General features: G+C 44.4%; 3 protein-coding genes across 8 annotated transcripts; 1 reads left to right on the top strand and 2 right to left on the bottom strand.

Moving 5' to 3' along the window:
- Positions 1-11,900: 11,900 nt before the first annotated feature.
- ropn1l (rhophilin associated tail protein 1-like) lies at positions 11,901-24,052 on the bottom strand. The gene is made up of 6 exons (XM_056299797.1): positions 23,961-24,052; positions 22,728-22,860; positions 22,003-22,126; positions 19,305-19,466; positions 18,182-18,357; positions 11,901-12,035 (listed from the first exon to the last, which is right to left on the bottom strand). Exons 2-6 carry the CDS (start codon positions 22,856-22,858, stop codon positions 11,924-11,926), a joined length of 705 nt encoding a protein of 234 aa, XP_056155772.1. The 5' UTR covers positions 22,859-22,860; positions 23,961-24,052; the 3' UTR covers positions 11,901-11,923.
- A 689-nt stretch (positions 24,053-24,741) lies between these two features.
- On the bottom strand, positions 24,742-47,593 carry nup58 (nucleoporin 58). 6 transcript variants are annotated; one of them, XM_056299502.1, is made up of 15 exons: positions 47,474-47,593; positions 47,192-47,312; positions 45,955-46,121; positions 44,715-44,747; positions 44,239-44,502; positions 43,760-43,919; positions 43,451-43,516; positions 40,174-40,348; positions 39,651-39,730; positions 38,462-38,580; positions 37,334-37,416; positions 36,445-36,646; positions 28,863-28,946; positions 27,998-28,093; positions 24,742-26,674 (listed from the first exon to the last, which is right to left on the bottom strand). In XM_056299502.1, the coding sequence occupies exons 2-15, from the start codon at positions 47,269-47,271 to the stop codon at positions 26,505-26,507; spliced, it is 1,779 nt and encodes a 592-aa protein (XP_056155477.1). In that variant the 5' UTR covers positions 47,272-47,312; positions 47,474-47,593; the 3' UTR covers positions 24,742-26,504. The 6 variants fall into 6 exon arrangements, with proteins under 6 accessions (XP_056155477.1, XP_056155478.1, XP_056155476.1 ...); XM_056299503.1 differs by having other exon boundaries at positions 47,478-47,584; XM_056299501.1 differs by having other exon boundaries at positions 47,192-47,593.
- A 2,078-nt stretch (positions 47,594-49,671) lies between these two features.
- mtmr6 (myotubularin related protein 6) lies at positions 49,672-76,228 on the top strand. Its single transcript, XM_056299308.1, has 15 exons — positions 49,672-49,865; positions 57,872-58,003; positions 61,608-61,770; positions 62,328-62,485; positions 64,174-64,302; positions 64,624-64,758; positions 64,904-65,036; positions 67,861-67,970; positions 68,374-68,499; positions 68,700-68,749; positions 69,273-69,366; positions 69,717-69,823; positions 71,354-71,488; positions 73,408-73,534; positions 75,448-76,228. Exons 1-15 carry the CDS (start codon positions 49,842-49,844, stop codon positions 75,811-75,813), a joined length of 1,989 nt encoding a protein of 662 aa, XP_056155283.1. The 5' UTR covers positions 49,672-49,841; the 3' UTR covers positions 75,814-76,228.
- Positions 76,229-125,729: the final 49,501 nt, after the last annotated feature.

Genomic DNA, 125,729 nt, shown 5'->3' with positions numbered 1-125,729 from the left:
TTTGAGACGATGATCTTGTGCTCCAGAGTACATGTGGAGACCAGGGTTTGTGAAATCCTCCGCCAAATCTTAAAGTCAGCCCTGAAATGAACATGTAAATACAATTAAGCGAAGCCGCAACTTCTGGAGATTTCCTTTGTTGGTAAAATGTTGGTCTCTCTACTTCGAGATATTTTGAGCCTAGGTAAGAGGAAGTGGAAACAAGTGACATTCTGCAGATTGCTGGATGATAAAACAGATGAATTTGGCACACATAAAACCTGAAACTCAAAGCTAAAGTCAGCATCAAAATGGCTCCTAAATTTCTGCTTTTATAATTACCACACAATGGATTTTTTTTTTTTGGTGGGTAAGGGAGGGATGTTTATTAGACAGGATAGGAGAGATAGCCAGGAAACACGGGGTGGGGAGAGAAGAGGACGACGAAGGTCCTGCTGCGCCCTTGGGCCTATAGACACCTAGCTGAGGGAGCCACAAGGACTCCCCAAGTGATGGTTGTTTTTGTTTTTTTAAATGTATTTTAAATGATATCCCAGGCCTTATGCACACTTGAACGACAGCTGTGTAGGAGAATAAAAATGACTGCATCACACAAGTGGACTCCTGCACAGCGTCTGCACTACAGAAGTATATAGAGCAACGCTTCGGTCCCCACATCATCCTTTTAAAGGAAACTTATGCTATTATGGGACGTCAAACACGGCGCTGTTTCTGTTTTGTTTCCATTTAGCTGTAAAGAGGGAAGGGTTAAGGGTTAGATATGCAGCACTTTATATGAGCAAGGCATCTTTTGGACTGGCTAGGCGACCTGAATTTTGAGATTTCAGGAGTTGTTGCAGCTGCATATCGTCAGCACGGCAGTGGAAGTAAACACTGTGTCTACACATATGTAATGTCACCTAGTGTAAATGAATAGGCCCTGCAGAAGCCTACATGCAACATGCCCGCCACCACTGCTGCTCCTGCTTTCAATGGCAAAGGAAATGGTCCCGTTAGAAATATACAAGCTGGTGCAAGCGGAGCGGACCAGTCGGTGGGGATTGGTTCTATCACACAGGATGGCCAACATCATAGTGTGTTTCAGTCAGGAGACCAGCACGGTTAGGACAACGAAAGACACTGAGAATATTTCTTCTTTTTGTTTTGACCCCCCCCCTTTTTTTCTCCCCAATTGCATCCAGCCAATTACCCCACTCTTCCAAGTCATCCCGGTCGCTGCTCCACCCCCTCTGCTGATGCGGGGAGGGCTGCAGACTACCACATGCCTCCTCCGATACATGTGGAGTCACCAGTCGCTTCTTTTCACCTGACAGTGAGGAGTTTCGCCGGGGGGACGTAGCACGTGGGAGGATCACGCTGTTCCCCCCAGTTCCCCCTCCCCTCCGAATAGGTGCCCTGACCGACCAGAGGAGGCGCTAGTGCAGCCACCAGGACACATACCCACATCCGGATTTCCACCCACAGACACGGCCAACTGTATCTGTAGGGACGCCCAACCAAGCCGGAGGTAACACGGGGATTCGAACCAGCGATTCCCGTGTTGGTAGGCAACAGACTGCCACGCTACCCGGATGCCCTCCACACTGAGAATATTTCTGCCCGACTAGTAACTAAGCAGGGTCTTGATCCGTTAGTGCTAGGCTTGTAATCCCTGCAAGCGGAGCGTAAACCTTTCCGCGTAGACATCCACCCCCGTCCAAATCATGAATATTCAGATTGTCAGCAAACCAAACCAAAACACCTATGTGCTATTTAGTCAGCCCGTCGTCATGTTGGCCATCGTCAAATAAATACTTGGCTGTCAGACAAATATAAAAGCCAGAGAGTTTGTACATCAGACAGTTAAATACAACGACTGCGCTTGTGCTGACGTCAAGAGAGAGGAGAATGGGTACAGCACAATGCGGTTGTAGCTGTGCACCACATGTTTCCACACGGCCCGTGTGTTTAGTGAAACAGGCCAGCATGCACGCATCCCTTCGCAGGGGTGTCCACAGAGAGTTTGTGCACCATCTCCTCTGGTTGTCTTATGACGTGTAATGCTCTCAAACTGGTGCACAGACCAAATCTACCTACTCCTCCGCTTCTGAGACGTGCACCACCACGCTTACTTCTCTCATCCTTCTTCTTGTGTTCATGCATGATACGAGTTTGCTGACGATATCTATGATGGAAAACGAGTTAACGTGTGAAAGGCCAGTTTAGATCCGTTATACCAGGTAAGACCTCTGGACCCTCATAAGTGTCGTACTGTGATAGGTAGTATGTTCTCTCAATGAAAATGTTTTTTGGTTTTTTTTCTGGTTGTGGCACCAAAATCCAAAATTAACTACCATGCTAATTAACTAACAAATTAGCCAACTGACTGAAATAAAAATGGATGATAAAATTATTTTCTCATCTCTCCTTCAGGTTAGGGCTTGGGATGCGGTGCCGAGAGCGGCGAAGGACATATTTAAGATCAGAATTTAAGATTAGAGTAATTAAAGGTTTGAACTGAGTTACGTTTGCCTGATGAGAGAGCAACAACCGTGTTTTCATGTAACGCTCATGAAGCCACTGTTAAATGCCTCTTTACTTTCAACCTATTAAAACTGGGTGTGGCAGAATTAGCGCTTGTGTCCTTGCTGTACTGTACTCAGATAGGCCAAAGGCAAGCGCAGATGGCTGCAGACGGTCTGCTGGTGCACCGCTGGATGGAGAAATATCCCTGACACGTGGGGCCTGACAGCTTCAGGCCATGAAAATGTCCCAGCTTTGCTAAAAGTGTGTGGGGGGGGAGAAAAAATTTGAGTCGATTCAACAAATTTCAACTTATTTAGAAAAAGCCATCGTAAATTTGTTTAATATCTTCTGACAAATAAATAATCCATTCAATTTGGTTCTGAAATTATTAAATCATGTGGTTGCTTATCAAATGCTATGTGCAGAAATTCAATTTTCTTACTGCTGTCCTGCTCAAAGTGGCTTTGCTAAACTTGTTGCTTATATATATATATATACACACACACACACACACACACACACACACACACACACACACACACACACACACACACACACACACACACACACACACACACACACACACATATCAATACAGATACAGGAAAAAAAAAGGTTTTAATACATAGCAGTTTTTTGTTTTTTTCCTGTATCTGTATTGATATTCAGCTCCTCATTAGTTGAACACTTATAACAACACCATTGACGGTTTCGGAAAAAAACGCTATACATATATATATGTGGTGGACACGTATTGGGGACAGAATTCCCCCCAGGAACTAAGGGTTAAGTCATGGTTGCCCTGGCAGGTTACCGCAGGGTTAAGTTATGGTTGTCCAGCCAGTTTTCTGGTTATTCTTGCCACCTCCGCTCAGTCGAGCTGTGGTTTTGTTGTCTCTCTGATTGACCGTGGATTAAAGAAAGTGGCCTACACGGCTAAAGTGTGAACCTACGGTCTTCTCCGCTCCTTCGGCTCTACACTGGTGACCCCGACGTCGGTTTTCGGATAAGTTTTCTGAAACCACACACATTATGGCTACGAACGCCGTTGCAATGAAACTACCGGCGTTTTGGGAGTCTTCCGCGGCTACATGGTTCGCGCAGGCTGAGGCACAGTTCGCGCTCAGAGACATAACAGCGGACGAGACCAGGTGCTACTACGTAGTGGCAGCGCTGGGGTGCGCTACGGCTTCCAGGATAAGCGGTTTCATAACCAACCCACCGGCCGATGGTAAATACGCCGCACTTAAACATCTCCTCCTTGAAACTTTTGAACTGTCAGCAACGGAGAGAGCACGTCGCCTCTTCGCAATTCAGGGCTTGGGAGATGGCAAACCATCGGAGCTAATGAGCAGGATGTTAAACCTACTGGGTCAAGAAAAGCCATGTTTCCTGTTTATGGAGCTGTTTCTGCGCAACATGCCGCCCCACGTCCAGACTGCGCTCGCTAACTCCACCATCACTGATCCCCGGGAGCTGGCAAAGGAGGCTGACCGATTCTTCGTCGCTACACAACGTTCCTCCCATGCCGGGGTGCTGGCTCCTACCTTCACTGGCCCCCCGCCGACATCGCGGGCGTGGCCCGACGGTGGCGCCACAGCGTCAGACCGCTACAAGCCCTCTGGACTCTGTATGTACCACGCTCGATTTGGTGCGAAAGCTAAACGGTGCCGTTCCCCCTGCAACTACAGGCCGACGGGAAACGAGAGGGCCAACACTCAGTAGTGGCCATGAGTGTTGGCGATACGAGCAGGCTACTCTTCATCCTCGACACCATCTCCGGTCGTCGATTTCTCTGTGACACGGGCGCACAGAGAAGCGTGTTCCCTGCTACTGACGTCGACATCATGGGCGGGGAGCGGGGCCCCCAGTTGGCGACGGCTGACGGCAGCCCTATCCACACCTACGGCGTGCGGTCTGTAGAACTGTGTTTTGGTGGACAACGTTTCACGTGGGAGTTCGTCATGGCCTATGTAACGCTTCCCCTCCTCGGAGCTGATTTTTTTGTGCGCTTACGGTTTGCTAGTGGACATTCAGAACAGCCGTCTGGTCGACGCCTTAATCTTCTCCTCCTTCGCATGTACGCGGGGGGGGGGGGGCGGCCTATGCAGGTCTAGCCAACTCTCTCTCAGAGGCAGACAAGTTCAACCGCCTCCTCGCTGAGTTCCCTGACCTCACCCAGCCTACCTTCTCTGCACCCACCGCTAAGCATGGGGTGGAGCATCACATTGCTACGAAGGGGCCCCCGGTCTACGCCAGAGCCAGGCGTCTCGACCCCGCCAAACTCGCCATTGCCAAGTCTGAGTTTGAGCACCTGGAACGCATGGGGATCATCCGCCGCTCTGACAGCCCGTGGGCGTCCCCACTCCACATCGTCGCTAAGCCTGATGGAGGTTGGCGCCCATGCGGGGACTACCGCCGACTAAATGACGCCACCACGCCCAACCGCTATCCTGTCCCGCATATCCAGGACTTTTCTGCAAACCTGTCTGGCAAACGCGTCTTCTCAAAAGTCGACCTGGTCCGTGGTTATCATCAAGTTCCCGTGCACCCCTCGGACATCCCCAAGACAGCGGTGACTACCCCATTCGGCCTATTTGAATTCCTACGAATGCCATTTGAACTCAAAAACGAGGCCCAGTCCTTTCAGCGGCTGATGGATTCAGTGCTCCGTGGCCTTCCTTTCATCTTCGTCTATTTGGACGACATACTCATCGCCAGCGCCTCCGAGGAAGAACACCTGTCCCATCTTCACGCCCTCTTCACACGCCTCAGCCAGCATGGGCTGATCGTCAACCCGGCGAAGTGCCGGTTCGGGCTGACGGCCATTGATTTCCTCGGGCACGGCATCACTGGGGACGGGGCGGTCCCCCTGCCCTCAAAGGTGGAAGCGGTGGCGGCCTTTCCGCGCCCCCAAACAGCTCGTGCGCTCAGGGAGTTCATCGGGATGGTGACATTCTACCACCGCTTCATTCCCCGAGCCGCCTTTATCATCCGGCCACTGTACGAGGAGCTGAAAGGCAAGTACCCCAACCAGACGGTCGACTGGACAGCAGAGCGGGACCGTGCGTTCACCAAGACTAAAGCTGCGCTCTCCCAGGCTACCCTGCTAGCGCATCCTTCACCTACAGCGCCTATTTCCATAACCACGGATGCATCGGACTATGCTGTTGGTGCAGTTCACGAGCAGTGGGTGGGGGGGCTTGGCAGCCTTTGGCCTTTTTCAGTCGCCAGCTTACACCCCGAGAGCGCAAGTATAGTACTTTTGACAGGGAACTCCTCGGTCTCTGGCTCGCGTCCGGCATTTCCGGTTCCTGCTAGAGGGCCGCGAGTTTACTGCGTACGTGGACCACAAGCCCCTCACGTTTGCCATGTCCAAGACGGCCGAGCCATGGTCCGCTCGCCAGCAGCGACAACTCTCCTACATTTTGGAATTCACTACCGACATCCAGCACGTCGCTGGTAAGTCTAACCAGGTAGCTGACTGCCTCTCTAGGGCAGTGATTGGAGCGGTCCACCTAGGCCTGGACTATGCACAGATGGCCGCTGACCAGGCCACGGACCCGAGCATCCTCCGTCTCCGGACCTCCGACACGGGGCTCCGCCTGCAGGACGTTCCTTTCAGCGACACAGGTGTCACCCTCCTGTGTGACGTCTCCACAGGACAGCCCAGGCCCATCGTCCCGGACAGCTGGAGACGCCCCGTGTTTGAAGCTGTGCACGGCCTCTCTCATCCAGGCGGTAAGCCATCCGTGCGCCTGACCTCTGCTAAGTTTGTGTGGGAGGGACTTAAGAGAGACGTGAAAGCGTGGGCCGACTCGTGTGTTGCCTGTCAGCAGGCTAAGATACACCGCCACATTAAGGCGCCCCTGGAACGCTTCGCAGTGCCGGAGAGACGATTTGACCATGTCCACGTCGACCTGGTTGGTCCCCTACCCCCCTCCCATGGGTTCACCTACCTCTTCACTGTGGTGGACAGGACTACGCGCTGGCCTGAAGCTGTTCCCCTGGCATCCACGACGTCTGCTGATGTGGCCCGGGCTTTTATTGGGTCGTGGGTCTCACGTTTCGGTACGCCTTCCGACCTTTCATCTGACCGCGGGCCACAGTTTACCTCAGAGCTATGGAATGCTGTGGGTGAGGCTCTGGGCGTCAAGCTTCACCGCACTACCGCCTACCACCCTCAGGCGAACGGCCTATGTGAGCTCTTCCACCGGTCCATGAAGGCTGCGCTTCGGGCTACTCTCAAGGACTGCAACTGGGTCGACGAGCTCCCATGGGTCATGCTGGGCCTGCGGACCGCCCCGAAGGAAGACCTACAAGCCTCCTCTGCGGAGCTGGTGTACGGCACGCCGCTGCGAGTCCCAGGCGATTTCATGCCCAACGCAACGCGTCCCTGGTCAGCTGTGGACCAACGAGCCTCCTTGCAGGATGGGGTCAGAGCTTTCAGACCCGTCCCTACCGCCCAACACGGCGCTCCGGTGTCCCAGGTACCCCCAGGTCTGCGGTCAGCGGACTACGTGTTCATCCGTCACGACGCACACCGCCCCCCTCTGCAACCCCCTTATGACGGCCCCTTCCACGTCCTGGAACGGGGAACTAAGCACCTGGTGGTGGATTTTGGGGGCACGGCCGAGCATGTTTCAGTGGACCGAGTTAAACCCGCACACCTTGACTTGACGCAGCCGTTGGAGTTAGCCCAACCTCCTCGTCGCGGTCGTCCCCCGGCTCCGCCTCCTCCCCCCGTGGAGGCCCGCGCTGCCTCTTCTGATCCTCAGGCCGACCTCCACAGGCCCGCGTCAATGCCTCCCAGAGACACTCCGGCCCCTGTTACCCAGAGCCGCTGCGGACGGCCTGTCGTCCCCCCGCGCCTGCCTGACTTCGATTACTAGGGTGAATTCTGAGGGGGCTCATGTGGTGGACACGTATTGGGGATAGAATTCACCCTAGGAACTAAGGGTTAAGTCAGCGTTGCCCTGGCAGGTTATGTTTAACAAGTTATGGTTGTTCAGCCAGTTTTCTGGTTCTTCTTGCCGCCTCCGCTCAGTCGAGCTGTAGTTTTGTTGTCTCTCTGATTTACCGTGGATTAAAGAAAGTTGCCTACACGGCTAAAGTGTGAACCTACGGTCTTCTCCATTCCTTCGGCTCTATATATATATATATATATATATATATATATATATATATATATATATATATATATATATACACACTACCGTTCAAAAGTTTGGGATCACCCAAACAATTTTGTGTTTTCCATGAAAAGTCACACTTATTCACCACCATATGTTGTGAAATGAATAGAAAATAGAGTCAAGACATTGACAAGGTTAGAAATAATGATTTGTATTTGAAATAAGAGTTTTTTTACATCAAACTTTGCTTTCGTCAAAGAATCCTCCATTTGCAGCAATTACAGCATTGCAGACCTTTGGCATTCTAGCTGTTAATTTGTTGAGGTAATCTGGAGAAATTGCACCCCACGCTTCCAGAAGCAGCTCCCACAAGTTGGATTGGTTGGATGGGCACTTCTTGCGTACCATACGGTCAAGCTGCTCCCACAACAGCTCAATGGGGTTCAGATCTGGTGACTGCGCTGGCCACTCCATTACCGATAGAATACCAGCTGCCTGCTTCTGCTCTAAATAGTTCTTGCACAATTTGGAGGTGTGTTTAGGGTCATTGTCCTGTTGTAGGATGAAATTGGCTCCAATCAAGCGCTGTCCACTGGGTATGGCATGGCGTTGCAAAATGGAGTGATAGCCTTCCTTATTCAGAATCCCTTTTACCCTGTACAAATCTCCCACCTTACCAGCACCAAAGCAACCCCAGACCATCACATTACCTCCACCATGCTTAACAGATGGCGTCAGGCATTCTTCCAGCATCTTTTCATTTGTTCTGCGTCTCACAAACGTTCTTCTTTGTGATCCAAACACCTCAAACTTGGATTCATCCGTCCACAACACTTTTTTCCAGTCTTCCTCTGTCCAATGTCTGTGTTCTTTTGCCCATCTTAATCTTTTTCTTTTATTGGTCAGTCTCAGATATGGCTTTTTCTTTGCCACTCTGCCCTGAAGCCCAGAATCCCGCAGCCGCCTCTTCACTGTAGATGTTGACACTGGTGTTTTGCGGGTACTATTTAATGAAGATACCAGTTGGGGACCTGTGAGGCGTCTGTTTCTCAAACTAGAGACTCTAATGTACTTATCTTCTTGCTCAGTTGTGCAACGCGGCCTCCCACTTCTTTTTCTACTCTGGTTAGAGCCTGTTTGTGCTGTCCTCTGAAGGGAGTAGTACACACCGGTGTAGGAAATCTTCAATTTCTTAGCAATTTCTCGCATGGAATAGCCTTCATTTCTAAGAACAAGAATAGACTGTCGAGTTTCAGATGAAAGTTCTCTTTTTCTGGCCATTTTGAGCGTTTAATTGACCCCACAAATGTGATGCTCCAGAAACTCAATCTGCTCAAAGGAAGGTCAGTTTTGTAGCTTCTGTAACGAGCTAAACTGTTTTCAGATGTGTGAACATGATTGCACAAGGGTTTTCTAATCATCAGTTAGCCTTCTGAGCCAATGAGCAAACACATTGTACCATTAGAACACTGGAGTGATAGTTGCTTGAAATGGGCCTCTATACACCTATGTAGATATTGCACCAAAAACCAGACATTTGCAGCTAGAATAGTCATTTACCACATTAGCAATGTATAGAGTGTATTTCTTTAAAGTTAAGACTAGTTTAAAGTTATCTTCATTGAACAGTACAGTGCTTTTCCTTCAAAAATATGGACATTTCAATGTGATCCCAAACTTTTGAATGGTAGTGTATATATATATATATATATATATATATATATATATATATATATATATATATATATATATGTGTGTGTGTGTGTGTGTGTGTGTGTGTGTGATTGTGTGTGTTATAGCATTGCAGCTAATTCAAATTTCCGTTATGGGCATCATGCAGCTTAGACATTCAGTTTTATCTACGCTTATTCTGTTTCGATATATACATTCTAGCCATATGGTTTACATTAGCATTAGCTCCTTGTTGCACAGCATTAGCAGAGCTAATTACATTACTGTAGCTCAACCTGTGCTCAGAGCAACTTCCAAATCCCCTGCACAGATAATCATAAAGAGCGCTGACTGGAAAAAGTGTGTGTGTGTGCGTGTGTGTGTGTGTGTGTGAGAGAGAGAGAGAGAGAGAGAGAGAGAGAGAGAGAGAGAGAGAGAGAGAGAGAGAGAGAGAGAGAGAGTCTTTACAGCAGAAGGCGTCTGTCCCCAATTGTTAACATATGGCTCTCTTTGGGTTTGTATCGTGACTACCAGAAAAAAACCCAGCGGAGCTTATGGAGCTCTGATACTTGCACGATGCCCGTCAATATCGGTTGTCTCACTACCGTTTTAATGGCAAGTGAAACGGGAGCCCACATCAACACCGCACGCTGATGTTTGATGTTTCAGCGTGCTTGTTTTAAACGGCAAAAGCTGGGACACTCCTTACAGGTCTTGAAACATACGGCAGGCCCAGAACACTTCAGTACCAGAAGTCCCTCACGGTCTCTCTGTATGTCCTGACCGCATGTCTCTGTCCCTACTCACACACATCTTGCAGGAATACCTGCACACACACCTGAAATAAGAAGTAGGTGCTTTTTTATCCGTTGTTTGGCGGCTCACCATGTTATGCTGCAGATATCATTATGGTTTTACTATACCGCTCTGCAAACTCGAAACGCCTTTTTAAACGGTGCCTCGCCAGAGCAGATAAACGTACAGATCAACTCAGAAATCAAACCCGTACTTGAGTGCCATTTCGAAAGGACATGTTGGCCTCTGGTAATGAGATCAAAAGGCAAATTGAAATGCAGACAATGTCGCAGTTGTTCCCCCCCCACCCTCCCACCCCCCGAGCACCACCTTCCCGAGGCCTCGTGCATGCCTGCATCCCGCATGTGCGTGTAAACATCTCAACCCAACAACATGACCTTGCAGCCGGGGAGTTCGACAAGCCGCTGCACGCTTTCCCTCAAGACTCTGCCTCGGCTGTTCCCACATTCAGGTGCTCATTTATTCCCCCCCCCCCCAAATCACAAACACACAAGCAAAACACTCCACCCCACCCCACCCCACACCCACCCCCCAAGGAGAAAAAAAAATCACCGCTGCTCCCAGCTGGTGAACCTGAAGCAGAGGAGCCATACAAAGATCTCCTCTCATTCTCCCTTACACACACACACACACACACACACACACACACACACACACACACACACACACACACACACACACACACACTGATCTGTTCATAGTTGAGTATATGTGTGTAAGTGAGCGAGCGAGAGAGAAGTTACACGTGTGTAAGACGGAAAATTGCATGTGAGAACAAAATGACTGGTGTGTGTCAGGACTTTGAGGAGGGGGTTTGTTTGTCTCTCGGCAGATTTGCCTGCTAATGGTGTTTTTTGTTCTTCGTTTCCTTTTCAGCGAAGGGCTAATGTGCTGAGTATTAATCTCTTGATTAGAAACTTCCAATTGTTGGATAATCAGTTAATTAGCCCGGAATCGAAAACACTGGCTGTTCAGAGGCAACTGGCGGAGTAACATCTTTTAAACGGAGTGAGAGAAGGAGCCTCTGCTGCCAGCTGAAAGGAGAAAATTCAATAGAGCACAAGTGGCAATTAACTGTGTCTAATCAGCGAGCAGTGGTCTTTAATTAAGTTATTTTTGTAGTTGTGCATGTACTGTGAGTGTGTGCAAGCGATGCGGCGAGTGGGTTTAACTATTAAGACACCTACAACATGCTTGGGCAACCCAACTGTATTTTGTTAACAATCACAATCGATGGCGCTGAGCAAATCCCTAAAACTGTCAACAGAGATATGCAGAAAAACAACACAATTTGCTGCTTCATGCTCATAAACCAAATGACGCGTTTGGCATGAATATGTTAGCGTACGACGAGGTTCAAAGTCCAGGTCTCCTAGGTGGGCTGAATAATGTCCCCTTTCATGCACCGAGCTGAATGGATTCTAGTTCATGTACGAGCTCGCCCTTGCTGCAAGCACATCACTTATACCGGAGCCTGTTTATCTGTAAATGATTCCAGCTCACACACACACACGCACACGCACACACACACACGCACACGCACACGCACACACACACACACACACACACACACACACACACTCACTCACTCACTCACTCACTGGCTAAATCACTAACTCACCCACCGAATAAATGCATATCAGTGTCTAAACAGACACATGCTTACACTCTTGAGTCACCCACTTTCAAGAGGTCATGTAAACACATTCATTCATTCGGTTCAAATCTCCTTGGACTCAGACACAAAAAGTATGAGGCCTCAATCAGTTTTCTTTCTTCCTTTTTTTTTTTAGTTCTTATTCAGCTCTTGAAGACGCTCCAATGACATTCCCAGCATCAGGAGGAGCTGTGTCGATGCTTTCCAGATGAATGAAGTCCAGAGGTTTTACCATCCCCTCTTGGCATTCCCTGCAATGTGTGAAAGACGTCAGACTCAGAATGATCCACAGCGTACACAGCATGGCGTGGCCTAATTTCTCATTGTGTGACAGATATACTAGCTACCGTGGGTCTCGTGCGACTTGTAGGTGATGCGACTACAATTTCAATTAACTGCCGACCCTGGTTTATAGCACACTCACTAGATTGGATCCTTTTTTTCCTAAATATCTGACGAACTAGATATTTTACCTTTCGGTCATATTCACACATTCAACAACAAAAAAAACCCAAAAAACTCATTTCTGCAAATATTGACCAAATGTCAACTATTAAAGACCCATTTACATAGTGTAGCTACACTGATGAGCCAAAACATTATGACCACTCACAGTTGGACAAAATAACCTTGATCATCTCCAAACAAGGGCACATGTCAAGGCCTGGGTAGATTAGATGATAAAGTGGACAATCAGTTCTCGTAGTCAACATGTTAGATGCAGGAGAGATGGGCAGGAGTAAAGACCTGAGCGACTTTGATAAGGGCCAAATTGTTATGGCCAGATGACTGGGTCAGAGCATCTCTGAAACGGCAAGGCTTGTGGGGTGCTCCTGGTCAGCAGTGGTGAGTACCTACTGACAGAGGTCTGAGGAGGGACAAACCACAAACCGGTGACAGGGTGTTGGGCACCCAAGGCTCATCGATACACGAGGGCAACGATGGCTATCCCGTCTGATCTGAACCTCTCAGTAGGATAATGCACCCTGCCACACTGTACACATTGTTCAGGAATGGTTTGAGGAACATGATGAAGTGTTCAAGATGTTGCCCTGGCCTCCAGATTCTCCAGATCTCAACCCTATTGAGCATCTATGGGATGTGCTGGACCAACAAGTCCGATCCACGGCAGCTCCACTTCGCAACTTACAGGACTTGAAGGATCTGCTGCTAATGTATTGGTGCCAGACACCACAGGACACCTTCAGGGGTCTTGTAGAGTCCATGCCTTGATGGGTCGGTGCTGTTTTGCAGCACATGTAGGACCAACAGCATATTAGGCAGGTGGTCATAATGTTTTGGCTCATCATTGTATGTCAGCGTCGACGTTCCAACGATATATTTTGTAGCTGAACAGCTAAATGTCTTGTCTGTGAATTTGTGTATGGTCTGGGTACATTGTAAAACTGAATTGCCCTTCTGGGATAAATAAAGTTGTCTTTCTGTTTGTCTGTCTGTCTCTGACTAATTTGAACGTCCCAGACTTCACTAGTCATCTGGGTTGTTTTTAACCTTTGTTAGTGTGTTGACTAAATTTATCGTACATGCAGCTAAACTTGGCACTGAATGCAGGCGGGAAAAAAAAGATAATGCAAAAAAATCTTCAGTAGAAACTAAGCAAACATTTTCAGTGAATCAACCACTTAAAAGTTCTTTAACTACTTTTAACATGAGAGGTAGAAGATGACAGCCCCATAAAATAGCTGCTGTTAAAGCAGTTGACTGCCTGGAGCCCCTGGAGTCCCGAAAAACTGTCACTTTTTTATCTTGTGCCCACAAGATAAAAAAAAATATCTGTATATGGGCACAGGATACAGATCTTGTGCGCACAAGTTATAAAATATAGATAGATATAAGCCTTTTACTGTACAGTCTCAGCAAAAATGGAGAGCCATACAGGAACAACACAGCTGATTAAGTTGTAAGTCCATCTCAGAAAGTCGTACAAAGACATCGTTGCTCTCGCTTGAAGCGAACATTCGGCACAAAAATCTGCTGGCGCATGCCACTCCAGTTTGATGAGACTGTCACACCGGGTTTACATAGCAGCATGGAGTTTCCACCGAGAGTGTCATTTTGTTATTTACACCAGATGCAGAACAGACACAGAGTATCTGCATGTCTCTCTATGTGTAACAACCCAAAATGACTTGACATCTATTTTCATTTCGATAATTCAGTGATAAAATCATTTTCACTTGGAAAGTGATGCTTTAAAAGAGATCAGACATTTATCAACTCTATGATAACTGTTATTTCATGTTGGTGCCCATATATAGTATGGGTAACAAATAGGCAACAGCCTCAAGGCTTCTTACATGGTAGAGTGATGCGAGAGACTACATAGCTCTAAGATGTGATGCGTATGTGCTAATAAAGTGCATTTCCCCCAATTTATTTTTGTGAACGCCATGCGTGGACAAAATAGACTAGATGCCGAAACAAGATTTTACTCCATGCAGAATATGTGTATATATTCTGCAGCCAGTGCAAACACACGATACTAACATGGTAGGAAGTAAACCCGGCCTCAGGTAAAAGGCCTTTATCCAATCATATTTTTTTATCTTGCGTGTATACTTTCATACTTTTGCCCACAAGATGCAGATTTTATGCACAATAGATAACATCTTATGCACACAAGATCTATCGTGCAATCTTGTGGGCATACATACGATTAAAAAAACAGCATTTTTCTGGACTTTGGGTGCCTCGTAACTGCCTCAATGTACATAATTAAACATTTTTTTCCTCACGTTGACCCTTAGATCTGTTACACAACAGTTGCAGTGAAAATAGGGCCTGTGTTTTTTAATAGTCATTGTCCATTCACTCTGTCTCCCTCTCACTCTCTGACACCACTCTGCTACATTCATCGTGTCCTTGGAGAAGTTAGGTATCTGAGCCAGGCGTGGGGAAACAGTGGAGATTGTGCAATGATGAGTGAAAAAAGCAGTCAAAAGGGCTGAGTTTCTGGAAGCCAAAGCACGGAGCTCTTAACCATGATGTCATGTTTGTGCCATCGACTATCCAAAGAGTGTACGATACAGTTTTTCAGTGTGGCCGCCTAACTTGCAAAAATACTCAAAAAAAACCCAAAACAAGTTCTAACTACTCAGAAATTAGACAAAGGAGCACAAGAGATAGCTGAAAAATGATGATCTTATCTTATTTTATCTTTATAGTTATCACCTCTACCCCTAAGTCTTTCATAGAGACATACACCCTTTGTAAAAGTTTTTACCCCTGAACCTCAAATAATCCAGTGTTAAATGGCAGTGATGGAGTTGGTGTTATTGAGGCTGTCTTCACTGATTAGCACCAGTAAAGACATAAAAATGAAATCAGACATTATTTTGCATTACATTTTAGTGGTAAATCCATACCCTGCAGTAGGATGAGTGAAGTAAAAGGGATGAGATGGTAAAAAGACCAGATCACATGTCCAAATATGTCTCGATTATGGCTTGACTGTGTAGATGAACTCTTTTTCATCTCATGTGTTTCGACAACTCATATGCAGCAAAACTGGCTTGTTGTAGCTGCAGAAGCATTTCTGGTTTTCTAACAGTACTTTGCCCCGCAGTGTTTTGTTTTGTTTTTAATTTTCAGACAGGTAGCTGGGGGATTGCTATTTAAAACAATGGCAATGAGCCTAATGAAAGAATGTAATCCTCTGAAAGCATTTGAAAGTCAATTCAGTAAATTCACATCATTTTAATATCTTAATTGTTCTCATGTCCTAATTGTAAAAGGAGAATGCTTTCAAATACTTAAATTCAGGTTGCATGTGCCTCCTGAAATGTGAATCCTTGATCAAGTCCTGAAAGAATTCCATCACTGTTGTGTCATATGGGTGGAGAGCCCTTATTTATCAGATTCAGTCTGTCCTGCATTCTCCTCTCACTTGGCCCCAGCTGCAAGGAGGAAGCCATGGTTTGTGTGTGTGTGTGTGTGTGTGTGTGTGTGTGTGTGTGTGTGTGTGTGTGTGTGTGTGTTTTGTTACATTTTGGAGACATTTTCCGGTATAAACACTAACCTTGTTGGGACCAGTAGTCCTCATGGGGACCAAAGTCCAGTCCTAATGAGGCAGAACATCATTTCTGACATCCTGGTTAAGGTTAGGGGTAAGGTGTGAATTGAGATTAGGTTAGGGTTAGGGTTAGGCATGAACTGGTTATGGTTAAGGTTTGGGTTAGGCTGTCAACAATGAATGGAAGTCAATGCTATGTCCTAGTAAGGATAGCTGTGCAAACTTTGTGTGTGTGTGTGTGTGTGTGTGTGTGTGTGTGCGTGCGTGCGTGCGTGCGTGCGTGCGTGCGTGCGTGCATGTTCTCCCCACCCAAAAAACCCCGCAACAATTTCAGAACAATAAAATCCCCATTGATGCCATTTCCCGTGCTGTGTTACCAAATGCTCACAAAAATGACACAAATTCAAGTGTGCAAATGTGTGTAAGTTTGAAAGTGAGAGAAATGTCTTGTTCATAGTGACAGAGGACTGATATTCTGGTCTTTTGTTTTTGTTTTGTTTGTGACCTACTGTAGGTTATCTGACACAGACATGTATAGCAGTGCATTTTTAGTTCAGTGTGTACATGTTTCGTGATCTAGCTGGAAAACGTTGGGAACGTGACTGACAGTGTAACAGTGTGTATTTATGCATGCTTTCAGGGGCCTGGGAAGGCGGTTTTGGCTTTTCTTCCTGGCTAAACGAGGCAAATTCAGCATTTATAAGTGTGTGCTTGCCAGTGTGCAGCATTGCTTGGAGGTGCGAACAAGATGCAGAGGGTTTCTTCTCTTCCACAAGTGTTTACAATCTCTTCCTGGCCGAGCCCTCACCTCTTCCTCTCGTCAACCCTCTTCTCTTCCTCTGCTGTGCTAGATGGATATGCCAGGCGGGGAGGCCTCAAGTTGATAGGCCTGTGTGTGATAAATGAACTCTGGCTAACCCAGACATAACGGAAAAAGCTACACAAAGGAAAGGAAAAAAAAGGTACACACACTACACCTAGCGGTTTATGGATAATACTACTTTGTGCCTCTGCTTTCTATTGTTAGAAAACCGGTTAACCTGACAATCAGTAGCAACCATATTTAGCTGCATGATGATGATTTATGCCATATTGTGTCTGCTGTTTGTATGCAATGGAACCAAAATCAAGGTCGTATTAAAACAGTGTGGTTTGGAGGACATCACCAAAGGCTATTTATTGACTGAAAACTGTAATTTCCTTGCTTTTTTCCCCATGTATTGTTGCCTTCTTTTCTTCCGCTGCCCTCTGTCTGTCCTATGCTAACGTCCAGCCACAGAAGAAGCTGGAAATCTGAATCATGCCATTCTGCTTGTTGCTGTTGGCAAGAAACCAATGTATTAGTATAACAGTTCCTGGCTGCAGCAAAAATAGTTTTCACATGATGACATTGACTGTCACTGCTTTAGCGTGCCATCTGAGGTCAGGGGACCCGACTTAGCCTAAACTGCCTGCCCCTAATTAACCTACCCACACTGAATACTTAGGAAACGTATGCAGTGTTCAGCATATACAGGCAGCTCTCACCCACACCCTACCCATCAGAACAGAGTACGCATTCTTTCACTCATTCAGAATAATACCCCCAATATATTTGGAGTATATTTTCATTCCAAGCACTACATTTTCATTAAACCTGTCCCTTGCTTGACCAAATTAGAAGGGATTTTGAAAAACTCTGATTATTGAATGCAATTTCCATCAGCATGAGGTACAGGTACATGTATGTTAAAGTTGCATGGAAAATGCATCTATATCTATAGATGATGAATAAAATCCTCAGCAGAACCTAAATCACTGAAATATTTTTGATAGAACCAGTACAGAAACTCTTGAAGCCGAGCAACAAAATCAATCTGCAGGAATCAGGAAAAAATAAATCAGGAAGATACTCCTTCTCAGGACAGTGAAAATGAACAAGTGTCTGTTCTCAATGATGTAAATGAATTGAGGGGTTATTTTGGAAAAAAGAAGTGAGCAGCATCTTTTCTGTAATGCAGCTGGAATGGTCTAATTATCCACCACCTACATGTGCTTTGCTTAGGGCAAGTGAAGGTAGAGAAGTAGGCCTCAGGCTTACTTTTATCTACAAATCTGAGTGCACGTGCAAACACTCCCACTTAAGCACCCACATCAGTAACAATCACACTAATGTGAAAGTTCCATTTGCTACTCTTAGGCAAATAAAACACACTCGTCCCACGACCCACACATTATATATGTACAAGCGGTGCTGTGAAACTTGTGCCTGCAGATGTGCACATGTGCTGCCTTATAGACAAGAGCACACATGCCAACTTGCACATGCAGCTCTCTCTCTCACACACACACACACACACACACACACACACAATAAAAACTTACGCTTTTGACTGCATAGTGCTGAGGAAGCTGTCTATGTGGTCCTGTGGAATATCTCCATCCAGGTAGGCCAGGTAGGTGTAGAGGCTGACGAAGGTGTCAAATGGGATCTGTGCTGCACCCCCCTCTTCATCCTCTGTGAGGATCTCACAGGCAATCTTCAGCGAACTCATAATATTCTGAGAACACACACGCACACACACACTGACACAGAGATGCTGACAAAGACACACATGGAAAGACCCGTGTGTATGCACAAACACAGAAATACAGACTACACGTGTGTATTTCTGATTAGACATGTACAAGTCTAGTGTGTGTGCTATTACCAACCGGTTATACAAAGCAGCAGTGTGTGGGAGTTTGTTTATGTTAAATAGGTGTGTTTTACTCCTATTCCTCCTCGTCGGCCGTGCACTAAACATTGCTATGTGTGTAAAGGAATTTCCAAGACATTACAAATAAGAAAAAGGGTAGGTGGGGGGTAGACAAACAAACTTTGAGACATCATGACAGAGCACCACTGCCCCCATGTGGTTAAAGTATTAAACAGCCTAACAACTCATCCAGTATTACACAGAGAAAATCAAATACTTGTAGCCTCTTCCCAATGTTGAGTTGCGATGATTTTATCACAGTCCAAGTGTCAGTTATCTTAATGTTATCAATAACCTTCAAAAAATCTGCCTGTGGTGTGGTCTGTCTTTGCCCTCCATTTTTGTCTGTACATTTTTGAATGTAGGTGTCCTGATATTTTGAAAATTTAACCCAAAAGAAAAAGAAAACACCTTGGTGATTTATTTCAAGCAGGTGTGAGATGCTGAGATAGGACATTGGTATCTATAAATTTCCATAAACTAACATTGCAAAGAAAATATTGAGTGCTATATGCTAAATGTTAGGAATGAAAGAAAGGCAAATTAATTCTATTCCCACTTTCCATTCATAGAAGCAGCTTAGATATTTCTAACTGAATAGACAGGATTAGTTTTCCATGCATGACATATTTACAATCTATGGGATCGGTAGGCAGTATGGGCTGACACTTATAATATTTTCTCTTCACGATTCACCGTGACCAAATTTAGTGCACCTTTATTATTTGTACTGTGTTACATTATCTCACCCTTCCGAGAGCACTGCAGCCCAGGGAGAAGAACTGGATCCAGTCAATGCTGGAGGTAAAGCTGCCCAGAGTCAGCAGGCTCTCCAGCTGCTCCATAGGCAGACACAGACCTCTCCACCTTTTCTGCAGTTCCTCCTTACTGCAGGTCTGCCCAGCAGACAGCTACAAAAAATGAGGGAGGGGGTGGGAGAGAGGGAGAAATGTGAGAGAAAGAGAGGGAGAAATGTGAGAAAGAAAAAATGAGAATGAAAGCATAAAGGAGAGGAGAGGAGAGGAGAGGAGAGGAGAGGAGAGGAGAGGAGAGGAGAGGAGAGGAGAGGAGAGGAGAGGAGAGGAGAGGAGAGGAGAGGAGAGGAGTAGAAAGAAAACAAATGAAATTACATACTGGCCCTTCCACCTTTTCTAAAAATGTTGGCACACTAAAGAAATTGGAGGACCTTCTTATTAATTAGCTTGATAGCCGTGGAGATGAACCATAAGTTATTCTTTGAAAAATGAAACATGAATGAAACATGTTATGTCTAAAAGTTGTGCATACTGATGGTCCTTCTATGGTGACAAGATTTTAGTCAATCAAAGATCCAGTTCAATGAAAATCATGTTTTCCAACCTTGTATTCTTTAACAGAGAGTTTGATATTGTAAAGTTACCCAGAGTATTAGAACTGTGAAAATGTGACTAAATTAAACCAATTTAGAAAAAAAAAACAATCTGCCTCTGGTAATAAATTACATCATTTGACTGAACAATCAATGAATTGTCATCTTCAGTGGAAGTTGGTCTATTTTCAAATAGTTGCCTAGCAACATATAAGTAAGCTACTTCTCTCCATCATCTGCTCTCTCTCTCTTCTCTCTCCCCATTATCTGCTGCTGTCTCTCTTCTCTTTCCATCATCTGCTCTCTCTTCTCTCTCTCCATTATCTGCTGCTGTCTCTTTCTTCTCTCTCCATTATGTTGCTGTCTCTCTTCTCTCTCCATCATCTACTGCTGTCTCTCGCTCTCTCTTCTCTCTCGCTCTCTCTCTCCATTATCTGCTGCTGTCTCTCTTTCATCTCTCTCCATCTCATCAGCTGCTGTCTCTCTTTCTTCTCTCTCCATCATCTGCTGCTGTCTCTCTCTCTCTCCGTCATCTGCTGCTGTCTCTCTCCATCATCTGCTGCTGTCTCTCTTTCTTCTCTCTCCATCATCTGCTGCTGTCACTCTTTCTTTTCTCCCCATCATCTGCTGCTGTCAGTCTGTCTCTCATTGCACAACCATGAAATCAATTCAAATGAAACTCATAATAAAATATCCTACCTAATGCAACATATAAGCCTACCCCATGTTTTTAACAGGTTGTTCCTTTTATAATAGTACCAAGTATTGTATTTTATTGAGATGCTATGGGTTTCATGTGACTACAATACAGCCAACCCATTATTAACCTTAATTTTTAATTAATTTGTACTGTTAAAAGGGCAACATACTTTTAATTGTTGTCAATTTAAAACACCTAATTACATTACATGATCTAAATGTAGTAGCACCAAAACAATAGCTCCAAACATAATGGCATAATTTGTGGGGGGTTAAGTTAATCATTTACTTTTACTTTAAGTCCATTTAGATTTAAATCAATACGATGGCTACATTTTGTTTGCGCTTATGGTAAAATGAATGAGTCGTTACTGTTTTAGTTCGTTTTTATAGAAATGTGATTTATTTGTGAGAAAACCCCTGCTGAAGGACAATAAATAAAAGTATGATGACTCAGACGAGTATGGCCCGCTAGCTAAACAACGGCACCTATAATCATGATGAAGAGAAGTTCTCTTTATCATGATTGTAGGTGCCGAAACGATTCATATCATAAATCAACAGGCAATTTCAATTATTATTGAAAAGATACTACATCGGCTAATTTCTTACCCTTCCTTCTCTTTTGGAAAAATCAAAAAAGATTGAGTTTTGTTTTTTTCTTCTTTATGCTCTGCCATTTCTCCTCTACTGGTCCCTTCCCGCTGTAACATGAATCACTCTGCACTGACCTTCAGACCCTCCCACACCCCCAACACACACACACACACACACACACACACACAAAGTTAGTTTGGAGACCTGCATTTATGGATTTATTTTGACAGGCTGTTGTGTTACGAAGACTATCACACATTCACACACATTATGTTTTTTGTTGAGCTTCACATAGGCTTACATTTAAAATTATATTCAGGGCGACACTCAAAACATTTGGTGCTTAAGCCCTGACAAAGTGACCTGGCGACGCCGATGCTCTCAATATTGAGTCTTGTGAACTCAGGGCCCCTTCAACCTCCTGAGGATTGGCTGTGTTCAGAGATAGTGCACTAAAAGTTATAACAAATTAAATGATCATTCTAAGGCTTAATAAAAGGACACTCCTAACGTTACTATGCCACACAATACTTGTCTGACTGATTTAAAATCATTGGACCAGATCTTTAGAATGATGAGAATGAATACCTCTGTAGTGAGAAAAGACACAAAAAGAGACAGAAAAAGAAGAGCATCCCATATGAGTTTCTTGTATTCTGCAGGTATTCACTTGGTCTAAAATCTGTCAGCTCATTACGTGAGCACACAACATCACTAATATAATCAGAATCCTTGCATGTTTCTTTCATTTTTCCCCAAGTAAATGAATGAGTTCTGTATTGTTTGGTCCTGCTGATGAGCACCTGTTTGTGGAGGACTAAGAGCAGACCTGGGGTCAGCCCTATGTCAGTTTTCTGGGTGGCCACATTCATCTCCAGCCTCTCCTTCACAGGCAGAGTCTCTCCTTTGGACAGTGCTGAAAAATATCTGGGAGAGAACACAAACAAAAACACATTTATCAAACATCATGCTCATAATTCTACTTGCCAATCACATTGTCTCTTTGATATAAAAGCCAGTCAAGCAATGGGAATCACAGTTGTTAATTAAATTCTGTTTTATGCAAGGTCAGCATCCCAGGAAATAGTAATTCTTTGTGTTGAGGTGTGCTTATTGGTTACATTGTTGCTCGCCTGTTTTAATATGCTAGTGTGACTTTGGAGACAGTAATAACCACAGCATGTTCTAAGCAACTCTGATGCTGAGTAGCTGTTTATATTGATTGCTGAATAGATTATTGATGCTGTGTCACACTTGGTTGCCTTTTGCCTGACAGTGTAGCACTGTTCCCAGGCCAAAGGCAGTGCCTTTTTTCATTGACCAAGAAAGGGCAAGAAAAGGACACAAACAAACAAACAAACAAACAAACAAAAACTTGTGTGGGTGAGTTTGGCTTTTCATACAACAATGCTATGTAGTTTATAACATTGTTTACAAAGAAAATCAAGCCAAAATAAAATATAAATCTACCCCCGCTGCATAACTATACCATTATTGCAGAGGTCCATCAACAGAGATGACTACTTACGCGGTAGACCAAAGCAGCAGATCCTTGGGCTGTGTTCTGATTGCTGCCTTGGTGAACTGTTTAAGGATGTCTGGCAGCTCAGGAGGGATGTGGATTTGCTGAGAACAGTACATTGTGTTGGGAAGAGGCATGCCTGCAAAGGAACACAATTAGAAAGCCATTATTATGAATATGTATCTATTCATTGAGTTAAATAACAAAAAGGCCAATAACTAAAAGAGGTGCTACATTTGGAGGGGAGATGTATAGGAGAGAAATGTTCGGTAAAATGAAACAGTTCGGTAAAATGAAACAGGATTTGAAAGAGTCCATTCTGTTATTAATGCAAGAACACTGGGGTATAATGCTAATATACTATATTAGCATTTTTTATAGTATATTAGCATAATATTTTAGTATAAATGTGTTATAGTATTACCAAGTATAATTAAAGTACAAATCCAATTTACGTATAGTCAAGTCAATTTTATTTGTATAGCCCAATATCACAAATTACAAATTTGCCTCAGTGGGCTTTACAGCAACACAACATCCTGTCCTTAAACCCTCTCATCGGAAAAGGAATAACTCCCTAAAAAAAAAACTTTAACAGGGAGAAAAAATAGGAAGAAACCTAAAGGAGAGCAACAGAGGAGGGATCTCTCTCTCAAGACGGACAATGTGCAATGGATGTTGTGTTTACACAATTTACAGAATACAACATTGAAAGAGGATAACAGAATTAATGAAGAACATGATGCACAGGATGCCAAGCAGTGTCCATACGCCACCATAACAGCCCAGGACTCAAGCCACGCTACCAGCATCACCATGTTAAAAAAAAGAATGACAAGTATAATTCAAAAGCATATTTAGGGCTTTGTGCTTCAAATTGTGCTACATATTAAGTTCGCTTTGGAAAAATCAAGTGATTCAATTCTGCTATTTTTATACAATCTCTAGAAAAAGCCAGCTTAGAGACATTAGTTAACAAATTTAGTTAATTATTCTTTGTGATCAAATTGCGTTTAACGTGACTATTTTATCACGTTAGTCACGGACCCCAGAGCGAAGCAATAGTGCGTGTGATGGAAGTCATTATCCTAGCTTAGCCACGATGCTGCTCCCATAAACAAAACAAAAAAAGTGATAGCACTCCGCGTAACCAGTGTTGGCTTGCTAGTGAAGAGCGCCTTTCTAACTTGGAGTCATATAACAGGTAAAATAATGTTGGATAAACCACTGTTACGTTACCTGAAACTGTGAACAATATCTCACTTCAACACCGACAAACGTGTTAAACTACAGCGAGTACAGCCAACCAACGCCAAAATATAGCATGTAAGCTAATATCAGCATAGCAACCAAACGTTTGACAACAAGCAACGTCGCTTAGCAACGTGCTGTTCACGTCAATCAATCAAACTTTATTTATACGGCACATTATGTACATTGAAATGCAAATATGAAAACAAGGTATTAATAAAAGAAAAATATAAAAACAAAGAAACAGAATGACATGAATAAAACCGGTTAAAGGAAATCAAGACAGAACACGTGATTGATCAACGAAACAGCTGCATAAAAAAGACAAAAGGGCTACTACACTCAGGGAGTGGGGTCTGGAAAGCGGTGCTAATAGGAGTCCGTTCCAGTTTAGGACCACATGTCAAAATGCACAAAACACTGCTCTGCTTCGCTGGTCCTCAGGTGCCACCAGTACTGGTAGTTTTCTATTCTACCAGGTAGTTCAGTACACTCATCTGTCATTTTAGGTCCAAAAACCGCCTTGATTGCAGGTTGGGATAACTGGAACAGGTGACTGTGTCACCAGAGGATCAGATTGGGTACTACCGTTTTAACAGGTACAAAATGTGACGTGTCAGTAGAAGTGGAAAACTTATAAATTTATATCCATCCATTATCCACACCGCCTATCCTCCTCTCAGGGTCACAGGGATGCTGGAGCCTATCCCAAAATTAATTAATTCATGAAAATTAATACATCAAATAAACATGTGAAGCCAGCAGATTAACAAGTTGGTTTTTGTGTCAAAACATTTATTGAAATGAACATGTATGAACAGGCAAACAACCATCTGGAGGGATTTTATTATCAAACAAATCTTTGAAAATACAGGTTGACACAGACAGTGATTGATTGAAATTATTAACACAAGTATTTGGTAACAGACGGTGCGGGAAACTCCACAATTTACCATGACAGAGAAAAGAATTCATATTTGTACAGCATGCACATTCAAACGATCACTGTCAGTTCATACACAAGCTGTCAAGTGCAAATTTCAGCACACATACATAGCTGGGTACTTTGAACAGAAAAAAGAAATCTGTTTATTAAATCCCTTTCAGGCTGAAGTTAAATCTAAATGGTAGTCATGTAGCGCAAGAGTACAGCAACTTCTCTCTCCCCAAGTTGTGCATTTTCACACATACTCACAGGTGTACAGAAAATGCACTTAAAAAGAAATGAAGGAAAGACGAGTTTGGACGCCAAGGAAAGCACAGGTTATGTGAACTTAGTGATAGATTTTTTTCAGATACTTTAGTCCCCTTTACCCCTCCCAAATTCATCTAGTTATCCACTTATACAAAATACAAAAATAAAACTGCTTCCCCCCAAAGCCCACCCGGTAGACTCCTTTCCTGTTGCTATAAAAGAATCAAGAATCATAATGTACTTAAACGTTGGACATGGACCACAACGTGGACCTCAATACTACACCGTGACCTCAATTCCCTTTGCCATTTCTTATTCTCTCTGGACAAGATTTGGATAAAAACATCATTTGAACATCATTCTAGTCATTTTCTGGGTTTGACTGAGTCTTACATGCTATGGGAAAAAAGTTACTCCCCGAGAGCAAATGAAATCAAACTTGTATCACAGCCAGACTAAAGCAGATGCTCACAGGAGAGAGAAAAAAAATCTACTTCATAATTCTGTCTATTCCTGCCAGTCCGTAAAGTGTTAACAGTGCTAAAGGCCATGACATACAGGCAACAGTTCTTGGGCAAAGCAAATGGGCAAATTTATACTACCAATTATGCAAATGTTAACCACTTTCCCCACATTGTCATCTAAATTGACTTATCCCATTTTCCATACTGGAGGGAACAACGCCCGTCTCCTGTGTCTCAAAGCTGGTAAGGTACCCGTCTTAAATCTGACATTTCACTCACTGAATTGAACATTTAAGTTTTTGGTGCTCATAATTCTAAAGGAAAGAATCACAAGAGTCACAAAGTACCATTATCTAATTGGTTTAGGGACCCAAAATGAGGATAATTTTTGTTTCGAAAACCTCACCTAAAAACATTCTTCAAAGCACATTTCCAAACTAGAAGAATGAATAACATGTATAAATAAGTTACAAGTATCGATGATGACAATAATACATGAACAAAGTTTGGGGGCAATTCATAAGATTAGATGACCAACAATGGGATCAAATCAATTAAAAATGATCCTAGCTCCAACCAGTGGTTTGAGTTTTGTTGTTTTTTTCCTCTGGATGTCATTGTTTAATCGGCGAGTATCAGTGATTCATTTAACAAGTGAGATTAATTTCTCCCCTTCTTTTAGTGTTTCCAATCAAATCTCTATAATAATTCTTTAAAAATATTGCCTCTTTATCATAGCCACATGATCATGTTTGTTGTATTTTCAGTCGATGTTTAGTGATGTTTAATACAAATTTTGCTTTCGGGAGGCCAGGCTCTAAACTCTATGAACTCCAAGCTTGTGAGTCATGGGGTCCACATCTTTTGTTGGTTCTATCTCTTGCCCCTCTTGTTTCCAACAGGAGGCTTCTTGAGCTGGAGTAGGGGCCCTCCTGTGCCGAAGCCCGTGGCTGGGGGATTGGACACACCGAAGGTCAGGCCAGCTGAGGCATTGATGCCAGGGTTACTGAAGTTAAAGCCTGAGGTGCTGCTGCCACCAAAACCTGCAGGAGAGAGACAGATGGAGCAAGGGGAACATGTAAGAAAAGTGCGAAAGAAAACATAGGAAGGGGGCGAATAAAGGATGAAGGGAGGGAGGGAAAAGAAGAACAATCAGCTTTAAAAGCTATCGGACTGTATGCGTGTGTGTCTGTGTGTGTGTGTGTGTGTGTGTGTGCGTGTGTGTGTGTACACAAGTGAGAGACAGACAGATCTGGCTTGTACGGCAGTGGTACAGTACGCAGATGCCAGATGTTTTAGTGTGTAATTAAACCCTCAAACATGTTTTGTGAGCTGCAGACATGTCTACATGCCTTCAACCCGAGCAGCAACCACTGGGAAGGGAAGTTGAAACCAATGCGGACGTACCTTCTTAAGTTGCAGCTCCAACTGGGCCACTAGAACTTCTACCTTCAAATACCAAGTCAATACATGTTTTTTTTTTAAAAATAAGTTAGGTTCTCAATTGCTAATTTTGACTCTAGCACACAGTGTGAGGGTGGTTATTTTGAAAATTATTGTTCTATTAAGAAGATAGAGGATTAAAAAAGTAGCATGTTGAGGGCGGGTCTGCCTGGACTGACAGGTCGTCAACCTGTCTGCCACTAAGGTTCCAACACTGCTCCACCTACGGTTCACCCCATTGTCCAGATTTGGATTTTCTGGGTCCAACAACTGACAAGATGGCTACAAGCATAAAGCCACATTTCAGGCTTTAAAATGCATGCACCATTAGAGACCAGTGGGTGACATCACAGGCGCTACGTCCATCTTTTTTTATAAAGTCTATGCTTCAACCTGATGAATGATAAATATTGCACATAATTTCTACACTGGCCAAGATGATTTAACTGCTTTCAGTTCAGATTTTCCAACGGTGGAAATTTTACTCCAGTTGCACTGCTGGCCCCACTCCAATTGATGATGTAACACCAAAAGTTTAAGGTGATCTGATGTCTGTGGACAAATACTCAGAATTATTTCCCCACATCCATGGTTTTAGTCACACAACCTTCTCCTTCTGTACTCTCCACCCCACAAATCAAAATTTTTCAAAATTAAGTACTGACCGAAGAACAGCTGAAACACTATCACATTAAACCTTAAAATTAAAGAAAATAATTTGGATTTTACATTTTTAAGTATTTAGCTCACACTCATAACCAGAGTGACTTACAATGAAAACAAATTTGTATAACTTTCCCTGACCGACTTACCTGACACTGTCTAGACAGTTCGTCCCACCCATCTGGTGCCAAAAGTGGTTTAACAAAGGACTGTCTTCAAATGCCTATCTGACACAGGTGTGTGTGTCTATGTGTTTGTACCTGCACTCAGACTGCCTCCTGTGGGCTTACTGGCGGTGAAGCCGAAAGAAGAACCCCCTGTCCCTACCCCTCCAAACCCTGGACCACCACCAAAACCTGCAAAAGATGTACAAGTAGGTTAGCCCTTTCATAAGAAACACATCCATCAGCCAATAATCAAGAGTATGAAACACGGGAGCAGTGCCTCCTAAATGTGGACACATTAAACATCTCACGCAGACTTGTCTATGGAGCGCTAAGCATCAGTATCGCACAAGGGCACATCTCAAAATTACAATTGGCCATTGAATAACTAAACAGGAAAGATGGCATAGCACTTGAATAGTCAACAGGATTCAAAAACCTGAGACAGACCATAAGCAAAACACTTGGTGTTTTATTTGCTTGCAAACTGCTCGCAACCACATTGCTATGCCACCATATACTGACTAATAATCTAAGTTGCTATCTGATTGCTATTTGCAATGGCATGGCAGCAATTGGCAGAGCAATGCACATTAAATACATGCTTGTCTTTTATCACTGATAAAAGTGAGGAACTGATTACAACTGTGGTATAGGCACATCAACAAATTAGTTTTGGATCACCAAAGAATCACCTTTGGCAAGTGGCTACTCTCTTTTCAGTGTGACTAGTTTATCTCTTACAAACTCATGAGTGGAAAGAGGCTGCCAAGCCATGATGACCATATCCTTTGTCTTTCACTTATCTTATACATACACAACTGCTACCCAGACTCAAAATCCCAGTGCACCCAAGAAGCAGCGAGGAAAAAACGAAATGGGTTGTGCAGAAACGGCTTTCTGAAGCAAAATATAGATACATGGGGATATGCTTATAATTAAAAAAAAACAGAGGTTATACCTCCGAGGCTGGAAGAGCCCAAGCTAGTACCCACTCCTGATGCAAAGGGGTTTCCAAACCCTGCCCCCAAGGGTGCCTGGGTCCCTGAGGCAGAGAGAGACAGCATATGCTTTACTCCGCCGAAGCCCTGTGTATGCCTACGCTCCCAAATATGACACCAAACTTAACTACACTACAAGGTCAGGATATTTTCTAGATTTGTTGTATACTCAGTCAAAAAATGTGTCATTGACAGATCTGATAAAAGCATCAACTCACACAGAAATCCCTACTACATACACCTTGAAAATAACTCTGAAGTACAAAAAATGTACAAAAGGAAGGCAAATGCTTCAAGCATCGTCTCGTATGGGCTTGTGAGGCGATGATTTACTATCTTTAGGATGTTTGTGCTTAAAAAGAGCACCAGAATGAAACGACCAACAAGCTGATAGCATTATCTGCCGTTCTCTGGCCTGGGCTACACTCATTTTCGAGAGATTTTGCAGTCAACACTGCAGATCCAGGCCACTACAAGTTCTCTTTCAAATGTGGTACACCTAACAGATGCCATAGATTTCACCGATAGCCATATATGCACATCATTATGCCAACAGATTGTATTGCTTTCAGGGATGATCAATTCACTACCATTAACGTAGTCTCAATGAAATTCTTAAAGCTAGCATCACAATTAGCACAATAACAATATTACCATGGAAAAGAGCAGCTATGTTGCTAGTTCTTTCACTCAGAAACCTGTCTTGTTTCAATTTTGATGTCAAATTTTGGGCAAGGTTTCCAATCAGTCTATGCAATAAAAAAATAAAATAAAAAAAACCCACTCAAAAAGAAACAAGGACAAAGGTTTCTTTGTTTAAAAACGGATTTATTTTCAATTTAATATGCAATTCCACTTACATAAAACAGACAACACTTTAGAACAGGATTTGATTTTTGTAATTGCTAGCTGCTATTGCATTTGACAAATTTTCCTAAGACTTCTGATTGAATGAAGATTTCTGAGAGTGAAGGAACTAGCATGTGCCAAAAATAAATCACAAAAACCATAGCTACCCAATATATTTAAAAGGCACACCATATTATATATTAAATATAATATATTAACAGGCATTGGTTATATAGGATCAAACACACTCATCTATAAAAACAAAGCACTCCATATTCACTTTAGAAACATAGGTAGCATCAATGGATGCCTCTCAGTGTAAACTAAATAAAAGAAAATCTGGCGATGTGTAATTGTTGGCAAAAACAAATGGGAAGTTAACAGGATATAAATTTGTGGACAAAAAGTTGCACATATGGGGCCAAGTTTCGTATAGTCCCATCAACGTTTGCTAAATTCATTAACATCAGTTTGACGATTTATGTACAAATAAACCTCAAAATTTCCCAGCTAATTTTCTTCGAGGTTAAAAAAAATCAAGTTATTTATTCCTTAATACACAAGCTGCACACTGGCTGGATCTAAATACCAAGGCACGCTACACAAGCTGTCCCAAATATATCAAAATTGACATGAGAGAAGTTACCAACACATTTAAAGAAAAAGATGGATGAATTAGTCAAGCTTTCACACAAGCATTAGTAAACTTATTGCTATTCAGAGATCCAGCAGACCCCTTTGAACAACTTCCAACAGTGGTACCTTCTGGAAGTCAGGGCCACAAAAACACAAATCACTAAAAAAATCTCTTGTGGAACAAAGCAAGCATGCTGTCAGTGTATCACACATTAATAGTCAAAAAAGGAGATGATGTCAAAGAATAGACATTTGAAAACACTACATATGAGCTAATCACTCAAAAGAAAATAAAAACCCTACACAGGGACCAGGTGCTCTGGAATAACACTGGAATAGGTTGAATAACCAGGTCTACTATAGGGAACACTATCAGTTTCAACACAATGGCACAAGAAGATCAGGAACCATCGACACATTCAAAAACAATCACAGTTAAGAAACCACTCGAAAAGATTCTCAAACAAGGAACTGCTGTGTTAAGAAAAAAGACCGGCAGGAGTCTGTTTAAAATGAGAATATCATTAAGGGAAATGCCAAGTGCCACGTTGTGCCAACCTCTAAAATGACTTATTACCCTATTTGCAAAAGGCTAGTTAAAAGAACAGTATTACTGTTGCAAACTGTACTGGCGAACGAAACAAAACCTTGTCTTTCCCAAAGAATCCAACTTCCAATGGTTGTTTACATTTATTAAAGTGGCACAGAGGTAAATAATTTCATTACTTATTGTTCTAGGATTAATATAGTTTAAACACTTGGAAACAATATTGAGGCTAAATTTCCAGCTCTATCAACTTCAAAGTCTAAAAATCTCAGACAAATCAAAAGTAATTCCATTCATTTTTAAAGATTAAAAAAATGCGTAAAAAAGGTGTTAAAGATGGAAAAGTCAAAACTGTGGATTACCTGGGGACCCAGATTATAAATTATGGTTCTAGCTAGGTCTAATGTTTCTCAACTCTACAATATAAGAGTTTAGCACTGCCCTTCAGTGACTCATGTATTTATAATGTGCAACGGCTTACTTTAACAAAACCTAAATCTGAAGGAGGTTAGGGGTGTCTCGGGGAGCACTCTACGTAGCATCCAACCCAGCAGGCTCATAATCTCAGAGCATACACAGCTGCCTCACAAAAGAGGGCCGCATTCGCACAATTAGGTTCTGTGTCCGCAGGGTACTTATACATGTTTTGTTTTCAGCTGGCATCAATGAACAGCTGACAAGGGAGGTTATGGATGTTGGTGCTGCTAAAATGACAATTGAGAAGCAATTTGAAGTGCAATGCTCTTTAACCACACAGCCTTTAATTTTTTTTCCTGGCACTCTAAGTGCTGAAACCTTAATGATATCTCGGCAACATCAAGAAGCAGAGCAAACGAGGTAATTTCCATTGCAAAAGACAACAAAAGGGACCATGATTCGCGAAGAAAGGTTCTGTGGACACATAACCATACTGATGTTTGGCACATATGTATCCCATTTTCCTTGAGTGGTATATCTGAGCAGCAGAAATAGCTCCTGTCTTTTGAAATGATGTTGAATGATAATGGGCTCAATTTTGTTTTTGGCTATCCCCGAATGTTTATTTTGTTTTAAGATTTAAAAACTTTTTTTCCCCCCGGACAATTACCCCACTCTGCCGAGCCTTCCCGGTCGCAACTCCACCCCCTCTGCCGATCTGGGGAGGGCTGCAGACTACCACGTCTCCTCCGATACATGTGGAGTCGCCAGCCACTTCTTTTCACATGACAGTGAGGAGTTTCACCAGGGGGATGTCGCATGTGGAAGGATCACACTATTCCCCCTCCCCCCCGAACAGGCACCCAAACCGACTAGAGGAGGGACTAATGCAGCAACTAGGACACATACCCACATCTAGCTTCCCACCCACAGACACGGCCAGTTGTGTCTGTAAGGACGCCAAACTAAGCCGGAGGCAACACGGGGATTCGAACTGGCGATCCCCGTGTTGGTAGGCAACGGAATAGACTGCTACGCTACCCGGATGCCCCGTTTATTTTGTTTACGATTTAAAAACTTTTCAACTAGAAGATTCATATTCTCCATCTTAAATAATCCAACCGAAAATATATACTTAATTAGCAAATGACTAGGAGTCCCTCTTTTTGAATTAGATGTAATAAAAAGCAAACTGACCAGCTTTGATGATAGAACAATGACTTTAGCCCTTTAGTGAAGTATCCTGTCAAACAGCGATGGCTACATATACCATCATGCTTATCTATTAAAAAGTGAGCAAATGGTAGTTTTCTGCCATTGTTTTGACCTTTGTGTAAGACAACAACCAATAAATAAAAACATAGGAAAAGCTGAATAGCCATCTGCCTTTATGTTTCCCCACATAAATAACATGCCATCTGCCTTTATGTTTCCCCACATAAATAACATGTTACATTCGAGATGTTTCATCAAAATGGCTAAATTGAGCTCATCATCACCACATCGCTTCTGTTTGTGATGGTGAGCCCAAGTGAACCACTCCTCTTGGTCAGTATGTGACAGAAACTCAGGTTATAGTTGTTTTATAACCCAACTTCCACTTCAGAAACATCTAGGTTTAGTCAGAGTTTATAGCATACAACTACTACTACTACTACTTTCTGCAGTTCCCGTTAGCGGTCGCCACAGCGGATCATCCATTTCCATTTCTTTCTGTCCTCTGCATCTTCCTCTGTCACACATAAAACTTCAAAAAAAGTGAAATCCTTTAACTCAAAAATACAACTTTCAATTTAATGATTAAGGACAATAATTTACTTAATGAAAACTACAACTTCACTTAAAAAGGCCCTAGCACTTCCCCTTGGTCCTGATGTTGACAAGTTACTACAGAGACAAGTCTAGTTGTAAAGCAAAACTCCAAAAACTAGACCTCAGCAAATCCTGATTCTCAGTAAAACCCAACTGAGCACCAGAAATGCCAGTATTTTGGCACTTTTTGTCCGAACTCCTTGAGGTACTAATTTCACAAACTTTAAGTCCGAACTCCTTGAGGTACTAATTTCACAAACCTCCTGGCTAACCTAATGGACTACCTTACCCTGTAGGGTTATATTAGTGTCTCCATGAAACCACACCAACTGAATTGCAGGGCTAGTGTTACACTGTTCTATGATTTCTGATTAAGGCCTCCTTCTCTATGCAATTCAAACCATTTCAATTTGTGACCCTGTTAAGCAAAAACAAAAGTATGGCAGCAATTTTTGACTAGACTTAGTACACACAATAACAGATGGACATAATAGATTACTCTACTTGGCAAACAATACATAGGCTAGATACTCAATCAAATTTACTCAAGGAAAAGTACTCAATGAAAAGTACCATGATGTACAAATGTTCTTAACCTCCTATGTATAAAAAAAAATACAGGCCACTGCTTATTTATTTTTAAAGGTTTGGTGGTATCTGGGTTCTAATAACAAACATATGTTGCATTCTTGATGACAACTGCAGCAAATTAAGCAGAAATAGATTCAATACTAAATTAATTAAATATCTGTTTCTATATGCCTCGCTATTTTCAATGGTTTGCACAATCACATATGTACATATTCTTTTGGAGGATGTCCATCCCCTGCAACTGTAGTAACCCTAACCAATTTAACTATTGCTTTGAAGAATCAATGGAAACAGAATGTTGCCATGGTGATAAATGGATGATATTTGTACTGGATATATTCAACTTAGTAAACAATGCAAACACTTGAAAAATACACTATTATACCAACACACATACCAAGCTTAGTTTGTTCATAGTAAGTAGGCGCTCCGATATGCCAGTAAGGGGGTAAAACAAACAAAGCCCACATAAAAGGCTGAAAACTTGTTTAACACCTCAGAGGTGTGGCAAAATCCATTATGGACACCACTTTGAACAAGGACAGTGAGAATTTCAAAACATTATGCATTTGCAAAATGCTATGAATTTCAAAACACTATGCAAATAGATACATTTATCATTGATCTGGACACAACGTTTAGTGGGAGAAACAGTTCATCACTCATCCAAGAGATCACTTGGATGAGTGATGAACCCTTTCTCACACTAAAACTTGTGTTCAGATGAACAAATTCAACTTTCTGTGATTTCCTTATCTGGATTACTGAGCATGCATAAAGACATTTATCATTGAGTACTGAGGTGAATTAGGTATTTAAACGTGTCTACAGGTTGTTTGTCACAGCATTAGTGTACAGTGTAAGAGGGATGTGATTGAGCTCTGACTCAAAGAGCTCAAACAGCGATTCTTTAAGAACAGCTTCCAAAATTGATCTACTTCCACAATATTATTAAGCAGCTTGTGTAAGGGGAGGGGGAGGGGAAGCCAAAAACACCTTCAGTGTCCTGAAGTATCTTTGCGTTTGTTTGAAATCAACTTGACCACACTGCAGTGATGGGCCAAGGAGCCAATATTGAGTATTTGAGCAGCCTTTGCACTAGCATCAAGCAAAATGGATATGCAACATGCTGTATGATGGCTAACACTTATTGCAAAATAGTGCCTTCTCTGACAATGAAATTACCCTGTTTAATTCAAGTTCAGTGTTTCTCTGTCAATACGGAGATTATGGTTTCTTAAAATACTGGTCTTGACTGTGAAATCAGTCACAAGTGTGCTATTGGTTTTGCGCTACACAAGAATAGCAGTTTGTTTTGAATGAGTAAATGTTTTAAATAACTATTTTCTTAAAACGTTATTCCTTGGCTGAATAAGTTAAAGAGCCCTCTATGTACAATGAAAATTAGCCCATATTGATTGGCATCTGATCAACTGGAGTATCCCTACATAAGCGAGCCCTGTTTTCTAGACAGAGCGGGGACAGTAGGCGCTACATTGTAATAAATCTACACCTTACACGGCAGTTAAAAAAACCAGACACTTTCTAAAAATTAATAAACACCCAAACTCCTTGCTAAACCTTCTGAGAACATTCATCCAAGAAAAAAAACCTACATAACACAGCAAAGGGGTAATATGACATCAAACCTCTTCCAATTCTTCACCTTAATTGAGTATGCGCATTTCAAGCACACTTTGAATAAAAGCATAGCCTTGACTCAAAATGAGCCTTAGAATTTCTAGCTATAGATTAAAGATTCAAGTGAGTCAGTAGAGACAGGCAGCAAAAAGCAGCCTGTTTCCTTTTGTATTGTATCTCCAGTAACGTCAGCTTTGTAACCAGGATCTGAAATCCCAATTCACAGGACACAGAGGGAAAGGGAGAGATTTGAATAGGGAGGAAAACATTCTTGGCATCAATTATGTGTTGGCAACATCATGACATTCTTTTGTAAAGTTGAATGTGTAGAGCTTGGCATCAACACTGCCAGGGTTTAGATTTCCATGAGGGCCACATTTACTGACAATGCATACATACATACATGATGTTGCAAGATGCATCAGATGAAAGTGTCCTGCAAATGATATTTGTCCTCCTTATTTTACTTCCTGGTGCAGAGAGAGAGAGAGAGAGAGAGAGAGAGAGAGAGAGAGAGAGAGAGAGAGAGAGAGAGAGAGAGAGAGAGAGAAGAGAGAGAGAGAGAGAGAGAGAGAGAGAGAGAGAGAGAGAGAGAGAGAGATGAGAGAGAGAGAGAGAGAGAGAGAGAGAGGAGAGAGAGAGAGAGAGAGAGAGAGAGAGAGGAGAGAAGAGAGAGAGAGAGAGAGAGAGAGAGAGAGAGAGAGAGAGAGAGAGAGAGAGAGAGAGAGAGGAAAAACGGTGGCAAAGTAGCACAGAGATAAAGGTTTTCTGTGGGACTTCGGCACAAGATCTTTACCCTCTCCTCACTCTCTCTGCACTCCCACTCTTCTACTGGAGAAACTAAAGAGCTTGGCACAACTCTTTTTTTTTTTCTTAATTACTTTCATCTCTTTCTTCCCTCTTTCTCATCCCCCTTCCCCCTACCACAACCCTGTCCTATCACCTCTCTTCTGCTCTCACCCCGCCTTCATTCACTCTAGCAGGGTTATTTTGAGGTAGGGGAATAATGTCAGAAGTGTGAAGGTTCTAGAACTTGAAGGCGGTCAGACCTGGATTAGGTTGCTGCTGCTGGGTCAGCGTGGCCGCCATAGCAACAGCTGCGGCATTGGGCGCGCTGGAGAACGGGGCCGGCCCAGTGGTGACACGTGGCGCGCTCTGCCACTTCCTGTTGGATACCCGTTTGGATTCGAAGACGTCAGTGGAGTCATCCAGGAAGGCCTGGCGGTAGGACAGATACTGGTGCTTCAATTTCTATAAGAGAGAGAAAGTGAGCATGGGAAACAAAAAAGGAGAAGGAGTCAATAGCTGATTGGAGGCTGAACAAAAGACAGGGTAAGGGGGAGTGTCAAACGGCAATTTCTTAAACCCAGTAGTGCATTCAAAATGTAATTTCTATTCCAATACCTGTAAGAGAACGAAAGGGCAAGAGAAATGGAGAAAGAATTTTATGTGTATAGCCCAATATCACAAATTACAAAATTGACCTCAGGGAACTTAACAGAAATAAAACATCCTGTCCTAAGACACTCGCACTGGATAAGAAAAAATCCCTTTGTGGCACAAAGGGACATCAGCGAGTACTTCAAAAGGCCTGACAGAGGCCAAGGTATGGGTGCTTCAAGGTATGTGACAAATACAGTGAAATGAAGCTAATATAACAGCAGGCAGGCAAGACAAGCATCCTCATGTTTTAAGGTTTTGAAACACATGGGGCTTAATTTTTGGGGGATTATTGCAGTTTTCACATTTTACTGTAGATAAGAGCATATGGAGACTCAAATCATAATATTGAATCACAATATTTATAATATTGTATTATTTTAAAGATCACAATATGTATCAGATCAACACCAAAATATTGTTGGAATACTGTATCAATAAGTACCCATCGATTCCCAGCCCCATAAAAAAAAAAAACAAGACAAGAGAAGAACCCACCTTGACATTTTCATGAACGGTGTGGAGCTGAGCAGCCTGTGCAACAAAAGTCTGGTACAACTTCTGCATGGCTAAAGACAGGTCTGGGAAACATACAGATACACAAAGTAAACAAGTTTATGACAAAGTACGTGAGAAGATAAATTTATGACTGTGAAGAAAGTGTCAAATGAGAGAATGAGGAAAAAGTAATAATCATAAAAGGGACACCAACAGACACCGACAAATAAAGCAGTAAATAAATATTCATACAATTTTCATTTTCGTATTTGTGCTCTCTACACCAACTCCCAGGTTAGATTCAAAAAGATCTTTGGTAAATTAAAAGTCTCATGCTTTAAAGTAGTGGAGAGATGAACTGACAAGTTTGAGTGTAACGGGTCACATGACCAGAGTTTAGTTACGGGCATAGCTGTTGCGTTGCGTCAGAACAAACATGGATGCAGAGGAAAGACATCTCCGTATACAGCCCCCAAAATAACTATTCTACATGTGGTTCAAGAGGTGCACATGGTAATTGTCCTTCATTTGTTTTATATTTGTGTATAATGTTTGTTGATGTGGCTTTACATGGACAATATGATATGTTTTTAGCAATTTTATTTGATTTCATCGCATTTCTGTTGTGCTAACGTTTGGGCCTGTTAATCACTGGACACTAACTTGAGAGACTTTAAACAGAATGAAAGATGTATATTTTAAACATGTTTTTATTTTCTTGTAGTTTTCACGTAGTAGTTTCTTATAGTTTTAATTTACAGTGGTATTTCAGATGACTACCGGGGCCTGTTTTGGTTGTTTGATAAACTGATCAAGAATGATTGTGAATGGTGGTTTGCTGTGCATGCGGAGCCTGCATGTCAATCACAAGCAACAAACTGTGTATCCAAGAACCCTTAAATTAGAGTAAATTATATCAGACAGACTTCTCTTGTAGATTAGTCATGGAAAATGAGAACTGTGCGAGTTTTCCTTTTGTATCAAGCAGCAAAATGTTGTAGCATGAGGTGTTTGATTAATTTGCCTTACTTCACATTGATGTGACTATTGCGCATATCGCGATGATGATGCTGAAACGATATATTGTGAAGCCCTAATCTGGTTTAGAAACCTAGCGTGTCCTCTTACCCTGAGGAGTGATGTGTGAACCGCTGCTCTGTGTTGTCAGGTGGTTCTCCAGCTCCTCTATCAGCTGCCTGTACTGCTGCAACCGCACCTCAAACTGCTCCACCAGGTTACGGAAATAACTACACAAAGGCAAATGATTTAATGTTAGAGGAAACGATCAAAGCTTTAATCCTGAAGATATGTCCAATGTCCTTTTCGATAATTTCCATTACTGGTGTATCTGAGACAATAATTAAACCATGAATATCTACAACTCTTTAGTAGCTGCTAAGTTGCTAATTTAAAATGGTTGTCAGGTAGGACTTTTTTCCCCCATTCCATTATCCAAAGAGCTTATCCTACATAGGGTCACGGGGAGCCTATCCCAGCAGCCATTGGGCGGCAGGCAGGGAGACACCCTGGACAGGCTGCCAGTCCCTCTCTCACTCTCTCTCCCCCCCCCCCCTCTCTCTCACACACACACACACACACACACACACACACACACACACACACACACACACACACACACACACACACACACACACACACACCTGGGGACAATGGAGTACAGCCGATTCACCTGACCTACATGTGGACTGTGGTTGGAAACTGAGACACAGGAAACCCACGCAGACATAGGGTAGGACTTCTCCAAGAAAATATGTTGCATGGTGTTAACCAGTCTTAACCAAATGTGGAAGAATATCACACATCATAAAAGGCAAATGAATTAAGTAAAAATGTTGATTTTCCAAGACTGTAACATCATATCAATATGCATTTATATCAAAATACACAAATATCTTTATCTAATTCATTCAAAGTTTAGTTAAATTGGATCAAAGTGTAGTTAAAAAAAATTTACAAAAATTACCACCAAAATTAAAGAAGGGTGAAAGTTGTACACTGGCAATGAGCACCTATTTCTAGCACACACACACAACTGTATAAGCATGTTGGCCACACATGCAAGAAAGAGATGTGTAGTCCAATTTAGAGGAGAAATGGGAGGAACTGTTAGTTAGCAGAAACTGTTGCGTCCCTGGATTCCTTTGACCAACTTTATTTTTACCAATGAGGTTTCTTTACCTTGAAGATAAATCTGAGCCAGGTGTAGGAATAAACCGTACTGCCTTTCAACTTTTGGTTCAATAACAATATTTCGCACCCATCCTTGCGCTGGACTACCATCAGTTAGATTTCTTACTCTGATGGGGCTGTGTTCTCATGCTGAAGACCAAGGGGGGTGTTCTGTGTCCGCAGTGCTATTTCAGAATTCTTCAGCTCCTGGTAAAGAAAAGAGAGGGAATTAACTTTCTGTTAAAACAACTTATTTTTTCGGTATTTTCTTCTTTATTTTAACAGTGACAATAGAGAGACAGAAAAGACAGGGGCGAGAGAGGGGGATGACATACAGCAAAGGGGCCGGGCCGTATTTGAACCCAGGCCGCTGTGGTAACGACTCATCCTTAGGTCTACCAGGTGAGCCACCCGGGCACCCCCGTTAATACAACTTTTAATACATTTATTCAGTGCAACTCCTCTCCCATCTCTTTGGCTATAGTTGATGAAATCTTTGTTGTGCAGGCTGGCCAACTTAAGACAGGAGTACTTATTAGGAAACATTTTCCCTGTCAGATAAAAATCTGCCATATGGTCCTCGATCAGCTATTCAAACATGCTTGATAGATGTGCTCTGGTGTGTGTGTGTGTGTGCTTAGTTGTTTTACCTGTGCTGTCTCCATCTTTAGCTTGTTTATGGCGAGTGCCTGCCTCTGAAGGCCACTTGCACTGACAGAGAGCTGCTGTTTGAGGATTTTGATGTCATCCATGACATTAGACATGGCCTTAGAAGACATCCTGCAAATGTCTTCCTGGACCCGCTTCTGCTCCTTCACAAACTTCCTACAAGGAGGGAAGGAGTACAGCTTTGTTCAGTTTAAAAGATAATATAAAGCGCTGCATGCATTTTGGTGTTAATTACATTGAAACTAATGATCCCCATAGTGAAACTGCCACTGCAAAACACCAAAGTACAGGATATAGCAATAAATAGGGCATGGGTGTAAATATAGTATAGAACAATAGGCATACTCATGTTTACAACAAAGGGAATAAATATACTGAACAAAAAAAAAGTACATAAAAATTTAGAACATACCATAATGATGGATATACTTGTATATAATCATGAAAAATAGGAAATTACATCAGACATTCAAAGAGCTCAAAATATGCACTGCTGGTTCTCATCTTATTAAATGTTAAGCGTCTATTATAATCTAGACAAGCTTCTTGGCATAGGAGTGCCTACTTGGTAACATTTTTCCTTTTGATCGGCTAAAAACCTGCCTTATGGTCCTGTATCAAATCTGTTTTAATTGTAATCTACAGTATACAAATGATCACAATCAGAAGTCTGTATGCACCAGAGGTATGTAGAAAAACATGTCCAAGTGTTTTGTCAAAAAAAAACAAAAAAAAAAAACACATTATCAAATTATTACATTATCAAGTACAGGTAATTGACTTTATTTGCAACTTGTCATCTCTCCATTTAGGTAAATCGACCTTTAGTTTATCATTCAATATCTCCTAAATCAGGGCCCCAGGCAAAAGAAAAAAACAAACCTTGGAGCCATTGGCTCCTAAACACAAAGTACTTTGGAGCCAAATCAAGTTTTCAGGAGCCAAAATATAACAATGTCATATGCTACATTGTTAAAGGAGTGCCTCAAAAAAAAAGAACAAAAGAAAAAGAAAGTGCCTCACCACACTGCCTTTTCTTTCACCTCTGTACTCTCTGCCTTTGTTTGCGCTGCCTTCCATAGTCTACACAATGCATTATTTACATACACAATATGTGCAATGTTCACTATGCTGCAATCATATTATGTACAATTAGCTGGTTCCTGCTTATTCAGGTTCAAACTCCAGTATCTCCCACCACCACCACGTCAGTGTCACTTGGCCGGTCAGTGTAGTCAGGTCTGTGCCTTCTTTAGCGCTTCACACTGGGCGCTGGGCCAAACTTTTTTCTTTTTTAAAATGACTCGAACAGGTAATGAACCAGCATCTCTTTTCCTACTTGAGTACAAAAGGTGAACTCCATGTTCCCTTTGTTGTAACATAACCAGGCAAACTCTTTTAGCCAAGCTGATTTAAACGGTCTAGTAGGGACAGGAGCCGCAGGGACGGGAGAGGAAGACTCCACTCACTGCGCTTGGTTATCATCACCAGTAAAGGACTGCACACTGACTGAATCAGGCTGGGATGACTCAAACGTCACTTGAGAACGTTCACTGGTCGAGTTTGTCTCAACATCGTTAGCATCTGATGTAGAGGAGGCCGGGTTTGGATGGGCAGGGAGTGAGAAAGTCTGATATTTTTCATTTGTGCATTTTGTTTTCTTGGTCCCCCTCTCTTCCTAGTCCCTTCTATCAGGCCTTGCAGGATGTCCTTTGCAAGTGTCCTTTCCGTTCGGCAAACGTGCCCAAACCAGTTTAATTTCCTTTTTTTTTACCATTGTCAGTAAACTATCATGGTGACCAATAGCTTCCTTAACTCTGTTCAACTCTGCAGTGTTGGTGACGTGCGCTGTGTATGGGATCTGCAGCATTCTTCTGTGTGCTCTAAGTTCAAAGGCTTGTATTTTTTTCTCCATAGCTTTTGTTGGGGTCCAGGATTCTGCACCGTATAGAAGAGTTGCTATTATGATGGTGTGGAGCAGTTGCATTTTTGACTTCATTCCAAGTTTTTTTATCTTTCCAGATTGTGTTGAGTTTGGTCATTGCACTTGTTGCGAGGGCGATTCTGCTCCTAATTTCTTTTTCCGATCTTCTGTCTTCATTAATCACAGATTCAAGATATTTAAAGACACGACTTCCTCAAGTTTTTTGCTGCCAACAATGATTTCTGTGTTCTGCTCTTCAATCACTTCAGTCTCCCTCCTCCGGTGATCTTTTGTTGTCATGATTTTGCTTTTTTGAGTACTGATCAACATACCCATGTCCTTAGCCGCCTTGTCCAGTCTTCTGGTTATTTCAGCTAGTTCTTCCCTATTGCTGGCGATTAGATCTATGTCATCTGCAAAGCGAAGGTTGGTGATTTTTCTTCCGCTGATTGTGAGAGTTGGTTCAAAACCCTCCATAGCGTTGGTGATGATCTCTTCAAGGAATACATTGAAAAGGCACAGTGACAGTAAACAACCTTATTTCACTCCTACTGTTGTAGTGAACCAGTCGCTGAGTGTGCTGTCCACTAGCACTGCGCTTTTCGAATCTTTATAAAGAGCTTTGATAACTTGGACAAGGTGTTCATTGATGTTATGTTTTCTCATGATTTTCTACAGAGCCTGTTGCCACACTGTCGAATGCTTTCTTAAAAATCAATAAAGTTGTGATGGATTTCTCGTTGATGCACTATAAATATTTCACAAAGAACCCTCAAATTGAAGATCTGTGTACATCTAGCATAAAAGACACACTGTCAAACAAGTGTGTGTTACATCTCATATCTTGTAAAAAATAATTATATTTTCCGCTCCCAATTGTATTTCAAGTGCACAAGTCAAGGCACCATAAACACAAGAAAGTTTAGACAACTTAGGGTGCGAAGACAAGTAGATGAGAGGCTACCAGGGTTAGAGGAATAAGAGTATAGAGGAAAGAGAGGAAGCACCAGAATGATGAGTATGGGGTCAGTGAAACAGTGTGCAAGAAATTGAGAAAAGATTTGAAAGGGGGAGCAGAAAAGATATGATGACAAGCAGAAATCTAGCTAGAGTTTCTAACACAATGAGGTTTTAATATTGCATCAACAGGCAGAGCCAACTTGTGCTAGACTTACATCGTAATGGAGAGGGATATTGGCACAATTCATCTATACATGAGAGTAACTGAATAAACTCACTATGTGTTCAAGCACTGCACATGCACACTGTTTAAATGTGAAATTCGGTATGAAAGGTTAAAAGTGTATCGAGTAGTGAAGAGCTGCAATACTTACTGGTAATTCTCCACATCCTGACAAATGACTGCAGGAAGGTTTTCATCTTTCAAAGCTTTGCTATCCCTAATAGAGAGAATGAGAACTGTCAACTGTGACCATTTTTTCTCATGGACATATGAGTATTCAGCAGCTGTCAGGTTCTCAAGGAAATGCATTTAAAATCAATTGTTACTGATAGTGTTGATAGTGTCATCAAATGTTCATAATAAATTGGTTCAAAACTTAGTTTTGGAAAACTATTAACAGTATAGTTTATTAGACTGAATAATTGGTAGAGTCTGAAACTGTGCACATCTGAGGACATACTGGGGATTAGCGCCAGATTTGTCGCTCTTCTTCTCAGAGGTGCTGAAATCGACCCCACCCAGGCCGATACTGGGTGCAGGGGCAGCTGACACAGCCGTAGAAGTGGCAATCAGAGAACCCAACGTCAACCCCGCTCCTCCTAAAGTGGTCTGGCCCAAACCTGGAACAAATAGTAGACAGAAAGTATTGACAGTGTCAGGTTCCAGGGTTAAATGCGTCTCTATTCTAACCAATAAGCAGTCAGCTATTTTCTATGTAAATACAGTCTGACAAGAGTCAAGTACTGTTGCCAAATGAAGTTTTTACAAAAAACAAAAACAACAACAGGCGAAAAACACACACCTTCAGGTAATTGGATATTGTTTATGGATGCTTATCAGAAAAGGTTACAATCCAAGTGTGTACATTTATTGGGAAAACTGAAAAATAAAACTGTGTGTCAGCCTGCCCAACAGTGTCTGTTTGCCAACGCATCTCACCAGTGGAGGCTGTGTTAGAGAAGAGACCCCCACCGAGGGACAGGCCCGTTGTGGCTGCTGTTGTGGCTGCTGTACTACCAAGGCCAAGGGTGAAGCCTGTAGCCGCAGGCTGCTGTGGGGCAGTGGAGGTCAAAACTGAGCCTAACGTTAGACCTGTTCCAGCAGGGGCCGAGGAGGTGGTGGTGGCCGTGAGGGAAAAAGGGGCAGCTGAAGCAGCAGGCTTATTGAAGGCCAAGCTGAAGCCCATGGGGGCAGCTGTGGCACCTGTGAAAGTAAAAGGACACTTGTTGTTTGCACTTGACAAGTGAAGCTTCTTTTGAGTAACAGAGAGAAAATGTATTTTGCTTTTTCTCTCCAGCATGCATTTTTTTTATCTTTTATGTTCTGTCTTACCAGACACTTGTTTTAGGTTTTAAATGACCTAATCTTTCATTACGCACAATGAGCACACCATTTTACTACACACCCAAACTTACCTAACGTAAGGCCAGCAGTTGGAGCAGCAGCACCTTAAAGAGAAAGGTCAAAACCAAAATGTGAGAATTTGTGACTGGAGGGTGTGTTGGAGGATGTGGATGGATAGGTTAGGCACACCCAGGACTTTAAGTACTTGCACGAGCCATGTCTGTTGATGTGAGTGATAGTTGTCCCAGTTACATGTGCACACTACATGCAAGTTGGCAAATTATTCCTTTTTTTTTTCAAAATGTGCATCTTCAACACATTTATAGTCTGATATTCCCCAGTAGGGTTGGGCGATATGTCAAAATTTTCCTACCGGCCATTGTCAGCCCAGCTGATTGCTGACCCCCCCCCCCCCGTCACGTTCAGCGAATGGAATAGCTCGTTACAAAAAAGAATACAAAATCCGCAATTTGGGATTATTTTGGTTTTAAACCTGTATGCAACCAACAAGTTGAAGGACCTAAATGAAGTAAGTTGCCGTCTTTGCAAACAAGTAGTGCTGGCAAACGATTCTAGCACTACCAATTTACATGAGCATTAATGTGAAAATCTAATTTTACTGAAACATTACAGCCTATAGGCTACTCTGCTTCAATTAAAATAAATCACCTTGAGATCTTTGCTAAGCAATAAGATGTGAAGACAGGCTGAACAGCTGTCCAACATGATTTAGAAAAAAAAAAGTCAGATGGTGTCAGAGAAGGATGCCTCTGCTTGCAGCCTCCAAATGAACAAACAGATGGGGATAACATAACTATGCTATCACTATCAAATGATCAGGGAGTATACCTGCATATACACTTTTTAGTCTGGTTCCCAAATATGATTTCTGAATGGATGTTGCTTTTCAGCACCAATCGATCAGACAACAACCACTAAAGACGGCTTAAATTTTGTCACTGCTGTTTTGCGAAAGACTCGTCGGAAATCATTGCAATAAGACCATGCATATGGCCCAACCTCAACTGCCATTTCCTATTTGTGCGTGCTTTGAATTGTACTTTACAGGTTAATTATTTATCCAGCTGAATTCTCAAGGACGCAGACCATTAAATTAGCACAATAAAGGACAAAAATCATGCAAAAATTCGCCCAAAAAACCCCGACTGCCAATTGGACTCGGCCAATCGCCGATATATTTGCCCAATCACCAAAGCCTAATCCCCAGTTACACAAACCTCTGCAAAAAATGCAAACGGGGTGCTTTTTGCTGTTGTTGTGTCTGTGTGTGTGTTTGTTGGTGTGAATTACTTGACGCAGGTGTGTTGAAAGAGAAGCCCCCAGCAGGCTTTTGGCTGAAGAGCGTGGTTCCCAGGCTAAGCGCTGGGGTGGTTGTGGTGGTGGCGGGGGCAGCAGGGGTTGCTGCACCCAGAGCAGACCCAAAACTGAAGCCGCTGGTGCTTGCTGCAGGAGCCGTGCTGACAATGGAAAAGGCAACAAATTCTTGTCAGAACCTCACAGATCTACATGGGGTACACAGCGAAGTGGGACGATGACACATTTTACTAACCTGGGCTTCACTTTAACAAACATTCATTTCAGTGAAACGTCAACTGGAGAGCAATGCTCTATTGCAAAATTACACTAACTCGTCAATGCACTCGGGGAGACATTTCAACTTTATAAATTGTGTAGTAATTAGTCTACACTAGGGGGGTAGGTAGTCTCCCCGCCTGCCGCCCAATGAGTGCTGGGGTAGGCTCCAGCATCCCCGAGACCCTGAGAGCAGGATAAACGGTTTGGATAAAACAAAAAAACACAATAAATAAATAAATGTGTAGTAACGCATTGTTGCACAAATAGCAAGTCACACAATGTACAAAAATTAGAAGCGCCTGGTCTTTCCCGGACTAATCAGCGGTCAAATGTAAATCCATGATCCCTTACTAATGTAGCAATTTGAAACATGAAGCATTCATAAGAGATGATCGGGTTAAGAGATACGATTAAATGTTATGTCAACTAAAAGGAATTTGATGAAATAATACCCGAGGAGGGGGTAGATTTTATATTTTTGTGAAAACTGACCACGAGCACCCAATTAATATCCCCCATACGAGGCAAACAGGTCGCAGTTAGTTAGCGGGAGTCGGTATTATGACCTTGTGAAGCGACCACGTACGCTCGGTGGTCGTAAATACTGTAGCGAATTCGGGGGACAACGCAACCACAGGAACTGCCGCGGCCGGGAAGCGAACCCGTATCGCCCGCACCGCAGGAGACATCGCTAACCGCTCGACTAAAGGGTCAGACCCGCCAGCCAGCGGCCAGCGTGTCTACTTATCCATGCACGTTACAATACGTTAACTGAACTCTGTGAAACATCATATCATGTTAAACTGTTGTACACCAGGCAACATGTGGTGAGTGATAGTGCAGGGAGGCGGCGCAGGACGCAGAAGTTTCCGCCGGAGCCGACGTGCCGTACGTACGACCCGCCGTCGTTAAGCTACCGCCAGCTAGCACAACTGCTACTGCTAAACATTACCTGGCCGGGGCTCCGAACGCAAACCCACCGCCGGTGTTAGCGGCGCCGAGCGTCCCTGATCCGAAGTTGAAGCCGGACATTTTGTCCAGTGAGGGACACACATTCAGTAACTACCGACGGTCTGTAGAAAAGCCGGAAAAGGGAGAGGAGGTTAGCTAGAGGCCCGCCGTGAGGGCCCAACTTACGGCGGCGTGTCACTTAGTTCATGTTATCGAAGAACACCAGAAAGGTGACGCTCACAAAGCTCATTTTATATCAGAATCCTTAGAAATTGATCCCCACCCACGTATGTTAGCTCTGTCGGCGACGGACACGATTAACTGGAGATACTGTGAAGGCCTTGGTTTCATCCTCTCGTCGGCTTTTCCAATTCCGCGCTCGCAACGCGCCGCGCACGTCAGGAGGCTGTCGGCAAACTGAAGTGCCTACTTTTCCCAGCATGCCTAGCGACCCTTTTTTTTATTCAAGCGATACGTTTACAACAATAAGGCAAACTTACAAAACAAATGTGAAAACTTTTCATCCTCTACAATGAAAACAATGAGCAGACGCCACAAGAGATGTGAAACGTGTACACAAACCATACGAAAAAGGCAAATAAATCAATTAAGCAGAATAAAACGTAAAATAACCATAAAATAACTAAATCGTAAATAAGCGTTGACTAAACGATTGTTAGTTTTTAAGATATTATGATGGTCAGATCATTTTTTAGTAATCCATAGAGATTTTTGCCACATTTTGATTTCATTCATTTCAGGGACTTAAATATAGAGTTGAGTTTCATTATAGTAGCACATGAGCCTATCTGTATTATTTATTTTAATTGAAAAGAGTACTAACGATACAGGAACATTGTACATATGTAGTATTAACAATAATAATGATGATGATAATAATAATAATAATAGTGATGCTGAAAAAATATAAAACACTTTTGCCAGGGGGTTAATTTAAAGTGCACATTAAGTGAAAATGTCATAGCAAGCATTATGTGTTTTGACTGCTTTTCTGTTTGTGCTTCTGGAAATGGTAGCTATATATTTCTCAATTTATATAAAGCAGAAAAGAATTGTTTATTTTTTAAAGTTTTATTTTTATGGATGTGAATTTTTGCAAAAAATAAAAAATATTTATTAAGTAAAACTTATTGTTATTGTTACTTTCAATCCTATCCGTATGCCTATCGACTGTTACAGCGCGTGACACAAAAAAGATAGCCAACCATGAGGCTCTGCGAAGCCAGAGCCGTTTCCGGTTAAGCTGTCCGTCGTTAATAATGATGCATAATGTTACATCCGGTTTGGGCACTGAAGTGCATTCTTTTTTCAGAGTAAAACCACACATCGGCATGCCGTTTGTGTTGAACGGAAGTCCGAACAACGTCTTCAACCACACGCGTTATTTGTGACCTAGCTTTGATCCACAGTTTCATCAGGTTCTGAGATTTCTACAAAGCCTTCTGCACTATTGAACAACAGTGGGCTTCTCCTAAAGTTCACCACCACTGTCTCCAGGGATTTTAGCTTCAGGTTGTTCTAGCTTCACCAAGAAGCCAGGTGGTCAACCTTCCGTCTGTAAACAGACTCGTCACCTCAGAGATGGGTCCGAAGACGGTGGTGTTGTCCGCAAACTTCGGGAGCATTGACAGATTGACGTCTGGAGATGCAGCCATTGGTGTAGAGTGAGAAGAGCAGCGGGGACAGGACGCAGCCTTGGGGGCCACCGGTGCTGATGGATCGAGGGTCCAAGACATGCTTCTCCATTTTCACGTGCTGACTCCTGCTGGTCAGGAGGTCAGTGATCCACCTGCAGGTGGAGTGGGGCACGTGGAGCTGGGAGAGCTGCCCTGGAGGAGAGCAGGGTTGATTGTTTTGAATGCGGAGCTGAAGTCGATGTGTCTTCTTCCTCTCTGTATCTTGGGGTTCCCCCTAAACACTTATGTAAAGATGATGCCTAGCTCCTGAAAAATGTCCTAGTAGCACCTAAAAAAAGCTGGCACCTAATGTTGGCTGCAGAGAAATCCTCCAAATATGGACATTTTTACTGTAATTGTCAATTATATATGCTCCATGGAAAAGATGACTTTCGCTCTTCGTCTACAGAAAGACAGAGGGGGGGGAATACTGGGGGGGAAATGGGATTGCTACTTAAAGGAAAGTGTTGATGATTAGGTTTTATTTTCTCTCTGTTCTTTCTCATTAGGCAACATTACTGAAATCCCTGTGTGATGACCTGTATCTGTTTTTCGTGTTGGATGATAACAAGCAAGACCTCTCTGTTCTGTACTTTGTTTGTTTGTATTTTAAATGTTAAAAATGAAAAGTGTAAAAAAAAATACTATATGAAACTGTAAAATGACTATTTCTGCAACAATTACACGTGTGTCGTAGGGCCCTATGTGAATTAGAGTCGTCAGGTGCCTTATTTTATTGTGAAAAGTGCTTAGCGGAACTACAGTCACATTTCCACGGCAGCTTTACGCGGATGGACGAAGCAATCGACAATAAACACACACATCATATGCCGCCGATAAAATGAAAACAGTCTCCCGATATTTTGATATATCTGGTAATCAATGATACAGTTTTGTCAAGATTGTACCCAGTCGAAGCTTCGCATGCACTGACAAGTCGCGTTAGTCGAGGAAATGGAGCATATCCGCACGCCAAAGGTGAGCAGAATGAGGCTGCTCAGAGCCATTTTCCAAGCTAGCTACTCTGCATAAAAAGCAGGCTGGGAGTCGGCCTCGTCATTTCGTTTTTATCCGCTCCACTTAACGTTACATTTGTCAAATGTTTACGTACCAAACCACCGCTATTGGGGTCTCCTTTAGCCGGCTGGTGGGTGATTGATTGACCAGACGCGAATATGCATCGATGAGTCGTTTTTCTACCCTAAGACTCTACCCGGCTCTCATCCTGCAGCTTGCAGGTTGACGCCACTTGTTAACGACCGTGGTACGCTTTCTGCACCTCTTCGGTGTAAGTGGGTCCTCATTTGACAGGTCGCGGGGTGTGAGAGAAACAAGCTGCAGTCGACCGAAATGTCACCCAGTCTGTACGGCAAACTTGATCTCTGGCTCATCCTATAACATTTTGCACCGCACAGCGCAAACATACGCATCTGACAATTGGGGTGTAAGTTGAGTCCAGTCAAGCCTTGTGTGTGTGTGATGTATGTGTGTATTGTGTAGTTTATTTGAAACAAATAAAACAGTAATCATAAAAAAAAGATAGCAGCGAGTTGCATGAAAAGGTGTTCGGTGTAGGGGGAGTTTAGTGGAGTAAGACGTTATCTTGGGTGTGGCACCTTGGCTGACCTGGGGACACGTCTCCCTGGTTATGCAAATATGCTGTCATGATTACAAGATCATGATGCAAAATCACTGTATGCATGTTCCACTCTGCATTATTCTGCTATTTTGAAATGTTGATCAGATTGGTTTAAAAAAAAAAGGGCGTCCGAATAGTGTAGCGGTCTATTCCGTTGCCTACCAACGCGGGGATCTCTGGTTCGAATCCCCGTGTTACCTCTGGCTTGGTCGGGCGTCTCTACAGACACAATAGGGCGTGTCTGCGGGAGGGAAGCCGGATGTGGGTATCTGTCCTGGTCGCTGCACTTGCGCCTCCTCTGGTCGGTAAGGGAGCCTGTTCAGGGGGAGGGGGAACTAGGGGGAATAGCAGGGGTAATAGCCATTCTCCCACGCGCTACGTTCCCCCTGGCGAAACTCCTCACTGTCAGGTGAAAAGAAGCGGTTGGTGACTCCACATGTATGGAAGGAGGCATGTGGTAGTCTGCAGACTTCCCCGGATTGGCAGAGGGGGTAATAGGGTAATTGGCCGGATACAATTGAGGGAGGGAGGTGGGGGGGATTGGTTAAAAGCACAAATGATGGTGCCAAACTGTGGTGGCACAATCTCCGACTATTTTCCTCTTTTCTTTTGAAGGTGGAGCAGACGGGGGTGTTTGCTTCAACAGGAACAAGGCTGCTGTCATGTTTTTATATTAGCCCTATTCAATGTCTCTGTTCGTTTGACTCCTTCTGCATTAAAAAAAAAGCATAGATAAGCCATCTTCTTTCTGTTCATCTCTTTCTCATATATCATAACATTCTCTCTCTCTCTCTCTCTCTCTCTCTCTCTCTCTCTCTCTCTCTCACTCTCTCTCTCTCTCTCTCTCTCTCTCACTCTCTCTCTCTCACACACACACTCTCTTTCTCTAACACACACACACACCACTCACTTCCTATGTGCTTACTAGGCCTTGACAGAGCTCTTTCCTGTTGGTGGCTGGTTGCTGGGAGACACAGATAGGCTGAAACATTTCACAATATCAGCGAATGGCCAGGAAACCATTGCGTTGGAGAGGATGTGACTCACTGTGTGACCTGCTGTTGTGATAAATCATGGATTTGGGTGCTTAACTGCTGTTGCTGTAGGTGAACTTGATGCTTCTTTCACCATTTAAAGCGCCGACCAATGCATTTGGATGCGGTGCCATGTTTTTAAATTGAGAGAGTAGCATTGTTTTTGAACTGTGTATCAGCACTGAAGAAGTGCCAGAAATACAACCCTGAACATGGCTATGGCTAGTGACCATGGCTCGCAAATATTCAGAGATATGAAAGTGTACACCTCCAAAATGTCAGAAGTATGTGGCATACCAACACTGAGTGGTTGAGCAGAGAAGGACATCAGGTAGTGTGACACCAATACAAAACCTAATAAGTCATGAGGACAAAGACACTGGCACAACATGCTGATGGACACAACACAGAATGAAATAGTGGATACATACAGCGTATTTTCTTCCCTCATTTTTTTCCCTGTGTTTACTTTGTTTCAATTTGCAGATTTATTCAGCTGTTCCTGTATAATTTCACTTTATAAACATGACAGTGATACAGTGATGAGTACTTGAAAGAACAGTCGCATCTCAGGTATACACTCACTTGACTCACGACAACCTGTTTGAACAATTCCAGTCTGGTTTTCGCTGTATGCACGGAGACAGCCTTGGTGAAAATCACTAATGATCTGTGATCACTAATGGCAGCTGACTCTGGGCTCTCAGCCATACTTGTCCTTCTTGATCTGAGTGCAGCCTTTGATACCATCTCACATATTCTCCTAGAGAGACTAGCTTCCATTGGAATAACTGGCACCCCCCTTGACTGGCTTAGATCATATCTGGACGCACTCAGTTCGTCCAACTTAAGAATCTGAGATCACAGTCCTTTCCTGTTACTACCGGTGTTCCCCAGGGCTCTGTATTGGGACCTCTCCTCTTTATTATTTACCTATTACCTCTTGGCCACATTTTCATGAAATTTGGCAATCATTCCCACTGCTACATGGATGACACCCAGCTCTATCTATCCACCAAGCCTACCTCCCCTCTTCCACCCACTTCCCTTCCTGACTGCTTACTAGAAATTAAATCCTGGTTTTCATACCACTTCCTCAAACCTAATAGTGATAAAATCGAGGTCCTCCTAGTAGGTACTAAATCTACTTTGGCTAAACGTGATAGTTTTTCTCTGACTGTTAACAATTCTATAGTTCCTCCATTGCCTCAGGTTAAGAGTCTGGGTGTCATCTTGGCCAGTACATTATCTTTTGAAGCTCACAACAACAATGTTACTTGGTCTGCATACTTCCAACTACACAATATTAATCGTCCTTCCATCGATTATATCACTCCTGTTCTTCAGATACTCCATTGGCTCCCTGTTAAATACTGTATTGATTTCAAGATCCTGCTTCTCACCTTTAAGGCCCTTAATAACTTAACTCCTTCGTATCTTTCCGAACTCCTTCATATCCACACAACCTCCTGCACTCTCAGATCCTCTTCTGCTCTCCAACTCACTACACCATCGGCCCGCTTGACTACCACGGAGTCTAGAGCCTTCAGTCATTCTGCCCCCCGCTTATGGAACTCTCTCCCACAGAACATTCACAACAGTGACTCTCTTTTGACCTTCAAATCCCATCTCAAAACGCACCTTTTCAAACTGGCATATTCAGTCTGATCCGCACTTCATTGAGTTTTGTGCAGATGATGATTTTATACTTATCTGTTGTATTAACTTTTTATTGTTTACCCTGCTTTGTTTTGATTTTATGCTGTCTGATACAGTGCTGCTTGTTTTTTAACTGTGTTCTGTAAAGTGTCCTTGAGTGCTCTGAAAGGCGCCCACAACTAAAATGTATTATTATTATTACTACTACTTGCAAGAATGTAGAAATAACACCTTTGAGCAAGTTAGTCAGTCTGTGCACACCCTTATGTGCAGATGTCTAAGTGTAAATATACTACTACTACTACTACTTTCGGCTGCTCCCGTTAGGGGTCGCCACAGCGGATCATCCGTTTCCATTTCTTCCTGTCTTCTGCGTCTTCCTCTGTCACACCAGCCACCTGCATGTCTTCCCTCACCACATCCATAAACCTCCTCTTTGGCCTTCCTCTTCTCCTCTTCCCTGGCAGCTCCATATTCAGCATCCTTCTCCCAATATACTCAGCATCTCTCCTCCACACATGTCCAAGCCATCTCAATCTTGCCTCTCTTGCTTTGTCTCCAAACCGTCCAACCTGAGCGGTCCCTCTAATATAATCGTTCCTAATCCTGTCCTTCTTCGTTACTCCCAGTGAAAATCTTAGCATCTTCAACTCTGCCACCTCCAGCTCCGCCTCCTGTCTTTTCGTCAGTGCCACTGTCTCCAAACCATATAACATAGCTGGTCTCACAACCATCTTGTAAACTTTCCCTTTAACTCTTGCTGGTACCCTTCTGTCGCAAATCACTCCTGACACACTTCTCCACCCACTCCAACCTGCCTGCACTCTCTTTTTCACCTCTCTACTGCACTCCCCGTTACTTTGGACAGTTGACCCCAAGTATTTAAACTCAGATGTCTTTGTCACCTCCACTCCTTGCATCCTGACCATTCCACTGTCCTCTCTCTCATTCACGCATAGGTATTCCGTCTTGCTCCTACTGACTTTCATTCCTCTTCTCTCTAGTGCATACCTCCACCTCTCCAGGCTCTCCTCAACCTGCACCCTACTCTCACTACAGATCACAATGTCATCCGCGAACATCATCGTCCATGGAGACTCCTGCCTGATCTTGTCCGTCAACCTGTCCATCACCATTGCAAACAAGAAAGGGCTAAGAGCCGATCCTTGATGTAATCCCACCTCCACCTTGAACCCATCCGTCATTCCAACCGCACACCTCACCATTGTCACACTTCCCTCATACGTATCCTGCACCACTCCTACATACTTCTCTGCAACTCCTGACTTCCTCATACAATACCACACCTCCTCTCTCGGTACTCTGTCATAAGCTTTCTCTAAATCTACAAAGACACAATGCAACTCTTTCTGGCCTTCTCTATACTTCTCAATCAACATTCTCAAAGCAAACATCGCATCAGTGGTGCTCTTTCGTGGCATGAAACCATACTGCTGCTCGCTGATCGTCACCTCTCCTCTTAACCTAGCTTCTATTACTCTTTCCCAAATCTTCATGCTGTGGCTGATCAACTTTATACCTCTGTAGTTGTTACAGTTCTGCACATCGCCCTTGTTCTTGAAAATCGGTACCAGTATGCTTCTTCTCCACTCCTCAGGCATCCTCTCACTTTCCAGGATTGTGTTAAACAATCTAGTTAGAAACTCCACTGCCATCTCTCCTAAACATCTCCATGCCTCCACAGGTATGTCATCAGGACCAACTGCCTTTCCATTCTTCATCCTCTTCATAGCTGCCCTCACTTCCTCCTTGCTAATCCGCTGAACTTCCTGATTCACTATCCCTACATCATCCAACCTTCTCTCTCTCTCATTTTCTTCATTCATCAGCCCCTCAAAGTATTCCTTCCACCTTCTTAGCACACTCTCCTCGCTTGTCAGCACATTTCCATCTCTATCCTTGATCGCCCCAACTTGCTGCACATCCTTTGCAGCTTGGTCCCTCTGTCTAGCCAATCGGTACAAGTCCTTTTCTCCTTCCTTAGTGTCTAATCTGTCATACAACTCACCATACGCCTTTTCCTTTGCCTTTGCCACCTCTCTCTTTGCTTTACGCTGCATCTCCTTGTACTCCTGTCTACTTTCTTCATCTCTGACTATCCCACTTCTTCTTTGCCAACCTTTTCCTCTGTATAATTTGCTGTACTTCCTCATTCCACCACCAAGTCTCCTTGTCTTCCTTCCTCTGTCCTGATGACACACCAAGTACCTTCCTAGCTGTCTCCCTCACTATTTCTGCAGTGGTTTTCCAGCCATCTGGCAACTCTTCACTACCACCCAGTGCCTGTCTTAACTCCTGCCTGAACTCCACACAACAGTCTTCCTTCTTCAACTTCCACCATTTGATCTTCGGCTGTGTCTTCACTCGCTTCCTCTTCTTGGTCTCCAAAGTCATCCTACAGACCACCATCCGATGCTGCCTGGCTACGCTCTCCCCTGTCACCACCTTGCAGTCTCCAATCCCTTTTAGATGGTGCCTTCTACATAAGATATAGTCCACCTGTGTGCACTTTCCTCCACTCTTGTACGTCACCCTGTGTTCCTCCCTCTTCTTGAAATATGTATTCACCACAGCCATTTCCATCCTTTTCGCAAAATCGACCACCATCTGTCCTTCCACATTTCTCTTCTTGACTCCATACCTTCCCATCACCTCCTCATCACCTCTGTTCCCTTCACCAACATGTCCATTGAAGTCCGCTCCAATCACCACTCTCTCCTCCTTGGGTACCCTCTCCACCATGTCGTCCAACTCATTCCAGAATTCTTCTTTTTCATCCATCTCACACCCAACTTGCGGGGCATATGCGCTGATAACATTCAGCAATAAACCTTTAATTTCCAGCTTCATACTCATCACTCTGTCTGACACTCTCTTCACCTCCAGCACGCTCTTGACATACTCTTCCTTCAGAATTACCCCTACCCCATTTCTCCTCCCATTCACACCATGGTAGAAGAGTTTGAACCCACCTCCGATACTCCTGGCCTTACTCCCCTTCCACTTGGTCTCTTGCACACCCAGTATGCCTACCTTTCTTCTTTCCATCATGTCAGCCAGCTCTCTCCCTTTACCAGTCATAGTGCCAACATTCAAAGTTCCAACTCTCACCTCCACATGCCTACCCTTCCTCCTCTCTAGCTGCCTCTGGACATGCTTTCCTCCTCTCCTTCTCCTTCGCCCAACAGTAGCATAGTTTCCACCGATACCCAGCTGGTTAACAGTACCGGTGGCGGTCGTTGGTAACCCGGGCCTCGACCGATCCGGTATGTAAGTCTTATTTATGATCCGCATATTTGATTTGGCAAAGATTTTACGCCGGATGCCCTTCCTGACGCAACCCTCCCCATTTGTCCGGGCTTGGGACCGGCACTAAGGATGCACTGGCTTGTGCATCCTCAGTGGCTGGGTTCTAAGTGTAAATATAATTTAATTAATGAATGCTTTGTCCCCGTGACCCTGAATTGGATAAGTGTGTATATATGTAGAGAAAGACTAAATGAATGAGATAAGTTCCTGTTCCTGTTCCACAAAAGTCTTTTTATGATGCAGCATTGAAGATGATGTCAGAAGCCAACGTCAAGCTGTTGTGTAAAAAGATTGTGTGTGTGTGTGACCATGCATGTGGGTTGAGGGTGTTCACAGAGAAAGAGGGTCACACACATGGCTTAAGACAGCATGTGATCTAACTTTAAACCTCAGCTTTCTACCTAAGAAGTTAAATTAGTATGCATACATTGGAAAATGAGAAAAGGAGAAGAGTTTTGATATGCTGGTGGGTATATGCCTTAAATTTGAAGCTGGCAAGGTTTCGTGCAAGTCTGATTTGGCCAATGTGAAGTATTTCAGATATTTTTGTTCATCCAAAATGTATGAATGCTTTGTGTCTGTCTGGCTTTTTAATGTAGCTGCTGTATGTGGGTATGTTTTGGACAGTCTGAAAAGTCGCATTCATTTCCGAACACTTTGGCAGCTGATAGTGAGGTCCAGGTGGCACGAGACAGGTGCTGAGTCGATTAGATCCCTGACCGAATGCCACATCCCTTTGTCGCAGATGCTGATCCTTTTTGGAGACTGAACTACGCTCGAGCTTCTCTCCTTGTCAGGGGAAATCTATACACACGGTCTTTCTTTTATGTCGTTTATCCTACCAGACACCAAAGAAAGCATTTCAAAATTGTGCTTTTCCATTAGCTGAAAACCAGACTTGGTATAACTACCACAAGGGTGGATGTTTTCAAGTCCTGAAGTGTTAACCCTGTTGCATTAAAGAAGCTTGATTATTGTAGTTTGTCTCTAATAGCTGTAATATGGATGTCGTATTTGAATTAACATGCATCTACATGTGGTTTATTACAACATGTGTGTCTCGGCTATTAAACTTCATTTCATTGGAATGATTGAATGGAGTTTATCTATAGTTGTGGCAATGCAGATAATACAGGTAAGTTAACTGCTATTTGCTTTGACTTTTTCACCGCTCCCCCCTGTATAATATTGGTTTGCATCACTGGAACTCAGGCCGTATCATGTCATATTTTTCTTTTCATTGGTGTGCATGCAGTTGATGGTTAACTTACCCCTGAGTGTTTAATCACTGATTAAAAGTGTGTGTGTGTGTGTGTTTCTAGGTGGAGCAAGTGCGTATGCTGGATCGCTTCAGCAACAAGTCCACCAGCGGCACTTTGTATCTCACAGCCACGCACCTCATCTTCGTAGAGACCAATTCTAACAACTCTACAGCCGCAGCCCAGGAGATATGGGTGAGTGGTGCTCGCACCATGATGCCTCCTGCCAGTCATGCAGGTGTCATCCACATACCACCAGTGAGGACTGTACAGTAAACCCCTCTAAGCCCAACAGAGCCAAATTAAAAGTGCCTCTTTGCCTTTGGACATTAGATTAAAGATGTAGTGCTCCCACCACAGGAGGGAGTTTGCTTGTTGCACCAGCCAAAGAAAGTTGGAATTGCTTCATTAAGAATCACAATTTTCCTCCGGTAAATATGTTGAGAATAAGAGTATTTTTTCCTCTCCACTGAGTTGCCCCTGTTTTACACTTGCAGCTTTAGCACGTACATCTTTGCCCGAGATCCATGGTGAATTGTGTGAATGATCCTGCAGAGGTAATGAGGGATAGATACAGCCAGACTTTAATTCTAATTAGGGGTCCTATCAGTAAATAATGTATAGACGACACCCCCTGACCTCCCCAAAAAACAGTTAGAAAAAAATCATGGCCATCAGATTTGAAGTGGATAAATACACCATGGATGAATGCTACCAGAGACTTTTGGTAAAGCAGTTGGTTTCAATTCTATGTTGGTGGTACATTAGCCACAACCATTCAAAATACACATGGGTGTGACTGTGAGGTGGGTGGGTGTGTGTGCACCATACAATGTGGTGTGCGTGTGGTGTGTGAGAGAGTAGACGAGCTTGTGTGCATCTGTAGAAAGTAGGGTAGAAATTCAAAAGCCAGATTTGTGTGCAGGTTATCTGCTTCTGTCTGTGTCTGTCCATGAGTGTGTATGTGTCTGTGCGTGGGTGTGAGAGCATTCACTTGTGTTTAGCATGTCTCGACCTGAAAGATTACAATTCCAGCCCTGTGGGAACTAGGTTGTTGCCATATCTGACAGCAAAACAGTCGGTCAGGCAACCTGATTGGCTAGTTTGCACTGCCATGGCAACAAGTCCATGGTGACAAGTCTGACTATAAAGGAGGAAATGGAAGAGTTAGAGGGGAATTATAGAGCGAACGTACCTATAAGCTCCATTATGGCACACTTTTCCCACAAGTAGATTATACTATTGAAGTGCCTCTGACTTGGCTTCCAAGCGGTACATCTCACCAAGTATCTCACAATGCATATGATGGAACTTGCGATGCTGCATTTTACAGGTCTCCCCTGAAAACAAAAAACTAGGATGCTTACAAATCAATCTGAATGCTCCAGCCTGCCCTTTTTCCCCCTTAGATTTGCCCTTCTTGTTTGTCTGACATTTCAGTGGCTTGGCACTGGCTTTCCTTCTGTTTCAGGGACCAGGGCCAAGACCTTGGAGAGAAAAGTGCTCAGTGTCCACAGTTTTCATTTTAGGACCAGCCTACCAGAAGTGCTATGGACAGCAAGAGCTAACCTAGGTCACACCCACACTTCCCTCTTCCTGCTTTATTTGCTGAGCACAGGGATTTTTTTTTTCTCTTTCTGCTTAGGCCTATGTTGATGAAGCGTGTAGTTCCTATGTTGCCTGAGTCCAGACCTTTGAATCCACCCACTCCACCGAGTTGACTGATTCTTCTGGTCTGGCATCATGACATGAAACAGCGGTTTCTCGGTTGAAGCAGTGATTATACAATGAGCACCATGAGAGGACTAGCGATTAGCCAATCAGTGCCATGGGTTGGACTAACGCCATTGTCAAGCTGTTGTCAAGCGTTAGACAGCATGTCTTCTCAATATGGCCCGACAGTAGTTGTAGTAGTAGTAGTAGTAGTAGTAGTTGTAGTAGTAGACTAGTTTCTCCGCTCCACTCTTAAAACCCTTGCAAAACCAGTATGCATCAGTGTCGACTTAAAAAGACGTTAGATTCGGGCGGATATGTTGGTCTCTAGTGATTGTTAGGGAAAATCAAGTCCCCCTCCCCCGCGGAAGTCAGTTAGCGTGGAGGCAGTGTTGGACGGAAATGGAGTGTAATGAGTGGACAGTTCTGTCTGATATCAGGCAAAGTCCTATGACCTCTCAGGCTCAATTCATTTGGATGTGTGTGTGTGTGTGTGTGTGTGTGTGTGTGTGTGTGTGTGTGTGTGTGTGTATTTGTAGTTGTCCCTTTACAGTTGTTTCGGCTAGTCAGAATGTTCCTCTGGCTCATAAAATATTAAACTCTGACTGGGAAACTGTCTGACTCAACGGCTGGTGAGATCAGCATTTTAAGTGTTTGTGTGTGTGTGTGTGTGTGTGTTATCCAAGGCATTGTTTATGTGTGTGCTTATATATACTTGTGCATAAATATTTGTATGTATCTACATGGTTGTTTTGGTTTTTGTGCATGCGTGTTTTGTCTTGCACAACGTTTTACGACTCCTACGCACATGCCCATGGCTTCCCAGAGTTGGAAGCTCTGTGGATTTCAAACAGTGCTCACTGAATACGGTGATGTGGTGCTTTGTCCCTCCTGCCCGTTATTCTTTCTGAATCATAAAATGTCACCTGGTATTGTTTATTTTATTTTTTTGGGCTGCACCGGCTGCGACATTTCTTTCCAACAGCACTGTGGGGAACTCTGCCTCTAATTGGCTAAAGTGAGGGTTAGGTTGGGGTCAGGATTAGCCAGTCAGAGGCATGTGAATGCGTTCATCACACAGAGGTTGGATGTAAAGTTGGTTAGTAAAACGATAAACACAGGCATATCAAGAGTGCGGCATGAGTGGTCAGACTTTTTGCAGACTCTGAGACCTGATCTTTAAAGACCTTCAAAACTTACAGTCGAATGTTAAAAATACACAGTTGCCATCGTGCGCAAAGTCTTTACATCAAGAAAGACCAGGACACATACCCACATCCGGACACATACCCACACGGCCAATTGTGTCTGTAGCAAGCCGGAGGTAACATGGAGATTTGAACTGGTGATCCCCATATTGGTGGGCAACGGAATTAGACCGCCACGCTACCTGGATGCCCCAATACTATGTACTCTTGATGGAACTTGAACTGTGAATTTTAATGCCTTGGCTCTAGAGCTTCATACAGCTCCCGCAATCCACCTTTCGTATTCAGAACATACATCTTCACTATAAATGGGCTTGGGAGATTTTGTAGAATGTGTCCTTAAACTGTCCTGTCGATTTAACTCCACCTGTCCCAGTCAGGAACACAGCATTTAAATCACAGTTGCTATCTGCATGACTCAGTATAAGTTTGCAGGATTTAAATGTTCCTCCTGCTCATAAACCAAAGGTGTTCTGGTAAGCAGAACATTTTGAAATGGTTTATGAGATCGCTGTAAGGTGGAGGTGAGGTTAAATTCAACATTTTTAGTATCGTCTTGTCTCTTCACATCTCTCTTACTACTATTTATGCATGCATTAAAATTATTTTTGTGCTTTGTAAAAACTGCACTAAATACTCACACACATGCTACAGCGACAACAGCACATCGTGTACAATGCAAAAGTTCAGTGCCAGAGTAAAACAAGCAAATAATTGGAAACTGAGCGAATAAATTCTTTGAATTTAATACCAACTGTGAAGTAAATAACCGGGTTAGGTTGCCACGACAGACACAGAGCAAAAAAAAAGAAGGATGGGACTGTTTTTGAAGGGCGGGGAAAAATAACTTCTCTCTCTCTCTTCCTCTCTCTGCGTAGATCTTGCACCATCACATAGCCTCTGTTGAGAAGCTGTCCCTGACCACCACCGGATGTCCTCTCGTCATCCAGTGTCGTAACTTTAGGGTGGTGCACTTCGTGGTCCAAAGAGAGAGGGACTGCCACGATATCTACAGCTCCCTGCTGCGGCTTCTAAGGCCAGGTGTGTGTGTGTGTGTGTGTGTGTGTGTGTGTGTGTGTGTGTGTGTGTGTGTGTGTGTGTGTGTGAGCTAGATAGAGGCTATAAGAGGTGTGTGTGTGTGTGTGTGTGTGTGTGTGTGTGTGTGTGTGTGTGTGTGTGTGTGTGTGTGTGTGTGTGTGTGTGTATAATGCATCCTGCATAGGTTGAACATGTCTTTTTTTATGCTTTCTATCTCTGCATAAACATGTACACTATTCATCCATCCATTCTTCTGTCCTCTTATCCATCTTTCCAGGTTTTAATTTCGCTGTCCTTCTCATCCTTTTGTCAGCATCTCGTCCTCCATGCAAATACATTAACTTGTTTTCATACATTCATAACTGCTGTTAGTCTTTTTTCATAAGTTTGGCCAAATTTATGATAATTTTGAGGGGCTATGGCTTAAGTGACATATGATATATGACATAAGTCCATAATACAGTTGCGTCTTGTAAAGTCGCATTAATTACATTTTTAGTGAAGTAAATGGTCCATAAATAGCTGAACTCCCCCTCTCGCCCTTTGCTGTCTTTATCCAGTGTCCTACGAGGAGCTGTACGCGTTCGCCTACAACCCAAAACAGAATGACCAGCAGAGGGAGGAGGGGTGGCAGCTAATCGGCCTGGGGGCGGAGTTTGAGAGAATGGGCGTCCCATGTGACCAATGGCAGCTCACCGACGTCAACAGGGACTTCAAGGTACGAGGTTGGATGAGAAAAGTTGTCTGTTTGCCGAACAGTTTCTATTGAAACAAACAAAACCTTCTTGATCTGACGCTCCTGGAAATTCAGGTCTAAACATAATAACATCACTTCTGACTAGGGATGCACCTACACCACTTCTTTTCAGACCAAGTACAAGTACTTACATTTGGGTACTTGCTGATACCAAGTACCGATATGAGTACTTAATAATACCATTACAGTTCTAACAATGACTTTGAAAATATGTTTTATTTTCATCTGATATTCCTCACTTTCTTAAATATGCAGCATGATGCTGTTGCTGACATTTTCACATTCAACTTTGTGTTTTCCTGAACAAACATGGCACGGACTGCGTCAGTGTTGCATGCCAGCTGTATTTTCCAAGTTTTCTGAGGAAATTTCTGTGTGCATGTTGAGTTTTGCCAAGTGATACTGCAGTTAGTTATGCAGGGTGTGGAAGTGAAGGCTATATTAACTGGTACTGAATTAATTAACTAGATCTTTTTAACTGCAGGATCATGGATACACCTTGACTTGATTGATTAATTTTTATGTGCAGTGAAAAAGAAACTCCACAAGGTTGCATTGCTATGTCTTATTGCCTTTGGTACAATGAGGTATTTATTTTAATCATTTTTAAACAGCTTGTACTCGCTTTTTTATACAGTTCTATGTAGTTTTTAGCTGTTGAAGCGTTAGTGAAGCAGAAAACGTGCCTAGCACGCAACCACATGCAACACAGTCGCAGTTGGTGTAGCAGGTAAAAAAAACCTGCACTGCCCCGGCCACGTGATGCACCACACCCGTGCCTGAACTGTCTGTTACACATGTTATACAAGTTACACATGCTTGTAACTTGGTCATTTCTCGCTCCATTTGGACAAATGACACATCGATGTGTTTTTCTGCTCCTCGGCTGTTGCTCCGTGTCATCTATCTGGCTCCATCTCCTCCTCTTCCCGTATGAATGACGAAAAAAGGCACCACTCACTTTTCACAATTTCAGCAGGAATTGTCTAGTCCGGTATCAGGTGTGTCTGTATCAAGAGTAGTTTTATGAGTACACCCATACCAGTAGCGGTGCATCCCTACTTTTGACATAGCCTTTTCATGTTAAATTTTGTCTGTGTGAAATCGGTAAGTTACAGAGCAACGGGTCTTTGCATTGTCTGTCACATAATCTAATGGCCCTTAGGGACTCCTGTATTTGCAGATACACTCTCTTATATATGAGATAGAGAGTTGCATTTTTCTCTGCTGTACATCATATTTTCCCAGCTCACTTCTCCACTAAAGTTGCACCAGGCTTTTCCTCTCACTTGTGAAAGTCATACACCCTCAAGATTATCATAAAATTGGCCAAAGCCCTGGTAAATGAAGGCAGGGGTGACATTTCAGGAAATGTTGCAATAGATATGAGTGATTTTAGAATGCCACTTATGCACCATGGAGCTTAATGTATACAGGTACACAGGAGGGCACTAAAGAGTCTGTTTGATTTTTTTTTTCCATTTTTATTATTCTTATCGTTTTTTGACATTATTTGATATGTTGTTCTTCCTAATGTTTCATTTAAAGGCTGGGGTTATAACAGGTTTAGCTCACAAACCAAAATAAAGGTTACAAATATGTGTATACATGTATTTATGTCCATGAATGTGCATGTTTGTGATTTCTAGGTTTGTGAGACATATCCTCGAGACCTGTACGTTCCCATCACAGCCAGTAAACCTATTTTAGTGGGGAGCTCCAAGTTCAGGAGCAAAGGTCGCTTCCCGGTGCTCACTTACTTCTACCAGGAAAAGAAGGTAAATAATTTACACCTACAGCTCCACATTGCACCATGTATCAGAAAAAGGTACTCATTAGTTTCGACTTCATGTGAGGACGGAGTTTTTTTCCACATTTAGGCATTATAAATGCTTCTAAAAGGTAGCATAAACGTGATAAAATCGTTATTTTTATGGCTCACTATAGCAGAGATATGAGAAAAATATCTCATCAGACTCATATGAGCGCCGTAAGTCCACACAAAGAAACACCAACAAAGTCTCTTTAATTCTTTATTTACCTGTGAAATGACATAATCCTTAGCCATGTTCTGTGCTTGCCTGTTTCCCCCCTGGCAGGCGGCGGTGTGCCGGTGCAGCCAGCCTCTCTCTGGGTTCAGTGCACGATGCCTGGAGGATGAGAGCTTACTGCAGGCCATCAGCAAAGCCAATCACAACAGTCGATTCCTCTATGTCATGGACACCAGGCCCAAGGTAAGCCCGAAGACAGCTCGGAACAACCCGAGACAAAACTCCATTCACCCATCAAATGGTTAGGTATCAAGAACAAGTAGCTTAAAGGGTCATTCAAAAGGTGTAATCCAGGATAGTAATTTTCTGTCTCTCTTGCTGTCTTCAGTTAAATGCCCTTGCTAACCGGGCAGCGGGCAAAGGCTATGAGAACGAGGACAACTACTCCAACATCCGTTTCCAGTTTGTAGGCATCGAGAACATCCATGTCATGAGGGCGAGTCTGCAGAAATTATTGGAAGGTTGGAAAAATCCTGTGATACACACACACACAAAGTACAAAAACAGACTATTGTTTTAAGCTTGGATCAGATAGTTCATCCTAATGACATAGCATGTGCGTGCCAAAAAGTTTATATGAAAGTTTTGAACTTTGCAGGAAACCACACCTATCTAACAAGGGTTTAGTTAGGCAAGACTGACCAATTTGCATCTGTAGTCTCTGGCAGGATGTAATAAATGGTAACCCAGAGGAAAAAAAAAAAGACACACAGAGGCTTGCAGTGGGCTACACGTGAAAGAACATAGGGATGGTTTTAGCAAATACGATAGCATGGACAGTACAGTGCCTTGCAAAAGTATTCGACCCCCTTGACAGTCATCACTAATTTCTGGATTATAAAAGATATTCACACATCTGTTCCTGAACTATTGTTCGTAAGCTCTAACAGTATGTTGCCAAAGCCAAAACTAAGTTATGTTTTGCTGACTTTTTATTAATAAATTAAAGACTAAAATAGTGCTTGCATACGTATTCAACCCACATATAAATACTTTGTAGAGTACCCTTTTGCTGCAATAACAGCCATCATTCTCTTGGGGTAAGTATGTTCAAGCTTTGCACATTCTTCTTGGCAGAATTTGTACAGGTCTTGCTGGTTGGTGGGATGGCGCCTCTGGACTGCAATTTTGTCTGTGCCACAGATTTTCAATGGCGTTGAAGTCCGGACAATGACTTGGCCATTCCAAAATGTTCACCTTTTTGTTGCTGAGCCATGCCATTGTTGCTTTAGCCTTGTGCTTAGGATCATTGTCCTGCTGGAAGGTGAAACTTCTCACAAGCTTCGGTTTTATGGCAAACTGCAACAGATTTTCTTCCAATATTTCCCTGTATTTAGCTCCAGCCATTCTTCCTTCAATTTGAACAGGGTTCCCAGTGCCTGCAGATGAAATGCAACCCCATAGCATTATGCTGCCGCTGCCATGCTTTACTGTAGGGAGGCTGGTTTTTAGGGCATGAACAGTGTTAGCTTTGTGCCACACGTAACGCTTTGAGTTAGACCAAAAAGCTCAACTTTCATCTCATCTGACCACAAAACCTTTACCCACATTATAACTGGGTCTCTCTCATGCTTGGTAGAAAACTCCAAGTGTGATTTTGCATAGTTTTGAGCAACAGCTTCTTTCTTGCCACCCTCCCATACAGGCCAGATTTATGAAGGGCCCGTGATATGGTTTACTCGTACACATTTAATCCGGTTTCAGCCACTGACCTCTGGAGCTCCTTCAAAGTGATTGCAGGATCATCTGTGGCTTTCCTCACCCGCCCACGTCTTGCTCGGACACTTAGCTTTGAGGGACAGCCTGCCTACAAAGCATCTGGCTGGTGTGATACAGCTCCCACGTTCTGACAATGGATCCAACAGTGTTCCATGGGACATCCAAACACTTGGATATTGTTTTGTACCCCTTTCTCGCCTTCTGCATTTTAATCACTTTGTCTCTTACTTCAGTATCATGCTCCTTTGTCTTCATTTTCTGATGGAGTTCACGCCCAGCTAATGAACTTTACGCAGAGTGCTTTTTATACCCATAAACGAGACAGTTACTTTAATATTCTACACCTGCATACTAATTATGTCCAATTGTGTTAACCTGAGTTTGTTTTAGGAATAATTTGTCATTTGTGTAAACTTGGAGCTTTCAGAGCACAAGGCATTGAATACTTAATGCAAGCACTATATTTTAGTTTTTAATTTATTAATAAAAAGTTATTGAAACGTAATTTATTTTGGCTTTGGGAACATGCTGTTATAGCTTATGGGTTCACAAAAATAATATTGTTCAGGAACAGATGTGTGAGTATCTTTTATAATCCAGAAATTAGTGATGACTGTCAAGGGGGTTGAATACTTTTGCAAGGTACTGTATATAAGATAGCAAGACAACTCCAGATAAAGGATTTTCTTATCTGGAGAAGAGAGGGCCATTTGCTTGACCACCATCTACATGGTGATGGTGGTCGCGTGGCTGGGGTCCTGGGCTGTTCCCGTGGCGCCTGGACACTGCTTGGCATCCTCGTCATCATATTCTTCATATATTTTATAATTCCATTATAATTCTGTTATCCTCTTTCATTTTGTATTCTGTAAATTGTGTTTTATTCTGTACACGCAACGTCCATTGCATGTTGTCATCTTGGGAGAGAGATCCCTCCTCTGTTCCTCTGCCTGAGGTTTCTTCCTGTTTTTTCTCCCCTTTAAAGGGTTTTTTAGGGAGTAGTTCGTTATCTGATGCGAGGGTCAAAGGACAGGATGCTGTGTTGCTGTAAAGCCCACAGAGGCAATTTTGTAATTTGTGATATTGGGTTATACAAATAAAATGGACTTGACTACTCTATTCGCCTGTGTTGGAGAAAGTAATGTGAGTGTAAATTCATCTGAGACTTGGCTCTAATTTAGCATTATAAAAATAAATTTGTCCTGACTTGACTTGATGTCATTCCAACAGAAACAGGAGCAACCGCACCAACCAGTGGTAAAGAAAATAACAGGAAAACGTCAGAAGGAGAAAAAAAAACACTAGGCAAACTAGACACTGACTACTAAACACAGCATATAGTAAATGCACAAATGATTAGTATATGCAAAAACAGAGAAGCTGAGATGGTGACAGAGAGAAATGCTAGAAATGATCAGCAAATTAAGGTTCTATCCAGCTGCCTCTCCTAGTCCATGTTATATGAATTGTATGTACATACATCTGATGGTGGCTCAAATGATTCTTTCTTCGTATGTCTGTCATTCTCTACCATTCTTTTTGTGCCCGTATGTCTGTCTGTCTTAGTGATAGGGACTCGGTCTCTCCTGATGAGTGACTACCTGACAGGGTTGGAGAGCAGCGGCTGGCTGCGACATATCAAGGCCGTTGTAGATGCAGCCATCTTTCTCGCCAAAGTAAGTCTTCTTCACATCTCCCCTTCCTCCATACACATTAACAATCCAAGCATTTATGATATTGAAATATGAATTACTGTCACATGTAAACTCAATATGGTGTTTATTTAAAAACCTGAAGAAGTTAGCTTGGATCATCCTATATTTGATGGTATACTGAGGCATAAAAACAACCTTTCCTGTTTACTAATGATTTTTTTTAGGTCCTGTTAAATTATGGCCTCATGTCAATATTTTCAATATGCCATTAGTGTACGTAAACTGAGGTGTTGGCAACCGGTATTTGATGATCATTACATGATTTCAAACAGCCTATTCTGAATATGATCTCCATTTGGATTTGTGGACTGTTTTAATCATGATGGATAAAAAGTTGTGCGTTGCATATTGTCTTATCGCCCAGGCGGTAACAGTGGAAGGAGCCAGTGTGTTGGTTCACTGTTCAGACGGGTGGGATAGAACGGCCCAAGTCTGCTCTCTGGGGGCTCTGCTCATGGACCCCTATTACCGCACCATCAAAGGCTTTATGGTACCAATCACAGGCACACAAACACATGCACAATACACGTCTTGTTCCTGGCTGAAGATAGCCTTCGGCCAAAGAGCTGATTTGCACCCATTATATGTTCTTTTGCTATGTTTTAGTCTCTTGCTCAAGCCTTGCTCTTTATTCCCTCAGTCAATAAAAAAAAGAAAGACATTAATTTAAGTTTTTGGTCTCTATTCCAGGTACTGATAGAGAAAGACTGGATCTCCTTTGGCCACAAGTTTGCGGACAGGTGAGCTTTCAGTTGGATGTTTTTGTGGTGGAGCAGTATCTGCCATTAACTTTCATTGCTTGAGTTGACTGCCACCTTGACGCAGCACAGCATGCACCTGTTGTGCTTTACAGAGTCTACCATTGAAAGAAGTTTGGATTAAGATTAAATTAAGTTTAAATAAAGCCGACACTTGTAACTGCAGGAATTCCTCATTCACTGTCTCTGAGTGTATTGCTATATTTGACCTTTGTCAAATATTGAGAGACATCATGACTACCTATATAATTATTTAATACACAATAGCGTTTATTTGAATTGTTCATTAACATTTCGATTCAATTTATAATCTACAATTATTGCATGCACACTTGTATTAACTAACTTGTGATTAAGTTATGTTCCTCAGTGAGTAGACCTGCCATGTCAGTGGTCATTGTGTAAGAGTAAATGGCTCTATCGTCACTTGGTGGATATCTCCTTGTTTATGTTTTTTTTCCCCCAAGAATCCTCATTCCCCATTTTGATCTTTGCCGTCTGTCAGGTGTGACCAGCTGGACGGAGATTCTAAGGAGGTGTCCCCCGTCTTCACCCAGTTTCTGGAGTGTGTTTGGCAGCTGACCGAGCAGTTCCCACAGGTGTGTGTGTGTGTGTGTGTGTGTGTGTGTGTGTGTGTGTGTGTGTGTGTGTGTGTGTGTGTGTGTGTGTGTGTGTGTGTGTGTGTGTGTGTGTGTGTGTGCGCGTGTCTATGTCTGTGTCTGTCTTTGTCTCTGTGTCTGTGTGCACGCATGTGAATGTTTTTCATATTTTGGTGGTATATTTTCAGACTTTTTTTTTAATTTTGCAACATTATCAGGAATCAGGAACACTTTATTTGTCATTTCACTGACAAAAATGACTTTTATTAATTGATCATTCTGGTGTGTGTGTGTGTGTGTGTGTGTGTGCGTGGGTGGTGGGGGGGGGTATCCATTCTGTTTCTTCTCAGGCGTTTGAGTTCAGTGAATGGTTCCTGCTTCAGATCCATGAGCATGTCCACTCCTGTCAGTATGGCAACTTCCTTGGCAACAACCAGAAACAAAGAGAAGAGCTACAGTAAGTTACATACTACCCCCCCACCCCCTCTGTGTTTTTCTGTGTGTGTGTGGTGCTTTCTCTCTCTCTCACACACACACACACACACACACACACACACCAGTGGCAAATAATATTTGCCAATATTTGATGTTTGTTAGCACATGTTTGAAACTGTTGTTAAGTACTAAATTGGTGGTCCTGTTTATACTTTATGTTCATACTAAGCAGAATCAAACAAGCACTCTAGTCTGTTACAATTTATTCATATTCTGTTGGGGTGTAATTTATTTTTTTAATCTGTTTATTGGGTTTTGCCATTTTTCAAACAATACAAACAAACAATCAAACATATCCATCCCCTCCCTCTTTCCCTCCCTCCCGCCCTTCCATTCCCAGAGCAGAGAAACAGGAAAAGAAAAAAAATTGTAGGACTGGTGACAATCATAGCAAAGACAGAATTTCATACAAAGTCATGCCATCACAGTAACAATAGGGTTTCTGCAGTACATGCATGTACCCCTAAAGAAAAAGAAAAAGGGGGGGGGGCAACAACAACGCTGTGTGTGCATCCGTGTGTATGTATACAGAATACTCTATCTAACCTTTTGTGGCTTTAGCTATCCCCATCCTCTGAAGCAACTGTTAAGGTCTTTATATAGTCCAGAAAAGGTGACCATGTTTTTTCGAAGTTTCTCATTGAACCTTTCAGGGAAAATCTAATCCTCTCTAATTTGATGTAATATAACACATCTTTGATCCATCTACTGTGGGTAGGTGGTGATACATGTTTCCATTTCAACAGTATTAGACTAGCTAAAAGAGAGGGGAAAGACATTTTAGCCCTCTCCCACATTTAGCTTTGGCTCATGAAACAGTCATCATCTTTACCACCCCCAGAGACAAACAATGACTTTCTGCGATCCACGGCCTTATGAAACGTATTTGCTAATAGCTTCCAGGCCTCCAAAGCAACATGTAACACAAGATAGAATTTGAAGCTATTCAAAAAACACACCAAAAGGTTTCAAAATATCAGAGGATTAATGTTGACAGTAGTGAAATCCCGACTGACAAGGAAACTGAATATACTCTACATGGCATTTTAGAGGAATTTTAGATGTACTTTTGAGCTTGTTTTTTCAGTAAATTCGAACTTCATGGCACAGTCTTCAGAGCTGACATGCTGAGATGGTGAACAGCAGGTGCTCAAGTAAACTAACAGACAGAGACTGTAAAAGGAGAATAAAATTCAATCACATCAGTATGCTTCTTTAAGAAATCCCCTAATACTGCATGTAGCCAAGGTCACAACACATTCAGGCTCAAACAAATTGACAATTTATCTGCATATAACCCACTCAAACATGACCCTAGCTTTAAAATACAGCGATACAGCACAGATACAGAGGTATATCACATGGATATATTGGTTCACACCCTCCGGTTCACATTCCCTGTCTCCGTTTCCCGCTCTCTCTGTCTATCTTTATATGTGTGTTTATCTTCGGGTATGTCTGTCTGTCTCGCCCTCATTGCTCTTTGTCTCAGGCTGAAAGAACGGACCCATTCGCTGTGGGCATTCCTACTGAGTGAGAAGGAGAACTACATGAACCCTCTCTACAGCCTCGCATTCGTCGAGACACACCCTGTCCTGGAGCCCTCTACGCTGCCCTACCACTTCAAGTCAGTATGAAGTCACTCCTCCTTACCTGTCTTCACTGTTAGAGCTGCAGAAACTTTGCCTGGCCTCAGCCACAGTATTATGGAGATAGTTTTTTGTTGTGCTTGCGTGCATGAAAAGTGAGCCTCTGTGATATGTGAACCTTGTGAAAATTGCTTTTTCATTCAGTAGATGAAAACCATAGTGTGGTCGAAATATCTATTACTTAAAGGGAAAATTCTCTGATTTTCAACCTCATCTCTGTCTGTCTGCAACAGGGATAGCACATGAAAACACATGCAGTTGTTCCCTGATAGTTTCTACACCTCTGGAGTGGTGGTGAAATTATTTTTACTGGCCACCAAGTAACATATCATTGCATCATTAGGCAGCTGGAGAAACTAAATACAGCCTAGCAGGGTTTCTAATACAGCGTTCCCATGGGTTCTTAAAAAGTCTTAAATTTGATAATCAGAATTTTCGGCCTTAAAAAAGTCTTTGGTCTTTTGGCCTTAAATATGATTTTGATAGGTCTTAAAAATATAAGGGAAATGTCCGGGCTGCCACGTAAACACTACGGTAATAGTCAGTTCTGCTCCAATAATCCGTGTTGAAAGAAAACCACGTGGAACCAATAGTCATTACTTTGCAGCTCCCCGGTCAATTTATCAGCGAACACCGAACTAGTGTTTTGTGTTTGTATCCTGTAGCGTGTGTCATGCTGTCAGTCCGAGCCAAGAGATAAATGAATGCTAAAGTCTTTAACGTCTGTCTGTTACTTTTCTAACTTCATGGGGAAGTGCAAATTCAACTACCAGTGGTTGGAGAAAAGCACATTTAGTGCTTGGTTGAAACTGGTGGAGGGGAATGTTTTTGAAGCCCCACACACAATCTGTGATCTGTAGGAGGTGTCTTTACTGTAGTTGTTTTTTACTGCATGTTCAGTGTAAGAATTGTTCTGACGGGACGTGAAGTTGCTCTTGCTGAACGTTTATACATTTACTTTGTAAGTAATTCTAGGACTTCTTTATTCTTTCATAGTAATTTTCCTTCATTCTTTTTTTGCCGTGAAATAGGTCTTACATTTTTTTATTCAAAGTGGTCTTTAAAAGGTCTTAAAAAGTCTTAAATGTAACCCGTTGAAACCTGCAGGAACCCTGTAATACTCTATATCTACTCTAAACAAACTGTTCAAAAAACATCCTCATTCTCTCGACTAAGCTACATTTCTGATAGTGGAAATGACGTCCCACAACACTACTACAGAGGATTTAATAGATGACAATACAGAGATTTTGTTTTTCCCCCTTTTCTCCCCAATTGTACTTGGCCAGTTACCCCACTCTTCAGAGCCTTCCCGGTCTCTGCTGCACCCCGTCTGCCGATCCGCGGAGGGCTGCAGACTACCACATGTCTTCTCCATTGGCAACTCCATGTGGATTCACCAGCCACTTCTTTTTACCTGACAGTGAGGAGTTTCATCAGGGGGACTTAGCACGTGGGAGGATCACGCTATTCCCCCCAGCTCCCCCCCCGAACAGGCACCCCGACCAATCAGAGGAGGCGCTAGTGCAGCGACCAGGACACATACCCACATCCGGCTTCCCACCCACAGACACAGCCAATTGTGTCTGTAGGGATGCCCGAGACAGTACAGAGATTAACGCACAATGCATTCTGGTACTTGTAGGCACTGTGGGGAAAGACTGAGCAGGACAAAAATGATTTCTCCATCAATATAGCAGACAGTGAGGACTTTGTTGCTTCAGTTGCCTACATTACTCATCAGTACTGATTGCACATACACAAAACCACCCGGTGAAATTTCCCTTTAAGTGTCAAATTACATCCTTTCTATTGTGTGCTGTCTCATATATCCTTCTCTTTGGGTGTCTCTCTCCATCCCTGACACATTGTGTGTTTTTGTGTGTTTTCATCCTAGGTTCTGGAGGAATATGTACCACCAGTTTGACCGTTCCATGCACCCCCGTCAGTCTATTTTGAAGACCATACTGACGATGAGAGAGAATAGTCGCAAGACAGAGAACACTCTCCAAGCGCTGGAAAATGTATGGTGAAGTGCGCACACACACACACACACACACACACACACACACACACACACACACACACACACACACACACACACACACACACACACACACACAGATCGTCCACAGTGGGCTTTATTTATCAATCTGTTGTGTGTAAAATGTTTGTATTTATTCTCATATATAAATCCGCACTAAACTTTCTCACCGAAAATAGAAAACATTCAGGAGCAAGGATTTCACTTGTAATTATGTGATGAGTATATTGATGAATACCCTTGTAGTTGAAAAACATGTTATGGCACAACTGATTACCATCAAGTAATGGTCATAAATCCTTATACTGGGGCAAGAAAAAAAGGCTCCTAATCTGACAGAAACGTAGAATGCCGTAAAAATTTGAACGCTTTGTAGTTTCTTCAGTTACACTGAACTATGAACAATTTCAAAATGCATTTTATGCAACATTGTTAGCAGTGGGATTACTTTGACAGGCAAAAAAAAAAAAATCTGGAAAGAAATACTATAACGGATGAGAGAGCAGCATGGTGAGGTAAAAAGAAAAGATTTCAACCCCTTTTTTTTTTCAGATGAAGAAGCTAGATGAATTCAGACAAAGCAGTTCAGTTGTAATACCTTTTCAAACTAATTTGAAATACACACGAGTGCAATCTGTGGCACGATTGGAGCTGTGGTAGGGCAGCAAAGCAGAGTTAACCCTGCATCACTGCAATTTGTTCCTGTGCATCATGGAGAAAAATTATATACTTTAGGGAAAAAAGGATTTTGGTGGTATTTAGCACATTACACAGTATACAGCTCATAGGAGACTGTAATATATCAGCATCATTGCCTGTCTAGCTCTGGAATATGCCGTTAGCCAAGAATCCAAGTACCAGGATGTGCACAGTAATGACTGAGGATCTTTGTTGCACAAGTGTGACACAGCAGTAGATACTGTAGAAGATACTGTGTTAAACAGAACCAACTCTTAAGCCAGTCTACATCCTTAGCAAAAACAAACTGAAACAGTCCCTCAACACTCCCTCTGTCCTAAATGCTCCATGTGCAAAGTCCTCATGTAGTAGTGGCAGGTTAGGCATTGCAAAATATAAGCATGGGGCGTTTTTTTTTTTATTGGAATTTGCAAAAAATACACTTGTGTCATCAGAGCATTCACAAAGAGTAAAAAGTACACATTCCCTTTACAAAGACACACCACAAAAAAGTGACAATTGACTCATTACTGAACACAACAACCTTCAGAAACCAAGAAAACAAACAAACAACACAACCATAAACAAACAACAAAAAAAAGGAAAAAAGAAAAAAAACCATCAGTCAACCAACAATAAACCGTGTCAATAATAGACACCAATAGTCAGTGCAGCGGCACATCGCCCACGTCACAACAAACTCAATATTAATACCCATGTATACCACAAGAGCTGCCTCAATCAGGGATTCCTACGTTTCCTAAATTTCCTCTAAAGAATTAATCTATATATCTTGCATGCCATTTGGGTTTTGCTAATTCATGTTGACAATTTCACTTTCGGTTATTACGATACACTCATTTTCAAGACACAAATGCCAAACCTGTATCAAATGATTGGACTATGCATACATTTCTGCTACATCGGGCATGCAGTTATTTGACACTTTTCAAGTAGTCTACTTCAACTAGCCTAAACTTTTAACTTTTATAGCATCCCTTGATAAATAGTTGTTTTTTAGTGTGGAAGAGCAACTAGATATCACTAATAGATCTAGATGTTTCTGGAAATAAAATGTTTAACATGTGCTCAGATGTTGCCAATCTTATCTTCATCTATTCTCCTTTACTAGTACTGTGACTAGTACCTATCTATCGCCCTCTCATTCTGTCTTTCTTATTCTGCTTGTCCTCTCCCTCCCTACTGTCTGAACAGAGACTGCAGCAGCTTGGTGTCACTCCTGTCGTGACCTCTGACCCCCCTGCACTACCGCCCAGCAGGGACCAGCACTCCCTCTCCCGCTCCAACCCCCTCCCACCACGTCCTGACTCCCTCATTCTGGGGGCACCCCTCAGCCGCAAGGAGGCACAGCAACAAGAGGAGGAGGATGGTGTGGAGGAGGAGGTGGGAGAGGAGGCCACTGAGAGCACTGACACGGAGCGGACAGTAGAGGGCAGCAGTGCCTCAGAAAGCAGGAAGCAAAGCTACAGCGAGCTGGAAGGGACATACAACAGCGACCTGACCAAAGCTGAGCCTGTTGTCGTCAGTCTGGAGTTTGGTGTGGCACGCATGACCTGCTGAGACCTGCTGAGACCAGGGGCAATGTAGGATACTTAGGGACTGGCAAGACGTAACAATTTACCCGGGGGATGTGTGTGTGTGTGTGTGTGTGTGTGCGCGCGCGTGTGTGTGTGTGTGTGTGTGTGTGTGTGTGTGTGTGTGCATGTATATGTGCACACATGCTTGTGAGTGTATGTAAAAGGAGGGGCATTTCTCTGTATGTGATTCCATGATAATTATGCCATGGTCCTGAGTGGGCCACATCGATGAAGGTGTATGTCTGTATATTCTAAATCTCTATGAAAAGCCGCCGCATTACAATGGCATTTACTGCACTTAGAAAAAAAGCTTGTTTTTTTTATGAATGTTGACAAATACCATAGAGAATTAATGGACAGAAAAGGAGAATAAATGACTCAAAAACAAACATAAGTCGTTTGTTTTATTCACCCTGGCCATTGATTTGTTTTCGTTTCATTTTTTATTTTAGTGTCAATAGTCTTGATTTGTGTGCATGTCTGTATGCATCTGCTTGAGTAATTTGCACCATGCATGAACTAGATCAATTTAAATGCAAAAATGTCCCAATTTTCTACTCTGTAACATTACATCCAGACAAAAAAGAAAAAGAAAAAAAAATTCTGACATATGAAATCTCACAGGAAATCAGGTGTTTTGGCACTATAAATATTTCATCCCTTGTGGGGAACCAAATCCTCACTAATCTGAATGTCACTCGAGACTCAACATGAAAAACATGGAAATCTGGATTACTGAAATTAATTTTGCATTTTGTGGTGGCACAAAACATACTGCTGAATTCAGTTTTTTCAAAACTTAAAATGGCCGTTATTATTTTTTTTCCTATCACACAAATGGAGAAATAGCATGTCACATTCAGACCCTAAGGAGATAGCAACTGTCAACTGTCATGCCTCATTAATCATTTAATCCTATTCCCTACCTCACATTGATCAAATAATCTGATTCACCAAGTCATATTGATCTCACAAGCCTATTGGGTGTGTTCACCCTATTGATGCCCTTTATGGCTGCTGGCCCATTTTAAGCTTCGCTGTCATAATTTCATTGAGTTCTGACGAGGGGAGAGGTCACAGATCTCAGTGATAGTCAGTGATACTGCTTGTGTAAACAATGCTCACTAATTTGGCCAGTATCTCTTTAAGGAATAATATAAAGGTGGCTCATAACCTATTGTTATACTGAAAGCTATGAAAACTGTTCATTTATTTTAAATTAATGAGCTCCAACAAAATGCAATCCGGTAAATGCATAGAATAACGTCTGCTGAGATGGCTGAAATTGAATTTAATGGACATGGATCTCACTTGGTGGGCAGTAGGCTAGTTCGGTAAGCAGCATGTTTTTCCAACATTTCTAGGTTGACTAAATCCGTTGGGGGAAGTTGCAAGGCTTTTTTATATGAAATGTGGCCAAGAATTTGAAATTAAACATTTGTATGTTAGCATGTGGGGGGGATTTGACCTTCATTGGATTGGAAATGCAAGATAAAGCATCTTCCTCAATATTATTGCTGTACATTTTCAAAAATATAAAGACATGCCGAGTGCATATGCCTGTGTGTGTGTGTGTGTGTTTTAGGTACGTATAATTCACTGATGTCTTGTAGTCAAGACCACCCAAGGTGAAACCAAATCCAGATCAATTCTTGAGAGGGGTGAATCCGAGTCAAGTCCGGGACTGAAGTGTAATGAGTCCGAGACAATTCCAATGGAACCAAAACTTAGGTAAAGACATCAGAACAGTGTTAGTCCAGTTAGACATAATAATTTTAACTGTTGTCTAACATTGCAATAAAAGCCAAATTTTCACAATATCCAATAATATTACCTTCATAGCATCTATTTAAGCTTTTTTCCCCTTCCACCAATGAAGGAATGTTTCAGATTCCAATTTTCCAATATTTCAGAGACTAATAAAAAAAGAAACTAACTACAAAAGATGGCACTTTATTGCTGTCATTAGGGGACCTTAGGTAATCATTTAAAAAACAAGTCAGTTAAGTCTTGTACTTGATCAGTCTTGAAAGGTTGTATTGAGTCAGTACTGTCCAACACCAAGTCAAGTCACTGTGTTGTGAAGTCTTAGATGAGACAAGAGTGAGCCCTTCAGAATGTGGACTTGATACTGGACTCAAGGCCAAGTCTTTGCTCGAGTACTACAGCCCCAATTCAGTGATCTCTATATCCACATCTATTTCTATATATATTTACGTATCTATAGATACGTAGGTAGATAGATAGATAGATAGATAGATAGATAGATTAATTCACAGCATACAAAGACATTTTATGTCAGTCACCACATTATTCAAACACACAGATAAAACACATTTCCTCCTCTTACAATCCATTCAGCCTTTCTGCTGTAGCCAGAATGGAGAAGAACTACTAAATACTTTTATGCTTGTGGTGTTGGCAGTACACTACTTTATTTTGCATGACCACACTCATTGCATCCTTCAGCTTGACAGGGTTTTGCATGTGTATGCACAGTGAGTACACTTTGACTGTTGAACACAAATAACTACAATGTTATCTGTATTTATGGGTACACAAAAAGACACGCATGCACTGCTACTTATCAAGCACAGCTAGCAATAGTGACAGACTGGCACTGAGGCTTGTATACCCCCTTGTGACAGTTCTCTCCAACCCCCCCCCCCCCCACACACACACACACACATACTGTTCTAAAATGAAATAGAAAAAAAATCATTGAATAGAAAGGGTTTGTTCAGACATGATCCTAAGGACACAAAGAGTACTAACACACAAAGACACACAAAATAACAGCCCTACTGTCAAGCTCTACTTGACAGTTCAGAATGGTTTTTCAGTTTGCCTTTCTCCTCTGCATTTGCTGCAGTTGCGGCTCTTGCCAAATCTCTCGGGGTGGGGGCTGGGGGGCAGTTGTTGCGATGGTGGCTAAGGGGACCCCTTCAGTGGGTAAATTAACCTTTAGCTAGCTAACTTGACATTGTCCCAATGCATAGTACAATTTTTTTTCCTGGTCACCTCATGTAACAATACCACTAAAAACCACAAGATAGCAACATAAGACAAGGATTGTTCCTTAGGGCAGTATTTGTGGACAGCTACATCCAGGAGTTCATTGTAAATGTCTTGAATAAAATTGTTTTGGCACTACAATGACTGAACAAACCATTGTGGTTATCAACATATAAATTGTCATTTATAAATTTGCCCTCACCTCACCATTGTGACGACTCACAGCTATCCCGTAGTGCTCGTCCAACTGTGTGGCATGTGTCGACCCTCCCGAAAGCTGAACGTTTCAAGCTACTGCCCACGTGCATCCTCGATGTTTCATACTTTTTCCCTTTCTCCGAGAGGTGGCGCAATGTTCGTGACACCCGCAGTTGTCCAAGCAACTAGGCGGCTTTATAACAATATAATAGATATAGAAATCTACATTTTTTTGGAGAAGATCACAAAAGCCTAAATTCTAAACAATTTTACGTTATCTTCTCATCGATCGGAGTCTGCATGTCCCAGAGGAAGTTAAGGTTCATGTTTTGGTGTAGACCGGATTAGATCCGCCCCAGTAACTGGATTTAATTCCAATAAGTAACCAGTAAATTTGTCTAATTTCTCACGTTTATAACACACCAAATTTCATGAAACTCGGTTCAGAATTAAGCGAGTTACAGTCGATTTTGTAGTGAGGTCCGCATCTCTCAATACACATTGTATTTGTTTACTAGCGGATCTTGAACGCTCCAGTATGGCGGATGCACAAACGCGACATACAGTAGCAGCCAATGTATATTGTAGCGAATTAGGGGAGCAGCCCGGGAACCGCCACAGCCGGGACGCGAACCCATGTATCCCACTCCGCAAGCGACAACGTTAACCAGTCGACTAAAGGGTCCGACCCGTTGGTCAAGGACCAAGTGTCTTCTTATCCATGCACGCTACACTACCCCCCTTCTTCGGGAAGTGCGTCCCCGCGCTTCAACATATCAGCTCCCTCACGCCTCTGGGTGCACGCGCTTCCGATGATCTCACGGTTTCACCATCCCACTTCTGACACCAATGTAGCGAATTCGGGGGGCAGTCCGGGAACCGCCACAGCCGGGACGCGAACCCGTGTTTCCCACTCCGCAAGTGACAACGTTAACCAGTCGACTAAAGGGTCCGATCCGTTAGTTAAGGACCAACGTATCTACTTATCCATGCACGCTACAATATTCATGAGAATGAAACAAATACGAAAGGAAGAGTGACTAGGCCTAAATGACACTTAGCACTTGATAAATGTCTAGGGGCACCTGTCCTTTTGCCCACGTTGGGGGAACACCAAAGCATCTGAACCAAAATCATAATTTATGTCATTTGTCCATGTTTGTAGATGCACAGCACCTCATGAATCTGGCCTACAACGCATTCACTCAATTTTCCATCTGCATTGATTGCGGTGTGGGGTTGCAACGCTGCCAAAAATTGAGCATTGCGTTAGTGCAGGCAAGCCACGAAGTCAAGCTCAGCCCACAATCCCAGCAACATCAGCTGATAGCAGCTGATCTCAAAGCCAGCCCACATCAGCTGATGGTTCAGCTGATTCCATTCTATGCATCCAATTGGCAAATCTCATACAGGGTGCATTATTTAAGCTACTTTAGCTTGCCTACTCTTCCTGATTCTTCTGCAAGCCGCTTTGCAATTAATCCTGTAGGTATAGCTACTCACAAATATTGTGGGAGAGAGCACCTAATCGTTGATTTATCTGCTCCTCATAGTGACGAAGCTCAAAGCATCAATTGTCTCATTCCTTTGGCACCCTTCTCCCTGTGTTATGCTTCTGTTGACGATGCCATTAAGTTTATTAACCCTTCCTGATTCTTCTGGAAGCCGCTTTGCAATTAATCCTATAGGTATAGCTACTCACAAATATTGAGGGAGAAAGCACATAATCGTTGATTTATCTGCTCCTCATAATAACGAAGCTCAAAGCATCAATTGTCTCATTCCTTCGGCACCCTTCTCCCTGTTTTGTGCTTCTGTTGACGATGCCATTACGTTTATTAAGAAGGGATGCAGGAGTGCATGGCTAGCCAAGGCAGATATCACAGATGCTTTCAAAGTTTATTTCTGCTGCTCGCTATATGTGATCTGGCTTAGCTAAGTCCACATTAAAAATGTATGATTCTGCATGGTCATACTTCCCCTCCTTTTGTGCCACCTTCTCAGTAGCTATTTTGCCTGTCAATATTTCCATTATATATGTGTTTATAGTCCACTGTTTTGAATCCCGCAAAATGCAGCCATCCTGCATAAAGGGACTTTTCACAGGTCTGCGCTGTTTGGATCCATCCACCATCAATCTGCTCAAAAACCTATTAATCTTCTGGTAAATGGCCTTAAGAGAGAGAAACCACAAGGCAATAACATCCCCCTTTCACTCTCCCACTTGTTCAAAAATTGATCATATGGGATGGGTGCTTTGGTCCTTATATAGAATTACTATTAGAAACCGTCTTCCTCACAGCTTTTAATGGGTTTCTCAGAGGTGGCGAGTTCACTACACGCACAGAATCTTTTGATCCTTCGCATGACCTTACACTCTAAAAAATGCTGGGTTGTTTTCTCAACCCAAACGCTGGGTTGAGGCTGCTTGATCATATTTTGGGTTATTTTAACTCATTCTGGGTTGTTTTCTGTAACCCAGAAATAGTAGTCGAACACAGTGTCCCTCCGCTCCTCCACTGAATGTGGCGTAATCTACCCAGCGACTGGGTCACTTTAACTCAGTTGTTTCATTGAACTGAACAACTTAAAAAAATAGTCATTCCTCCGACCGTACTGGCCAGTAGTTTTCAAAATGTATAGAATATAAACCAATAATGGGTTGATAGGTCAGACCAAATTTCCAGGTCATTTTAACCCAGCATCCTTGTCAGAATGAACCAATATTTGGTTTGGTTGAGAAACCCAGCTTCTGGGTTAAATTAACGACTCATCTTGTTGGGTTCTTTTAACCCAACGTGTGTTCTGTCCAATAGTTAACCAGCACCTGGGTTAAAAACAACCCAATTTGGGTTGTTTTCAACCCAGCAATTTTAGAGTGTACTGTAGAACAGTGGTTCTCAACCTTTTTGGGGTCCTGGACCCCCTGCGTATTTTTGATCTACCCTGAGGACCCCTCCACCTGATCTTGGGGGAAGGGGGTTGCAATTTGATAGAAACAGTAGAAACTGCATTTTAAATTGCATTATAGCATTTATTCACTCTTTGGGGCAAAAATAAGAGCTTTCAGTTGTAACTTAGATATAGTTAACAAAACAGAATTCTTATGCAGTAACTTTCAGATATATGTAACAACAGAATTTTTATGCAGTAACTTTTAACAATGCAAACGGGAGCGAGATCTCTTATTAAAATACAATAAATTACACTTGTGAAACAGATGTAATTAGAGAAAAAAGTCCTGTTACCCTTTATAGTTTAGGCAGATAAAGGTCTCAGTCACATTTGAGTAAAATAATCCTATTTCTATAAATGTCATAGGATCTTTTTTTTAAAGATATTTTATTTTCACGGACCCCTTGCAATTACACCACGGACCACTAGGGGTCCGCGGACCCCCGGTTGAGAAACACTGCTGTAGAAGATGTTACAAATAACCCTCACTACCTCTCTATATTCTTAAAACACTCAAAAACTGATATGGATAGGAAAAGAACGTCAATTTTAATTTCTGAGTCTAATTATGCTTTTTGTCCCCTGTCTTCTATAACTCGCTATCTGAAGAGCTGACCTCGAGCCAGCCAACAAGAAAACCCATGTCTGCCTCTCTCTTTCGTCTCCTCTGCCATTCTGCTGGAGCGCTACACTGCTCATTTTTTCCACATAGGAGCAGCAACAATTGCAGCATCCATAGTTCCTGTCCCAATGCTCAAGGCTATGGGCCGATGGTCATCATCTGCCTATGAACGTTACCTTCAGCCCAAGGCTCAAGCCATCATCAATACACAAAAAGATATGAGTGCCCTGTGATCTGCTGGCTCATACAACAAATGTTATGGCATAGCTGCTTGGGCTCTCTTTATTATCTCACTAGCGATGTTACCCCAAAATAGCAAATCTGTGTAGATTCAGTTGGCCTCACTGCAAGTCATTTTAGTCTGATTGGCTTTCTACTCGAATTGCTCAGATAGTTCATCCTGCTGGCACTTCCATGTAAGCACATGGAAGGCCAGGTAGGTTTGACTGGCATGGTCGTTTTGGGGGTCTTTGCTGCTGCTCTCCCTGCCTTAGACTTTCCAAGTGTGCACATGGAAGGGCAGGGAAGTGCCGCTCCCTGCCTTGGGCTTTCCATGTATGCATGTGGAAGGACAGGGAGGTCCCAGAACATAGCCATACCACCAGATATGAATACTGCAGATGGCAATAAAAGTTTTCTTTGACCAAAGTGGCCCTGACTGAAATTGGGTGTAGCGTTAGTTTGGGCAGGCCACAAAGTCAAGCTCAGCCCTGATGCTAATACATGGCAGCTGATCTCAAAGCCAGCCCACATCAGCTGATGGCTCAGCTGATTCCCTTCTATGCATCCAATAGGAAAATCTCATACAGGGCGCCTTTTTTAAGCTGCTTTAGCCTGCCTACTCTTCCTGCTTCTTCTGGAAGCCACTTTGCAACCCACCTCCACCCCAGCTCCTCCTTTTCATGCTGTGTCTAACTTAATCAATGTTACTGTTGGCATTGATGTCTGCTCTATTCTGTACCCTATGAGCTGCTCTCTCTGCCTTGGGCTTTCTATGTATGTGTAACCCGCACTTTGCGTTCGGCCGTCGTCTCCCTACACGCCCTGGGACTCTGCGTTGTGTTTGTTGTGGTATGATGTTTGCGTGGAAAAGGAAGGAGGCGGAGGCGTGGGATCGTGGCTGAGACCTGGACACTTTACTGGCACTCGCTTACACTTCACCTCTCATCAATCAGCTGGCCGCTGGCCTCATCATACTCACAGCTTCCGGCAGACAAACAAAAAACCATGTGATCAACGTAGCCTTTTGCCCGGGACAAGACTTAGGGGTACGGTGTTGCAAGAGGGACAAACATCGCCATTTGCGGCATTCCCAGGGGAACATACAGCGTAACAGTGCCACCCTGTGGCGGATTTACATTACTACCTTACATCTACTACTACTACTACTACTACTTTTGGCTGCTCCTTACATCTACCCCTTCTTTAATTGATGGCGTCCCAGCCATCAGACCAAACAAAACAAAACAAATAAAACTTATGAGCATAAACATTAAAACAGATCACACTGAAAGTGACGTATTAATACCATGAGTTGCATATGAAATGTAGATGTGTAAATGCAATCAAAGTAAATAAACCATTAATAAAACTTGTTTTTTTTTTTTCGTGGATTATACGTGCCTTGCTACTCTCTCTGCTATGGCCCTCTGCCACAATGTCCAGCCCCTCTCTATCTTCTGCTGTTCCTCTTTTGATCTCACCACCTGTGACTCGTAAGACAGTTTCTTTGGGGGACGTCGAGTTCTCTGTGGGTTCCTCCTCAGGCTGGGGCCATCAAGTGCGTTGGTGTCACTGACATTTAAGTCCTCTTCCCCCCCTTGACTCACTTTTTCGGCTTCCTCCCCCATTACCTCCATGCCATCCACCTCCCAGTCCCCCATGTCAGACTCAACTCCTGCACTTGTTGCTGCACCAGCCCGCTCCACCGGAAGAAACATACGCTGTGTAAGAAGGTTGCGGTGAACCACTCTCTCTTTTTCACCATCCTCTGTTCGGACCACATACACAGGTATACTGGGTTGTTTCTTCACCACAATGTATGGGCGTGACTCCCATCTGTCTCCCAGTTTCTGACGTCCCTCCACATGACATATTTTGACCAAGACTCTGTCCCCTGGGCTGAAACCTTGACTCTTTGCCTTTTGATCATAGTACCTTTTCTGCTGCTCTTTTGCATGTCGTGAGGCCTGGTTAGCCTGAGTATAAGCTTCCGACAGACAGTCATGCAGTGTCTGGACATATTCACTATACTCACATGGCTCTTTGGTGGTAGAAAGCCCAAAAATCAGGTCGACTGGGAGTCGTGGATGTCTACCAAACATTAGGTAATACGGTGTGTACCCAGTAGAGTCATGTTTGGTGCAGTTATACGCATGTGTCATTGCATCCACATACTCATGCCAGTGGGGTTTCAGGTGAGGCTCTAGTGTCCCCAGCATGTCCATGAGAGTCCGGTTGAACCTTTCGGTGGTGCCGTTACCCTGGGGGTGATAGGGGGTTGTGTGTGTCTTAGTGACACCAGTACACTTACACAACTCTTTCACCACAGCACTTTCAAAATTACGCCCCTGGTCTGCATGTAGTTTTGCTGGGAATCCAAACCGACAGAAAAAGTTCTTCCACAGTACCTTCGCCACTGTACAGGCTTTTTGGTCTTTAGTGGGATAGGCCTGGGCGTACCGGGAGAAGTGGTCAGTGACAATAAGCACATTTTCTATGCCTCCCTTTGATTTCTCCAGAGTCAGAAAGTCTACACACACAAGTTCCATAGGAGCGCTGCTGTGAATACTGACCAGGGGAGCCGTGAGGCCTGCAGTCGGAGTCTTTCTGAGGCAGCACCTTTCACACTGCTCACACCAAGCCTTGATTTCCTGGAACATCTTAGGCCAGTAAAATCTCTCCCTTATCATCTGCAGCGTTCTCTCAAACCCTAAATGCCCTGAGTCATCATGAAGTGCAGTCTTGACGGATGTGTGAAATCTCTCTGGTAGTACCAGCTGCTCTACTACTCCCCTTTGACAGTCTTGGACCTGACGATACATTATTCCATCCCTTACTAATAACCTACGCCACTCTTTTAAGAGAAGGCAAACCTGCCTGCCACCACCAATCCTCTCGCTGCGGCTCGGTTTTTGGTTCACACTTTTAAAGTGCAAAACGGGACCGATTACAGCATCCTCTTTTTGCCCTGCACGAATCTCCTGTTTTGTCAATGCAGGTAGAGAGTCCATCCCCACATCTTGATAGGATTCACCGAGCGTGTGTGACAGAGGTTCTTGATGCTCAGGTCCCTCTGAAGCGGAGCTTTCCAGTTGTTGGGGAGATTGTTCCTCTACACACCTTTGTACTTTGGCTGATACAAGCTGAGGGCAGGTTTGCAGGACTTGGGTGACCTCCTGGTTAGACAGCCGGGAGAGGGCATCAGCGTTCGCATTATTCTGTCCCCTTCGATACTGCACATCAAAATCAAATGCTGACAGCCGAGACACCCACCGCTGACCTGTAGCATCCAATTTTGCAGACGACATGACATACTTGAGGGGGTTATTGTCTGTCTGGACTGAGAACTTGCGCCCATATAGATGGTCATAGAACTTGTCGGTCACTGCCCATTTCAGAGCGAGGAACTCTAGTTTGTGTGCAGGATACCTCGTCTCTGCTGGGCTCAAGCCTCTGCTGCCATAAGCTATGACTCTCTCGACTCCGTCCTGAACTTGGGCTAATACAGCACCAAGCCCCTCCCCCGAGGCGTCAGTCTGGAGCAGAAAGGGTAGGCTGTAGTCTGGATAGCCTAACACTGGAGCAGTTGTCAATCTTTCTCTCAGTGACTGAAAAGCCTCCTCACACTCATCAGTCCAGACAAAGGGCGGGTCAGGCACTAACCTCTTCTTCCCCCCTCTCCGTTTCTTTCTAGGGTCACCAGCGGTAAGGCGGTACAGGGGCAAGGTAGAGTAACTGCACACAAACCGCCTGTAATATCCGGTGAATCCCAGGAACTGAAGCACCTCTTTACGATTCGTGGGCCTCGCCCAGTCCTTGACTCTGCTGATCTTCTCTGGGTCTGTCCTGATGCCCTCCGCAGACACCAGGTGACCCAAGTAGTGCACCTCCTTTCTCACAAGCTGACATTTGGAAGGCTTCAACTTCAAGCCATGCTCCTTCAGTCGATCGAACACCAGCTGCAGCCTCTCCAGATGCTCATCAAAGGTTTTAGAGAATATGATCAGATCATCAAGGTAGATCAGGAGATGGGTGAAGTTCAGATCGCCAAAACAGCAGGTCATGAGTCTCTGGAAGGTGGACGGAGCGTTTTGAAGGCCGAAAGGCATTCTGTTGGCTTCAAACAGCCCCATGGGAGTACTGAATGCTGTTTTGTGTTTGTTCTGCTCCGCCACCTCTACCTGCCAGTATCCAGATGTGAGATCAAGTGTTGAGAAATACTTTGCTTGACCCAGAGCCTCCAGGGCCTCCTCTATTCTGGGCAGTGGAAATGCATCTCTTGTGCTGCAGGCGTTAAGCCTTCGGTAATCGATGCATAATCTTAGTGATCCGTCTTTCTTGGTAACAATCACTACTGGCGAAGCATATGGACTCTTACTAGGCCTGATAACCCCTGCTGTTTCCATTTCTGTCAGCAACTTCCTCACATCCTGCCACTGTGAAGGGGGAATCTTGCGGTACGGGAGTCGAAAGGGCTTTGAGTCGACCAGGGGGATTTCGTGCTGCACTGTTTTTGTGTGGCCGTAGTCCATTGAGTGCTGTGAGAACACCCCCATATTCCTCTCCACAAGCTCTTTTAGGAGGGCGCGCTGGCGCTCATTCTCCACTGCTGCCTCACTTATGTCCACCCCACCACTGCTCACAACTTGGTGCAGACACCGGTATGTCTCTTTGTTCTCCTCATTTTGATGACAACCCTGTTCCGTGGCTGAAAAATCCACAACACTGTCCACCAGGAAGGCGCTGGCCAGCTGTGTGTGTGATTTGATTGTGACAGTTTGTTGGGACAGGTTCATCACTCTGACAGGAGCACAACCTTTCTTCACATCTGCAAGAACTTTGGCGACCATAAGGTCCTGAGGAAGCCGAATGGAGGCGTGGCCTTCAATTAGCGCTGTGTATGTCTTTCTTTGTGGGCCAGTTTTGATTTTGCACATTAAGTCCATCTCTTTCCCTCCTGGGATGCGTATTTTACGGCCAGTGTACACAGCAGGGCCCACCATGTCGTCTGCTCCTGTATATTCAGTGTCGCCAGTTTCCAGTAAAGCTGTGTACCACTCTGGATGGCTTTCCTTCACCCGCTGAAGATATTGCTCCCCATAGGTTGCTTGGAGGTGCCTCCTGGCGGCACGGACGACATTAGTTCCCACAAGCAGTGGGACGGAGGAGCGATACTCGGAGTCAGGGACAACAAAAGCCGGCACTCTCTGGAACTCTTTCCCCAGCACTTTCAACTTAATACGCAGGACACCAGAGTAAGGCACATCCTGACCTGCTGCACCTGCTATGGGTATTTTAGAGGGCCGTAGTTTCTGTCCATGGAGGTCAGGGTGGTTGCACCAGTATCCGTGAGTAATACTGGTTACCTGAGAGCCGGAATCGATAAGAGCCCTGCACTTTAATCCATTGACTTCCACCTCACCCTCATTCCTGGGACCCACAATAGGAATGTCCTCTACTCCATCATCAGTATCGCTCACCTGCAGTGGGGGGTCTTGCTGCTTGCCCATGGTTGCCCCAGTTACCACAGGCTCTAGGCGTTTAAATGCTGCGTTGAGTGGGGCGTGGTGCTCTCTGCGGAGGTCGCAGGCTGGGGTCGGTGAGTCCAGGGCAGACTGGGATCTGGGAGCACCGCTCGACATACTCGGGCTATATGCCCTTGCTTCCCACACCGGTAGCAAACAACACTGGAGCCCTGAGTAACTGTTCTGGGAGATGGTTGGGGCCTTAGTGGGGGTGCAGGGGCTGGTGCAGGGGTAGGTGCAGCAATTCTCAACTCAAGGTGAGCCAACTTGGTCACCTGTTCTTCTTGGCTAAGAGCTAATTTCTTGACCATATCTTTAAGCTCTGTCCACTCTGAAGTGTGTTTTGACCTCTCTGACCTCATATTGGTATCACATTCTGATGTGACCTGCACCTGGGTGAGCGCTTTCTTTGTCTTGTGTTGTGACTGGAACTTCTGAGTCTCTTTTGCAAGGTTTCTAAGCTCTGTTTGCAGCTCCCGGAAACTCCAAAGCCTGGGCTTCATTGGTGCGATCCTTGCATACACCATCTCATCCATAAGCCCTCTTAGAAACTGTCGAGTGAGTTTACTATCACGATCAGGAAATTGCCTGCCCCCTCTCTGACTTTCCTCTACCGCTCTCAGTGTTGCCTCCAGAGCAATAGCATAAGAGCAGGCAGACTCTCCGGACCTCTGGCTGCGCTCATAGAAGTCGGCTAGTGGATCAAGTGAGCCTTGTGTGTCGCTGTATTCAGCCCTGAGCTCCTCATACGCCTTCTCTGGAGTCTGGTCGTGGGGGGGTAGGTTCAGGACTAGCTTCCTGGCCTCACCGCTCAGGTGTCGCACAACAGTCGAAAAGCGGAGGTGTGTGGGGAGCTCGATTGCCTCCAGAAGGTACTGCATATCACGAACCCAGTCTTCTACAAGTATTTTGCTGTCTGGATTGCCAGTGAAGATTTGGACATTTTTTACCTGATGAGTTTGCATGAACCCACCATATGCAGCTGGTGGAAGGATTGTGTTGGCTGCGGCTCTGACGGCAGCATTCATTGGGGGCTCATACGGACGTGGGTGCATGTGCGGGGTGGTGGATGGGTGTTGTGGGAGTGTGTTGTGGTACATGACAGCTCGAGGGTCTGAGGCAGGGGCTGTGTGGTTAGGGGCTACATGTTGCACTGCTAGTGGGGTGGTCACCTCTTGGGGGTAGAGGGCAGCAGGCTGTGACATATGCAGCTGGGGGATTGATCCATGCTGCAAACTTTGAAGGGTCTGGCCAGTAGAAGAGAGGTAGCTCATAATGTTCATCATTGGTGGCATTTGAAAGCTTGGCATGAGGGCCTGGGGCACAGGGGGATTATATGCAGGACCAGTGTAGACCTGGGGTTTAGGCTCGGCAGCAGGGCTTTGGTAAGGAGGGGTGTCTGTGTGAGTCATGGTCGGCCGCTGTACAGTTTGCATTTCCGTGGAGGTGGGGCACGAGAGGCTGTGAATGGGCAAAGGGTGTGTGTGCTGGTTCACACTGGCTTGGGCCGGGGGATTAGGTTCCACTAATATCTGTACAGCTGGAAGGGATGCACTGGGCAGGCTGTAGTCTGGCCTGCTGTTTTGGTGGATTGGTTTGGCAGCTGGGCTGCTGTCAAAACATAGTGAGGGTGCTTGCATTGGAGCTCTAGAGGCTGGCAAGGTGGGTGCATGAGCTGGAGTGGAGTAGTGAATAGGGTAAGGTGACAGTATTGGGGGTGGTGGAGTGAGTGGTGCACTTAGTCCTGGGTATGGGGGCTGCTGACTGCTGTGGTGGTCTTGAGGGAGGATCAGCTGTTTGGGTGGTGGTGGGGCTAGTGAAGTAGTTGTTAAGCTTTGGCCTCACTGATTGCTGTTGATTTGCAGCACTGGTGGTTGTTACGCCCTTGCTTGAAAGGTGGGGTTGTGTCTGGGCTGGAGTGTCACAGTTGTGGCTGGCTGTGGGTATCGGGGGCAGTTGGGAACCCGGTGTGGCAGCAGAGGCACCTTCTTGCTTTGACTGATAATCTGCATAGTCACTGAACATTTTGATATGTTTTTTTCTAAATCACTATGACTGGTGTAACTGTTGGTGTCAAAACAGATGACTATTAATGATTCACTGTGTTCACAGAATAAGTTTAGCTGTGTATGCAAAATCTCCCCTTTTTTTCCAGTAAATATATCAAAAAACAATAATCACTATCAACTCAAAACTCACATTAAACTTGAGTCAAAATCAGATGGTCAATACACAACCCTTAACCAAAACCAAAAAATTATGAATGATATATATCCGCTTAATGTTAAACACAGTGTTCCTATAGCAGGATCTCACATAGCACACTTTTACACAACTCAAATAACAGTTAAGTTTATCGAAATATCATAAAAAGTCCTCAAATGGATATAGCAAGCTTTCAACAGTCTTTAAATGATATTTGAAGAGGTGAGTATCTTGCCAATGCTGCAACGCCGATGACAGTAGTTCAGTCCACCACACTGTCCAGTCACTGAAGGTAACGCAGTTCAATGCAGCAGCAAAGGCGAGGACGCGAGTCTCTGTATCTCCTTGGATCTCGAAGCACCACGATCCGGGTCACGGCACCATGATGTAACCCGCACTTTGCGTTCGGCCGTCGTCTCCCTACACGCCCTGGGACTCTGCGTTGTGTTTGTTGTGGTATGATGTTTGCGTGGAAAAGGAAGGAGGCGGAGGCGTGGGATCGTGGCTGAGACCTGGACACTTTACTGGCACTCGCTTACACTTCACCTCTCATCAATCAGCTGGCCGCTGGCCTCATCATACTCACAGCTTCCGGCAGACAAACAAAAAACCATGTGATCAACGTAGCCTTTTGCCCGGGACAAGACTTAGGGGTACGGTGTTGCAAGAGGGACAAACATCGCCATTTGCGGCATTCCCAGGGGAACATACAGCGTAACAGTGCCACCCTGTGGCGGATTTACATTACTACCTTACATATGCACATGGAAGGCCAGGGAGGTCCCAGAACAGAACAGAGCCATACAGCAAAATGGCAATGAAAGTATAAACTAGAAATAAGACAAGTTAGCCCCTAGCTAACGGATCTGACGACTTAGCCGAGCGGTTAGTGATGTGGCCTTGTGGTGCAGTACACCCCGTATCGAATCCCGCACCAGGTAAGAAAATAATCGTTTACAAAAGTTTTACTTTTTTTTTATTAAAGTTGTCGTGACTGAAATACCAGCACGTGTATGTAAAAATATGTGCTGTTGTAAGACGTTTACAAATTTGTTTCTTTTAATTAACATTATAATCCTCATTGAAAAGGAAATAGGAAAAAACACAATTATCCACCCCCCACAGAAACGTCATTGACAGTGATGCAAGTGTAACGGGGGCAGTCCTATGCTGTTCTCTGCTGGTCAGCCTACTGCACGCCCGTCACTTCCATCATCAGCTCTGCGTTGTGTTCTATTTTCGGTGGGGTCCCAGGTGTTATGGGGGGCCCTCAGTCTCTCATCATCATCATCATCATCATCATAATCAAGGAAGGAGGGGGGACACACAGGACTCTATTTGGCTCACCTTGCCATTTATTTTGGTTTCAAACCCTTCGACAACCGTCCAGTCCTCCAGCGGGAGCGGTGTTTCTTACGGACGTGGGGGTCGAAGTTCAACCACTGCCCGGACTCCACTCGTGTGCGTTAGAAGTAGAAACCGTCCACGGGACTCCGATGTAAGAAAGGATAAACAAGTATTTTATCCCACAGCTTGCAGTATCTTCTTACAGGGATACTCAAGGTTACGTTCTCCTCAACCCGCAAAACTGTCCCACGGTAAGAAACACGCGTGGCTCGGCTCGATTGCTGCTTGAGACTCCTCCCACAAAACAAAAATGGCCTCTCCCGCGTTCCGTCTTCCGTGTACCCATAAGACCTCTCTCTTAAAACGACAGTACACGTATATGACGGTCGTTGTAAAACACATAAAAGTAAATAATGACATAAAATAAAATGTAGTAAACACAAATAACAGCACACAGACAGGATTTGGTGATATTTCATACTCAAACAAAATAAAATAAAAACATTAATTTTAACCTGGTTACATTCACCCCTCCTGAAATTCACCAACATCCTGACAGCAGGATAAAAAGAGAAAGAGGAAAGGAAAAGCCCATCACTGACTACTGGCACAAGTGAAAAGAAGGACCTAGTCCTCCAGTCAACTTAGGAGCTACCTCGGTTACGAGGTCCAGAAAATAATGAGGTTGATCAAGTCTCAGAATTCCCTTAGATCAATGTGACGCCTGATACGCCACACCATGCACTTGGCCCAAAACAACCCTGTCTGATAGACACCTAATAACTCACATTAAACTAGTTTGAATGACTCCAACCTCCATCAAAGTTCAAACCCTCACACTCCGTAGAAATGGCATCTGAGCCATAGATTCTATTAACCTGTTCACTGACCTCACCACCCTCCCTGTGCGTGTCCTAACCCGACCATCGCTCTCTACTTGTGTGCGTGAGACAGTGCGAGCTGCAACATCTGTATCGAGTGAGGGTGGTGCCCCTGTGTGCGAATCAGTGTGAGATATAACACCTACATCGAGTGAGTGTGATGCCTCTATGTGTGGTGCATGTGTGTTGTGTGGTGCGTGTGTGTTGGGTGGAGACTGAGCAGTGGCCCCCACAGGACTGACTACCAGACTAGACGGAATGAACTCTTCCGCTTCTGCCCACTCAGATCTAGGTGAGTCTCCAAGTGATGAGACTGCTAGCCCCACTGCATCCCCTGAGACCGTCAGGCCATCTGCACTGTCCTCCTCATTGGACCCTGCGCAGTCAAGCAACTGACTGGTTGTACTGGACTCCTCACCCTGATCTAACTCAGGGAGGGGCAAGAAGTTGACCTCCAACAAACGGTTCCTGTGCACCACCCTGGTGTGCCCCTCTGCATCCTGAATCTTGTAGACGTGGATATTGGGGTTGACACCGACAACCGTGTACACTCCGTTCTCCCATTTGTCAGCCAACTTTCTCTTCCCTCGCTCACTCTGGTTCGCAACCAAAACACGATCCCCGACAGACAGGACAGTGCCCTTGGCATGTCTGTTGTACTGTCGTGCCTGATGCTGCTGCTCAGCCGTGGAGTGCTTCTGAGCGATCTCCATTGCACTCCTTAGACAGGAAAGCAGAGACTGAGCATAAGAGTCATAATCAACAACGTGAGGGTCATGCAAAACCTGCCTGAACATAACATCCACCGGCAGTCTTGGGACACGCCCATACATCAGGAAGAAAGGCGCGTAACCCGTGGTCTCGTGAACAGTGGCATTGTACGCGAGCGTGAGAGAATGGATCTGCTGAGGCCACTGTTGCTTCTGCTGAAGCGGAAGGGAACGGAGCATATTCCCCATCGTGCGATTAAACCGCTCTGTCCCGCCATTACCCATAGGATGGTAGGCCGTCGTGTGGGACTTCGCTACACCCGCCAACCTGAGAAGCTCTGCAATCAGGTTGCTCTCAAAGTTTGTGCCCTGGTCAGAATGTATTCTCTCCGGAAACCCGGAAACACAGAATACATGATCCCAGAGTTTCTTGGCGACCTGCTTCGCTGTCTGATTGGCGCAGGGGAATGCGTGAGCAAGCTTAGTGAAGTGGTCAGTAACCACTAGGACATCGACCGACCGCTGCTTGCTGTCCTCAGCGGACCAGAAATCCATACACACAAGCTGCATCGGTGCGGAGGTTTTAATGCTCTCCAGGGGCGCGCAAGCAGCTGGCTCTGGGGTCTTCCCAAACACACATCTCCGACAGCATCTGACATATGCTCTGATATCCCTCTCCATGTCAGGCCAATAAAAACGCTGCCTTGCAAGAGAGAGAGTACGGTCCTGGCCCTGATGACCAGCGTGATCGTGGATGCCAGACAGTGCCTTGTCTTTCAGACTCAGAGGTAAAACATACTGAGACCTCCTCTGCTTGGACACTGGGTCCTTTGTCACCCTGTACAAGACACCATCATTGACTTCCAACTTCTCCCACTGTTTCAGCAGCCTGAGGACCTTCTGGTCAGCACCATGCCTCTCATGTCTCGATGGCCGCTTCCGAACAGCGACAAAGGGCAACACCTTGGAGATGCAGGGGTCCTGCTCCTGACTCAACCTGAGCTCCTCGGTGGATAACATTGGCAGTGTATCCTGACCACCCGACAGATGCTGAACGTGCTGGACCAAACTGAGTGCTGTGAATACTGATGCATCAGGCCAGTCACATTTGGCTTGACAAAAAGCCCTGACCTCAGCTGCATCACAAGCAAACCCAGATCGCGCACTACTCAGTGTTTGGGACTGGCAACTGAGTCTGAAAACATCCTGCACAGAGTCCCCCTCAACCCCGTCGGCTTCCTGAACAAGGGCCGGGTAGGGCTCCCTAAGTAGCCTCTGACTGACGGGCTTGGAAAAAGGGTCGCGACTCAAGGCATCCGCCACCACGTTTTTCTTCCCTGGCAGGTGTTTGAGATCGAAAGTGTAAGACGCCAACTTAGACACCCAGCGGATCTCACACGCGTCAAGCTTCGGCTTCGTTAGGAGATAAGTCAGCGGATTATTATCTGTCCAAACGGTGAAGCTTTGACCCTTCAGCCAGTGGCTGAACTTTTCACAAACACTCCACTTCAGCGCCATGAACTCCAGTCTATGAGCTGGATACTTCCGCTGTGAGGCACTGAGGGACTTGCTTGCAAAACCAACAGGTCTGGCCTTGGACTCTCCTCGGGGCACTTGAGACAGCACCGCGCCGAGTCCGTCCAAAGACGCATCGACCGACAAAATGAAAGGCACCTCAAAGTCTGGATGGGCAAGCACCACACACTCCAGTAACATCGTCTTCAACAGATCAAATGCTTCCCCACATTCCACCGTCCAGTCTGCGGAGGTAAGCTTACGGAAGCTGCCATGGGGCTTCTTATCCTTAGCCGACCTCCCCCTCCTCTTTTGTCCAGCTGTAAGGGCGAACAGGGGCTTAGCCACGGAGGAGCAGTTCGGGAGGAAATGCTGGTAGTAAAATACCATACCAAGGAAAGATTTGATCCTACGAACAGAAGGCGTGCACCCATCACCTTCCATGAGATCCTGCACTGTCATGTTGGAGATGACCTCTACTTTGGAGGGATCGACAGACACACCTCCGCCATCAACCACGTGGCCCAAAAACCGCACCCGCTTCTGCAGCAGATGACACTTCTTCGGAGCCAGTTTCAAGTTGTTCTCCCTCAACCTCTGAAACACAGTGCGGAGCCTCGACAGAGCCTCAACCTCTGACGGCGCGAAGACAAGAAGATCATCAAGATAGCACAAAAGCTTCGTGAAGTTCAGATCCCCAAAGATCCCAATCATCATTCTCATGAAGGCTGCAGGGCTATTACAAAGGCCCTGTGGCATGCGATTGTATTCATGCAACCCAAGGGGAGTCGTGAAAGCAGTGTACTTCTTGTCATCTTCATGCATTGGGATGTTGAAGAAGCCAGAGGTGAGGTCCATCGTACTAAAGAGGCAGTTACCACCCAGCGCGGCAAGACAGTCCGACTGGTGTGGCAAGGGATGAGCGTCTTTCAAGGTCCGAGCATTCAGCCATCTGAAATCAGTGCAGATCCGAAGCCCGCCATCCTTCTTCCATACCATAACCAGCGGTGAAGCGTATGCGCTCGAGGACTTCCGGATAATCCCTTTCTCCTCCATATCAGTGAGAACCTGTCTCAACTTCTGATAGTGGGCTGGGGGAACCCTCCTGTAGGGCAAGCGAAAGGGGCGCTCATCCACCAGATGGATGCGATGTGTGTATCCTGTGACCTCGCCACAGTCCAGAGAGTCCCTGGAGAAGATGTCATGGTACTCGGTGAGCAGCTGAGTGAGCTGGGACTTGCATGCCTCACTAACCTGACAGGAGCTGAGGTCAATGTCACTGAGTCCGAGCTCTGACAAACTCCTAGCCGGCTGGACAGGGGGACAGGCACTATCTGTGGCGTTGGACTCATGCCTCCCTGCAACTGATTGCAGTCCCTGGAAAACATTAAAGTCCTCAATCGCCAAGCATGGAAACACATCAGCCAACTTGCAGTTCCTTTTCAGTGTGATGGCTTTGTCAGATGGATTGACAACAGTCATGGGTACCCACCTATCACCCCAGAGCGGTGTGACAAGTCGACCTACGAGGACACTGCGTGGCATGGCCTTGGAGTCTGTCGGCTCCACAACAACAGTGCTTCCAGCTGACATAGGCACCTTAGCAGGAAGTCTGCCCCAGACTAAGTGCTCGTGCCTCGGTAAGAGTGTCACGGCCTGGGTGAGCTTAACAGTACCTATCTTCTCAGGAACTGCACCACCCCTCCAGCGCTCTACATTCGTGAACATGGACAAGAACTGTTCAACGTCAGGACTAGACGGATGTTCCTGTCTGGACGCGATGTCCCAGTACTCAGTACCACTCTTGAGTACATGGGCCACATGTTTAATGACGTTTGTGCCGACTATCAGATCATCATGCTGACCGGGCACGACCAGAGTGGGTATGACAAAGGAAACACCATAAAGCTGCATGTTGAGGTCATAAAAACCATCAGGCCTAGTCTCCAGACCACCGCAGCCAATCAAGACAATGTTCTCTTCAGGCTGCTGCTTCTCAGGTAAAACACCCCCAGAGCGGAGCTTCTCTACTGCATTTTCACTGATACTGCATGACATAGAGCCAGTATCCAACATGCCATTAAGCTGCACACTCTGGTTGATAAGAACAGGAGCATAGAACAAGTCACTGAAAGCCTGAATCCTCTGTGTCGCCTGAATGACCATACGCGAACCCTGAGGTGCTTTGGCACACTTGTCTTCATACAAGTGAGCCAGGTCGGAGACATCAGTGAGGGATACATCTACATTACCCACACCATCCCTCTCTAGGTGTGGGTTTAGTAGTTTAACGGACGAGACTGACGACCAGCTCTTCCACCAGGCTGAGAACGGAGCTGGTTGGGCGGCTGAGGGTGAGGACAGTCCCTCTTCCAATGACCAGGGGACAAACAGTTTATACATCGGTTCTCCCGGCTGCAGTGGGAAAATGTGGAGTGATCCGGAGACTTACAAACCCTGCACAACCTCTGCGGTGCGTCTGACACCTGCCCTGCGGCGCTAGCTGGCGGTTGAGTCTGCGTCGGTGTCCGGACTGCAGCGCTAACTGGAACCTGAGTCTGCATTTTGACCAAACGGTCTAGCAAGCTCACCAAACTCCTCATATAATCATCACCGCCAGAGACAGGTGCAGGAGACGGTGTAGGAGACCTTGCACAAAATGGTATAGGAGATGACGCATGAGCCGGGACGGGAGATAGCACCACCGGCACGGTCGTGTTCAAGTCGGGAGCCATGTCGACTACAGGGACATGAACCTGTGAATGGAACCTACGCTCTACCGCGCCTGCTTCACGTTGTCCACCTGCAGCAACACGGGACTTCCTCTCCAGCATGTGCTCATCAAGCCTCTCCTGGATCTCGCTAGCAGACCATTTCCCTGCGGACTTGAACTTAAAAACATTGGCAAGAGACTGATCTGGACAGTGTTTGATAAACATCATGCTTACCTCGTGGCTTGGCTCTTCAATACTACGGCCCTGCCACTTCAAGCATTCGTCAGCCACCTCCACTGTCTTATTAAGCCTAATCCAATACTCCATAGCGTCCTCACCTGGCTTGGGCAGCGTACTGTAAAAGTCCGCCAGGGGCATGCTCGAGTATGTGAAGTCACTAAAGTGTTGCTTCAGTACATCAAAAATAATGTGGGGGTTCGCTATGTGGTCGACAGATGTGTTGCGCAGCTTTATCCTCACCACGTCCCCTGCTTTCCCCATAAGCTTAGCTAGAATCTCATGTGACTGCTCACTAACTGGAATGGCTCGCTTCCTCAAATACAAAGTCATAAGGCTCTCCCACTCATGAACTGTAAACTTATCAGAGCTATCGCCCCTGAAAATAGGAGGCTCCCTAGCGTCTGTCTGCATTACTACTCTAACACTAGGAGCTGTCTCCGAACACGGTTCAGCAGACCTAGCACTGTCTGTGTGTGTGTTTCTAAGCATTTGTGTTTCCTGCAGCTTAGCAGTGATTGACTCTCCTATCTTCTCTGCTAACCGAGTAATGAGCATGGCTAACTCACCCACTGGCTGCTCGCTGTTACCCAGCACAGCCCCTTCGCTGATAACTGGCCTGGCCCATTCTACGTAGCGTGTGGAGGTGAACTGAGGAGTGCCAAATGTGGTCGGGTCTCTAGGTCCTGGTGCTCTGGTGTCTGGTTCCCCGCCCTCTAAGAGCTGCCCGAAACTCCTACCTACACCTAGCCGTAAACCCCCACCCACATCTAACTGGTACCCCCTCTCCATAGCACACTGGCGATCCAAAAGATCCTGATCAGCAATGTTACCCCCACCTACGTACGAACCACCCTCTGCCATGTTCCTACCTCTAACACTCAGATAAAATAAAAAATAAAATAAAAAAGTGAAAAGCTCAATTCATTTAAATAATTGAATCTAGAAATCACTAAGAGATTGAAACAATCACACACAATCAACAAATTCACCAATAGATTAATCACATATGCACATATCCAGTAGTTTAGATCAATAGATTATTCACACGAGTCCTTCAATCACATCAACATTAACCTTTTTTTCCTTTTTTTTTCGTGTGTTTTTCTTCCTTCAGTATATACAAATGTCCTGTTCACAAGCCCAGTCCATGGTAACCACAGCTATGACTGTTCAGTGTCCACACAGCTCAACTCCAGTCCACTGTAACATGAGTGTACAGTCTATAGAAATACCTGAGGACGTCTGGGGCTTGATGACGACAGCAGCCTCCCGCGGCGAGCAACTGATGTCACTCTCAGAATCCAGGAGGGTCACGGCACCAATGTAACGGGGGCAGTCCTATGCTGTTCTCTGCTGGTCAGCCTGCTGCACGCCCGTCACTTCCATCATCAGCTCTGCGTTGTGTTCTATTTTCGGTGGGGTCCCAGGTGTTATGGGGGGCCCTCAGTCTCTCATCATCATCATCATCATCATCATCATAATCAAGGAAGGAGGGGGGACACACAGGACTCTATTTGGCTCACCTTGCCATTTATTTTGGTTTCAAACCCTTCGACAACCGTCCAGTCCTCCAGCGGGAGCGGTGTTTCTTACGGACGTGGGGGTCGAAGTTCAACCACTGCCCGGACTCCACTCGTGTGCGTTAGAAGTAGAAACCGTCCACGGGACTCCGATGTAAGAAAGGATAAACAAGTATTTTATCCCACAGCTTGCAGTATCTTCTTACAGGGATACTCAAGGTTACGTTCTCCTCAACCCGCAAAACTGTCCCACGGTAAGAAACACGCGTGGCTCGGCTCGATTGCTGCTTGAGACTCCTCCCACAAAACAAAAATGGCCTCTCCCGCGTTCCGTCTTCCGTGTACCCATAAGACCTCTCTCTTAAAACGACAGTACACGTATATGACGGTCGTTGTAAAACACATAAAAGTAAATAATGACATAAAATAAAATGTAGTAAACACAAATAACAGCACACAGACAGGATTTGGTGATATTTCATACTCAAACAAAATAAAATAAAAACATTAATTTTAACCTGGTTACACAAGTAATATGTGTTGGTTCACCTTTAACCTGCTCAGGTGTTTCTAGAAGTGTTTCTGATGTGTCAGCATGCCTGTCTGGGTTTTTGGTCAGCTAAAAACATGATTCAGACGAGCTGACTTTAGCTCTGTCGAATCGGTGCAAAGCGTGATTTTACAATGTCAGTGTTAGGCGATATTGTGTAAATAAAATGTAATGTAAGCTACTCAATTGAAAATCTATCAGTACCTATTTTAATTCTGTTAACAATAAAGTCACACAACAGTTCTGCTTCACATCCATGACGCTGCTGGCGGAGACGCGGGAAACCAAGACCAACCAGAATGGAATAAAGAAGGCTCAAGAATTATGATTGGTGTATTGATAGTGAAGCCCCCCCCTTCCTCTTCCTGGTTGTCGCGCGTCTTTTTAAACTTGAAACCGATCTCGGAACAGTGTTTCTAACCTTAAAGCCAAATTCATCTACTATCAGATGAAACACACACTGACCCCAAATCAGTCGGCAACAGCGTAATCGCCGTCACGTTATGTCATCCTTCGACAACAGAGACAAAATGGAGACGCGTTAGCCAAGTAGACGTGGTGAAAGAAAACAAAAAAATGCAAAACAGTCTCGAAATGCGGCTACACTCCAAAATGTTCCTGAAATATCCTTAATCCTTTTTATACGTGAACAATTTGGGACTTGGACAAACGTTGAGACTCCGCCGTCGGCAGCAGGTAAGCTACTTTCTACAACAGCCAAGCGAACATTTGGTTGGCTGTGGCGGCTAACGGCTAATGTTAGCTCTGAAGATTCAGACAGATAATGTAGCGAGTGATTTTTTTCCTTCGCCTTTTAAAGGAATGAAAAACCAACTCGGGCCAACAGTGAAACAGAAGTGACTGTCTGGCGTTGGACTTCGGGGACTTGACTCAAACGTATCAAAGGGTAAGTCCCATATTCTATTAACTTTATCCAATGTGCTACGCTTTGGTGTTATGTCTTATATTTTATGCTTACCACAAACACAATTTCCTAATAGCATTGTAATATTTTATGCGTATGGGTCATTATTTTCAGATACTTTAATTTCTACTGACGCGTACTTTGTTTTGCTCACTGGTTGACTGGTTTGCTTATTGCAACAGTCATTTTTTTGGGATGGGGGGAGTCGAGTCAGTGCAAAATCGCGATACTGACGATTTTAATGTTGATGCATTCCCCCTGAATCACATTGTTGAAGCACAACGAACATGCTGTGAAGAGGTTTGATAAGATTTCTGCATCTCTGAACGTTTGAATTTGAATTGTTTGAATGTTTACTCAGGGAAGCATACTCATGCATAAGCTTTTGTAAGACATGGGGCTTAAGATGAATGCATTTTGTTTTACATTTTCTTAGGATTATTGCATCGTCGATAAGAGGGGATGTGCCTTAAAAATGATAATATTGTGGAGTTAGAAAACGACGAGACAGGAGACATGAGAGTAGACGTAGTCGAGGTAGTTTACTAGCTCCAACTTAACATGTCATACATCTGACAACGACACTGAACGGACTGTGAACCGGAAGCGGAAGTCATTATCTGACCCCTCGCCTCTTCCCTTAAAGGTAAACCGTCCTCTTAGGTGAATGTCTCTCGATATATAGATGTGGGTCACCACACAGGCCCCCCCAGAATTCGCCTACACAAAACAATGCAAAACAGCAAAAGTGCAAGTCATGAACATAAAAATAGACTCTACAACAGAGCAGTCAATGACATAGTGCAAAGTCACGGGGAAAACAGGTGACAAGTCGGGGGGTGGACCCTGCGGCCATAACGGCTGCGCTTCACAGGAGGGGAAACAGATGGGGCCGAAGCAGGAACAGAGGCAGGTGCCGGGGCCGACCTAGGAGGGCGCCCCCGCCGCGGGGGTAGGGCCAATTGCATTGGCTCCCCAATGTCCAAGTGAGCGGGCTTGAGACGGTCTATAGCGACCCGCTCCGGCCTGCCCCCCATGTCCACCACAAAGTTCTTATCCCCCGCCTCCAGGACGCGGAAGGGCCCGTCGTATGGGGGCTGCAGCGGGGACCGATGGCTGTCGTGCCTAATGAAGACGTACCTCGCCGATGGCAGATCCTTGGGGACGTAGGACCGGGGGAGGCAGTGTTGAGACATCGGAACGGGAGTGAAGGCACCGGCAGCGCTCCGGGACGCACTGAGGTGAGAGGCGGCCGACCAGGGAGCCGTAGCATCCGGAAGAAACTCCCTCGGAACCCGCAGGGGCTGGCCATACACTAGCTCAGCGGAGGAGGTCTGGAGGTCTTCCTTCGGGGCCGAACGCAGGCCGAGCATGACCCACGGGAGCCGGTCCATCCAGTCGCAGCCAGTGAGGCTTGCCCGCAGAGCGGCTTTCATGTCCCGATGGAACCGCTCACAAAGTCCGTTGCTCTGCGGGTTGTACGCCGTAGTGCGGTGGATCTTCACCCCCAGGTGCTCAGCGACCGCAGTCCAGAGCTCCGAGGTAAACTGGGAGCCCCGGTCGCTCGTGATGTCACCAGGCGTGCCGAAACGGGCCACCCAGCAGCCGATGAACGCCCGTGCTACCTCCGCTGCCGTCGTGGAGGACAAGGGAATAGCCTCTGGCCACCTGGTGGCCCTGTCCACAATAGTGAGGAGGAACGTGTAACCACGGGAGGGGGGCAGGGGACCCACCAGGTCAACATTGACGTGGTCAAACCGCCTCTCTGGAACCACAAATGGCGCCAAAGGGGCCTTGGTATGGCGGTGCACCTTGGCGCGTTGGCACGCCACACACGAGCCGGCCCAGGCTCTAACATCCTTACGGAGCCCAGGCCAAACGAACTTGACGCTCACCAGCTTGATCGAGGCCTTCACTCCCGGGTGGGAAAGGCCGTGGACGGTGTCGAAAACTCGGCGCCGCAAGGAAGTAGGCACCAGGGGGCGCGGTTGACCGGTGGAGATGTCACAGAGGAGGGTGGTGTTGGCTGCGTCGAACATCACGTCCTCCAGCCGTAACGACGTAGGGGTCGACCGGTAGCCTTGAACGGTCGCGTCCTTGGCATGGTCCGCTGCCATAGCGCCGTAGTCGAGTCCCAAGTGAACAGCGTTAACAACCGCCCGTGAAAGGCAGTCGGCGACGAAGTTATCCTTGCCCGACACGTGTTGTATGTCCGTGGTAAACTCGGAAACCGCCGCGAGATGGCGCTGCTGACGCCCAGACCACGGTTCTGAGGTTTTGGCCATACAGAACGTCAGCGGTTTGTGGTCCACGAAAGCGGTGAACTGTCGGCCCTCCAATAGGAACCTAAAGTGTCTGGTTGCGAGGAAGAGACCCAGTAGTTCCCTATCAAAGGTGCTGTATTTGCGCTCGCTCTCACGGAGTTGTTTACTGAAGAACGCCAATGGCTGCCAGCCCCCCCCCACCCACTGCTCACACACGGCCCCCATGGCGTAGTCGGAGGCATCCGTTGTAAGGGCTATGGGGGCGGCAGGCGACGGGTGAGCTAGCAGCCCAGTGTTGGCCAGCGCGGTCTTGGCGGCCACAAAAGCCTCGTCCATCCCCGAAGACCAGTCCAGCTCGTCCTTAGACTTCTTACCCCGCAGGGCCCCATACAGGGGACGCATGATGTGGGCGGCACGGGGCAGGAAACGGTTATAAAAGTTCACCATGCCCAGGAATTCCTGCAGCGACTGTACAGTGCGGGGGCGGGGGAACATGGTGACAGCCTCAACCCTGGCAGGGAGGGGAACAGCCCCCTGTGGAGTGATGTGGTGCCCGAGGAAGGTGATGGACGACTCCCCGAACTGACACTTAGCTGGGTTGATGATGAGGCCGTGTTCGCTGAGCCTGTCGAACAGCTGTCTGAGGTGCATCATGTGTTCCTCCGCCGACGCGCTGGCCACGAGGATGTCGTCTAAGTACACAAACAAAAATGGCATGTCGCGGAGCACAGAATCCATAAGGCGTTGAAACGTCTGCGCCGCCCCTTTAAGGCCGAAAGGCATACGTAAGAACTCAAAGAGCCCAAAGGGTGTGATGACAGCCGTTTTTGGGACATCCAGTGGGTGGACCGGCACTTGGTGATACCCCGCACTAAGTCGATTTTGGAATACATGGCAGCGCCTGCCAGGTGGGTAGAGAAATCTTGTATGTGCGGTATGGGGTACCGGTCGGGGGTCGTGGCATTTTTTAGGTGACGGTAGTCCCCGCACGGGCGCCAACCTCCGTCGGCCTTAGTAACCATGTGAAGAGGGGAAGCCCACGGGCTGTCAGAACGGCGGACAATGCCGAGGCGCTCCATAGTCGAAAACTCCTCCCTGGCTATTGCGAGCTTGGCTGAGTCGAGGCGTCGGGCCCGGGCGTAAACTGGGGGGCCCACTGTGGTGATATGATGTTCCACGCCGTGCTTGGCCACCGCCGAGGAGAAGGTGGGTGTGGTGAGCTCGGGGAAATTGGCGAGCAGGCGTTGGTATGGATCCCCGGTGGAGAGTGTGTTGGCGAGGCACAGCGCTCCAGCCCCCCCAAGCGTGCAGGGGTATGACGCAAAAGAGATGGCATCAATCACGCGACAGTTTTTAACATCCACCAGCAGGTTGAAAGCACAGAGGAAATCCGCACCTAGGAGCGGGGTGGATACAGCAGCCATCACAAAGTCCCAGCCGAAACGTCGGCCGCCAAAACACACGTCCACATGTCTGATACCGTACGTCCGAATGGACGTGCCGTTGGCGGCAGGAATGTCTTTATAGCGTCGTACTTGCCAGCAGCTGGCGGAGCTTCCAACAGTGTCATTGCTCGCGCCGTTGTCGATGCGTCTAACGCCGCCACTACGTGGAAGTACTGCGTTGCATCCTGCGTTATCCCTCTCAGCTGGAACTGGGCTTCCACATGTTGAAACCACGGCCGTGGATTATGCTGCCAAAAGTCGGGTAGCTTCACAGTAGCGGCGTAAATGCTAGCGTTAGCAATAGCCATGTTGTTAGCACCGGCGTCGGGAGCGGGTACCGCGGTAGCATTATTCCCGGCGTCTTCGTTGTCAGACATACTTGTATTAGTAGTTCGATCACGTCGGGGTCACCAATGTGGAGTTAGAAAACGACGAGACAGGAGACATGAGAGTAGACGTAGTCGAGGTAGTTTACTAGCTCCAACTTAGCATGTCACATCTGACAACAACACTGAACGGACTGTGAACCGGAAGCGGAAGTCATTATCTGACCCCTCGCCTCTTCCCTTAAAGGTAAACCGTCCTCTTAGGTGAATGTCTCTCGATATATAGATGTGGGTCACCACAATATCTAATTGCCATATTTATCATGATATTTGAGAAACTGCAATATACATCAAATTGGCACTAAAATATCATCGTAATATTGAATCAGGAGGTACCCGTTGATTCCCTTGTCATTTTAACGTGCTTGGATGGTATGCACAACTTTGCGATGCTCAAGTAGTGGTACACTGCAATTAGGGCTGTGCGATATGATGATATATATCGTGTGACGATTGAAAACATCTATCATTTCATATTAAGCGCTATTGTTTATTTCGTTGTGTCGCAAATCACACTCTTTACGGCAATATTGTTCGGGATTTGGACGACCCTTTCCGCTCTTTGCACAGCACAGAAGCAGGCAGGAAATTTGCATGAAGACAATACAAACAAACATGAAGGACAATGAACGTAATGCAGAACGGGGTAATTCTGAACAGAAGGACTCCGACCAGCCAGGACAAAATGAGAATTTTGTACCCAAAAGAGGGGCTACTTCTATCGTATGGACATGGTTTGTGTATGAAAAGTCTGTGACATGGACCAGAAAACCGTACTTTGCAAAATGTGCTGCATGCTGGTTCCTACAACAGACTGAAACACCACTCGCCTCTTTTTATCACCTACGCAAGAATCATGTCAAACAGTATGGAAAGAGTACAGATGAGAGCCTCAAAAGCACAGTCGAGGGCTCAAAAACAAACCCCAGACTCAGAATCCTGAAGATGGAAGGTGATAACTGTAATGTCCGTAGACGCCTTGTCTTACTGACATAAGAATAATTCAAGAACGAGCCGACTTCGTAGGTTCTTAACTGTAGCTTTTACTAGCGTTCATCCGACATACAACCTTCATAACATGCGCTTCTAACTTCCTGTATACGTCACACGCACTGCACGTACACCCGTGATTAGGTCAAGTTAAACACGTGACCTTTCATTCATTACATCTCACCCTCTAAGATTATTTTCTAAACATTTCTCTGAACATTTACTGCCAACAATTTTAACCTGTATATCACCCCCCTTTTCACAAAAAAATAAAAAAAATCTCCCACAGTACACAAGTCCATACGCCTCACAAATCCAGCCGGATTGCAGGCTTGCTCACCCTGCCAGAGCGAGTAACATATGGTGTGGAAGTTGGCATTTCTGCTGCTCGGGACTCATCCGTGTTTCCACTCTCCCCTGGAGTGACATGGACAGGATCCCTGCTGACAAAGGTGAGTGTTTTAGGTGTGGCCAACAGGTGGCGCCTGTTCCTTCTGTAATGTTCACCTTGAGCTGTCTCCACTATGTAGGATCTGGGAGTGGAGCTCTGACTGTGAACAACTGCTGGCATTGTCCATGTTTTCTGTCCATCAAGTTTGGTGAGTACCGCGTCACCCGAGTTCAGTGGGCACAGTGTCCGCACGCCGTTCCTGCGGTTGTAGTAGAAAGCCTGCCTCGATTTGGCTGCGGCGTCAGCGGTTTTGATCAGTTCCTCTTTAGGCCAGGCCGGTTTCAGGTTATGCTGCAATGTGGGTAAGGTGGTTCTGAGTCTCCTACCCATGAGCAATTCCGCTGGACTGGCTCCAGTGGAAGAAGAGGGTGTAGCTCTGTATGTCAACAGGGCGAGGAGAGGGTCTTCCTGCCTTAATATGCTTTTGGCTATCTGAACAGCCCTCTCTGCCTGTCCATTACTCTGGGGGTAGTGTGGGCTTGAAGTCACATGGATGAAATCATAGTCCTCACTGAACCTCCTCATCTCTTCTGAAACTAGCTGTGGCCCATTATCGCTAACTACAATTTCAGGGATACCAAAACGTGCAAATGTAGCCTTCAGCCTAGCTACAACCTGACTGCTAGTAGTTGTTGGTAGATTTAGGATCTCCAAAAACCTGGAATAATAGTCAGACACTATCAAGTAGTTTTGCTTTTTGTACTCACACAGGTCTATGCCAACTTTCTGCCATGGTCTGGATGGGAGCTCACTTGACATTAAAGGCTCTTTTCTCTGTGTGTTCTTGTGTTCTCTGCAGAATTGACATTGCTGTATCTTTGTTGTAATGTGCTCTGTCATTTTGGGCCACCACACTGACTGGCTAGCTCTCTCTCTGCACTTAACTATCCCCTGGTGCCCGTCGTGTATTCTGTCTAAGATCACCTCCCTCATCTCTGTGGGAATGACGATACGACTGCCTCTGATGACTAAACCATCTACCTCAGATAACTCCCCTCTCACCTGATAAAAGTCTCTGACTGTCTCCGGCACTTTATCGACATACTCAGGTCAGCCGTGTCTGATGAAGCCCAACACTGTCTGGAGCTGCAGATCCCCATCCGTGCTCTGTTTTATCTCCTGCATCCTTTGAGGTGTGGCAGGCACCTGGCACACGATGGCATCAATGTGCGCTGCAACATCATCATGAGAAGCACCATCTCCGTAGCGCTGCTCTGGGCCTCTGGAGAGTGCATCAGCCACAGCTAAAGTTTTGCCTGGTGCGTATTCAGCCACTGCATTGAAACGCATCAGCCTCATTAACAGTGTCTGGCACCTAATGGGCACATTATCCAAGTCTTTGCTGTTCATGAGAGGCACTAGTGGTTTATGATCGGTGACAAGTCTGAAATTGTCAAGCCCAAACAAGTACTTCTCGAACCTTTCACATGCCCAGACGCTGGCTAAGCACTCTTTCTCGATCTGTGCGTACCTTGTCTCTGCGTCACTCAGCCGTCGGGAGCAGTAGGCCACGGGCTTCCAGTGTTCCCCGTGCTGCTGGAGCAGAACGCCTCCCAGCCCGTAGCTGCTGGCATCTGCTGACACCACCGTAGCCTTAGTGACGTCATAAAAGGTGAGTACCGGGGCGGTGGCGAGTGCTGCTTTAAGGTCTTGGAATGCTGTGTTCTGTGCAGGTCCCCACTGCCACTCTGTCGTTGCTTTAAGCAGTCCATAAAGCGGCTGACCTACAGTGGACAGCTCTGGGACGTATTTTGCCAAATAGTTCACCATCCCGAGGAACCTCTTGAGTTCCGTCACGTTCTGGGGCTGAGGAAAGTTCTCTATTCCGGCCACTTTGTCCGGGTCAGGTCTGATGCCTGCCTCGTTGATGATATGACCAAGGAAGCGGACTTGTTTCTGTTTGAACTTGCATTTTGCTTGGTTCAGTTTGAGACCTGCTGTTTCAATGACCCCCAGCGCCTCTGCTAGGCGCCGGTCATGGATTTCCTCAGTCTCTCCATGTATAAGGATGTCATCCATGTACACCTCTGTGCCCTCTAGCCCGGTCAGAGTTTCCGCCATCTTTCTCTGGAAAATCTCTGGAGCACTCGTTATACCAAATGGAAGGCGGCAGAAAGCATACCTCCCAAATAGGGTGATGAAAGTGGTGAGCCCCCTGCTGTCTTCATGCAAGGGGATCTGGTAAAACCCACTTGCTGCATCCAACGTTGTGAAGAACTTTGACCCTGCGAGCCTTGGCATTATTTCCTCCATAGTGGGCAGCACGTATTTCTCACGTTTCACCGCTCGATTCAGCCTCCTGAGGTCAGCGCAGCAGCGAACCTCTTTCTTGTTCGGTTTCAGCACCGGCACCATAGCGGCGCACCATTCTGTGGGCTGAGTCACTTTTTCAATAATGCCCTCATTTTCCATGCGCTGCAGTTCTTTCTTAACCAGTGGTACAAGTGGCAGCGGTATCCGTCTGGCTGTATGCACCGCGTATGGCTGGGCACCCTCCACCAGAGCTATTTTCACTGGGTCTGTTTTCAGCAGTCCACTTGAACCGAAAACTCCACTGACCTCATTCATCCGCTTCACTAGACCCATCTCCACTGCCTCTGGACGACTCAGCAGACAGCTGCCTCTCCCCTTGATCACATACACTGGAAAGGAGTATTGTTTCTCCTTGTAGTTGGTTGTGGCTTGAAACTGTCCTATGCAGCTGATGTTTCCACCTGGGCTTATGAAGCATGTGTCAGGAGGTCCCAGTTTTATGTTTGGCTTCAGCTTTTTAAATGTCCCTTGGTTGATAACAGTAGCGTCAGCCCCCGTGTCAATTTTAAAGGTTATTGGTACATCACTTATTGTTAAACTAACAGTCCAATCCTCTTGACTGCTCTCTTTGCCAACTTCTCCCAGAAAGTACAGCTGTTTAACCTCTTCAGTGACTTCTCTCACCGCTTTAGAGTGACATACACGCTCCCAATGTCCCTTTTTATGACACTTGTTGCACTTACTGTTCGTTGCAGGACACTTCCGCTCATCGGTGTGCTGCGTCTTGCTGCACCTCCCGCATTCATCTACTTTGTTGGTTGCAGGTCTGCTGCCACCATGACGCTGTCCGCCCTTTTTGTTTTGGCGTCCGTCCCGCCGTCGGACAACATTGACGTTAGCCAGCTGGGCCTCTGGTTGGTTAGCTTGGAGGCTGAGCTGCTTTGTTATTGCCTCCGCCTGGCGCACTTGTTCAATGACTTTCACCAGAGTAAGGTCCGCTGTGAGCTGGAACTGACGGGAGAGCACCTTATCTTTTATGCCCACTACCAGACGATCTCTGATATGTTCATCCCTCTTGTCCCCAAACTCACAGTGTTCAGACAGCTCATACAATGTCCGGATGTACATCTCCGCTGTCTCTCCTGGCTGCTGGCTACGTTGATAGAAGCACGCCCTCTCATGTATGATGTTACGGCGGGGAATAAAGTAGTCGTCGAACCTTTTCAGTACGATATCATAGTCCACTTTATCACCCTCCGCCGCGAAGTCAAACGAGCTGAATATCTTTTCAGCCTCGCTTCCCATTGCATAAATCAGCGAACTCACTTGAATCTCCCCGTCGTCTTTATCCAGCTTTGTCGCGAGCCTGAAGCGCGAAAACCGTTGTTTCCACTCCGGCCATTCAACGGGGCAGTCAAACTTGAATTCACTCGGCGGATTAAACTTCGGCATGACCGCTCGTGTTCCGATACACAGACTATTCTGACACCATGTAATGTCCGTAGACGCCTTGTCTTACTGACATAAGAATAATTCAAGAACGAGCCGACTTCGTAGGTTCTTAACTGTGTAGCTTTTACTAGCGTTCATCCGACATACAACCTTCATAACATGCGCTTCTAACTTCCTGTATACGTCACACGCACTGCACGTACACCCGTGATTAGGTCAAGTTAAACACGTGACCTTTCATTCATTACAATAACGACTGCCGTTGAAACTTACATCTGTCATATACGGTAAAATATATGAGCATATACTGTAGTATTAACGGTAAGTGAAAGTGCTTGCGCCAGTACTGTATTGTTCCGGGAGTGCTGTATGTTGTTGCCTGCCTCGTAGTTTCATTAAAAAACTGACTGACACTACAAGAAGCCTCCTTTCTGTCATTCACACGGTGTCAGAAGTACATGGAAAAGTGAGTGTGATAAGCCATGGCTAAATTCAATTCGCCATCAAACTTTGCCTTCGACAAGCCGGGTGAGTGGCCGGACAAGGATGATGGCGCCGTCCAGGTGAGCTGCCTGATATACGCCATGGGAAACGAGTTTGAAAACATTTTTCGGTCCTTTGTATTCACCGACGAGGCTCATGAAAATGACTTTGAAAGAGTGCTCCCTAAATTCGAAGAGTATTGTCCCCAGAAGGAACGTAATTCACGAATGTGTATGCTTCCATCAGCGCATTCAGAGACCGAGTGAGAAAGCAGAGACTTTCATAAGGGTCTTCTACGAGTTGTCAGAACATTGCGAATTCGGCGTGAACAGGGATGAAAACATCCGTGACCGAATAGTTGTCGACATACTCGACAAGGATGTCTCCCTAAAATTGCAGCTGACAGCTGACACTAGCGCTGACCATAGAGACAGTCAGACAGTCTGAGGAGGTTACAGCACAAATTTGCATTAAGTCACCCAGAGGCGCAGCAAATACACCAACCATCCCGGTAAGCCAAAAGGGGGAAATAAGCAGCAGGGCCAAAATAAGCAGCAGGGCCAATGTGGAAAGTGTGGAAAGTGAGGCCATAATAAGGATGACAACTACCCAGCTAAAAAATCCACATGTAACACATGCAACAAAGTTGGACACTGGAGTAGAGTGGCAGGAGTCGGAAAGCGGTGAGTGAGGTGGTGACAGCCAGTGGAGCAGCAGCAGTCATATGTCCTCGGGGCTGTGAGTGAGGCAGACGGGGAAGCAGAGCAATGGGCTGTCCAGTTGCTAGTGGGCTCCACACCCCTTGAGTTTAAGATCAACACAGGGGCTGATGTGACTGTCATCTGTGAGGAGGCCTACCACTCAATCACTCCTACCACACTGCTAGAGCCTGCATACATTCCCCTTGATAGCCCAGGCAGCGAGCTACAGTACCTAGGTCGGATCCAGAGCGCTGTCACCTACAAAGGCAAGACTTACCCACTCACAGCATATGTCATCCGTGGACACTCCGTGAACAACTTAACTCAGCAGGAAAAAGTCTGTGGAGATGAACCTGGTGAGGAGAATGGAGGAAACTGTGTGCAAGGGAGCACATACCTATGCACAGGCATATGGTGAGCATGGGACATTAAAGACTGAACCTGTAAAGATACAGCTGAAAGACAATGCTCAGCCATATGCTGTATACACTGCAAGACGTGTGCCCCTCCCCATGCTGCCAAAAGTAAAGGAAGAACTCCAGAGGATGGAGAGAAACGGTGTCATAGAGAAAGTGACATAGCCCAATGAGTGGTGTGCACCGATGGTGCCAGTATTAAAGAAAACCACAGGCAAAGCGCGTATCTGCGCCGACTTCAAGAGGCTGAATGAGGCTGTCAAGAGAGAACAATACATTCTACCAACAGCAGATCATATTATAGCAAAGCTCAGCAGATCCACACTCTTCTCCTCACTGGATGCAGCCAGCGGGTTCTTCCAAATACCGCTACACCCAGATAGCTGTAAACGCAGCATCTTTATCACACCATTTGGCAGGTTCAACTTCAAGTGGCTGCCATTTGGCATAACAAGTACACCCGAAATCTTCTAGAGGAAGATGGCGGAGACCCTACAGGGGTTGGAGGTTGTCAAGGTGTTTATGGATGACATCCTTGTCTATGGTGCTACAGAGGAGGAGCATGACAGTCACCTTGGGGAGGTGATGCAGCGTATAGAGAGCGCTGGTCTGAAGTTCAACCGAGAAAAGTGCTCCTTCAGGCAGAGTGAGCTGCAGTTTCTCGGGCACCTCATCAACCGATGCGGGGTCCGGCCGGACCCGGATAAAGTGGAAGCCATACAGCAGCTCTCACCACCCACAGACATGCACAAGTTAAAGAGGATATTGGGAACGGTGAACTATCTTTGAAAATACATTCCCAACCTTGCAACCGTGGGAGAGCCTTTGTATGAACATTTGAAACACAAAAACACATCGACATGGGGTCACACACAACAAGCGGCATTTGAACAGATCAAAAAGCTGCTGACGTCCGCATCCGTGCTGGCCTACTATGATGCGACCAAACCCACTGCCGTGTCGGCTGACGCTAGCTAGGGGGTGTACTGCTTCATCTCCACGGGGAGCAGTGGAAACCAGTGGCGTATTGCTCCAGACGCCTAACTGAAGCAGAGACTTGCTATGGCCAAATTGAGGAGCAGCTGGCGGATGTGTGGGCGTGCGAGAAATTTGACAGATATCTTGTGGGACTGGAGCAGTTTAAACTGATAACTGACCACAAGCTGCTAGTGCTTCTCATAAACAGCCGCAGCCTGGACAATGTCCCCATACGTTGTCAGCGCCTTCTCATGAGGCTCATGAGATTTAATGCAGTAGCAGAGTACGCTCCTGGAAAAACTCTGCTGGTTCTAGACACCCTGTCACGCAGTCCACCAGCAGGTACGGGCAAAGTGAGTAACACAGACAGCGAGGTGGCTTTCTACATGGCAAGTGTAGTGGGGGTAATCCCGGCATCCAAGAGTAAAATGGATGAAATTAGAGGGGCGACTGCAGCTGATGTCGAACTGATGTTTGTCATGCAGCTTATAAAGAGAGGATGGCCTGAGCACTCACAGACTGTACCTAACGATGCTAAAGCGTACTTCCAAATCAGATCAGAGCTATCAAGAGTATGATGGCCTCATTCTAAGAGGAAGCAGGATTGTAATACCGAGGTCAATGAGTGCAGAGATCCTTCAAAAGATTCACAAAGGGCACCAAGGCCTCACAAAATGTAGGGAGAGAGCATATTCATCCGTGTGGTGGCCCGGACTTGCTACAGAGGTTAACAGGCTAGTGATGAGGTGCCAGGTGTGCTGTGAAATGAAAAGAACTCAGCAGAAGGAACCTCTCATTTCCACATCTCTCCAAGCACGACCCTGGAAGAGAATTGCTATGGACCTCTGCAAGCTCAATCACCACAGTTACCTGGTAATATCAGACTATTATTCGAGGTTTCTAGAATTACTGCGCCTTCCCTCCACAACTAGCGCACAAGTTATCCAAAAGCTCAAAACACTTTTTGCCAGGTTCGGTATCCCAGATGAGGTGGTAAGTGATAACGGACCTCAATTTTCAAGTGCAGAGTTCAGAGAGCTCGCCAAGCAGCTCGACTTCAAACGCTATACATCCAGTCCTCACCACCCACAAGGCAACGGCCACGCCAAGAGGGCTGTGCAGACAGCTAAGAAAATTCTCAAGCAGCAGGACCCAGTGACGCACCACACTCCCCGCTTTGGAGAAAAATCTCCTGCCAAAATGGCCCAGCAGAGCAGCTGTGAAAGAGAAGGACAGGAGAGGAAAGGCCACACAGGCCCACTACTACAACCTTCGCCATGGAGCTAAGCCACTGCCTGCGCTGCGACCAGGAGACGCAGTGCTCTCCAAGTTAGACCATGAAAAATCGTGGTCTCTGCGGTGATCTCAGGTGAGAGCTCTACCCCAAGATCCTTCGTCATCACGACGCAGAATGGAGAGGTGCTGCAACAGAACCGCCGTCACCTCCAACCGGGGCCAATTCCCCAACCCACCACAGCAGCGCTGGATGAGAACTCTGGGACAGATAACCACTCTGACACAGCCACCATGAGAGAGACTGTTCCTGTCAGTCGGAGTGTGGTTACTCCCACATCCCCTCTGCCTGGTCAGACTGTGACCAGATCTGGATGGGTGTCCAAGCCAGTTAACAGGATGAACCTGTAGACACTACTGTATCAATCTATGGCCTTTTTTGGGGGGGGGGGGGGTTGATAAAAAAAGGGGGGGGTGTAATGTGAAGAAACTGAAGAAATGGGTGTTGACATTTATGTTTGCATTGTTCATGTTGTAGGAAGTTAATTGAATTGAAATTCATTGATAATTGTTGTGAAACTGTTTACATTTGTATTACAGTGCCTTTGTTGAGTCAGAAAAGGGACCAGTAATAGTATGTTGAACTGTCTCAATTTAATTAATTTTTGGGTTAGGTTATGTGCCATTGATAATGGTCATTCTTTGAGTTTTCCCAGTAGGTTATTAAAATAACACTCAAAAAAGAGGGAGATGTCATATACGGCAATATATGTGAGCATATACTGTAGTATTTACGGTAATTGAAGGTGCTTGCACCAGTACTGTATTGTTCCGGGAGTGCTGTATGTTGTTGCCTGCCTTGTAATTTCATTAAAAACTGACTGATGCTACAAGAAGCCTCCTTTCCGTCACAACATCTGCAAAGACATGGCTCCAATTTACACGGTCGAGAAATGGGGGTTTTATTAGTTGGTGCGAACACTCGACCCAAGGTACACAATGCCAAGCCAAAAACACTTGATTCAAGTCGAGTTGCCTCGTTTATATCAAGAGTGTCAGGCCAAACTAGAGGAGGAAATCCACAAGGTATTCTACTACACTACAACAACATATATATGGATGACAAGAAAATGCGACATCTGGTCCTAACTTGGCAGGACTTGGACGTTCTGGAGTCCATGAACAAGGCATTGAGTCCTCTCGTGGAGTTTACAGATGCCTTGTCTGGGGAGCAGAACACAAGTGTTTCCTACTTGAAACCGGTCCTCCATCTTGTCAATAACCAGGTACTCAAGCCTCAGGATGATGACACTCAGCTCACCGAGACCATCAAAGAAGACATTCTAAACTACTTAAATGAGAAGTATGATAACCAGCCCACCATGGAGCTGCTTGACATGGCTTCTCTTGCTGACCCTCAGTTCAAAACCACATACATTAAAGAAGAGAGGGTGGACTACATGAGGGCAAGAGCTACTGCAGAACTGGAGAGCCTGGTGGCTGAACAGGCAGCATCAGTAGAGGCAGCCCCCTTCCATTAGTTGCAGAGGTTCCTGCTAAGATGCAAAAGAAGACTTTGAACAGCTACTTTAAAAAGCAGCAAAGCAAAGCCAAACAACCCCTCAGTCAAGCAGAGAGTGCATTGAGAAGGAGCTCAACCTCTATCTCCAAACCATGGAGGCTGCAGAGACAAACCCACTGGAATGGTGGAGGCAGCATGAGGCATGTTTCCCAATAGTGGCCAAGCTAGCAAAGAAATATTTGCATCCCTGCCACAAGTGCCCCATCAGAGTGGGCGTTCAGTACAAGTGGAAACATTGTGACATGGTAGAGGTCATCCCTTAAACCAGAAAGAGTTGACCACCTTGTATTCCTGGCTGTCAACCTGTAAAACTAACTCCCGGAGATTCGGCAACACAAGGCAAACATTTTGAAGCATTGTTGCCAAATATCTATTTTGTTCACGGCACTTTGGTTGTTTTCATATAATGCTATAATTCAAACTTGACGGAATGTTTTGTTTACTTGTTATATTTTATATATTTATATTGTGAGCCTTATTTTGCTGCTGTAGTTTAAACTTGAAAGTTTTCCATGTTTACATTTGGTGCCTTATATACAAATATTTATGTTAGGCCTGTATTTATTTTTGTTTGCTGCTACAAATCAAACAGTTCTACTGTTGATGAGGATTATATGATGGGTTTTATATTTTTGACCATATTCACATTTTAGGCCTATATTTATTTTGTTTGCAACTATAGTTGAAAAGTGTTTTCTATTTACCTTTTTATATTTTATACATTAATATTTCATATTTTGTTACATGCTTAATTGAAAATTTGCGCAAAGGTTCTACACAGCTCAGAACTGTGCTAAAACAACAGCACAGTTCTGTGATGTTTTTTTCTTTTCTTGCCTTTTTGTATCTGTTTAAGTCGGAGAGTACTTCTGGCGTCGTGTGTGGCTGCCGCTTCTCCCTCTCGTAGCCCCCCCTTCCCGTCCAACCCAATATGTCTGTTATGTTTATCGGTTGTCTTGTTTCACCGCCGTTTATATTGGAAAGCGACTTTAAGTGTTGGAGAAGTGCTATATAAGATTGATTTATTATTATTATTATTATTATTAAATAAAAGGTGAAAAATAAGTATGAGTAAGTATGTTTTATTTGTCGAGTATATAATTCAAAATGTAATAAGAAATAGGCCTTTCCATGTGGTCATTTTATATAAACTATTCATTGAATTTACAGAAAATGTGCTATATCATGATATGTATCATTATTGTGATATGAATGATCTTTATTGTGATATGAGTTTGGTCATATCACACAGCCCTAACTGCAATCATAGATGATTGATTCAGCTGTATGTGCCTATATATACAAAATTCAATATTTAGTTTATTGTAATTTTCATTATGTACCTGTGCACATAAATAAAAACAAAATGCTGTTTCTCCCAGCCCACAGCAGTACAACAGAAAAGATAAAAATACACATCCAGCATTTCCCTAAATGATACCACTAAAAACATAAAAACAGAAAGAACAAAACAAAAAAGCACAAACAATTAAAAACCCAGTCCGTTCAAGTGCAACACAGTCCATTAACGTGCCATTTCAGTTTAAATGTTGACAGCCGGTATCTGTTGATGAGTGACCAGCACTGATTGGGGGGGGGGGTTAGAGGGTAGGTGGATGGGCATGACCATAGGGGGAGGGGGACACAGTTGTTAATAATCCTGACTGCTTGTGGGTAGAAGCTATTTAGCATTCTGCTGGATTTAGCACAGATGCTCCTGTACCTATTTCTAGCTGGCAAGAGGAAAAACAGGTTGTAAGGATGTTAGGGATCCTTAATGATGCTGGAGGCTCTGCGAACACGGTGTTGATGGTAAATCTCCAACAGGAAGGGGAGAGGGGCAAAAATTATCAGCTGAGTATCATCAGCATAGCAATGGAAATGTATTCTATATCTGTGTATAATTTGGTCAAGAGGTGAAATATAAAGGGAGAAAAGTAGAGGGCCAAGAACTGAGCCCCGAGGTACACAATATTTAATATCAGAGAATTTTTTATGTAATATTACTATAGCAGACACAATGTGTTCGTCCAGATAAGTATGACTTAAGTCAAGAGAGAGCCAAGCCAGAGACACCAAAATTACAATGTAACATGTCTAATAGTATACAATGATCAGTGGTATCAAAGACTGCACTGAGGTCCAGTAGCAGAAGCAGAGCAGGGATAGACGCTAATATTTTTAAGCACTGGCCCATGGGCCACCAAGCCCCTAAATTTGGCGGCCAATGTACATTTTTGGTGGCCCAAATGTAAAAACACAGAAAAGGTAATTTGACGCAAATTAACACTGTGACACATCAACAAACGAAAAGATATCAACAAAATGAAAATATGTAAGTATTTATTTAAATTGAAAACAAGTTCATTTGCAAACGTACATACATAGTCTCTCTCTTAGTTTCAGTCTCTTTTTCGCACCCCCCCATGCCTCTGCCTCATACACGCTCTCTCTCGCTCCCTCCATCCCTGCCTCCCTCCCTCCCTCCCAGCATTGTGCCTGTCAGTCATGTCTGCAATAAAAACATTACAAAAAGCAGTAGAAAACCTATAACACATACTTCTAACTGTAGCCAAAATCGTCAAAATACATGGGCAGAATGAATTTTTTAAAAATAATTATTTAAATTGAAAACTCAAGTTTTTGTAAACATGGTACATATATTCTCTCACAGTCTCAGTTCAGTTTTATTCACATCCCTCTGCCTCATACACGCTCTCGGTTGCTTGCTCCCTCCCTCCCCGCATTGTCCCGGCGTCAGTCATGTGTGCAATAAAAACATTACAAAAAGCAGTAGAATTATAATCCACAACAACCGAAATGTAGCGGGCTTGCCACAGCTTCTCCAGTGTTGGTTCCCAGCTGTCGTAGATGTGGGGAATGAATCTACAGCAGTAAAGTTGCCGGCGACAACGTTAACACCATTAACTATGAACAACTAGCTGCAATACAAACAGGAAATATGCTACGCGAGCTAGCCAACATGATGAAGAGTAGCCAACGTTACATTATTTGTCCAATAAATGTAGGTAGCTGCTCTACTTAGTAGCATTAGCACTACGTTAATTTGCAGCATATAAACCTAACCAGCTAGCTAGCTAACTAGATTAGAATTAAACCAACCCACCTTGCTATGGTAGGCCGGGAGCCAGGACCAGCCCTCAGGATGTTTTCTGCTACCTTTTTTTCACTATTATTTCTTGTTAGCCTATACCTTGGGCCATCAGAAGTTGATAATGAGCACCCCCAACTCGGCCCCGTTTGGCCACAGGGGGCCAAAAACCCAATGTTTGGGCCATGTTCCTGGCGAAATTATGTACATGCAAATATTAAGGTACTACAATGGCATAAATAGTCATACAAGAATGATATTTGGCAGAGAGTATCCTGATACATAGGGGGAAGCAGGAAAATATGATTCTGGGGCTTGTTGCAACTCAATTTTAAGATATCACCCACACCATCCCCAAAAAGACAAAAAAAGTACTGTCTGCCTGACAAATTATCATCAAAATGATTATTCTTCAGCACTTTATGGTGAATATGTATGCCTCACTTGTGTATAGACAACTTCCCTAGTTCTTAAGCTTCAATTTGAGCCCAAGATGACCTTTCTATTTCAAAAATTACTCTTGCTGTGGCCGAAAGTCTTCAAAGTCTTCAAATCAGAGAACATTTAATTTTTTAGTCACTAGCATTCCAAATGGGGGTAAGTGCAATTTATTGCATTTAACAATATGTTCATATGTACTGCTTACTACTGCTATCTGAAGTGAACATGAAAAGTGAATACTAAAGAACATGTAGGAAAAAATGCTTTTAAATGGTGTCTCATAGGCCTATAGTAATGGGCCTATAGGTCCAAAGCAATGCACTCAAGTAGAAGCCAACCACCAATAGAGTACAGTAAAAAAAAAATGTATTATATATTTTTTTTAGAAAACAGATGGCTTTCATTTTATTAACAACAATGAAACATTAATTCCTACCCATTTACCCCATCCCATCCCATTGTCCCCAAAAAAACTACACAAAATATAGGCAAAGGGAGAAACAACAACAGAAGAAGCCAAAAACTCACCTTAAAAAATAAAAATAATATAAAATAGATCATAATTGTGGTTCACTGGGATAGTGCGCGTACCTCAACACTAGTCCCTATCGCATCAGCATGGGTTTGAATCCGGCCCACTTCCATATGCTGCATGTCCTCCCTTCTCTCTTTCCCTACTCATGTCTCTATCAACTGTAATATCTAATAAATCTGAAAAACATCTAAAAAAATAAAATCTAAATTGGATTTGATATCTTAATCATCCCCATATTCCTCCTCCTCTTCATCATCATCCATGTTAGTGTGTATTTCCTCAAGGTCATCCTCATATTTCCCCTCTTCTTCCAAGACATCAACAAGGGCCTGGGGGATGACGTCACCCTCAAACCACAGAGGTTCTAGCTTGCCATTGTCATTTACATGAAACCCATGGTCCAAAGGGGATGGGACTTCTGGGTGGTTTTCATGAGCCCTTTTCCAGATTCCTACTTGGTAGTTCACTCTCTTTATGCGCTGCAAAAGGACTCGCTTGCACGGTGGAAAGGTGGAAAGGTCAATAGAGAGACCTTGTCGCAGCTCGAGGCTTGAGCCACATATTTTCTTGACCTTGACCTCTCTTGCCTCATCAACCTGCTTAACTCAAGGACCAAAGCCATAGAGGCGACGGGTGAACTCTTCGGCACCACTGAGGACAAGCTCATCAAGCTCCCAAGAGTTCCCCACTGCAGCAAAGATCTGAATGAACTTTGAATTCTGATTCAGAATCTTGATCGGTCGCACCTTTCCTTTGCCTTTGAATGCTGAAGTGCAGTCGGCACCAGTGAAGGCATGCAAGGCCAGCAGAGCTGAAACATGTTCTTGTGAATAATTGTCAGCCAGCTGGTTGATATTGATCAGCTTATTTCCCATGTCAAAGATGATGTCAACTGTGAATGATTTGGCGTAGTAGAGGAGAATGAAGAAAATGTCAGAGTCTTTTGCTCTGACTCTGACTGTTTTGATGTGAGGCATTTTGGTTTGGAAATAATTTATGTAGAGGATCACCCTCACATCAGTTTCCTCATGGTTGGAACAGATCTCAGGTAGAAATTCTTTTGATATTACTCCAGCATGACATTCTATTTTGAAAGCTTGACCAGCCTCTATGAAGATGACAGGCCTTCTGATGATCTCTTCCATCATATCTGCAGAGCTCCAGTGCTCGAGAAGTAAATGAATGAATGATTTCTTGTTTTCATCATTTGTGAGGAAAACTTTCCAATCTGCAGGTCGATGAACATTCAGACCACTAACTATGAACCGTTCCCCACAACCTCTACGATCCCTCTCAGCTGATTTTGGTGAATGAAGACGGTCTGCATAAGTGTCTGTGCTGAATACTGTTTCAGCTGCAGCAGGTAGACATTTGAAGGTGCGCTCTGATATAGTCTTCATTGTCCGGGGTACATCGTTCATGTAGAATGAGGAGTTTCCATCTTGAATGAGAGCACATTGGCTAGGAGAGGGGAGCTGTGCATTCTCAGCATCTTTGATCATGTAGTTCATCCCTTGTGCCTTGTTGGTTTTTGCAAAGAAGCCATCGATTGTTGAGATGGAATATGGCGTCAGAGTCAGGGGATAGCACATCAGGTCAGAGATGCTGATTTGTGACCTTAGTAGCTGTGATTTGATGAAAATCTGAAAGATAAATCCACTTGTAGCCTTATACTGGATTACTCTCTGGTTTGATGCCATAAGTTTCCTTTTAGGTGTTGTGGAAGGCATTGTCTTGAATTTGTTTCTCTTGATAGGATTAAAAAAAAGGCCTTTCTTTGTAAGAAGACGATCACGGATAAACTCTTCTTTTTGAGTTTGGCCATTTTTCAGAGCATTCAGCACATCAGAGCGCACCTCTTCTGGCATAGCAGCGCCTGAAGTCAAACTTGTCAAGGGTTGAGAAGTCTCAAGCTGAAATGGGTTGATGAAACTCTGAAATGCTTCTATTGTTTGCTGCACTTGCTCCTCAGACCGACTGATTTCACGTGGTCTTAGATCTCTTTGCTGCTTCTCTGAATGCTCACCTCGGCTGCTAATCATATTCCACATGGCCTCTACAAACTCTCCTTTAGCATGAGCAGTCAGGATGTGACATTGGCTGGCTTCATAATTGCTGGTGATTCCACAGATTCCAGCTGAGTATGTTCCAGAACCCGAGTTTGACTTAAGCCATTTCATAGCCGTCTCCTCTATTGTTTTGTCAACGTGGCAGCGGTTGCCTGGGATATGTGAACTGGCTACACTGATTGCTCCAGCGTGCAAAAGTTTCTCTGAACCAGGATGTGTTTCCTCAATGTGTTCAAGAAAGCATCGAAAGTATGTGAGGAATCTAGCATAATTCTGCTGATCTGAGCAGAAAAAGAGGTCTGGCATGATGTTTATGGCAGCTTTGTACCCATCATAGTCATTCATTTTGATTGCGCTGTTCATTGACAGGACAAGCCATATGCAGTCCATGTATTCCATCCAAAACCGGCTAGTTTCTCCCAGCTCCCCCTTTCTCACTCTTTCTCTAAATGAATTGTATTCTGTTATGTGGTGAGATATATCAGCCGATGATAGAACTTCAGTTAGAGTAGATTCATTCGGGATATGTTTTTCCAGAAAAAATGTACCTTCAGCTGAGAGTGCTCCATGAGTTTCCAGATACTTGTCATAGAGGAGTCTTTCAAGACCTTCTAGCATCGACTTGTGTGTGTTCATAGCTCTGTCCCAATTCTTTCCATCAGTGACCCCAGCCACAGAGCCTGTGGTGATCAGTTTTGCTTCCACTCCCTTGACAGTATCTTCGGCCTATACCTTTCAAGTAAGCTCCACAGCAATGGAATGTACCAATGAGGATGATGTGCTTTTTATATTTTTCAGGTTCATTCCATATTAGAGGGTAGACTTTCATGCAAACACCTAGGTCAAATGTACTGATGGTGTACTCTTGTCCAGCTTCAGAGGATGCGACTTGGCTGCATCTAAGGCATTCTTGAATGGTTGTCAAGTCGGTTATGGGAGCATTGATCATGGGATAATACCCAATTGTGGTGAGGTATTTTGGAGAACAGCTAGTAACAGACACCCAACCTGACAGACCAGGGATGTGCTGATCGCCGGAGTTGATTTTACGAGCAATGACCCAAATTATATCACTATCTGATGATTTTGAGTGGTATGTGGATGTGTTATTTGAATTGGATGACTCCAAGTTAGCTGGTTCAGATCGTTTCCGCTCGTAGTAAGTTGGCAACTTCTGAGCAGGACTTTTAAATGATCGTTGTTTTTTTGGAGGTTGAGTGTTCGGATTAGTGTAGGCTGACTCTTGTGTAGGCTGTGTTGTGGTCAGGGCTGCTGCATCTGCATAGGACCCTTGATCTTGCAGGTAGATGCCTACAGCGGTATGAATGGACCCTGCCCCATATACGTCTGATACTAGCTGATCAAAATTGTCCCAGTCACAATGGAAGACTGCTCCATCAGGTTGTCTCTTGATAACATCTGAGTTGCTGATTAATGAAGCACTTTCCACAATTGAATTTGCCAGAGCCGTTTCAAGTTCTATTGAGTATGTGTAGGACTCACAGTGGCCAAGCCTATTTATCAGAGTGGTGATGCTCTTGGATCGGAAGAGATGGCGTAGTGTCATACATAGTAAGATGTGTTTCTTCATCTTCCATTGACCTGCTGTAACTGCTCTGCCGATGTCTTGAGAAATTGATGATGCCAGATTGTCCTCCCGATATGATGGCTTCCTCTCACCGCAGATTAGGTTTAAAACAAATTGGACAACCTCAGAAGGAATCTCCTCTTTTGGGTCAGGGAGATCCTGAGCTCTAGGAGGCCAAGGGAGTGGTTCAGAATTTTTGAAGGCTTTTAGGATTTTCTTGTGAAGATCATGGCTGATCTCTTTACTCCAATCGGTAATTCCCATCTCATAAGCTGAACACACTGTCGTCTTCATAGATTCTTGGGATGTACAAAACACTAATGTGTCTTTGTATGGGCAAGATGAGAAGTCGATACTATCTTTGAGATCAGGACAGTATTCGATTTTTAGTCTCAGGTTATGGCTTGTTATCTGAGCAGAAGCTTCTTCTCCAAATTGTCTCAAGGTTTCATTATACAAAACAGTAAGATGAGCAAGTTTCACAACCTGACCCTTTTGAATAACTTCTGTTTTTATATGAACATACACCCCATTGAAAGCTTTACCGATCATTCCCTTCTTTGTAGTTATTTCATCCGCTGCAGCTGTAGTGTCAGGCTTTACTAAGTACTGCTTGCGACAGCAGTCATGAAATTGAGCCTCCTTAGCAAATAAATCAACTCCCTGGATTTTGCACAACAAATCTTCATCACCTAGTTCCATAGCTTTTTGCTCAATATTTTTGTATGCATTTGATTGGAATTTCTGCAAGCTATATCTATTGCCAGAAGCTTGCTTCACTGTGCCACTTTTGCAGAATATGCAATAATTTCCAAACAAAACGGAAGAATCCACATGCTCACGTGTTGGTCTAGTAGCGTATTTTTCTGCTTGACAATTTCTTGCTAAAGCACGGTTAGCATTACAGAAAAACATGCGTTGACAGTTTTCATGATACCCACAATCAGCAGATAAATTAATCAGGAATTGAGTCACAAACATCTGGCATGCCACCACAGTCAGACGTTTGTGTCAAAACTTTGTTTTTCATGTCATGGATTTCAGTAAACGCATTAAGTGGATCAGCCTTAGAAGAAAAGGCTATAAACTTAACATTTACTGTCCCCTTACAACCATGCAGAATGCAATTTCCCAGAGGTGACTGGGGCGGTGGCTGTTTCTTCTGCTTTGAAGAACTCTGGCAAGGTGTCCAGTCTTCATCATCTTGTCGTCTCTTTGGCATCTTGACTGATTCATATACTGTAACAATGCAACCATCTTAAAATCAGTATTGCAATAATGAAATAGGGAGTACTATTCAGTGTGCCAATTCACATTGATTCAAATATAATGCTTTGCATTACAATTATTTCTCTTATCACCTCAAATGTGCAGACTGATAGTATTCCAACTGTAGCTACAACACACCTCATGAATATTGCAACCTCGCTAGCTTGATTGCAAAATTGTGCTTGCTAGCTAGCTAAAACTAAAGAGACTAGCTTAAATCATGTTAAGGTTGTTAAATATCAGTTTAATAAATATTCTAATCATTGTTACAATACTTAGTCACTGGTCTAGAACCTAATACATACCTTCAATCTGTGGTGGCCTTGTGGTATTCAGGCTGCTTCTGATACAGCCCACAGTTACCATGGCAATGGAAATTATACATATCTGCTTTTTTCATATTTGAGGTACTGTAGGCCTATAGTGAAGACTTTCGGCCACAGCAAGAGTAATATTTGAGATAGAAAGGTCATCTTGGGCTCAAATTGAAGCTTAAGAACTAGGGAAGTTGTCTATACACAAGTGAGGCATACATATTCACCATAAAGTGCTGAAGAATAATCATTTTGATGATAATTTGTCAGGCAGACAGTACTTTTTTTGTCTTTTTGGGGATGGTGTGGGTGATATCTTAAAATTGAGTTGCAGCAAGCCCCAGAATCATATTTTCCTGCTTCCCCCTATGTATCAGGATACTCTGCCAAATTTCATTCTTGTATGACTATTTATGCCATTGTAGTACCTTAATATTTGCATGTACATAATTTTGCCTGGAACATGGCTCAAAGATTGGGTTTTTGGCCCCCTGTGGCCAAACGGGGCCGAGTCGGGGGTGCTCGTTATCAACTTCTGATGGCCGAAGGTATAGGCTAACAAGAAATAATAGTGAAAAAAAGGTAGCAGAAAACATCCTGAGGGCTGGTCCTGGCTCCCGGCCTATGGCTTTGTCGCTTGCATATCCATGCACCATGGCCACGCCGTTCTTGATATGGAGTTCGATAAGCCCAGGGAAAGCACTGATTGCGATTTCGTTGCGTACAGACAAGGCTCAAAGTTTTCGGTTTTTATTTTTCAAAGCCATCCAGCATGCCGAATTTCGCCACAAGA

This window comes from Lampris incognitus, chromosome 19, assembly GCF_029633865.1.
Source record: "Lampris incognitus isolate fLamInc1 chromosome 19, fLamInc1.hap2, whole genome shotgun sequence".
In the NCBI taxonomy this organism is placed as follows: Eukaryota; Metazoa; Chordata; class Actinopteri; order Lampriformes; family Lampridae; genus Lampris; species Lampris incognitus.
The sequence above is the reverse complement of the archived record's forward strand: the minus strand, read 5'-3'. Positions and strand labels throughout refer to the sequence as shown.

Excerpts from the sequence above, each read along its gene's own strand:
- ropn1l (XM_056299797.1), bottom strand. The coding sequence starts at position 22,858 with ATGCCTCTTCCCAACACAATGTACTGTTCTCAGCAAATCCACATCCCT. Across the intron at positions 18,358-19,304 it reads GCTGCAGTGCTCTCGGAAGG|AATATTATGAGTTCGCTGAA; the intron begins GTGAGATAATGT and ends GTGTGTTCTCAG. Across the intron at positions 12,036-18,181 it reads AGCACTATGCAGTCAAAAGC|GGAATGCCAAGAGGGGATGG; the intron begins GTAAGTTTTTAT and ends CACACATTGCAG.
- nup58 (XM_056299501.1), bottom strand. The coding sequence starts at position 47,271 with ATGTCCGGCTTCAACTTCGGATCAGGGACGCTCGGCGCCGCTAACACC. Across the intron at positions 40,349-43,450 it reads CAGGATGTGGAGAATTACCA|GAAGTTTGTGAAGGAGCAGA; the intron begins GTAAGTATTGCA and ends CCCTCCTTGTAG. Across the intron at positions 28,947-36,444 it reads GCAGCAGCAACCTAATCCAG|GGACCCAGGCACCCTTGGGG; the intron begins GTCTGACCGCCT and ends TCTCTGCCTCAG.
- mtmr6 (XM_056299308.1), top strand. The coding sequence starts at position 49,842 with ATGGAGCATATCCGCACGCCAAAG. Across the intron at positions 69,367-69,716 it reads TGACCGAGCAGTTCCCACAG|GCGTTTGAGTTCAGTGAATG; the intron begins GTGTGTGTGTGT and ends GTTTCTTCTCAG. Across the intron at positions 73,535-75,447 it reads CTCTCCAAGCGCTGGAAAAT|AGACTGCAGCAGCTTGGTGT; the intron begins GTATGGTGAAGT and ends CTGTCTGAACAG.